Here is a 142,831-nt window from a genome sequence, read left to right as displayed (position 1 = left end):
GGAACTGGGTGGAGGGGAGCTATGGGGGGGAAAAGAGAAACAACTGTAATAATCTGAACAATAAAGATTTAATTATTTTTTTAAAAAAGAAAAGAATTATGTCCCTTGTGCAGATATGGCAGGAAACATTTAAATCTCTTATCTCTGCACCCGCAAAACATACATGAGTCCCCAGTCCCTCATCTGCACTTCCATAGTGTCCAAATCCCTGAGAGTCACACATTATTATACTTAATTTTTAAAAAAGGTTTTGATTTTTAGAGGGAGAGAGACAAGAGTGGGGGAGGGAGAGATGTGTTGTCTCTCCCTCACTCATAAGGACACCAGTCAGAATGGATTAGGGTCCTACACCTATGACCTCATTTAACCTTAATTACAATATACAGTCACATGGGACCTGGCCAGGTTCGCTCAGTGGTTGAGCATCCACCAATGAACCGAGAGGTCACAGGTTCGCTTCCTGGTCATGGCACATGTCCAGGTTGTGGGCTCAATGTCCAGTAGGGGGCCTGCAGGAAGCAGTCAATAGATGATTCTCTCTCATTGATGTTTCTATCTCTCTATCCTTCTCCTTTCCTCAATAAAATAATTTTAAAAAATAAATTTAAAAATACAGGCACCTGGGGGGGGGGGTGGGGGGGGGCAGGCGGGGGCATTCAGAGCTTCAACCTATAAAGTTTGGGGAAAATACAGTACCAGGTGATTCCATCAAAAGTAAATCAGATTTTATGAAATTGCCACAGGTGACAGCTGCTCCGGAAGATGAACATTTAACATCCTTTTTTATACTCTATTCCATTTATGTTCTACCATGATTTCTTCTAACCTCATTGTTTTTTTCTTTCCATCTAGAGGGCAAAGACTTTGTTGATGCCATTGAGTATTTAATGGACCCAAAGGACAAAGAGAAACTGCATTGCCTGCTCAGTAATGAATCCTGGGAGAGATTTGTGACCGTGGCCAATGTGTCCAGGTAACCTCCAGGGGATGCCTGTATTGTCACCCCATCTCCCCCTGGATCTAGATTCCTCTGACAGGCACACTCCTCCAGGCAGGGTCCTGTGCTTGGGGTTGAACAAGTCCCTTCTCAACAGTCCATGAGGAACATTTCCTTCATATCAGTCCTTGCAGAGAAGGGCCCCAGGTTGAGAAGAGATGAGGCTTGCAGGGGTTAGGTTATGTGACCGTGGGCAGGTTACTTAACCACTTTCTGTCTTATTCATCTGTTCAATTTTATTGTGAAGAGAATAAGATCATGCGTGTAAACTGTTTAGCCTAATGCAGGCGTGGGCAACCCCTGGCACGTGTGCCAAACATGGCACGCCAGTAAATTTGCTGGCACGCAAAACCCTCTCTTATAATCTTCCATTTACATTTGTGAATCTTTGTTCTCAGTGATGAATTTTGTTAAGTCTCGTAATAGGAGTAGCCTGACGGATGAAAGTAGTAGCTCATGCATATCTCTGAAGGTCACGAAATATAAACCTGATGTAAAATCTCTGTCATCAGTGATGCAGCAGCAAAAGTCCCACTGATAATATCAAACGGAGTCATAAAGTTTTCTGTTGGACTATCAGTGTACATGTATACATTAAAAATAAATGTATTTTTCATCATCATATACTGTGTTTTTGTCCCTCGAATGAATTTTATTATTTCTTCAAGGTTCTTCACATATGTACACCTTAAGAGATATCAAGGTAGGTGTAACATGTTCTCAAAAAATTAGGGTTGGAACGCAGAAGAATTTTGAGTCAGAGATTTTGCTGGTTTTGGCACGCACTCACAAAAGGGTTGCCCAACTCTGGCCTAATGACTGACACATAGTAGGTGGGCAGTTCACATGAACTTTTTTTTTTAATATATTTTTATTGATTTCAGAGAGGAAGGGAGAGGGAGAGAGAGAGAGAGAGATAGAAACATCGATGATGAGAGAGAATCATTGATCAGCTGCCTTCTGGAGGCCCCCTACTGGGGATCAAGCCTACAACCCTGGCATGTGCCCTTGACTGGAATCGAACCTGGGAACTTGCAGTCCGCAGGCCGACGCTCTATCCACTGAGACAAACCAGTTAGGGCAGTTCACATGAACTTTTTTAAAAAAATGCTGGGAATAGACAGGGCCAAAGCTTCTTCTTGCTGGACGTGAGAGCCACACAGGACTTCCTGTGGGACAAGCCAGAAAATTCCTGGCACAGTTTGTGTCCCTGGGATTTTGGCTAGAGAGCCTGCTCTCCCTAAGAAAGGGATTGTACAGACTCTGCAGGGTCCTGCTGGCCTGGAAGGCAGAGAGCTGGAGTGAAGCTGCACCATGTTGGGTTGAATCCTGACTGTATCTCTGCCCGGCTCTGGGGCTCTGGGCTTTTGTCATCTCCCTCTTCAATGGAATAGCAAGTCCATCTGATAGGACTATGGTGAAGGCCTTGGGGCGCACTGCAGGGTCAAAGCCGAGGAAGTAAAGGCAGTCATCCTGTCTGGAGGCCCAGAGAGGCTTGGAGCAGGGGCAGAGCCCAGGGTCTGGATGAAGCAAGGGTGGTCCTGGTGGGAGGATGGTAGGAAGGCTTGGCAGCGGGGCTGGGACTAGAGTGAGGCAGCTGAGGCACCTGGCACAGGACTGAGGAGGCCAGGGGCCTAGTGGAGGGCTGTGCAGGGGGTCAGGGGGCACATTTCTTTCTTCCCTGATTTGATCCCTTCTCTGCTGGGGGTAGAGGGCCCTGGGTGATTATGTCCTCCAAGCCTGTCTGTGAGCTGGAGGGCCCCTGACCTCCCTGTGGGACCCTCTTCTATTCTCCATGGAGTAACCCTGACCAGAGGGAAGGCAGTGAGGCTTAGTGACCGCTTCCAGTCAGAATGGTGGCTGCCAATGTGGTGTCATCTGAGGGATTCTGGGTAGACACACACGTTCCCACCATAGAGGACAGGGCTTCCTGCACCAACTCATCCAATCCGAGTCTCAGCCTTAGCGATTCATACCCCTGCCTTGGTTAATCCCCTGTCCTTCATGATTACAGGGGTGAGGCAGATGCACTCTATGCAGACTTGAGCGAGCTGGAAACACTCATGGCCGAGGAGGACAAAGACATGCCCTCAGCAGACCAGCTGCATGGGGAGAGCTTTATGAAGGAGTTTCCTCAGGTGAAACAGGACCTTGAGGAACGCATACGAAAACTCTACGCACTTGCTGATGAGGTGGACAAGGTGCACAGGGACTGCACCATCACCCAAGTGGCGGCCTCTTCCGCGGGCGCTGTGTCTGGCATCCTGACCATCGTTGGCCTGTCTTTGGCACCTTTCACAGCAGGGGTTAGTCTGGTGCTTTCGGCAACTGGGATGGGACTGGGGGCAGCAGCTGCTGTGACCGGTGTGACGGCCAGCATCGTGGAAGCCTCAAAGAACGCGTCAGCAAAAGCCGAAGCCAGCCGCCTATTGTCAACTGGCAATGATACAGAGAAGCTGGTCGGGGAGGTTCTATGTCGCAGCACACCCAAAATTGCTTCCTTAGCAAGGAAGTGTTATCAATCCCTGCAAGTCATTGTGAAGAATGCCCGTGCCTTCAAGCTGGCCAAAGCCAATCCTCGCTTAGCAGTCAAGGCCACGCGCTTCTTGCGCACTGGGACAGTCTCAGTCCGAAGTGGCAAGCAGGTGCAGAAAGCTTTTGGAGGCACTGCTCTGGCCATGAGCAAAGGAGCCAGGGTCTTTGGTGCAGCCACGGCAGGTCTATTCCTTCTCATGGATGTAATGGACCTAGTGAAAGAGTCAGTGCACTTACATAAGGGCGCAAAGACTCAGTCAGCTGAAGAGTTGAGGCAGCAGGCCCAGGAGCTGGAGAGGAGGTTGGAAGAACTCACCCGAATTCACACAAGTCTACAGGAGGACCTGACTCCATGATCCCCAGACAGTGCAGGGAGCAGGGTGTGTGGGAGACAAAGGCGTGGACTTACCTTGTTAGAGGGGGAAAGCCGGTGAGATAAAATGGATGGAATTGTGCGTTAAGGTGTTGAGCACAGCGAAGGAGGGGTTCATGCAGATGGCTGGCGGGTCAAAGAGAAGGAAGGAACCTAGAGCCTGGAATCAGGGAAGAGAGGGGGAAAGAGAGTGAGGGGTGGGGAGGGGACTTTATTTTGACTAAAAAGACATTGGTGTCATGAATAAAGAAAGAAAAGTGGAGGAATAAGCACTGAGAAGGCCAGAACTACTAAAAAGTTGACAATGGGAGAAAGGGAAAGAGTTTGAGTTGGGATATGGGAGTTACAGTGGCTCCTGGATTGGCCCTCCCCAGTGTTCACCATCCCAGCAGGAATCCCATCTCTCCCTGGTCCTGGTCTCTAGCCCTGCTTTCCAGTTCCAGCTCACCTTTGTCTTCCAGCAGTTCATCTTAGGTAGGCAGTGACTTTTTTTTTTCTAAATTACTATATATAGTTTAATGAAAAATAGTAATGATTGTGTAACCAAATAGCTAAAAGTATAATCAAAGGTGTTTTAACAATTCCCTGATTAGTACCCAATCCACAGAGCAGGTTCCTTCCTTCCTTCCTTCTCATGCCTATATGAATAGATCAAGTACATTTACCTTGAAACACTATAGGTGGCATAGGAGTGGTCCAAGCAATTATTCAAGAGACCCAAGAATGGTCACATCTTCCCAAGCAAAAGAAGAGATTACAGAAATTTTCTTATGTTTTACATAGAAATTCACATGTTATTGGACAGACAGTAGTTAGTGATTTATACTTCATTAAGAAAATAAATTCTAAAAGATAATGACTTGTTTATTATTTATTTTCTATACCTTCATAGGCACAAGCTAAAGGCATTGAAGTTCTCACTATTAGAAATAAAAACCAATTGATATATGGTATTTCATGCTTCCTCTTACTTTCTCTTCCAGCCCCTACCAAAACCTTGCATTGTCAATGAAGTAAGAATGATGGAACAAATTTTCAATTAGGGAGCTCAAGGCATAAGTCTAGAAACATACTATTAAATGTTTGGTGTTGGGGCTACATCAGGAAACAAAGATAAGAAAACCTCCATGGACCTTACAATCTCAGATTTGTGTTGAAATAGGTACAATTATGGCTTTTTGAATTATGAATGAAGCTTCTCAAATACATATTCATAATAAAGTATGTTCTTAAAGAACTGAATTAGTAGTCAGGGGATTTGCATGTTCTTTTTTTAAAAATTTAAATTCTTTATTGTTCAATGTATTACATAAGTCTCCTTCTTCCACCATTGACCTCTCCCCAGCTCCCCCCACCTCCCGGCAGTGACATTAAAAAATTTTTTTTTTCAAATCTTTCAATTACAGTTGACATACAATATTATATTAGCTTTGGGTGTACAATATAGTGATTAGGAAGTGATCACCTGTTAAGTCTAGCAGACCTATGGCATCATTCCTACTTGGTACAATGTTATCCACTATAGGCAGTGATGTCTTTTTTTAAAATATATATTTTAATTGATTTCAGAGAGGAAGGGAGACCAATAGAGAGATAGAAACATCAATGATGAGAGAGAATCATTGATTGGCTGCCTCCTGCATGTCCCCTACTTGAGGGGGATCCTGCCTGCAACCCGAGCATGTGCCCTTGGCCGGAATTGAACCCAGGACCCTTTAGTCCTCAGGCTGACATTCTATCCACTGAGCCAAATCAGCTGGGCGGCCGTGACTTCTTGATGATGATGACAATGGGGGCGGTGATGGTGGTGGTGATGACAGCGGAGTGGGTAGAACATTTGATTAGTGACTCGCAGCAGGTCAAGGGGATCTACCAATCAGGCCTGAGATATAGCCTCTCCATCATTAGGGGAGATGGTGTGGACACAATGATATTCTAGACCCTCTGTTTCTCCCACCTTGTGTTCTGTAGACTTTGGTTCAATAAGGTGGACTGGTACACTGAGCCTTTGTGGTGTGGATTACTGGGCCCATCTGGGCTCTGGGTGCCTGGCTTCCCTTCCCCATGAGCCTGTCCTCCAGGAACTCAGGGAGCAAATCTTCCATTGCTCCTCCTGCTCACCCACTGGGCTCCCACTGTCCCATCCAGTCAAGTCCCTGAGACCTCGGTGCCCCGTAAGCTCTGCTGGGACACCCGGGGGAAGCTTCTGCACAGATGGCTTGGGCTGAACACAGGTATCTTCCTTGCCCAGCAGCTGGGGCCCAGGATCGACTGTAGGACATGAGGCTGATTAAGATCAGAAGGGCCTGTTTGCAGGTGTGAGACAGGGTCATCGATAAACAGAGAGACAGAGAGAGACAGGGAGACATCAAGCATTTCTCCCAGCTACCCTCACATTTTCCCTCCTGCAAGAGATTCTAGACCAGTGGTTCTCAACCTTCCTATTACCGCGACCCTTTAATACAGTTCCTCATGTTGTGGTGACCCCCAACCATAAAATTATTTTTGTTCCTACTTCATAACTGTAATTTTGCTACTATTATGAATCATAATGTAAATATCTGATATACAGGATGTATTTTTGAACGACCCCTGTGAAAGGGTCCTTTGACCCCCAAAGGGGTCACGACCCACAGGTTGAGAACCGCTGTTCTAGACGGTCTTTCTGTGTTTGCCCTTGTGGCACTGCTCGGACCCCCGCCCCTTGTCCACACTGAGCCAGAACAGCCCTTAGGAAAACAGATCTTATCAAGCCCCTGCTTCCAGCTCCTCAAGGGCTTCCCATCACTCTGCACAAAAGCCGGAGGCCTCAACCAGCCAGAAGTAAAATGTTGGAGCCTGGGGTCCCCTGAGGGCAGAGCTGAGACAAGGCTCACTGAGGGTTGAGTTGGGAAGTGATACCCTGCAACTGAACTGAGGGACACTGCCCACCCCCCCCTCCCCCCAGCCCCTGTGTCCCAAGTAGATCCCAAAAAGAGATCTGGGGTGTTATCTAAGGTGTCCCTTGAGATAAGCCTAACAGTGCAAGTATTGGGACTTTTAAGTAGTTGCTAGTGAAGAGACTGCAGGACCAAGGGTAGGCTTACAACTGAAAAGACCAAAAACCTTAGTTTCAGTTTCAAGCATACACATAGTAATTTAATTAACTGCTGGAGGAATTAAACCACACAGAAACATATGCAGTTGCAAATCACACAGCATTTTATTACTCACAAAAGTTCCTGATGCTGCGGGAACGGCTTAACAGGAACCGGTGGTGGTGTCTTCTGGTGTTCGGCAATTGGGCTGATCTGGTCCGATCCGGTCCAGTCTGGTCCAAATACAGGGGGCCGGCATTCCTCACCTGAGAGCTCAGTCGCATCTCAATTACGTCAATGCACACGTGCTGATCTTAACAGGGCGAGGGGCTACAAGTGACTCTCAATCAGGGTGTGCACTCGAGGGTGCATATCACTCATGCATGTGGCTATCTATCATAGCAAATCACTCTAAGTCACTAATCAAAGTTCAAGTCCTTATCTATGGGATACACACCTTTAGGGCAGTGGGGTATGTGTCCTTTAAGAGCACGCTTTAAGTTTCAGGAAAGTTAACTCAAACATTTTAAAACCTTTTAAACATTTTTAGACATTTTTAAACATTCATATATATATTACTACAACAACTGGAGAGCACTCATTGGCTTTGCCTTCCATGGCCACAGTGAGGACCAGACCCACACCAGCAAGGAAACTCTGGCTCTCTTTGATACGAGCAAGGTGAGTCAACCAAGGTAAACAGAACAAAGGAGAAGGTTCCTTTCTGGGCCACTCAGGTCAGCATGACCTTGACCTCCCTGACCTTAGTGGGGCAAGCTGGACACAACAGAGGCTTCCTCACGAGTGCCCACGTGTCTGATGGGCCCTCTGAAGAGCACAAGGATGTGTGAGCAGCCTGTCGGGTGAGGTACCAGTTCTCACGAGGCACATGAAGAATGCGCTTGCTCTTTGGAAATGCTTTGACGCATGGGAATTGATTCTTCTGGATCCTCCATCACTTCCTGCCAGTCCGACATTTAGGAGAGAGCTCTTATATCAAGAGCTTGGCTTAGTGTGAGGAGTCAAGGAAGGCTTCCCTGAAGAAGGGGCACCAAGGTTTGAAGATGATGGGGAGGAAAGGGGGGTGAGTGTATTTGGGGCAGAGGACCTGCGCCTGCAGGGGCTCTGGCTGGGAGGGAGGCCACTCTGAAAGGACCCTGATGGAACTGCAGTGTGGCCACTCAGCTTCCCTGCCAGGACTCCTGTGAGAACGGGGCTGTGGTCGGAAAGCTGGGTGTTGGAGCACGGGACCCTGCCAGGAGCCTCAACAGGGATGGGAGGTGGCGTGGTCGGCACAGACACCACTGCTGCTGGAGCTATGTGTCTGCAGCCTGGGGACCTGAAGGACAATGGACAGAGCTGCTGCTTTTGAGGTCAGCAGTAACAGGAAACCCACAAGCCGGAGGTAGGCGGGTGGCATCTAGCGATGGCTGCACCAGGAAAGGGCCATGGTTAGAGCACAGCTCACACTGCCTGGGGGCTCCTGAAACTGTGAGAAGAATCCAGTAGGTCCCAGAAATCAGCAGAGCAGGAGGGGTGGAGCCAGAGAAATACTTTGGGCCATCAGCTGGAGGCCAGGGCAGCAGGTCACATTCACAGTCACCATCCATACTGAGAGCAGGGACTCTCACCTCCTGGCAGCGCTGGCTGTTGGCCTCCAGAGCACAGTGGCCAGGATGAGTTGGGTCGGGTCCAGATGAGCAAGAGGCAGAGGGCTCCTCCAGCCTCAGCCCTGCACACTGACTCAGGATCTCACGCCACGCCTCTGTCCTCCTGGTCCCCTCTGCCTCCTGCCCCCTCTGGTTGTCTACCCCATCCTTCTGGGCTGGGCGGTGGTTCTCAAAAGCATTGTGGTAGTCACTGTTGGTCACATTTTTCTGGTCCTTCCCTCCCCCTTCTAGACACATAGTAGGATTAAATTCCTATTCTCCTTCTGGTTGGGTGGGATGTGTAACCAGAGCTCTGACCACTGCCTTCTTTTGTTGTTGTTTATTTGTTTTAAATATATTTTTATTGATTTCAGAGAGAAAGAGAGAAGGAGTGAGAGACATGAACATCAATGACGAGACAGAATCATTGATGGGCTATCTCCTGCGCGCCCCCTACTGGGGATGGAGCTAGCAACCTGGGCATGTGCCCTGACCAGGAATTGAACCATTACATCCTAGTAAGTACATAGGTCAATGCTCAAACACTGAGCTACGCCAGCCGCTGACCACTGACTTTTGAATGGAAATAATATGTGTCAATTCTAAGCCACAGCATCTAATGCTGATAGAAGACCCTTTTCCTCGGCCAGCATTGTTCCAGAGACTGGCTGCTCCAATGTCCTGGCTCTGGGAGGTAGGACTACAGGAGCAGACTGCAGCGTGATCAGTAGGTACCTTCCTGGCTCATGTGGAGAGTGTTTGTTACTGCAGCAAAACCTAGACTATCCTGGCTGACACATTCAAAACCCCTGGAAACGTGGTACTATTTGTAGAGCACTGTGAAAGCTGTATATCTTTATCTTCTCCTATAAGCTAGAATAATTACTAACAATAATAACTTATTGAATGCTTAATATGCGTCAGGCATTATACGAGGTTCTTTGCAAAGGTTTTCTTATTAATCCCCACCACAGCCCTGTGTATTTGGTAATACAGACCTATGTTGTATAATTAGTCTCATCAATAGAGATGAAGGTGTTGTATCGCAAATCAGCAAGCTAGATACCAGATGCCTTAACAAGCCAATTAATTAGGAGTCTTTTATTGCACGCAAGTTCAGAGCAGATTACTTCTGTCAAATTCCGAACAAACACAGGAAGGAGTATTTCCTTTTTATATCCTTCTAGTTCTTTGTGTAAGTTATTTTTGTAGACAGCTTGTAACCTTGAGTATCATATCATATCTATACAGACACCTGTAACCTTGAGTATCATATCTATACAGGCACCTGGCATCAATATCAGCCTATCAGTCCCTTATGTTAGATGACCAACTTGCAAGGTCAGACAATTAAGTTTATCTTTTCTATTCAAGCCAAAAACAAAGTTATTTTACAGTCTAAAAATAACAGAGGGAAAAAACAGCAGAGAATTTCAAAACAGCAGAGAATTCTAAAACAGCAGTTTCAAACAGCAATAGTAATCCAAAAGAGGGATTACTATTATGCTTCAAAGGGACTGACACTAAGGGAGACTGAAGGTCAACAGAGCTAGTAAGTGGTAGAATTGAGATTAAAATACAGGGTCATTTGAGCCCCAATCCTCAATCTTTCCACCACTAAACTAGGCAGAGGAAGAAAAAATAAGCATGCATTCTAAAAAGAAATGATCTTGTAATAGGAAAAACATTAACATCTGCCTTTTCTTTACTTTTTTTTTAAAAGTAAGTCTTTATTGTTCAGATTATTACAGTTGTTCCTCTTTTTTCTCCCCATAGCTCCCCTCCACCTGGTTCCCACCCCACCCCATGCCCTTACCCCCCCCCCCCCACCCCATTGTCCTCGTCCGTAGATGTTCAATTTTTGACCAGTCTCTTCCCACACCCCCCACACCCCTTTCCCCCCTGAGAATTATCAGTCCACTTCCTTTATATGCCCCTGATTGTATTATATTCACCAGTTTATTCTGTTCATCATATTTTTTATTCACTTGATTTTTAGACTCATTTGTTGATAGATATGTATTTGTTGTCATTTTGTTGTTCATAATTTTTATCTTTACCTTTTTCTTCTTCTTCCTCTTCTTAAAGAATACCCTTCAGCATTTCATATAATACTGGTTTAGTGGTGAAGAACTCCTTTAGCTTGTTGTTATCTGTGAAGCTCTTTATCTGACCTTTAATTCTACATGACAGCTTTGCTGGGTAGAGTAATCTTGGTTGTAGGTTCTTGCTATTCATCACTTTGAATATTTCTTGCCACTCTCTTCTGGCCTGAATAGTTTCTGTTGAGAAATCAGCTGACAGTTGTATGGGTGCTCCCTTGTAGGTAACTAACTGTTTTCTCTCACTGCTTTTAAGATTCTCTCTTTGTCTTTTGCCCTTGGCACTTTAATTATGATGTGTCATGGTGTGGCCCTTTTTGGATTCCTTTGATTGGGGTTCTCTGTGCTTCCTGGACTTGTAAGTCTATTTCTCTCAGCAGGTAGGGGAAGTTTTCTGTCATTATTTCTTCAAATAGGTTTTCAATATCTTGCTCTCTCTCTTCTTATGGCACCCCCCTATTTCAGATGTTGGTATTCCTGAAGTTGCTCCACAGGCTCATTACACTGTCTTCATATTTTTGGATTATTTTTTCTTTTCTGGTTGGTTGGTTTTTGCTTCTTTATACTTCAAATCTTTGACTTGATTCTTGGGATCCTCTAGTCTGCTGTTGGATCTCTGTATATTATTCTGTATTTCAGTCAGTGTATGCTTAATTTCTAACTGGTCCTTTTTCATATCCTTGAGGGTCTCACTAAATTTCTCAGAGTTTTCTAGAAGATTCTTGAGTAACCTTATAACCGTTGTTTTGAACTCTATATCCACTAGTTTGCTTTCCTCCATTTCTTTCATTTGTGACATGTTTCTTTGTCTCCTCACTTTGGCTGCTTCCCTGTGTTGATAGAGTGGCTTTGTGTGCTAGGTGTCCTATAGGGCCCAGTGACTCAGCCTCCCCAGTCACCTGAGGTGGATGTTCTTGGTGCACCCCTTTGTGGGCTTTGTGCACAGTGTTGTTGTGGTTAAGCCTTGATTGTTGTAGTTATCACTGGAAGGAATTGACCTCCAGACCAATTGGCCATGAGGACCAGTTGTGTCTACAATGGGAGAACTGCTGTGCTGGAGACAGCCTTATGAGGCAGGACTTGCTTCAGAGTGGCTTGGTGCTCACTGAGTCTGCCCCCTGATTGTGTCTCTTATGGATCTGAAGAGTTGTAATCTGGTGTGCTCTCTCTCTGACCACTAGGTACACTGGCTCTTGGATCTCCAAGGAGGTGCAAAGTCAGCCACTGCCTGAGGCCACCCAGTAGGAGCTGCAGAGAGATCCGCAGATCTCTCTTCTTTGTTTGGGGTTTTGAGGTGCCCAGATGAGGTGCAGCTGTGAAGCAATGCAGGCTGCTGAGGAGACTTTGGCCTTCTGTTGGAAGCTCTGGGGTTCTTTGACCCAGCTGCAGTTTGTTAGATTTTAGATTGCAAAAGGCCAGGCTATTCATATGCAAAAGCCTCTGTGCACAGCTTGAATGGGGTTGTAAATTGGATGGGGCAGGGTCTCAGGGAATCACAGAGTGGTGCAAACAGCAATTGTTGTCTGTCAGCCCTGCTCCAGATAGGTCCCTGTCTCTCTGTCCCATGGCCCCATGCAGGAACAATGATCGCTGAGAGCACCTCTGAGAGAAAGCTGCCCTCGTGTTCCAGCCCCATGCCAGATAGTCCAGTTTCTCCCCTATGAGTCTGGGTCCCCAGAGTCTCGCCCCGAACTGGAGTTCAGAGCAGTGGGGAGTTTGTATCTCCCTCCCGATTGAAAAAGACCACAGCGCACCCAGTTGTCAACTCGTTTTGTGCGCCTCTGTACCAGCTCTTCTGCACCTATGTACCTCCTACCAGTCTAGATGCGCTTTTCTCTGTCCCTCTAGTTGTTGGACTTCCAATTAGCCAGCCTTCCCATGGTTCTGGATGATATCTGTTTTGTCTTTTAGTTGCAGTTTTGATATGGTTGTGCAAGGCAGCAAGTTCAGGCGTTTACCTATACCACCATCTTGGTTCCTTTAACATCTGCCTTTTCTTTAAATTGAACATGAAAGATGATCTTGACAGGCAGAACAAAGGTGCCAGCTCCCTGGCGGGATGTCTCACAAAGGAATCTTCGTGCTTTTAGCCTTCCATTGGGCTCGCTGACAGGTGAGCAGTAGCAGCCACCAAAGGTAGAAAAAAAATTTTGAAAGAGGATAATTTTGTCCATCACTTTTAAATGTTTCTGTGCAAGCTGGGCAATAGCCCGCATCATGTGTTCATGCATTAGAATGGTCTGCATCTTGAGGGCCTGCCCACTTCTTCACACTGCCTGTCCTGCCTGCCTCAGATGCCCTTCCTCACTGCCGACCTGTTAACCCTCCAGGGTTCAGCTCCAGTGTCGCTGCATTGGCAGCCCTTCCTGTCCCTGTCCCGCCAGGCTGGGCTGTCCTCTGTCACCACTGCCGTGTCAGGTGTATGGTGGGGTCTCGCTCCCTCAATGTGAGCTCTTTGAGGACAGGACCTGATGGAGCTGTGTGTCGGCAGCCTGGGGACCCGGAGGACAGTGCCACGAAGCAGCTGCTTCCCACGTCAGCAGTGACAGGAGACCTGGGATCCCGAGCAGGGAGGGGCTGATGCTGGCTTCCTTTTTAAAATAAATATAGGGTGTCCCAAAATTCATGCAAGATTTGCAATTGAATTGAATTGCAAAACTTGCATGAATTTTGGGACACCCTATATATATTCTTATTGATTTCAGAGAGGAAGGGAGAGGGAGAGAGAGATAGAAACATCAATTGATGAGAGAGAATCATTGATTGGCTGCCTCCTGCATGCCCCCTCCTGGGAGACCTCAACCTGGGCATATGCCCGTGACTGAAATCAAACCCGGCACCCTTCAGTCCCCAGGCTGAGGCTTTATCCACTCAGCCAAACCTGCAGGGGCCACTGAAAGGACAGAACGGGACTGATAACTGTGTTCCTAACTCCTCTTCAAGCAAAAGCCACAAGGAAACTAGCCCAAGGCCAAAAGTATGCTAGCCGCCTCCTGTCTTTGTGTAACCAGACCCTAGCTGCACCCTGCCCTTGCGTCATTAGCCCCCCGGCCCTCACTCAACCAACCGGAATTGGCCAAATCAGTGGTCCGAGTGATCCCCCACCCCCTGACCCAAGCCCTATAAATTCTTTGTTCTTTCAAGACTCCGGGCTCTCTTGCTTCCTGCCACTCCACTTCATCAGTGAAGGAGGCAGAGGGACCAAACTAGCTAGCTTGAATAAAAGACTCTTTGCTTTTGCATAGGACTCGGCTCCCAGGTGGCCTGTCTTTGGGGATTTTGAAATCTGGGCATAACATTTGGAGGCCCGCCCGGAATCCCCAAGACCCACGAGGGACCCCAATCCAGAGAGTCTGACTGACCGCGGTAAGTGTCTGTGTGTTGTGTACTCTGTTCTGTGTTGTGTATTCTGTTCTCTGTGTTATATGTTCTGTCCTGTGTGAGCTCATTTCTGAGGGATGTGGAATCCCCTCATTCTGTAATGCTCAAGGCAGTCTAGGTGGACGCACTGCTGGAAGACCACGGGCAGGGAGAGTTGGAAGACGTTCTGCTCTCTCTTCAGGAGGGACGCGGAATCCCTTCACTTCAGGAGGGACGTGAAATCCCATCACAAGGATCTGAGACAAGGCGGGTCGCTCCCGCCATTTGGTTTTGCTTTGGCAGAGTCGGAAGGTTGTGGCTTTTGAGGCTTTTGTGGCTTTTAAGGCTTTTGAGGCTTTTGTGGCTTTTTGAGGCTTTTTGAGGCTTTTTGATTGTTTGTTTTTGTGTTTTTTTGTTTTTTTCTCTGTTTTTATTCTGTGGACTTACTGGACGGACATTATGGGACAGACTCAAACTACTCCTTTAAGTATTATGATTGATAATTTCAAAGAGGTTAAGGGAAGGGCTAACAACCTCAGTGTGAAGGCCCGGAAGGGCCGATGGAAGACTTTCTGTTCCAGAGAGTGGCAGGCTTTCAACGTCAGGTGGCCACCAGAGGGAACTCTCAATCTCCCTACCATCCGCCGGATCAGGGATGTCGTCGTCGGGCTGAGGGGGGCGGGGGGGTCACCCTGATCAACTCCCTTACATTATTACTTGGCAGGACCTTGTGGAGGACCCACCCACTTGGCTTAAGCCCTTCCTAGCCCCGTGCCCTCTGGAGCCAAAACCTTTTCTTGCCTTGCAGAGAATGGAGAAGAAGGAGGAGAAGAAAGTCACCCCATCATCAGCTCCCTTCTACGCAATCTTGCAGGAGGGAACTGAAGAAGAACTAATTTTTCTTCCCCCGTATCAGCTCCCTAGGATGCCGGAGAGACCAAGGCTTCCCCCATCAAGAGAAGCTGACACAGTTCCGGGAGGGGTTGCAGGAGGAGTTCCAGTGGGAGGCCCGCCCCTGACTAGACAAAGGGCCCAGAGAGAGCAGTTTGCCCAGGCCGCAGACTCCACTATTAAGACTCTGCCTTTGCGAGCCGCAGGCCCCCCAGATGCGGATGGCAACCAGCCCCATCACTACTGGCCCTTCGCCACTAGTGACCTTTACAACTGGAAGGCTCAGAATCCTAAGTTCTCTGAGAAGCCAGCGGGACTTACTGATTTGTTAGACTCTGTCCTTTTCACCCACCAGCCTACATGGGACGATTGCCAGCAGCTTTTGCATGTCCTGTTCACAACTGAGGAGAGGGAAAGAATCCTCAGTGAGGCCCAGAAGGTGGTTCCAGGCGTGGATGGGAACCCAACCACCAACCAGGCCCAGATAGATGTCTCTTTTCCCTTAACAAGGCCTGAATGGGATTTCAACATGGCAGAAGATAAGGAGAGGCTCCGGGTCTACAGCCAGACTCTAATGGGGGGGTTCTCCGAACGGCTGCTAGAAAGCCCACTAATCTGGCCAAGGTAGGAAATGTTCAGCAGGAAAGGGATGAGTCTCCAGCTGCCTTTTTAGAACGGATCATGGAGGCGTACTGCACCTATACCCCCATGGATCCGGAAGCTCCTGAGAATAAAGCAGCTGTAATCATGAATTTTGTGAACCAATCGGCTGCGGACATTAGAAAGAAGCTGCAGAAAGTAGATAAATAGGAGAAAAAAGTCTGCAGGACTTGCTGGAGGTAGCCGAGAAGGTGTATAACAACCGGGAGCCTCCTGAAGATAGACAGGCTCACGCCATGGTGGCTGCCAGTGACAAGCAAACCCAAAACCTAGCCAAGATTCTGCTTGCCACCACCGCGGACTCCCCCGGAGAACTGAACCGCCGCCTCCGCCGACTTGCCAAAAACCAGGAAGAAGGACTCCAGAGGGCCCACGAGGACATTTGGCCACGCCTCTGTGCCATCTACGAGGCTGGCCCGACCCCGACGCCTCATCAGTACAGACCGGGAGACTGGGTGTTCATCAAGAGGCACCTCCGGGAGACCCTTGAGCCGAGTTGGAAGGGCCCCTACGTCGTAGTGCTGACTACACCCACCGCTCTCAAGGTAGATGGTGTCGCAACCTGGGTCCACCACACCCACGTCCGCCCAGCCGATCCCTCTGCAGTCCGGGAGGACCTCGTCACACAATGGAGCCTCGATCACGACCAGCGCAACCCGCTCAAGCTCAAGCTAGGGTGCATTCGACCCGCCTGATGTTGGTAGCTCTGTTGACTATGTTCACTGTCACCCATACTGCCGGGAGTCCCCACGCCCCTTACAATCTTACCTGGAAGATCATAGACACCAGCTCAGGGACAGTACTTAATCAGACTTCCCAGATCCACTCTAAGGACTCTTGGTTCCCAGACCTTTGGGTGGACCTCGGAGAATTCTTCCCTAAAAGACTGCCCATGGAGATTGAGCCATCTGTCCGAAAGCAGAACCTCCATTTTTACGTCTTCCCCGGACATTCATTGCCCTGACGCGGTCGCGACCCATGTGGGGGGCATCAAACTACTTTTGTGCCTCCTGGTCATGTGCCTTGACTGGACACACCTGGTGGACTCCCCCGAAAACCGGTGACCTGATAACCGTAACTCGGGTGAAGGCACCGCCTTGTTCAGGTCGGGGCGACCGCTGCAACCCTGTACGGATATCCTTCACGGAACAGGGTAAAGAGGCAACAGGATGGGAGACGGGAAAAATCTGGGGAGTTCGAATATATGACCCAGTGAGGGCCAGGGCCCATGACCCGGGAGCACTGTTCACCACCCGGGTGCAGACAGCACCCCCTCACCGACAGAATCCAGCAGGTGTAGGGCCTAACCAAGTGCTGGCCTCCCGTCCTGTCTCTACCCAGGTGTCCCCACCTAGGAGCACCCGGGCCCCGGCTTCACAACCCCCCACATCCCTTGTCCATACCGGGGCATCCCCCACATCCTCTACCCAGTTCCATACCTCCACACCTAACACAGATCCCCTGTGGAACATGATCACAGGAGCATATCATGTTTTAAACGCTTCCTGACCTGACCTGACCGAATCCTGTTGGCTCTGCCTCAATATCCGGCCACCATATTATAAAGGTATTGCTATTAGAGGCAATTATACAACGGTCTCCAACTCCAGCTCCTGCAGGTGGCAGCAGACCACTGCTAGACTAACTCTCCAGGCAGTAATAGGGCAAGGTACTTGCATAGGCTGAGTGCCCCCTGAACAATCACATCTTTGTATAAACACTCTATCAGCCCCTAGTGGGACAGCTTACCTCCTTCCCCACGAAAATGCATGGTGGGCCTGTTCCAGCAGCCTTGCTCCCTGCGTTCACTCCCAAATCCTCAACTCTCCAAAAGAAGGTTTTTGCACACTCGTCCAGCTTATCCCCAAGCTAGTATACCATTTGGGGGAGGAAATACTCAGCAGATTAGGTTCTGCTAAACCTCGAAGTAGAAGGGAACCTATTACAGCCCTAACTCTGGCCTCGCTCTTGGGACTGGGACTAGCAGGGGCAGGAACCGGGATATCCTCGCTTGTCATTCAAGACAAGAACTATGGAACCTTGAGAGCAGCCATTGACCTAGACATAGAAAGAATTGAAAAATCCATCACTCACCTGCAGGAATCCCTCACTTCCTTATCTACAGTGGTACTCCAGAACAGAAGAGGATTAGACTTGCTATTCCTACAGCAAGGGGGCTTATGTGCAGCCCTAAAGGAGGAGTGTTGTTTTTATGTCGACCATTCAGGAGTTGTTAAAGAATCCATGGCCCTTATAAGAGAAGGACTGCAGAAGCGAAAGCTAGAGAGGGAGCAATCTCAGTCTTGGTATGAATCTTTGTTTAACTGGTCCCCATGGTTAACTACTCTTATTTCCGCCCTCACCGGACCTCTTGTAATCCTTCTAATGCTGTTGACTTTCAGCCCTTGCATTATTAATAGACTAGTCCGATTTGTCAAAGAGCTCATAGGGGTAGTCCAGTTAATGGTTTTGCAAGCCCAGTACAGGCCTCTAGCGACGGAAGGTGAAATAGAAATGCAGTCCATCTCATGATTGAGCCGGAAGTTCTAAGACAAGTGGGGAATGAAAGGACAGAACGGGACTGATAACTGTGTTCCTAACTCCTCTTCAAGCAAAAGCCGTAGAATATCATCAGTTGCTCAGCCAGCTCTTATCTCAGCCAATAGGAACACAAGGAAACTAGCCCAAGGCCAAAAGTATGCTAGCCACCTACTGTCTTTGTGTAACCAGACCCTAGCTGCACCCTGCCCTTGAGTCATTAGCCCCGCCCCCCCCACTCAACCAACCAGAATCGGCCAAATCAGTGGTTCAAGTGGGTCCCCAACCCCTGACCCAAGCCCTATAAATTCTTTGTTCTTCCAAGACTCCAGGCTCTCTTGCTTCCTGCCTCTCCACTGCGTCAGTGGAGGAGGCAGAGGGACAAAACTAGCTAGCTTGAATAAAAGACTCTTTGCTTTTGCATCGGATTCGGCTCCCAGGTGGTCTGTCTTTGGGGATTTTGAAATCTGGGCATAACAGCCACATAGTGTTTTCTGAGTGTCCAGTCCCAGTCTGCCCCTGGGGAGGAGAAGATGAGTAACGCCTGGTCCTCATTCTCAAGGACTTTGCCATTGACAAGGGAGCTACCTGTGTGTCTCACTCCTTTCACCTGGCCACACACATGAAGCAGGAGTTCCCGGGGCCTGTGGGGCTCAGGGAGCCAGGGCTCAGCTTCGGGATAATATGGATGATGCTGGCAGCCTGGCAATGAGGGGCTGAGACCAGTGGCCACTTCCCGTGATGTTGGCAGGTGCTGTTGGCATAGAGTGCAGTGCCCTGTGCTCTGCAGCCCAAGGTACCTGTAGGCGAGCCACTCTGATGACACCACAAACACCTGGGTTATATGCTCCTGCTCACTCCCACTGCCCTATAAACAGGAGGAGGACAGGGAGATGGGGTCCCTATTTTGGACACAAAACTCTTCGTGTCTAGCGTATCTGGGCCAAGCTACCCTCCCCACGTGTTGGAGAGACTGGGCCAGGCCGGGTGAGGGTGCTGGCTGAGTGCCTCCAACTGGTGACTCCTCCAGGCTCTACCAGGCGATGCTAGTGGCACATACCAGACCCCTTTTCCTGTGATTTTGTGGTTACTTTTCCCCTGAGTGGCGATTTTCCTCACACCTGAGGGAGGCAGACTGGGTGGGGATTATCTGGGGGCTGAGAAGGCTTATTGAACAAAGAATTTGTCCAAGACCCCTCCTCCAAGCTGTCGTCATCCCAGGTGACCTTTCTTGTGATGTCGGGGGTCCATCTGAGCCCTACTAAATAGTCACTGAGTCTTTTGGGTCCCTAAGTGGGGTGCCCATCTCACCTCATGTGGCTTTGTAGCCCCCACCCACGTTGGTCCGCCAGGAGACCCAGTTCACCGAGGCCGTGGACATCCGTCTGGGGTCCTTTCTGCGTTCTTATCAGAGGGCCCCTTGGACAACAGGACTCTGCTCCTGTGGGTCTGGCATGATTCTGCTCCTCACAGGGGGTGTGGTGTGTCCAGCGGCAGTCAGGCTAGTGAAAGGGAGAGGAACCAGGAGGAAGACAGGTTACAGGAAAAACAAGACAAAAATAACTGTAAAGAGCACCAGAGGCCAACTGTGACACTTGCTCTGAGTCTTGGCCCCTCCCCTGAGTTGCCTGGTGCAAGGCCCACCTCTCCCCTCACCTTGGCTTCCTCTTCTCTGCAACCAGCCCTTTGCTGGGGGATCATGTCAGGCTCTGCTGTGTGGTCCACATGCAATACCATCATCACTCTGCCGCCCTTCCCTGAAGAGGGGGGAGGTGGCTGTGGCGCCTCATGGACATTGGTCCGGGATGAGCAGGACTCATGGAGGGGCCACGTTGGCCTCTGGGGTCCATGCCCAGCCCTGCCTTGGGGGGGTAAGGAGGGCAAAGAGGAAAAGACCATCAGCTGCACCGCTTACAGGCAGAGCCATTTCCCTCCTGTTTCTTGATCTGTAAAATCCAGGCGGTGATTCCTGGAGCCGGTGTGAGAATCAAACAGGAAAGGCCTGGAAGGTGCCCGCACGGTGCCGGGCACGCACTCAGCCCTGCGTCCGTTCCGTTTTCAGATGTTTCTGTGTGACGGCGACACTGGGCTTCCTATAGAAAGATCTGCTGTCAAGAGGAAAGGGGCCCGGAGAGGGAACAGCCGGCTTCTCTCTGCCGACGCCCACAACCTTGTGCTCCCACAGACAGCCATGGCCACCAGGGAGGGCCTCCTCGGACAGGTCGCCGTGGTTCCGAGGCACTGACCCTGCCACCAGTGACAGGTTCCGAGAGGCCTGATCTAAAGGGTCAGGGGAGACGCAGACACAGTGGCCTTGGGCCTCCCCCAGGGGCCAGGGGAGCAGAGCCTGCAGGGGACAGCGGACTCTGGGAGGGGGAGATGCCGGAGGGCTTCTCAGAGGAGGTGATCCCAGAGTTGGGGTTTGAAGGATGAGCATGTTGTTCCAGGTGGAGAAGCAGGTGCTCCTGGCAGAAGGACCTACAAAAGCAAATGTCTGGAAACAGCCTGGGCAGGGCCTTCAGTAGGAGCAGGGACCAAGGCGATGCAAGGAGGCAGTGAGCATCTGCTGTGCTCAGGGATGTGCTCATTGCTGGGGACAGAAGGGTGACTAAGGAGAGCATTTGAGGGAGTGTGTGTGTGTGGCGGCGGGGGGGGGGGGGGGGGGGGGGGGGCGCGGTGGAGGGGGGGATGAGAGAGGAGGGTTCTGGGGACAAGCCCATGGGGCAGAGGGAGTAATTTGCCCAGGATCCCACTGTCTGTCTGTGGCAGGTCTTCCTTCTAGAAACCTGAGGGAGGCAGGACGGGCTGAGTGGAGAAGTACCTTGGAGGTCAGACCTAGGGTTGCTCTAAGGCAGTGGTTCTCAACCTTGGCTGCACATTAGAATCACCTGGGAATCTTTTTAAAATCCTGATTTCTGGGCCTCGCCCTCCGGAAATTCTGTTTCTTTGTTACTAATGTTGTGGCCCCACCCCATAACAAAGAAACAGAATTTCCGGAGGATGAGGCCCAGAAATCAGGATTTTAAAAAGATTCCCAGGTGATTCTAATGTGCAGCAAGGTTGAGAACCACTGCTCGAAGGCGTCAGCAGGCAGGGCGGGGCTGGCCTGGCGTGGTGCAGGTTGGGTAATGTGGTTGACCCTGAGTTTCTCAGAACTTGGGTATTTGCTTTCAGTTTTCCACAGATCCAGAAAGTGTTTGTGCGGACACAGCTGCCCAGTGGATGTGCACAGCTAAGAACAAGTGGGTCTTGTTCCAAATCAGCCAGAGGGAGATTCTAGGTAAGTTGGGAGGGTAGGAGCCCCTCCCCCTTCTTCTCATCCTCACTTTCTAAGATAAGGATTATTGTCACTATTGTATAGATGAGGGAAACCTAAGCTGGGGAAGAGGGGAGTGGTAATGTGCCTAAGGGCACATGCAGCAGTGGCAGAGCCCACATTGGAACCCAATTTTTCTGATGTTCCTCCCTACCCCAGTGCCCCTAACAGTGGAGAGGGAGGGGGACACTGCTTGGTGGATTCACATCCTCCCTCCAGCTCAGCTGAGACCTGGTCCAGCTCAGCTGAGACCTGGACTCCCTGAGACAGGAGCCAGTGACCCCAAAGGAAGGGGGATGTGGGGGGATGTGGAGGAGGCAGAGGAGGTGGGGGATGGTAGGTGAGTGAGAGCCTCAGCTCCTTTTCACCTGGCTGCCTTGAGGCTGCCTTCCAGGGCTGCTGCTGAGGCTGATGGGGCAAAGGATTTCCTTTGAGATTTTAAATTGTGACATTGCTTCACACACCCTTTCAGCTTAGTGCAGGGCCTTGTGGGAAACTGAGGCCCTGAGAGGGGAATGGCTGGCCCTGGTGCCACACTGAGACCCTGAGCAGGAGGTGGGTGGGCTCTGCCTCCCTGCTCTTGGCCGGCCTCGCTCATAACCTTGGGGGGATGGGCGATGTAGGAGGTGGTCCTGTGTGTTTGCGCTGGAGGAGACTGAGCCCAGATCCCTGTGTCTGTACAGCAGAGACACACCTGGGAGCTGTTGCCTTATTCACACCACATCCCCCTTAGCCTCCAGCATCAGGAGGTGTGGGCTCTACTCTGCCCTGAGGAGCTGCCTGACACTGGGCAGGCCCCTTCCCTGAGAATGATTTGTTCCTGTGTTTCCCGATGTTTAAAAATCTGGGTTCAGTCTCTCCATGTTGATCCGTAGGCTCCTGGTGCTGTGGACAGCGAGTCACCTGTGGTCTCTGTACCTAATGCACACAGTGCTGCGGCCTCTCACAGTTTCTGCCTTGGCTGATGGTAGCCTTTGCCGTCTTTAATTGTTAAGAAGTCAAATCGGTCACAGTTTCCCTTTATGGCTTCTGGGATTTGTGTCTTGATTAGCTATGTTTCTGCAACTCAACATGAGTTTTAATATTTCTTCCCCCATGTTTATAGTTCTCATTTTGGTTAGATTCCTTTGGGATTGATTGATTTTTGAGGAAGCTTTTGTGTTTGTTTGTTTGTTTGTTTGTTTTATTAATCCTCAGCGGAGGATATTTTTTTTCATTGATTTTTAGAGAGAGTGGAAGGGAGGGAGGGAGGAAGAGGAAGAGTGAGACAAACATTGATGTGTGAGAGATGCATCAATTGTTCTCTCCCAACTGTACCCTGTGCCCTGACCTGGTTCGGGGGTGTACCCTGCAAACCAGGTCCGCGCCCTTGACCAAGAATCAAACCCTCCACTCTTCAGTGAACAAGCTGATGCCACACCCACTGGGCCACACCAGCCAGAGCTGTGCAAGCTTTCTGTTTCTTCTTCCTCCTCCCTTTCGTCTGCATCTGTGTCCTCTTCCTAATGCAGGACATATTTAATGGTACCTACAGCCTTCAAGGAGCCTCTGGTGCAGGAAGCAAAGTGCCTGGCAGCAGGTAGTGAGCAGGAGTGGGAGGGGCTGACTGGAGCTGGGCCTGAGTCCCATAGCTGGGTGCCCCACCTGGGGGAGGGGCGGCTTTGGGATATCCTGCTCAAGGCCAGGCATCAGAATCACTTTTTCATCCTTCTCTTCCTCTTTCTCCTCATATAAAAATGTGATGGCTGCAGGAAGGAGACAGGAGGAAATAAATGGAACTCTCAGAAAGCTGATAGAACTGCCAGAAGTACATTAAATCAGTGGGGAAATTTGTGTGAAATCTGAGTCATAGTTTTTTATCAAGATCAACAAGAAAACCAAATGGAGTGACTCAGTTGAGATTGAAAAAGGGTTTGCTGTGTGGTTGAGTGGCTGATTGTTCTGTGTCCCCGCCATGGCACACACCCAGGCTTGAGCCATCAGTGCCAAGAGCCCAGAGGGTGCCCGGGACAGGAGGGGCAGCAGAAAATAGACCTGGCCCTGTGTTTACAGATACAAATGGTACACAGTTCAGTGGTTATTGGAAGAATGTGAGTCATTATTTGTAAAATCTTAGAGCATCCCGGGCAGAGCAAAGACACGCAGGTGAGCCACCTTAGGATCAGCTATTAATATACCGGCAAGTCCCTTGGCTCTCTGTTTCAGGCAGGTCTCAGAAGGGGTAGCTGATAAATGCTGTTTTTGCTTCTAACAATAAAGCTACAGACAATCAGCATTTCCTTTCTTCCCTTGGCTCCAAGGTAAGATAGTCCAGACAGAACTGAGAGAATCCTCTCCATGGAAATGTCTGTTTCCCTCATGATCGTTCACAGAACAGAAATGATCCAGAGTGTTTTCATTATTATTGATTTGAGATGGAGAGAGACAGAGAGAGGAACATCTATTGCTCCAGCCAGGGCCACAGTGTATTCTCACAATGACGGCCATAGACGTCACTGCCTTCCCTTTGCCTGCCCGTCCCATTTTGGAAAAATTTGGCCTCAACACAGAGCCCATGATTACAGTATGGCCCCATCCCAATGGTCACCAACACAAGGTGCACACTGACACTTCCTAGGAAAGGGCCCTCCAAGCGCTGTGAGACCACACTATCCAACCAAAAGGTTGGTCATCCACGCATCCTTCAAATTGACTTGTGATCAAAAGGGGGACCGTGGATGAAAAATGGCTTCTATGCAAAGTAACCTCACAGGGTGATGAGATCATAAATTCCTACCTGGGCAGGTCATGGCGGGGGTCACATCCCAGGCATATACATTTTAGTACAAGGTTTGTTTTCCTTAAGCAAGCCCTGCCCATTGTTTCTGTGCATCTAGGTGAACTCACCTTTGAAATAACCACTCTCAAGAGAGCACAATCTGGCCTGGCTGGTGTGGCTCAGTGGTTGAGTGTTGGCCCCTGAATGAAAACGTCACCAGTTCGATTCCTAGTCAGGGCAAATGCTCAGGTTGTGGGCTCAAAACCCAGCAGAAGGCATGTAGGGGACAGCCACTGGATGCTTCTATCTCATTAGTGTTTCTATCTCTCTCTTCCATTCCCTTCCTCTCTGTAAAGAAAATATAAATATTTCTGGGTGTTATTTTTTTAAAGAAGAGACCACACTCTTGTTGACTGTCCTGTAATCCAATCCCCACCTGCTTTCTGCCAACATCATATAACCTTCCTTACATCCCCTCCTTCATTTCAAATGCAGAGAAGCTGAGAAACTGTTATTCTCCAGAGCATTTTAGATCTCATGCAGTTTGACTCAAATAAACTTTCCCAAAAATCCTTTTAAAAAAATTACAGCCTTAAAAAGGAAGCGCTCTGGCCCATGTTCCAACCTGTATGACATTTGAGGACACTATGCTAAGTGAAATAAAGCCGTCTCAGGAAGATAAACATTGTGTGATTCCACTTAAATGAAGCTCTCGAATCCGTAGAGATGAGAAGTAGAATGGCAGTTTCCAGGGGCTGGGAGGTGGGGGAATGTTTAGTGGGTACACAGTTTCTGTTTTATAAGATGAAGAGAGTTCTGGAGGCTGGATGCACAACAGTGAAAATATAATTTAACACTATTGAACTGTACCCTTAAAAATGGTTAAGGTGGTAAATTATATGTTGTACATGTTTTAGCATAATAAAAGACTTTTAAAAAGAAAGGTGTGTGTGTGTGTGTGTGTGTGTGTGTGTGTGTGTGTGTCTAAAAAGTACTCTGAACTGAAAGATGGAAAAGATTGGCACCTCATATCCTGTGAGCATGAATGTAAATTGGTGCAATTTGTTTGCATTAGAGGTGACTCTAGGCATAAAGGAATTTTTATATGGTGATACCCTCTGTCCCAGTCATTCTATTTATTAAATATCTTAAGGGAAGCAATCTCAAATGCAGATGAACTTTATGCCTGAAGGATGTTTCTGCACTATTTTCACAAAGAACTGGAAAAAGCTAATATCCACCAGTGGGTGTGGGCAGCAGAGAGGACCGGGCAGAGTCAGGAGGGCTGTGCAGCCCACAGCAGGCCAGGGCCACAGGACCCCAGGGCCTTAGGGGATGAGGGTCTTGCAGAAGCAAGAAGGGTGCAGGCTTGGGAAGCTGTAGCCCCAGGAATTTATCAACACAGAGACTTGGCATAGGGTGCAAGACATCGTTTGGGAATGAGAAGTGTCATTTACAAGTAACACAGATGCAATAATAAATGTTTTGTATATAAAAGAGAGTTGAGTGTAGTCTTCACAAACACGGGATTGGGATCAGGAAGACTTGGGCTGGAGTCCTAGCTCTAGCACTACTGTGAGACTTGGGCTAACCCGAGTTTAGGTGAAAACCTAGACTTTGTGATGGTTTCCACCACGTTCCAATGGGAGCCACCATGGCGCCCACCACATGGAATGTGTGAGAGTATTTGATGAGGGAACTCGTAAGGAGCCTGTGGTAGACACACCATCAATATTAGCTGAGTGATTAGTAAACACAATGTCCCCGACCTCAAGCCATTTTCAAAACATTCCTCCCATCTTTCCTTCCCATCTTTCGTGTTTTATTGCTTCCTGGTCTTATTCCCTCTTTGGTTTTTGACTCCTCAGCTGTGTGTTTCCTTGTCTGATGGTCTTCTCGTTGTGCCCCCACAGGACAATAGGATTGTCACTTGGCTTAGAGTGCGCTGGAGTGAGGTGAGTACCTTCTCTTAAATAGTAGCCAGCAGATGCTGGCAGACAGGGAAACACAGTGCATTGAGTCTATCTTGGCACTTGCGGCCTTCCTTCCCTGAAAGAAACTCCTGAGACGGAGCCCCTCGCTGCTCCCTGTTGCTCAGCTGGCTTACCTCCGACCCCAAAATTTGTTTTCTCTTTCCCAAGGGTGAAGCAACACCTCCTTCCAGCTGGACACAGACTAGTGAGCTGAAGGGGAAACTCTGAGATCCCACTGCTGACACCATGACCTCAGAAGCTGACAAGATCTGCCCAGGTAGTCAGCTTCCTCCTCTCTAGCTGGTTCCTGCTCATGATCTAGAATTGAGGGAGGTGCCTCCATGATGGTTTAAGCAACACAGGAATCAAGAACCTGAAAGGAAATTAATGAGTGTCCCTGAGCCTCCAAGAGGGACCAAGGGGAGTTCCCTCAACCAGAAGTCTATTTGAGGACCTCCTTCCTGGCTCTCTCCTCAGGCTGCTCACTGCCTTTCATCCTCTGCAACTCATGCAATGACTCCAACAAGGCCAGGACAGCCTATGGGAGGTGGGAATTTCTTGTCCCTGCACCTGGAACCTGCTAGCTCCTGTAGAAACCTTCCCCTCCCAAGAACTGCCACCTCCCACAGCTGTGCAGGGTCCCTGACCTGTGCTCCCAATTATAAACATCTGCGTACCAGTGTGACTGTCAGGCAGGAACTTCTTCTGTTGATCTCAGATACCCCTGCGGAGGCCCACTTTGTTATTTCCCACACCCACCCACAGCCTGGCCCACAAATACACAGATGCAGTGTTCTGGGTTTCTCCATCTCAACCCAGGTTTACTTTCTCCCTCAGGGGGTGAAGCAAGAAAAGGAAAAAACACCCCTCCAACCACCCAAATCAACACTGCATTGCCTAGGCAACCAAATCACCCCCCCCCAGGAGAGGATAAAACTTGTTCCTGTTGAAACATAAGGGAGGAGAGGACAGATCAGAAGTCTGCCGCTCCTGAGCGGACTCTCAGGTCCATTCCTATGGATAAACAAGATGACCTCTTGTTTAAGGAGTGGGCGAGGGTGGGATCAGAGGTGCTTACTAGGATCTGTGGCCCCTGAGGCCAGCCTGGAGGGGGGAGAGCTGATACTGATTGATCACAGGATTAGAGCTGAGGCTCCAACCCCCAGCCACCTGAAGATACGCCTCCACTGCCCACCTTGGAGCACCTGTGAGAAGCAGGAAGAATCCTCTTTGCCTGGTAGCTTTACTCCATCAGTGGCATGTGATCTGAAACATTATTTTCAAATTTATAAAAATCCCATAGGTAACCTATAGGGTAGAATTCAGAAATCACATGAACTTTTGAAACATAAGGAGGCTTCAACCTACTGTAAGGAAATGTCTGATGGTTGGCCTTGGATTGCACCTTTGAGCTTTCTGCTTCTTGGCTTGGGCCTTCTTTTCCTGAGTTTCGCTTTCTTTTCTGTGAAATACGAATAATATGTCTTGTGTGTATATGGCAGGAAACACATTTCCATCCTGTCTCTGCACACACAAAACATACACCAGTCCCCAGTGCCTTATCTGAATTTCCAGAGTCTCCCAAATCCCTGAGAGTCACACATTTTTTAAAAGATTTATAAAAGTTGTTGATTTATACAGAGAGAGAGAGAAATAGAAACAAGTGGGAGAGGGAGAGAACTAGTGTCTCTCCCTCATCTCATAAGGACACCATTCATATTGGATTAGGTCTCACACTTATGACCTCATTTAACCTTATAAAATACAGTCACATGGGGGCTGGCCATTGTTGCTCAGTGATTGACAGTTGACCCATGAACCAAGAGGTCACTGGTTCAATTCCCATTCAGGGCACGTGCCTGGGTTTCGCGTTTGATCTCCAGTAGTGGACTAGAAGGAGGCAACGGATTTATGCTTGTTTCATATTGATGATTCCACCTCTATACTTCACCCTTCCTCTCTATATAAAAAGCAATAAAAACATATTAAAAGTAAATGAAAAAGTACAGTCACATGGGGTGTCAGGCCTGCAATATATAAATTTGGGGGGACAGTTCTGTCCATAACACCAGGTAACTCAACAAAAGTACCCCAGATTTTTTTTAAAAGTCCCCCAGGTGACAGCTGCTGAGAAAGACGAACATTTCACCACTTTGTTTATACTCAATTCAATTTCCATTCTACCACAATTTGTTCTAACCTTATTCTTTTTTCTTTCCATCTAGAGGGCAAAGACTTTGTTGAAGTCATTGAATATTTAATAGACCCAAGGAACAAAGAGAAATTGCAATGCCTGCTGAGTGATGAAGCCTGGAAGAGATTTGTGGCTGCAGCCAAGTTGTCCAGGTAACCTCCAGGGGATGCCTGTATTGTCACCCCATCTCCCCCTGGATCTAGATTCCTCTGGCAGGCACACTCCTCCAGTCTGGGTCCTGTGCTTGGGGTTGAAGAAGTTCTTTCTCAACAGTCCATGAGGAACATTTCCTTCATATCATTTGTTGGCAGAGAAGGGCCCCGGTTGAGAAGAGATGAGGCCTGCTGGGCAAGGTTACGTGACTGTGGGCTCGTTACTTAACCACTCTCTGTCTTATTCATTATTTCTATTTCATTGTGAGGAAAATAGGATAATGCGTGTAAACTGTTTAGCCTAATGACTGACATAGTAGGTGGGCAGTTGACATGAACTTTTAAAAAGATGCCGGGAAAACACAGGGCCCAAGCGTCTTCTTGTTGGATATGAGAACCATGTAGGACTTCCTGTGGGACAAGCCAGAAAATTCCTGGCACAGTGTGTGTCCCTGGGGATTTTGGCTAGAGAGCCTGCTCTCCCTAAGAAAGGGATTGTACAAACTCTTCAGGGTCCTGCTGGCCTGGAAGGCAGAGAGCTGAAGTGAAGCTGGACTATGTTGGGTTGAAAACTGACTGTATCTCTGCCCAACTCTCGGGCTGTGGGCTTATTTCATCTACCTCTTCAATGGAATGGCAAGTCTGTCTGATATGACTATGGTGAAGGTCTTGGGGTGAACTGCATAATCAAGGGTGAAAAAGCAAGTGCAGTCATCTTGTCTGGAGGCCCTGAGAGGCCTGAAGCAGGGTCAGAGCCCGGAGTTGGATGGAGCCAGGGTGGTCCTGGTGGGAGGACTGGTAGGAAGGCTTGGCTGGGACTAGAGTGAGGCAGTTGAGGCATGTGGGTACAAGATTAAGGTGGCCAGGGGCCTAATAATGGAGGGCCGAGCAGTGGCAGGGGGCACATTTCTTCCTTCCCTGATTTGATCCCCTCTCTGCTGGGGGTAGAGGACCCTGGGTGATTTGTCCTCCACACCCTGACTGTCAGCTGGAGGGCTCATGACCTCCTTGTGGGACCCTCTTTTATTCTCCCTGGAGTAACCCTGACCAGAGGGAAGGCAGTGTGGCTTGGTGACCGCTTCCAGTCAGAATGGGTGGCTGCCAATGTGGTGTAATCTCAGAGACTCTGAGTAGATGCACATGTTCCCACCATAGAGAATAGGGCTTCTTGCACCAGCTCATCCAATCAGTGGTTTCAGCTTTAGCAATTCATACACCTGCCTTTGTTAATCACCTGTCATTCATTATTACAGGGATGAGGCAGATGCACTCTATGAAGACTTGAGCCAGCTGGAAGCACTCATGGCCGAGGAGGACAAAGACATGTCCTCAGCAGACCAGCTGCATGTGGATACCTTTATGAAGGCGTTTCCTCAGGTGAAACAGGACCTTGAGGAATGCATAGGAAAGCTCTACGCACTTGCAGATGAGGTTGACAAGGTGCACAAGGACTGCACCATCACCCAAGTGGCGGCCTCTTCCACGGGCATTGTGTCTGGCATTCTGACCATCGTTGGCCTGTCTCTGGCACCTGTGACAGCAGGAGCTAGTCTGGTGCTTTGGGCAACTGGGGTGGGACTGGGGGCAGCAGCTTCCGTGACCAGTGTGACCGCCGGCATAGTGGACTTCACAAAGAAAAAGTCAGCAAAAGCCAAAGCCAGCCACCTAGTGTCAACTGGCAATGACACAGGGAACTTGGTCATGGAGGATCTACATCGCAACACATTCAAAATTGGGCTCCTTTTAAAAAAGTGCAGCCAATCCCTGGTAGATATTTTGGAGAATTGCCAGGCCTTCAAGCTGGCCAAATCCAATCCTCTCTTTGCAGCTGAGGCTACAAGTGTCATTCGCACTGGGGCAATCTCAGGCCAAAGCAGCAAGCAGCTACAGAAAGCTTTTGCTGGCACTGCTCTGACAATGAGCAAAGGAGCCAGAATCGCTGGTATAGCCACTGCAGGTTTTTTCCTTCTTGTGGATGTAATCCAGCTAGTGAAAGAGTCAAAGCACTTACATGAGGGCGCAAAGGCTCCGTCGGCTGAAGAGTTGAGGAAGCAGGCCCAGGAGCTGGAGAGCATGTTGAAAGAAATCACCTGCATTCACAAAAGTCTACAGGAGGAACTGACTCTGTTTTCCCAGATGTAGGGAGTGGCTATAGGGTTAAGCCTCAGACTGACCTGTAGCAGAGCCACAAACAAGTCCCAGCAAGGAGGGCAGAGCACTCCTAGAATAATTACGCTTAACCTTATAGACCTCCCTAGGTCCTTCCTAGGTAGCTGATGGGCTGTGGGAGGTGCAACAAGTGCTACCAAAACAAGGTGAAACTCACAAGAACATTGTAAACATGTTGACCACTTCCCTTGTTTTGCTTTGTGTGCTCTGACTATAAACTAAAGCTTGTGCTTGCGGGCTGGGTAACTATTTCCTGATCTAGGCACAGTGATCCAACCTAGCCCCAGCTGTATTCTCTTGTCTGTCTTCTTTAACCCTTCACCACCCTCCTCAGGCTCATGGAACCTGGCCGCACATGAGGCACCCAACATGGGGCCTGAGTATGGGGAACTACAATTGTAAGGTGAAAGATGCTCCCATGAGGCATGTTCAGAAAGCAAAAGTAAGGTATGGAGCGAGGTTTGGTAAGCAGCTGGGTGTACAATTCAGGATCTTAGGAAAGGGATCTCTAAAGCAATGTTCAATTAAGCATTTTTAAATTTCTTACGTTTTGTTAGGAACTGTAAAGCAAAGGATGGAAGTCCTGGTCCGTGGGATGCTTAGAGCCAGGCTAGGCTATTTTGTTAAGGAGTGTTTTCTAAGGACTGTCTGATGTAGTCTGTTGTTGATGACCTCAATCCAAATCTGAAGACTATAAAGAAAAATCAGACCCTCCAGGAGGAAATCCAACAGCTTCAGCCTCACACCAACAACATCTTTGCATTAACACCATCTTCACACCAACGACATCATTGCATTGACAGAATCGTTGAGAGATGCCAGAGCATTGTCACAGACTGCAGCAGCCTGAATTTTGAGACCATTCCACAGAGGCTCACCGACCTGCGGCAGCTGTCGGGCCTCCTCATCGAGGAGATGGAGAAGCGGCACCAGCGGTAGGAGGAGGTACAGGGGACCCAGAGAAGATCCTTGTCCCTATGTTCACAGGACTGAGACTTGCCCTGATGACAACAATGCGGAAGAAGAAATAAAGGGTACGCAAGGGGCCGAGGTTCTGACTAGCGTTGGTGAGCTGCCAGGTTTCTGTAAAGTCTTGCACGGCCAAATCTGAGGACTCTGAGTAGATAACTTTCATTTTGTAGCTGAAACTTTCATTTTGTAGAAATAGTAAAATGTTGTGTGTAGTTTGGTTTTTTTTGCAATGGCATTGTTTTATTATTGTTTTAATAGCTGAGCCTTAAAACTTTTATGTTTATTGTAGTAGCTTAAAAACAAAAAAGGGGGAGATGTAGGAAGCAGCTATAGGTTTAATCCTCAGACTGACCTGTGGCAGAGCCACAAACAAGTCCCAGCTTGTAGGGCAGGGCACTCCTAGCATAAATATGCTTAACCTTGTAGTCCTCCCTAGTTCCTTCCTAGGTAGCTAATGAGCTGTGGGAGGTGCAACAAGTGTTGCCAAAACAAGGGGAAACTCACAAGAACATTGTAAACACGTTGACCACTTCCCTTGTTTTGCTTTGTGTGCTCTGACTATAAAATAAAGCTTCAGCTTGCAGGTTGGGTCACTGTTTCCTGATCTAGGCACAGTGATCTGACTTATCCCCAGCTGTATTCTCTTGGCTGTCTTTTTTAACCCTTCACCACCGCTCCGCAGGCTCACCGAACCTGGTTGTGCTGACGCGAAACACCCAGACAGTGCAGGGAGCAGGGGTGTGTGGGAGACAAAGGCATGAACTTATCTTATTAGAGGGTTAAAGTGGGCAAGTTAAAGTGATGGAATTTTGTGTTAAGGAGTATGGTATTTCTATAGCTGAGCACAGCAAAGGAGGGTTTCATGCAGATGGCAAGTGGGTCAAAGAGAAAGAAGGAACCTGGAGCCTGGAATCAGGGAAGAGAGGGGACAAGAGAGTTGGGATGATTGGGGGAGCTTTATTTTGACTAAAGAAGACATTGGGGTCATGAATAAAGTAAGAGAAGTGGAGGAATAAGCACAGAGAAGGCCCTGACTACTAAAAAGTTGACAATGGAAGAAGGCAAAAAAGTTTGAGTTGTTGGGATGTGGGAATTATAGTGGCTCCTGGATTGGCCCTTCCCAGGGTTCACTGTCCCAGCAGGATCCCCGTCTCTCCCTGGTCCTGGTCTCTAGCCCTGCTTTCCAGTTCCAGCTCACCTTTGTCTTCCAGCAGTACATCTCAGGTAGGCAGTGACTTTTTTGTCTAAATTACTATATATAGTTTAATGAAAAATAGTAATGATTGTGTAACCAAATAGCTAAAAGTATAATCACAGGTGTTTTAACAATTCCCTGATTAGTATACAATCCACAGAGCAACATGCCTATATGAATAGATCAAGTACATTGGCCTTGAAACACTATGGGTGTCATAGGAGTGGTCCAAGCAATTATTCAAGAGACCCAAGGATGGTCACATCTTCCCAAGCAAAAGAAGAGATTACAGACATTTTCTTATGTCTTACATAGAAATTCATATGTTATTGGACAGACAGTAGTTAGTTATTCAACTTCATTAAGAAAATAAATTCTAAAAGATAATGAATTGTTTATTATTCATTTTCTATACTTGCAGAGGCACAAGCTAAAGGCATTGAAGTTCTCACTACTAGAAATAATAACCAATTAACATATGGTAATTCATGCTTCCTCTTACTTTCTCTTTCAGAACCTACCAAACCTTACATTGTCAATGCAGTAAAAATGATAGAACAAATTTTAAATTAGGGAGCTCAAGGCATAAGTCTAGAAACATACTATTAAATGTTTGATGTTGGAGCTACATCAGGAAACAAAGATAAAAACCTTCATGGATCTTACAATCTCAGATTTATGTTGAAATAGGTACAATTATGGAATTTAGAGTTATGAATGAAGCTGCTCAAATACATATTCATAATAAAGTATGTTCTTAAAAAACTGAATTAGTAGCCAGGGTATTTGTATGTTCTGTTTTTTGTTTTTTGTGGGGTTTTTTGCTGCTTATTTTTTTAATTTTGATTTTATTGTTTAAATTATTACAATTAGTAGTACATATGTCTCCTTTTTTCCCCCATTGACCTTCCACTGGCCTCCCCTACCCCCCAGCACATTCCCTCACCTCCGGGTGTCTTGTGTCCATTGGTAATGCTTATATGCATGTATACAAGTCCTTCGGTTGATCTCTCTTTTTTTTAATTGCTTAAAATATTACAAAGAGTAGTACATATGTCTCCTTTTTTCCCCCTTGACCTTCCCCCAGCCTCTTCTACCCCACAGTGTCTTGTGTCCATTGGTTATGCTTATATGCATGCATACAAGTCCTTTGGTTGATCTCATGCCCCCCCCCCCTAACCCTCCCCAGCCTTCCTGTTGTAGTTTGACAGTCTGTTTGATGCTTCTCTGCCTCTGTATCTATCTTTTTATTCACCAGGTTATAATGTTCTTTATTATCCATAAATGAGTGAGATCATGTGGTATTTTTCTTTCACTGCCTGTCTTATTTCACTTAATATCATGCTCTCCAGTTCCATCCATGCTGCTGCAAATGGTAAGAATTCCTTCTTTTTATAGCAGTGTAGTATTCCATTGTGTAGATGTACCATAGTTTTCTAATCCACTCATCTGCTGATGGGCTTTTAAGCTGTTTCCAAATCTTAGCTATTGTAAATTGTGCTTCTATGAACATAAGGGTGTATATATCCTTTCTGATTGGTGTTTCTGTTTTCTTGGGATATATTCTTAGAAGTGGTATTACTGAGCCAAATCGAAGTTTCATTATTAAATTTTTGAGGAAACACCATACTGTTTTCCACAATGGCTGCACCAGTCTACATTCCAACCAGCAGTGAGGGAGGGTTCCTTTTTCTCCGCATCCTCTTCAGCACTTGTCATTTGTTGATTTGTTGATGATAGCCATTCTGACATGTGTGAGGTGGTACCTCATTGTTGTTTTGATTTGCATCTCTCCGATGATTAGTGACTGAGCATGTTTTCATGTGTCTCTTGGCTTTCTGAATGTCCTCTTTCGAAATGTGTCTCTTTAGGTCCTTTGCCCAGTTTTTGATTGGGTTATCTTCCTTTTGTTAAGTTGTATGAGTTCCCTGTAAATGTTGGAAATTAAACCCTTATTGGAAATAACATTGGCAAATACAATGAGTGGCCAGATTATTATGACCACCCCATCAGTACTTCGTTGGGCCACCTTTTGCCTTCAATAGGCAATTTGTGGCGATTCTTCTTGGCATTGACTCCACGAGATGTTGAAAGGTGATGTGAGGAATCTGACACCATGCCTGATGAATAGCACTGTCCAGTTCTGTGAGATTTGATGGTTGTGGAACGAGCTGCCTGACGGCTCTTTTAACTTCGTCCCACAAATGCTCAGTTGGATTGAGATCTGGTGATTGTGGGGGCCACCTAAGCAAGGTAAAGTCTCCCTCATGTTCTTGAAATCACTCCTGCACAATACAAGCACCGTGGCATGGCACATTGTCTTGTTGGAAGAAGCCATCTCCATTGGGATGCGCCATCAACATGATAGGATGAACTTGATCAGCAATGATACTTAGTTATGTTGTGCTATTCAGACGTTGTTCCACACAAATTAAAGGGCGCAAATCATGCCAGGAAAACATGCCTCAAACCATAACACTGCCCCCACCAGCTTGAAGGGTTGCACTCATGGATGTGTGGTACATGCTTTCATGCTGTTTCTGCCAAATTCTCACTCTGCCATCTGCATGATGCAACTGGAAACGTGATTCATCAGACCACATGACTTTTTTCTCATGGTCGACTGTCCAATCCTTGTGTTTCTGTGCGAATTGGAGGCGTTTTATCTTGGTAACTGCAGACACCAAAGGCCTTCGAACAGGCCTTCAGCTTCCATATCCCATATGATGCAGTGTACGGCTACTTTGCCTACAAACGTCAGGTAGTCATAATAATCTGGCCACTCAGTGGAGGTTCTCCCATGCAGTGGGATTTCTTGTAGTTTTGTTGATGGTTTCTTTTGCTGTGCAGAAGCTTTTTTATTTTGAAGTAGTCCCATTTGTTTATTTTCTCCTTAGTCTCTCTTGCCCTAGGATCTGTGTCCGTAAAGATATTGCTACAGCATATGTCTGCAATTTTGCTGCCTATGGAGTCTTGTAGGATTTTCATGGTTTCCCATCTTACATTCAAGTCCTTTAGCCATTTTGAGTTTGTTTTTGAGTATGGTATAAGTTGGTGATCTAGTTTCATTTTTTTTGCATGTATCTGACCAAATTTCCCAGCACCATTTATTAAAGAGGCTGTTTTGGCTCCATTGTATGTTCTTGCTTCTTTTGTCAAATATTAATTGAGAATAATGGCTTGGGTCAATTTCTGGGTCCACTATTCTGTTCCATTGGTCTATATGTCTGTTCTTGTGCCAGTACCAGGCAGTTTTGAGAACCGTGGCTTGGTAATATAGTTTGATGTCTGCTATTGTGATCCCTCCAACTTTGTTCTTCTTTCTCAGGATAGCTGTGGCAATTCGGGGTCTTTTTTTTTATTCCAGATGAATTTTTGGAGAGTTTGTTCTAGATCTTTGAAATATGCCATTGGTATTTTCATAGGTATTACATTGAATCTATAGATTTCTTTAAGTAGTATGGACATTTTAATGATGTTGATTCTTCCAATCCATGAACAAGGTATGTTCTTCCATTTGTTTATGTATTCCTCTATCTCGTTTTTCAATGTTCTGTAATTTTCCAAGTACAGGTCTCTTATGTCCTTGGTTAAGTTTATTCCTAGGTCTCTTAAATTTTTTGGTGTAATGGTAAATGGGATTTTTTTCCCATTTTTCTTTCTGTGAGTTCATTATTGGTGTATAAAAAGGCCATAGACTTTGGGGTGTTAATTTTGTATCCTGCTACATTGCCAAATGTTGGGGTCCAGCCCCAGCAGGTCCAGGGGTTCCCAAAGGTGTGGACGGAGTTGGCGAAGAAGGAATGACATGGAGGCAGCGTTCAGTTGATCAGTAGCCTACCCAGGTTCTCCAGCCAGGTTCGGTCTTTATTGTCCTCTTACATCTGTATTTATACCAGTTGATTTTAATCCTATCCATTCTATTCCAAAGGTTAGGGTGTTTGTTAACCTAGTTCTGTTGATTTTAATCTTGTCTAGGTTAATCTCTGTGTTCCATTACAAGGGCTATTCCAAGGTCACTGCTCTACTGATAGGCTACAAGGAAGTGACTGAAGGAGATTATCCTACCCAGTAAAGGTTATATCCTCCCAGCCTCACTGCTTGCCTTCCCTGGGACTGCCCTGTGTTGGTGGATCTCCAGGGGTATAGGCTTTGGTGCTTTCCCTGGTGGGCAGACCCCTGGGGATGTGGGCCCAACAAATCTCAAATTTATTGCCAACAGTCTTAGTCCAAGTTCTTCATAAGTAGTACATGGTATTTCTGTAACGCTAGGAGGATTTACTGATTTATTCTCTTCTTTAGTCCTGTTAATCCCTAACCTGGGTAAACAACCTTTCTCGGGGAGGTGGTCCTGTTTAAAACACATAGCGCTCAAAACATATTAAGAACAACCAGACAGAGGAGCCCCCACAACTGTGAACAGCACCCACCAGAGGAGCTGCTACCAACTGAGGAGCAGCTGCTACCACAACCACCCGAGGAGCAACCACAGCCCGAGGAGCCACTGCCACCCAAGGAGCAGCCACTGAATGACTCAACATCTAGATATGGCGTTATGATCAAACATGGGTAGACAAAGAAACCCCCAAAGGAAAGAAAAGGAGGACTTGCCAGAAAAGCAGCTAAGTGATACAGAAACATGGAACATGACAGAAAAAGAATTCAGATTAAGGGTCCTAGAGTGCATAAACTGGATGGAGAAAAAATCAACAACTTATGCAAGAAGCAAGAAGAAACAGATGAAAAAAATCAATAAATTATGTAAGAACCAAGAAGAAATGAAGAGTGTTATAGCTGCAATAAAAAACACCATTGAAAGTTTCAACAGTAGACTAGGAGAAGCGGAGGACCGAATTAGCGAATTAGAACACAGGGAAACAAAACACACACAAACTGAACAGCAATTGGAGAAAAAAATTAAGACAGGAGGAGAGCCTAAGGGAGTTATGGGACAACATGAAACGAAACAACATATGAATAATAGGGGTGCCAGAACAACAGAAAGAGGAACAAGGGTTAGAAAACCTATTTGAAGAAATAATATCAGAAAACTTCTCAGAGGTGGGGAAGAAAAAGATCACACAAGCCCAGAGAGTCCCAAACAAGGTGAACCCGAAAAGACCCACACCAAGACACATCATAATTACCATGGCAAATGTTCAGGACAAAGAGAGATACTTAAAGGCTGCAAGAGAGAGACGGAAAGTTACATTCAAGGGATCTCCCGTTAGATTATCAAATGATTTCTCAACAGAAACACATCAGGCCAGAAAATAATGGACAGAAATTTAAAAAGTGATGCAAAGCAAAGGACTGAATCCAAGAATACTCTATCCAGCAAGGCTATCATTCAAAATTGAAGGGGAAATAAGAAGTTTCACAGACAAAAAAAGGCTAAGGGAGTTTATCACCACCAAGCCAGCAATGCAAGAAATGCTAAAGGAACTGGTGTAAAAAGAAGAAGAAATAAAAAGCTCAGAAAGAAAACAGCCACACACAAAAAAAGAAATGGCTACAAACAAATACCTTTCAATAATAACTTTAAATGTAAACGGACTAAATGCTCCAACCAAAAGATATTGAGGGGCTGAATGGATAAAAAAACATGACCCATACTTTTGCTGTCTACAAAAGACCCACCTCAGAAGAAGGGACTCACACAGACTGAAAGTGAAGGGATGGAAAAATATCTTTCAGGCAAATGGAAATGAAAAAAAAAGCTGGGGTAGCAATACTTATATCAGACAAAATAGACCTCAAAGTGAAGGCCATAACAAGAGATAAGGAAGGCCACTTCATAATACTAAAGGGATCAATACAACAAGAAGATATAACCCTGATAAACATATATGCACCCAATGCAGGAGCACCCAAATACATAAAAAAAAAAAACTCCTGGAAGATATCAAAGGAGAGATCGAGAACAATACAATCATAGGAGGGGACTTTAATACACCACTGAGATCACTGGATAAATCCTCTAGACAAACAATCAGCAAAGAAACAACAATCCTAAATGACACACTAGATCAGATGGACTTAATTGACATCTTCAGAACACGTCACCCCAAAGCCACAGAATATACATTCTTCTCAAGGGCTCATGGGACATATTCAAAAATAGACCACATATTGGGTCACAAACAAAGTCTCCCCAAATACAAGAAGATTGAAATCATACCAAGCATCTTCTCAGACCACAAGGACATAATATTAGAAATAAACTACAATAAATAAAAACAACCCAAAATACTCAAACACTTGGAAGCTGAATAGCATGTTATTAAATATTGATTGGGTTAACAATGAGATCAAAGAAGAAATTAAAAACATCCTGGAAACTAATGACAATGAAAGCACAACAATCCAAAACCTATGGGACACAATGAAAGCAATCCTGAGAGGGAAGTTTATAGCTCTACAGGCCTATCTCAAAAAACAAGAAAAAATGATAGTAAATCATCTAACTTTACAACTCAAAGAATTAGAAAGAGAGCAACAATAAAAGCCCAGAGTGAGCAGAGGGAAGGAGATAATAAAGATTAGAGCAGAAATAAATGACATAGAGACCAAAAAAAAATACATAAAATCAATGAAACCAAGAGCTGGTTCTTTGAAAGGATAAACAAGATTGACAAACCTCTAGCCAGGCTCACCAAGAAGCAAAGAGAGAGGACCCAAATAAACAAAATCAGAAATGATAGAGGCGATATAAAAACAGACCCCAAAGAAATACAAATCATTGTTAAACAATACTATGGACAACTGTACTCCAATAAATTAGACAACCTGGAGGAAATGGGCATATTCCTAGAAAAATAAAACATTCCAAAATCAATCAGGAAGAATCTAAAAATCTCAACAGGCCAATAACTATGGAAGAAATTAAAGCAGTCATCAAAAAGCTTCCAGCAAACAAAAGCCCAGGATCAGATGGCTTCACAGGGGAGTTTTACCAAACATTCAAGGAAGAACTAAAACCTATCCTCCTCAGACTACTACAAAAAATACAAGAGGAAGGAACACTTCCAAGCTCATTCTATGAAGCCAGCATCACTCTAATACCAAAACCAGGTAAAGAGAACACAATGAAAGAGAATTACAGGCCAATATCCCTCATGAACATAGATGCCAAAATCCTCAACAAAATCTTAGCAAATCGGATCCAGCAGTACATCAGAAAGATCATACACCATGACCAAGTAGGATTTATCCCAGAGATGCAAGGATGGTACAATATCCGCAAATCAATAAATGTGATACATCACATAAACAAATTGAGAGACAAAAATGACATAATCCTATCAATTGATGCAGAAAAAGCATTTGACAAAATCCAATACCCATTTTTGATAAAAACTCTCAGCAAGGTGGGAATAGAAGGATCATACCTCAACATAATAAAAGCCATATATGACAAACCCACAGCCAACATCATACTCAATGGACAAAAACTAACACCATTTCCCCTAAGAACAGGAACAAGACAGGGATGCCCACTCTCACCACTCCTGTTCGATATAGTACTGAAAGTATTAGCCATTGCAATTAGACAAGAAGAAGAAATAAAAGGCATTCAAATTGGAAAAGAAGAAGTAAAACTGTCCTTATTTGCAGATGACATAATATTATACATAAAAAAAACCCTAAAGACTCCATCAAAAAACTATTAGACTTAATAAATGAATTCGGCAATGTAGCAGGATATAAAATTAACGCCAAGAAATCTATGGCATTTCTATACACCAATAGTGAACTTACAAAAAGAGAAACTAAAAAAACAATCCCATTTTCCATCACAGCAAAAAAATTAAGCTACCTAGGAATAAACTTAACTAAGGAGGTAAAAGACCTCTACTCAGAAAACTACAGGAGGTTGGAAAAAGAGATGGAGGAAGACATAAAGAGATGGAAGAACATACCATGTTCATGGATTGGTAGAATCAACATCATTAAAATGTCCATACTACTCAAAGCAATCTATAAATTCAATGCACTCCATTAAAATACCAACGGCATATTTCACAGATATAGAACGAACTCTCTAAAAATTCATCTGGAATAAAAAAAGACCCCGAATAGCTGCAGCGATCCTGAGAAATAACAAAGTAGGTGGGATCTCAATACCAGATATCAAGCTGTATTACAAAGCCACTGTTCTCAAAACTGCCTGGTATTGGCACAAGAACAGACATATAGATCAATGGAATAGAATAGAGAGCCCAGAAATCGGCCCGAACCAATATGCTCAATTAATATTTGACAAAAGAGGCAAGAACATACAATGGAGCCAAGATAGTCTCTTCAATAAATGGTGTTGGGAAAATTGGACGGATACATGCAAGAAAATGAAACTAGACCACCAACTTATACCATACACAAAAATAAACTCAAAATGGATAACGGACTTAAATGTACGACGGGAAACCATAAAAATACTAGAAGAATCCAAAGGCAACAAAATCTCAGACATGCCAAAGCAATTTATTCACCAATACAGCACCTAGGGCATTGGAAACTAAAGAGAAAATAAACAAATGGGACTACATCAAAATAAAAATCTTCTGCACAGCCAAACAAACCATCAACAAAACAAGAAAGCCCACTGCGTGGGAAAACATAATTGCCAATGTTATATCTGATAAGGGCCTAATATCCAAAATTTATAGGGAACTCATACAACTTAACAAAAGGAAGATAAACAATCCAATCAAAAAATGGGCAAAGGACCTAAATAGACATGTCCTCAAAAGAGGACATTCAGAAAGCCAAGAGACATATGAAAACATGCTCAAAGTCACTAATCATCCGAGAGATGCAAATCAAAACAACAATGAGGTACCATCTCACACCTGTCAGACTGGCTATCATCAACAAATCAACAAACGACAAGTGCTGGAGAGGATGTGGAGAAAAAGGAACACTCATGAACTGCTGGTGGGAATGCAGACTGGTGCAGCCACTATGGAGTTTCCTCAAAAAACTAAAAATGGAACTCCCATTTGACCCTGTGATCTCACTTCTAGGAATATATCCCAAGAAACCAGAAACACCAATCAGAAAGGATATATGCACCCATATGTTCATAGCAGCACAATTCACCATAGCTAAGATCTGGAAACAGCCTAAGTGCCCATCAGTAGATGAATGGATTAGAAAACTTTTGTACATCTACATGATGGAATACTATGCTGCTGTAAAAAAGAAGGAACTCTTACCATTTGCAACAGCATGGATGGAACTGGAGAGCATTATGCTAAGTGAAATAAGCCAGTCAATGAAGGAAAAACACCACATGTTCTCACTCACTCATGGATAATAAATACCATTATAAACTTATGAATAAAAATAGATACAGAGGCAGAGCTGCCTCAAACAGACTGTCAAACTACAGCGGGAAAGCCAGGGAGGGCTGAGGGGCTGGAGGGGGAGGGTAAGAGATCAACCAAAGGACTTGTATGCATGCATATAAGCATAACCAATGGACATAAGACACTGGGGGGTAGGGGAAGCCGGGGGATTGTTAAGGGCGGGAAAAAAAGGAGACATATGTAATACTCTTTGTAATACTTTAAGCAATAAAACAATTTAAAAAAACATATTAAGAACAGTATGCCATATACGCCAGGTCCCTTGAAACATAAGCTGTGCAGATGTTTCTTCCCTGCAGTGACTGTGTCAAGCAGCAAGGATGGACCGGCTTCCGGCAGCCAAATTCATTAATTAGGTCTAGTAGTTTTTTGATGGAGTCTTTGGGGTTTTCTCTGAATAGTATCATGTCATCTGCAAATAAGGACAGTTTTACTTCTTTTTTCCCAATTTGGATGCCTTTTATTTCTTCTTCTTGTCTGATCACTATGGCTAATACTTCTAGTACTATGTCAAAGAGGAGTGGTGAAAGTGGGCATCCTTGTCTTGTTCCTGTTCTTAGGGGAAATGGGTTTAGTTTTTGCCCATTGAGTATGATGTGGGCTGTAGGTTTGTCATATAGGGCTTTTATTATATTGAGGTATGATCCCTCTATTCCCACTTTGCTGAGAGTTTTTATCAAGAAAGGCTGTTGGATATTGTCAAATCCTTTTTCTGCATCAATTGATAGGATTATGTCATTTTTGTCTCTCAATTTGTTTATGTGATGTATCACATTTATTGATTTGCGGATATTGTACCACTCTTGCATCCCTGCAATAAATCCCACTTGGTCATGGTGTATGATCTTTCTAATGTATTGCTGAATCTGATTTGCTAGAGTTTTGTTGAGGATTTTAGCATCTATGTTCATCAGGGATATTGGCCTGTAGCTCTCTTTTTTTGTGATGTCTTTATCTGGTTTTGGGATTAGGATAATGCTTGTTTGTTCTAGATCTTTGAACTATGCTATTGGTATTTTAATAGGTATTGCATTGAATCTATACATTGCTTTAGGTAGTATGGACATTTTAATGATGTTGATTCTACCAACCCATGAAAATGGCATGTTCTTCATAGAAAGAGCTTGGAAGTGTGCCTTCCTCTTGAATTTTTTGGAATAGTCTGACGAGGATAGGTTTTAGTTCTTCTTTGAATGCTTGGTAGAACTCCCCTGTAAAGCCATTCAGACCAGGGCTTTTGTTTGCTGGAAGATTTTTGATTGCTGTTTCAATTTCTTTGGTAGTTATTGGCCCATTCAGGGTTTTTTTTAAATTCTTCTTGGTGTAGTTTTGAGAGCTTTTGTTTTTCTAGGAATATGTCCATTTCATCTAGGTTGTCCATTTTGTTGGAATAGGTTCGTAGTATTTTTTCATAATCATTTGTATTTCTGTGGGATCAGTTGTTATTTCACCTCTTTCATTTCTGATTTTGTTTATTTGGGTCCTCTCTCTTTGCTTTTTGGTGAACCTGGTTAGAGGTTCATCAATCTTGTTTATCCTTTCAAAGAACCAGCTCGGCGTTTTGTTGATCTTATATATTGTTTTTTGTTGTTGTTGTTTTTTGGTCTCTATGTCATTTATCTCCGCTCTGATCTTTATTATTTCCTTCTTTCTGCTTACGCTGGGCTTTTCTTGTTGCTCTCTTTCTAACTCTTAGAGTTGTAGGGTTAGATAATTAATTAGCAGTGTTTCTTGTTTTTTGAGGTAGGGTTGTAGAGCAATGAACTTCCCTCTCAAGACTGTTTTCACTGTGTCCTATAGATTTTGGATTATTTTGTTTTTATTGTCGTTTGTTGCCATGATGCTTTTTATTTCTTCTTTGATCTCTCTGGTAACCCAGTCATGCTTTTAGTCTCAAAGTGTTTGATTTTTTAATTGTTTTTACTGTAGTTGATTTCTAGTTTTATGCCATTGTTATCTGAGAAAATGTTTGGAATGATTTCTATCTTCTTGAATTTGAAGAGACTTTGCCTGTGACCCAATATATGGTCTATCTTTGAAAATGACCCATGTGCACTTGAGAAGAATGTATATTCTGTGGCTTTGGCATGAAATGTTCTGAAGATGTCAATTAATTTCATCTGATCTAGTGAGTCAGTTAGGATTGATTTTTTTTTTGCTGATTTTTTGTTTAGAGGATTTGTCCAATGGTGATAGTGGGGTATTAAAGTCCCCTACTATGACTGTATTGCTGTCAATCTCTCCCTTGATATACTCCACAAGTTTTTTTTTTTTTTTTTTATGTATTTGGGTGCTCCTGTATTGGGTACGTATATGTTTACCAGAGTTATATATTCTTGTTGGATTGTTCCCTTTAGTATTATGAAGTGGCCTTCCTTATCGCTTGTTATGTCCTTCACTTTGAGATCTAATTTGTCAGATATAAGTATTGCTACCCCAGCTTTTTTAAAAATTTCGATTTGCCTGAAAAACATTTTTCCATCTCTTCACCATCAGTCTGTGTGAGTCCTTTTTTCTGAGGTGGGTTTCCTATAGAGAGAAGATATATGGGTCATGTTTTCTTATATACTCAGCTACCCTATGTCTTTTGTCTGGGGCATTTAACCTATTTACATTTAAAATTATTATTGACAGGTACTTGTTTGTCGCCATTTTTATTGTTTATGCCTGTGTTCCTTCTTTGTTTTTTATTTCTTCTGTTTACAGCAGACCCTTTAGTATTTCTTGCATTGCTGGTTTGGTGGTGATAAACTCCCTTAGTCCTTTTTTGTCTGTGAAGCTCCTGATTTTCCCTTCAGTATTGATTGATAGCCTTGCTTGGTACAGTATTGTTGGATTCAGACCCTTCCTTTGCATGACTTTGTATATTTCATTCCATTCCCTTCTGGCCTGATGTGTTTCTGTTGAGAAATGTCGCTAGCCTGATGGGGGATCATTTCTAAGTAACTTTCTGTCTCTCTCTGGCTGCTTTTAAGATTCTTACTTTGTCGTTGGTGTTTGCCAACTTAATTATAATGTGCCTTGGCATTGGTCTTTTGGAGTTCATTTTGTTTGGGACTCTGTGAGCTTCTTGGATTTGTGTGAGTTTTTTCTTCCCTATATCAGGGACGTTTTCTGTCATTATTTCTTCAAACAGGTTTTCTATTCCTTGCTAAGTTTCCTCTTCTTCTGGCACCCCTATTATGTGGATGTTGTTTCGTTCATGTTGTCCCAAATTTCCCTTAGGCTCTCCTCCTGTTTTTTACGTGTTTTTTTTTTCCTAGAGCCTGCTCTGCTTGGGTATTTTTTCCTACCTTGTCTTCTAGCTCACTGATGCAGTCCCCTGCTTCTTCTAGTCTACTGTTGATGCTTTCTATTGAGTTCTTTATAGCAGCGATGTCATTTTTCATTTCCTCTTGGTTCTTACACATATTGTTGAATTTGTCTTCCATTCTTTTTCAGTGACCTTATGACCATTTCTCTAAATTCTCTCTCTGACATATTGCTTGCCTCCATTTTGCTTACTTCCTTTTCTGGTGATGCCTCCTTTTCTTTCATATGCGGGCTGTTTCTTTGTCTCCCCATGATCTCTCTTCTCTGGTTGTCTGGTTATGTAGCTCTCTCTCTCCTGTGTTGATTTAAAGGCACAAAATACAACACAACAAGGCACAATGAACAAGGCACTAAACACAAATGTATCCACGATACTAATAACCCCAAATAAAGGTGACCACCAGAGAAAAGAGAATTAGGGGATAAGAAAAATAAAAGAAAATAAAAAAAGAGTGCAAAAATGATATTGAGAAAAGGAAAAAAAGTAAGAGAGAAAAGAAAGAGAATAGAAAAGAAGGATAGAAAAGACTATTTATATGGGGAGAAAACTCCAATGGAATAACAACTAATTCCAAAAAAACGCAAACAACAAACACCCAGAGATGAATGCAAACTACAAACAACAACTAATAACAAGTGAGGAGAGGAAAAACAGAAGCAAAAAAACAAACAAAAGCAGAACAAACAAACAAAGAGAAACAATCTCAAAAACAAGCAAAAAAACCAAACACCCAACCTAATAAGCAAACAAGAACAATAGGGCAGAGAGAAGGCACGGAAAAACAAAACAAAATAAAACAAAAAAACATAGAAAAAGAAACAAAACAAAACAAAGACACAACAACAACAAAAAAGGGGAAGAGAGAACAGAAATTTGGACAGTGAAGAAAGAGAAGAGAGAGGTGTGTATGGACTTAGAGCAGGGGATCAGAAATTGGATATATAAGTAGAATGAATTTTTAACAAGGGGTAAAAAGAAGGACTAGGGAAAATCTAAATCAGGAATAGTGTCAGAGAAACAGGACAACAAAAGGGGGAAGTGAGGTAGAGAATGTTGGTATGAAGGTAAAGTTGAGATAGAGTAAAATGATGCTAAAGAAAAAACGAAAATAGAATGTAGAACACTAATCCCAAAATAAAATAAAATAAAGAGAAAATAAAATGGCATATTAAAAAAAGGTAAAATAGTAGTAGTAATAATACTGATTAAAAATATAATAATTAAAAAGGTAAAATCAATTGAGAAAAAAAGAAAAAAAGTAGTTTCTTAAGTAAAAGATGAAAAAATAAAAATGTGTAGTAGTGAAGGTCATTCACTTCCTCTACTGTTCTGTTTGGCATGCCTGTTTCCTGTCAGGTAGTCAGGACAGTATTGAAGTTCCCTGCTTTCCTCTGTGTTGTAAGCCACAGTCCTGATTTTCAAGCAGGCAGTATTTCTTTGTTTCTTAGAATGTCTTTATTTGTGTTTACACAAGAGTCAATTTGTGATTCAACCCCTGGGTGGCAGTGTTTCTGGATTGACCTCTGGGGCTATAAGTCTTCTCTAGCCAGTATTTTTATTTTTTTCCCCTGTCACACTTAATACTTGTTTGGGAGATTGGACTGCCCCAGAACTGGTTCTCTGATCGTTACTCCCCGCTCTGATCCCCAGGTTCCACAAATACAACTTTCCCCTGCAGTCTCTGAGAGTGTCCCCAATTGGGTGATCCTATGTACTAGGTTTAGGAATCAAAAGCAAGGATTTAAAGCAGTGGTTCTCAGCCTTCCTAATGCTGTGATCCTTTAATACAGTTCCTCATGTTGTGGTGACCCCCAATTCCATTGTTACAAATTGAACATAATTAAAGCATAGTGATTAATCACAAAAACAATATGTAATTATATATGTGTTTTCCGATGGTCTTAGGGGACCCCTGTGAAAGAGTCATTCAACCCCCAAAGAGGTCACGATCCACAGGTTGAGAACCACTGGTTTAAAGAGAAAAAAAGAGCCAGAGTAAGTGGGCGAACTCGCGATTTTTACCCTCTGGCACTGCGAGCAACTCTGTGAACCTCTCTGTGCACGTCTTTTTTCCCCTGGCACTAAGCAGCCGGCACACTGGTAAAACTTCAAACTGCCTTTTTGTGCCCAGTCCAGCTATGGATTGATTTTTAGAGTTCTCTTCTGCCAGCAGCCCTGTGGATTCCCTTCCACATTCACGGATGATGCTAGCCCCAATGGCTGTGGATTTTGTGGGGCGCAGACTTCCCCCGAACCTCTATATCCTCCTGCACATGTTTCTCTCTCCAGTCTGGATGGCATACCTCACCTTTCCCTAGGCGAAATCTGACCTTTCTGTGAGAAGGTGCAGAGCTTGTTCGAGTCTACATATTTGCACTGCTTGACATTCGGTGTTCTGGGGTTTACAGCTGTTCCCTGGGTGTTGTGGTTGTAGAGTCCCGGGATGTATAGGCTTCTGATCACAGCCACTCTCCCCTTCAAGGGGATCAGAGCAGGGAGTAACCTGGGGATCAGAGCGGGGAGTAATGATCAGAGAACCAGTTCTGGGGCAGTCCATTCTCCCAAAGCAGTATTAAGTGTGACAGGGAAAACTAAATCAAAATACTGGCTAGAGAGGACTTATAGCCCCGGAGATCAATCCAGAACACTGCCACCCAGGGGGTGAATCACAAATTGACTCTTGTGTAAACACAAATAAAGGAGTCTAAGAAACAGTCTGGCCTGGTCTCTGCGGCAGAGCCTGTCGCTCAGGGAGAGATTTCAGCAGCAGTGGAGGCTGCCCTGTCAGGGTAGCCTAGTCCACCAGTCGCCAGCAGTCCCTTGGTGTATAGCTGTCCCTCACCCACAAATATACACTCCCATTCATCCACACACTCTTCTGTTGTTCTCTCACTCACATACAATCTTGCAGTCCGCCTTCCGGTTGGCAGCCATCTTCAGGTCTCCTTTTGTGTTCTTTATTTTTTTTAATTTAAACTTTTTATTGTTTAAAGTATTACATAAGTCTCCTTTTCCCCCCATTGACCTCTCCCTGGCCACCCCCACTCCCCGGCAGTGACATTTTAAATTATTTTTAATCTATTTTTTTTCCAATTACTGTTGACACACAATATTATATTAGTTTTAGGTGTACAATATAGTGATGAGAAATTGATCACCTGCTAAGTCTAGCACACATATGGCATCACACCTAGTTATTACAATGTTATCCACTATAGGCAGTGACTTCTTGATGATGATGATGATGATGATGATGATGATGATGGGGGCCGTGATAGGGATGGGGATGACTGCGGAGTGGGTGGAACATTTGACAAGTTGCTGATGCTCTTTGTGGCCAGGATGCTCTGAGAGACCAATGAAATTACAATGAAACTGCAAATGCTCTTAGAACAGTGGTTAATTTGAAAAGAAAAAAAAAGAGAAGTGAAAGCAGATACTCGAAGCATGTCAAGGGGATCTACCAATCAAGCCCCATCAGTTGGGGAGGTGGTGTGGACACGATGATATTCTAGACCCTCTGTTTCTCCTACCTTTTGTTCTGAAGAATTTGGTTCAATAAGATGGACTGGTACACTGAGCCTTTGTGGTGTGGATTACTGGGCTCATCTGGGATCTGGGTGCCTGGCTTCCCTTTCCCATGAGCCTGTCCTCCAGGAACTCTGAGAGCAAATCTTCCATTGCTCCTCCTGTTCGCTCACTGGGCTCCCACTCTCCCGTACTAAATTCCCTGAGACCTCAGTGCCCCAAAAGCTCCCCTAGGACGCCTGGGGGAAGCCTCTGCACAGGTGGCCTGGGCTGAACACAGGTGGCTTCCTTGCCCAACAGCTGGGACCCAGGATCCACTGTAGGACATGAGGCTGATTAAGATCAGAAGGGCCTGTTTGCAGGGGTGAGAGGGTCATCAATAAACAGAGAGACAGAGACAGCGAGACAGCAAACATTTCTCCCAGCTACCCTCACATTTTCCCTCCTGCAAGAGCTTCCAGGTGGTCTTCCTGTGTTTGCCCTTGTGGCACTGCCCCTGCCCTTGTCCACACTGAGCCAGAACAGCCCTTAGGAATACAGATCTTATCAAGCACCTACTTACAGCTCTTCAAGGGCTTCCCATTACTCTGCACAAAAGCCTGAGGTCTCCACCAGCCAGAAGTGACCTGTTTGTGCCTGGGGTCTCCCAAGGGCAGAGCTGAGACAAGGCTCGCTGGGGGTTGCTTTGGGAAGTGATACCCCACAGCTGGACTGAGGAACGCTGCCCCCCGGAGAGCACTCATGGGCTTTGCCTTCCCTGGCCTACAGTGAGGACCAGACCCACACTGACAAGGAAACACCGGCTCTCCAGTGATATGACCAAGGTGAGTCAACCAAGGTAAACAGAACAAAGGAGAAGGTTCCTTTCGGGCCCACTCAGGTCAGCATGACCTTGACCTCCCTGACCTTAGTGGGGCAAAATGGAAACACACAGAGGCTTCCTCACTAGGGCCCAGTGTCTGATGGGCCCTCTGAAGAGCACAAGGATGTGTGAGCAGCCTGTTGGGCGAGGTACCAGTTCTCACAAGGCACATGAAGAATGTGCTTGCTCTTTGGAAATGCTTTGACTGTGGATATCAATTCTTCTGGTTCCTCCATCACTTCCTGCCAGTCCAGCATTAAGGAGAGAACTTTTATATCAGAGTCTTGGCTTAGTGTAAGGAGTCAAGGAAGGCTTCCCTGAAGAGGGGGCACCATGGTTTGAAGAGGATGGGTAGGAAAGTATGGGTGAGAGTATTTGGGGCAGGGGACCTGAGCCTGCAAGGTTCTGGCTGGGAGGGACGGCCACTCTGAAAGGACACTGGTGGAACTGCAGTGTGGCAACTCGGCTTCCCTGCCAGGACTCCTGTGAGAAAGGGGCTGTGGTCGGAAAGCTGGGCGTTGGAGCACTGGACGCTGCCAGCAGCCTCAACAGGGACGGGAGGTGGCGTGGTCGGCACAGATACCACTGCTGCTGGAGCTATGTGTCTGCAGCCCGCGGATCTGGAGGACAATGGACAGAGCTGCTGCTTTTGAGAACAGCAGTAACAGGAAACCCACAAGCCTCAGGTGGGGAGGTGATGTCTATCGATGGCTGCACCAGGAAAGGGTCTGGGTGAGAGCACAGCTCATACTTCCTGGGGCTCCTGAAACTGTGAGAAGAGTCCAGTAGGTCCCGGAAACCAGCAGAGCAGGAGGAGTGGAGCCAGAGAAATACTTTAGTCCATCAGCTGGAGGCCAGGGCGGCAGGTCACATTCACCGTCACCATCCATACTGAGAGCAGGGACTCTCACCTCCAGGCAGCGCTGGCTGTTGGCCTCCAGAGCACAATGGCCAGGATGAGTTTGGGTTGAGTCCAGATGAGCAGGGGCAGAGGGCTCTTCCAGCCTCAGCCCTGCCCACTGACTCAGGATCTCACGCCATGCAGGCCCCTCTGTGTCCTCCTGGTCCCCTCTGCCTCCTGCCCAACCTGTTGTCTGCCTCAGCCCTCTGGGCAGGGCAGTGGTTCTCAAAATCATTGTGGTAGTCACTATGTCTATTGGTCATATTTTTCTTGTTCCCTCCCTCAACCTTCCCCTCCCCCAGCTCCTAGACACATAATAGGATTATATTCCTGTCCTCCTTCTGGTTGGGTGGGATGTGTAACCAGAACTCTGACCACTGTCTTCTTTTGTTGTTGTTTATTTGTTTTTTAATATATTTTTATTAATTTCAGAGAGGAAGAGACAGGGAGTGAGAGTCATGAACATCAATGATGAGAGAGAATAATTGGTGGGCTGCCTACTGGGGATCAAACTAGCAACCTGGGCATGTGCCCTGACCAGGAATTGAACCATTACATCCTAGTTCATAGGTCAATGCTCAACTACTGAGCCACGCCTGCCACTGACCCTTGACCTTTGAGTGGAAATAATATGTGTCAATTGTAAGTCACAGCATCTAATGCTGATAGAAGACCCCTTTTCTCTTCCGGCAATGTTCCAGCGACTGGCTACTCCAATGTCCTGGTTCTAGGAGGGAGGACTACAGGAGCAGACTGCATTGTGATCAGGAGGTAACCTTTGTGGCTCATGTGGAGAGTTTTTGTTACTGCAGCTAAACCTAGACTATCCTGGCTGATACAATCAAAACCCCTGGAAACATGGTACTATTTGTAGAGCACTGTGAAAACTATATATCTTTATCTTCTCCTATAAGCTAGAATAATTGTTAACAATAATGAATACCACTTAGTGAGTGCTTAATAGGCACCAGGCACTATACGAGGTCCTTTGGCAAATGTTCTCTTATTAATCCCCACCATAGCCCTATGTATTTGGTAACACAGACCTGTGTAGTATATTAGTCTCATCAATAGAGATGAAAGGACTGAGGCTAAGGGAGACTGAAGGTCAAGACCAGAGCTAGCAAGTGGCAGAATTAAGATTCAAATACAGGATCGTTTGAGCCCCAATCCTCAATCTTTCCACCACTAAACTGCCGTTATCTATAAAGCAGGACTAGGCCAAGGAAGGAAAAAATAACCATGCACTCTAAAGAGAAATGATCTCTTAATAGGAAAAACATTAACATCTGCCTTTTCTTAAAGTGAATGAGAAAGATGAACTTGACAGGCTGAACAAAGGGGCCAGCTCCCTGGCGGGATGTCTCACAAAGGAATCTTCGTGCTTTTACCCTTCCACTGGGCTCCCTGACAGGTGAGCAGCAGCAGCCACCAAAGGGTGGGAAAAAATGGAAAGAGGATAATTTTGTCGATCACTTTTAAAATGTTTCTGTGCGAGCTGGGCAATAGCTCGCCTCCTGTGTTCATGCTTTGGAATAGTTTGTGGGCCTGCCCCACTTCCTCACGCTGCCTGTCCTGCCTGCCTCAGATGCCCTTCCTCACTGCCGACCTGGTAACCCTCCAGGGTTCAGCTCCAGTGTCTCTGCATTGGCAGCCCTTCCTGTCCCTGTCCCCCAAGGCTGGGCTGTCCTTTGTCACCACCGCCGTGTCAATGTGAGCTCTTTGAGGAAGGACCTGCTGGAGCTGTGGGTCTGCAGCCCAGGGACCCGGAGGACAGTGCCACCAAGCTGCTGCTTCCCACATCAGCAGTGACAGGAGGCCCGGGAGCCCGAGCAGGGAGGGGCCAATGGCGGCTTCCTTTTTAAAATAAATATATATTCTTATTGATTTCAGAGAGGAAGGGAGAGGGAGAGAGAGCTAGAAATGTGAATGATGAGACAGAATCATTGATCAGCAGCCTCCTGCACACCCTCTACTGGGAGTCCCTAACCCTGGCATATGCCCTTGACTGGAATCAAACCTGGGACCCTCCAGTCTGCAGCAGAGGCTCTATCCACTAAACCTAACCTTCAGGGGCACATAGTGTTTTCTGAATGTCTATTCCTTGTCTGCCCCTGGGGAGGAGAAGATGAGTAACGCCTGGTCCTCATTCTCAAGGACTTTGCCATTGACGAGGGAGCTACCTGTGTGTCTCGCTCCTCTCACCTGGCCACACGCATGAAGCAGGGGCTCCCGGGGGCCTGTGGGGTTCAGGGAGCCAGGGCCCAGCTTCAGGATAATATGGGTGATGCTGGCAACCTGGCAATGAGGGGCTGAGAACAGTGGCTACTTCCTGTGAGGTCGGCAGGTGCTGTTGGCATGGAGTGCAGTGACCTGTGCTTTGCAGCCCAAGGTGCCGTCGGCGAGCCACTCTGATGATGGCACCAGCCCCCTGGGTTACATGCTCCCTGCCCACTCCCACTGCCCTATAAACAGGAGGAGGACAGGGTGATGGGGTCCCTGTTCTAGACACAAAACTCTTTGTGTCCAGCGTGTCTGAGCCAAGCTTCCCTCCACGTGTTGGAGAGACTGGGCCGGGCCAGGTGAGGGTGCTGGCTGAGTGCCTCCAGCTGGTGACTCCTCCAACCTCCACCTGGTGATGCTGGTGGCACATGCCAGACCCCTTTCCTTGTGATTTTGGCGTTCCTTTTCCCCTGAGTGGGGGTTCTCCCCACAGTGGGCTGAGATGGCTTATGTCTGACCAAAGAATTTGTCCACGACCCCACCTCTGAGCTGTCGTTATACCAGGTGACCTTTCTTGTGATGTCGGGGGTCCAGTTGAGCCCTACTGAATAGTCACTGGGGCTTTTGGGTCCCTAAGTGGGGTGATCTCAGCTCATGCTGAGGTGCCCATTTCACCACATGTGGCCATGTAGCCCCCACCCCAGGTGTTCTGCCAGGAGACCGTGTTCACCGAGGCCACCGATGTCCGTCTGGGGTCCTTTCTGCGTTATCAGAGGGCCCTTTGGACAACGGGACTCCGCTCCTGTGGGTCTGGTGTGATTCTGCGCCTCACAGGAGGTGTAGGGTGTCCAGCGGCAGTCAGGCTTGTGAAAAGGGGAGGAACTTGGAGGAAGGCAAGTTACAAGAAAAACAAGACAAAAAATAACTTTTAAACAAGGGCCAGAGGCCAACTGTGACACTTGCTCTGAGCCTTGGCTCCTCCCCTGAGTTTCCTGGTGCAAGGCCCGCCTCACCCCTCACCTTGGCTTCCTCTTCTCTGAAACCAGGCATTTGCTGGGGGATCATGTCAGGCTCTGGTGTGTGGTCCTCATGCAGTACCATCATCACTCTGCCGCCCCTCCCTGAAACACTTGGAGTGGTGGCTCTGGTGTCCCATGGACATTTGTCCGGGATGAGCAGCCTCATGGAGGGGCCACATTGGCCTCTGGGGTCCACGCCCAGCCATGCCAGGGGGCGCGGGGGAGAGCACAAAGCTGAAAGGCCCATCAGCTGCACCACTTACAGGCAGAGCCATTTCCCTCCTGTTTCTTGATCTGTAAAATCCAGGTGGTGATTCCTGGAGCCGGTGTGAGAATCAAATAGGAAAGGCCTGGAAGGTGCCCACACGGTGCCTGGCACGCACTCAGCCCTGCGTCCCTTCTGTTTTCAGACGTTTCTGTGTGACGGCGACACTGGGCTTCCTATAGAGAGACCTGCTGTCAACAGGAAAGGGGCCCAGAGAGGGAACAGCTGGCTTCTCTCTGCCGACGCCCACAACCTTGTGCTCCCACAGACGGCCATGGCCACCAGGGAGGGCCTCCTCGGACAGGTCGCCGTGATTCTGAGGCACTGACCCTGCCACCAGGGACAGGTTCCGAGGGGCCTGATCTAAAGGGTCAGGGGAGACGCAGACACAGTGGCCTTGTGTCTCCCCCAGGAGCCAGGGTTGCAGAGCCTGCAGGGGACAGTGGACTCTGGGAGGGGGAGATGCCGGAGGGCTTCTCAGAGGAGGTGATCCCAGAGTTGGGCTTTGAAGGATGAGCATGTTGTTCCAGGTGGAGAAGCAGGTGCTCCTGGCAGAAGGACCTACAAAAGCAAATGTCTGGAAACTGCTTGGGCAGGGCATTCAATAGGAGCAGGTACCAAGGCAATGCAAGGAGGCAATGAGCATCTGCTGTGCTCAGGGATGTGCTCATTGCTGGGGACAGAAGGGTGACTAAGGGGGGCATTTGGGGGCATGGGGGGGCGGGAATGAGAGAGGAGGGTTCTGGGGACAAGCCCATGGGGCGGAGGGAGAAATTTGCTCAAGATCCCACTATCTGTCTATGGCAGGTCTTCCTCCTAGAAACCTGAGGGAGGCAGGATGGGCTGAGCGGAGAAGGACCTGGGAGGTCAGACCTGGGGTTGCTCTAAGGCAGCGGTTCTCAACCTGTGGGTCGCAACCCCTTTGGGGGTCGAACGACGCTTTCACAGGGGTTTGCTAAGACCATCCTGCATATCAGATATTTACATTTTGATTCATAACAGTAGCAACATTACAGTTATGAAGTAGCAAGGAAAATAATTTTATGTTTGGGTCACAACAGGAGGAACTGTATTTAAAGGGCCAGAAGGTTGAGAACCGCAGCAAGGAGTCAGCAGGCAGGGCGCGGCAGGCCTGGTGGGTGCAGATTGGATAATGTCCTTGATCCTCAGCTTCTCAGAACCTGGGCAATTCTTTTCGGTTTTGCTTTCTAGGTACCTTGGACCCAGAAGGTGTTTGTGCAGACACAGCTGCCAAGTGGATGTACACAGCTAAGAACAAGTGGGTCTTGTCTTTAATCTTCCAGAGGGAGATTCTAGGTAAGTTGGGAGGGTAGGAGCTCCTCCCCCATCTTCTCATCCTCACACTTTCTAAGACAAGGATCTTGTCACTATTGTATAGAGGAGGGAAACCGAAGCCGGCAGGGGCAGGAGGTTGTAAATGGGCCCAAGGGCACATGTAGCAGTGACAGAGCCCGGATTGGAACCCAATTTTGTCTGATGTTCCTCCCTACCCCAGTGCCCCTAAACAGTGGAGAGGAAGGGGGACACTGATTGGTGGGTTCACATCTCCCTCCAGCTCAGCTGAGACCTGGACTCCCTGAGACAGGAGCCAGTGACCCCAAAGGAAGGGGGGATGTGGGTTGATGTGGAGGACGCAGAGGAGGTGGCTGTGGGGTCATATGGAGGACGCAGAGGTGGTGGCTGTGGGGTCATGTGGAGGACACAGAGGAGGTGGCTGTGGGGAGATGTGGAGGAGGCAGAGGAAGTGGCTGTGGGGTCATGTGGAGGAGGCAGAGGAAGTGGCTGTGGGGTCATGTGGAGGACGCAGACAGGTGGCTGTGGGGAGATGTGGAGGAGGCAGAGGAGGTGGGGGAAGGTAGGTGAGTAAGAGCCTCCTCTCCTTGCTGCCTGGCTGCCCTGAGGCTGCCTTCCCGGGGCTGCTGCTGAGGCTGATGGGGGCAAAGGATTTCCTTTGAGATTTCAAATCGTGACCTTGTTTCACACACCCTTTCAGCTTAGTGCCAGGCCTTGTGGGGAAACTGAGGCCCTGAGAGAGGAATGACTAGCCCGGGTGCCACATTGAGACCCTGAGCAGGAGGTGGGCGGGCTCTGCCTCCCTGCTCTTGGCTGGCCTTGCTCATAGCCTTGGGGGAATGGGAGACGTAGGAGGTGGTCCTGTGTGTCTGAGCTGGAGGAGACTGAGCCCAGATCCCTGTGTCTGTACAGCAGAGACGCACCTGGGAGCTGTTGCCTTATTCACACCACATCCCTCCTTAGCCTCCAGCACCAGGAGGTGTGGGCTCTACTCTGCCCGCAGGAGCTGCCTGACGCTGGGTAAGCCCCTTCCCTGAGAATGATTTCTTCCTGTGTCTCCCCATGTTTAAGAATCTGGGTTCAGTCTCTCCATGTTGATCCCTAGGCTCCTGTGTGGTGTGGACAGTGAGTCACCTGTGGTCTCTGTACCTACTGCACACAGTGCTCCAGCCTCTCACAGTTTCTGCCTTGGCTGATGGTTGCCTTTGCCGTCTTTAATTGTTAAGAAGTCAAATCAGTCAAAGTTTCCCTTCATGGCTTCTGGGATTTGTGTCTTGATTAGCTAGGTTTCTGCAACTCAACATGAGTTTTAACATTTCTTCCCCCAGGTTTATAGTTCTCCTGTCGGATTTACTTTTAGATTCCTCTGGGATTGACTGATTTTGGAGGAAGCTTTTGTGTTTGTTTTATTAATCCTCAACGGCGGATATTTTTTTCCATTGTTTTTTTGTGTTTTTTTTTTTTTTTTTTAGAAAAGCAAAACAACAGGTAACAAGTTTTAATAAGCCTAGGTATTGATATAAATTTTTAAAAAATCAGTGTTACAGCACCACTTCTCAAAAATTAACATTTACAATTGTAGGAAAATAAAGTTTCACAGAGTTAAATTTCCTAAATGCTTCATTTCAATATTAATCTAAATTTTTACGGTCTACCAAAATGTGTTATTTCATCTATTTTATTTTTAAAGCATTGGTGCTCTTAAGTGAAATGTTTGTTAGCATGCAGCCCCAATACATAAAATAGAAAGGGAAGCTGTTCTAGTTGGGGGAGGGGGGGAGGTGTGCTTCCAGAGGGGGCCTCACACTTCCCTACATGTCACCTCTTAAAACTCTTAGGGCCCTAAGCATAGTCTGAGCACCATGGTATTAAAATAGCAACAAACATTAAATAAGATTTCATTGACAAAGAAAAACTAGGAGGTTCATTCCGTAACCAACACTTTTAACCCTCTGCTTTTCCACGTTTTTCTGCAGTTTCACTTTAGAAAATTCTTTGGACACCAATTATTTGAAATGCAGCTATATTGAGCAGAAATTGTATTTCTACACCTGGGAAATTACAAGATCAATGCTGCTGGACAGGATCCAATAAGGAGGATTTTCAAAAAATGTTTTAAGGCAGTTCATTGTTCATACTAATAAAAATAAAAAGTTCTCATGAATAAAGCCCCAAAGCCAAGATAGTTCTTGGGAAGATGAAGCATCCCAATAAGTGAAAGGGGGATTCTAAGTAAATGTAACGCCATGGGGCCTGAGGATAAACGTCCAAACAGCAGAGAAAATGTCCAAACAACACCCACATGGTCCCATGAGATGGGGTGAGCACAGGAACAGCTGGGTTGTGGAGATGTGTGCACAGGGAGACTGATTAAAGATGGGAAGGCTGTGTTGGACCCCACTGGGCACAGAACCACAATGAAAGCATCTACTTAAGGCTATGAGTGGTTAGAGTTATTAACAACACAACAGGGAAGGTCAGGAGACACATGGCCTTGTGGTTAGTTGGCAGGGCTTGCTCATTAAGGACCTTTCCAGAGACTTATCCTAGATAGTTTATTCATTTCACAAGCATTTCTATAGATTTCACACTAGTGTAGTGCTTAGACTGTGCCAGCCTGTTCTACGCATTTAATCCTCATAACAACCCTATGAGGTGGGTACTATTTTAGGCCCATTTTACAGGTGGGGAAATAGGCATCGAGAGATCACACAACTTGCCCAAGATCATCAGGCTTGAAAATGTTGATGTTGGCTTCAAACCCTCTTCAGGGAACAAATACTCATTTGGCTAGGATGAGAAATTTGTCCTAGAAAATCTTAGGAGCCGGCCTGAGTGAAAAAGGAAAAGTTGATCCTCTACAGCACCAGAATCAAGACTTCCTCAGCACAAGAACTGATACTCATCTTCTCTCACACCCCAGGATATGAGCGCTAAATCACTTTCAATTTCCGCAAAGATAAACATAAACTGTACACAGATGAATTCAGTATGTCTTCCATTCTTCGTAAAGTTGAGGTTTTTCTGAAATGTCTGATGTGAAATCACACTGTTCTAACATTGCAGATTGGCTAAACCAACCGAAAGCTGATTCAGGAAGCACTTCTTGAATATCACAGAGACTAGCATAAAAAAAGACAGTAAATAAATATTAAGTTTGATATTTAAAAAGTGGTTTCAGATAAGGTTTAAGAATAAGCTTGTACAACCCAATTCATTACTTTATCATATTCTTGAATTCTTTGCTTTATGTGAGAAAGTTTATTCTTTAGATAATCACAGCGCTCTATTTTTTTCCAGAAACGTAGGGTCCTTCTTTTTTTTCTTAAATTCTTCATGGATTCTTGAAATGCTCTCATGTTCCTGTTGGTTTCCCGAATGATGTGGCAGTCTGCTCATCACTGTGTCCAGCTCATCGAACTTCCTCAAGACGGCCTGCACTTCTGCAGAGAACTCCTTGTACTCTGAAAACTGGTCTTGGAACACAGCCTTAGAGTGCTCCCGTTCATCATCTGTCCGAATCACAGGGTATTTTGCCACATAGTCAGGCAACATGATAGGTTTGGGAATGTGGCCTGAGGGGACATGTCCACTCAGTATTTCAGGTTTCATTCTTGTTGGTCTCAATTCTTTGAAATGAACTTCTTGGTCTCTCTGTCTGTCACCACCGATGGCAATTTCACACATTTTTCTTTTCGATGGAAATGATGGCTCACTTATCTCCTGTTGTTCCATGTATTCTCTATGTCTCTGAGCTGCCTCATGCCTCCATAACTTTAGGCAAACCAAAGCACTGATGGAATAAACAATCATGGTGACAAACAGGAAGACCATCGCTGCTGTCTGTCCTCCTTCTACCCGACAGAACATTGCATTCATTGGTGTATTAAATACTGGATAGTAGCAGAGTCCACCTTGGTTTATATCATTCACATAGACTATGCCTGCAGCCATATAAAAAATAAACAAGGCAATGTTAATTCCAGACTCAGTCAGGGGCCACCAGTTAGAGTCCAAAAGAATGGTCTGATAATACATGGACATGCCAAGAACCAGAATAATAATGGTGGTGATCCAAGCTAATCCAGCAACCATGGGTATAAAAGGAGTTTTGGGGCCACTGTAGTAGTAGCCCCCATACGCACTGCCCAGGCCACCAAAGCCACCCATGGCCGTGGGCGGGGAATAGCCAAACATGTTGTACCACTCACTATCCTTGTGAACGTAAGCTGTGACACAGGCGAAGACGCCCGCCCCCAGCAGCAGCTCCACCACCCCGAGGATTCTCAGCAGGCCAGGCCAGGACTTCATGTAGGAGTACCTCAGGTTGTAGGCCTCCACCTTCTCACTGTATGTTAGAGCCGTATGTCGGCCCAGAGACCCATAAGGATCCTGGGAAAGCATCACTTCAGCCTCTTTCCGGGAATTAAAGGTTCCTTCTGACCCTCCGTAGGGATCTTTGTCGGAGTTGGGGGGTGAGTGGTGGTTTGGTCTCCCTGAAGAGGATGGAGGCGAACACTCCACTCAGTCTGAGATGTATCAGATGTCTGACGCCGGCTTATCCCATTCTGGGTCCCTTTTCTTCCCTCTGAAGAAGCACTTCCAGGACTCAGGGATGAAGTGCCTTACAGGTTTTAGGTCTGGTGCTATGGCCAGTTCCTCTGTGTCACTTGAGTAGAAGTCAGGGCCAAAAGGTGGCTGTAATGGGAGAGGGCGTGGTGGCAAAGGATCAGCGCTCACAGCCAGCTCACTGTCAGGGAGAGTCTGGGGGGTTCTTATGGTGCCATCTTCATGGGCCAAGTCCCTGGGGAGGTCATTGTAGTGCCTGTCTCAATTCCTGGATCTCCCATCCTTTGAAGACATTTGTGATTTCTATACCGCGCCTGCGTCTGGGCTCGGCCACAGGTTAAGGTGAGGCTGGGAGTCCAGCGATGTGGGCCGAGGAAGCTCTGAGGGGTCCAGGACCCCCGACTCCATCCGTGCACCTGCTGGGAGGCGCCGGCCCCGCCCGCCCGCCCGCCTCCATTGATTTTTAGAGAGAGTGGAAGGGAGGGAGGGAGAAAGAGAGAGAGTGAGACAACCATTGATGTGTGAGAGATGCATCAATTGTTCTCTCCCACATGTGCCCTGACCTGGTACGGGGATGAACCCTGCAACCAAGGTTCGTGCCCTGGACTGAGATTCAAGCCCTCCACCCCTCAGTGCCCAGGTCTGCACCACAGGGGCAGGGCTGTGGAAGCTTTTTGTTTCTTCTTCCTCCTCTTCTTCATCTGCATCTGTGTCTTCTTCCTAATACAGGGCATATTTAATGGTACCTACAGCCTTCAAGGAGCCTCTGGTGCAGGAAGCAAAGTGCCTGGCATTAGTTATTGAGCAGGAGTGGGAGGGGCTGGACAGAGCTGGCCTGAGCCCCAGACCTGGGTGCCCCACCTGGGGGAGGGGCGGCTTTGGGATGTCCTGCTCACGGCCAGGCGTCAGAATCAGTTGTCCACATTCCTCTCTTCCTCTTTCTCCTCAGATAAAAATGTGATGGCTGCAGGAAGGAGACAGGAGGAAATAAATGGAACTCTCAGAAAGCTGATAGAACTGCCAGAAGTACATGAAGTCAGTGGGGAATTTTGTGAAATCTGAGTCATAGTTTTTTCATCAAGATCAACAAGAAAACCAAATGGAGTGAATCTGTTGTGTGTGAAACTGGGGTTTGCTGTGCGGTTGAGTGGCTGGTTGTTCTGTGTCCCCGCCAGGGGACACACCAAGGCTTGAGCCATCAGTGCCAGGAGCATAGAGGGCACCAGGGGTCCGGAGAGGCACTAGACCTGGACCTATGTTTACAGATACAAATGGTACACAGATCAATGGTTATTGGAAGAATGTGAGTCGTTATTTGTAAAGTCTTAGAGCATCCCGGGCAGAGCAAAGACACACAGGTGAGCCACCTTAGTATCAGCTATGAGTATACTGACAAGTCCCTTGGCTCTCTGTGTCAGGCAGGTCTCAGGAGGGGTAGCTGATAAATGCTCTTTTGCTTCTTAAAATAATGCCTACAGACAATCAGCATTTCCTTTCTTCCCTGGGCTCCAAGGCAAGATAGTCCAGACAGAACTGAGAGAATCCTCTCCATGAAAGGTCTGTTTCCATCATGATGGTTCATAGAACAGAAATGATCCAGAGTGTTTTCATTATTATTGATTTGCGATCAACAGAAAGAAACATCGATTGTTCCATGTATTTATGCATTTATTGATTGACTCTTGCATGTGCCATTCCTATGTGCATTGTATTATGGAACCCACACACTTGGCATCCTGGATCGATCTTTAACCAACTGAGCTACGCAGCCAGGGCCAGAGTGTATTTTCACAATGACGGCCATAAGACTTGACTGCCTTCCCTTTACCTGCCCGTCCCATTCTGGGAAAATTTGGCCTCAACACAAAGCCCATGATTACAGTATGACCCCTCCCAATGGTCACCAACACAAGGTGCACACTGACACTTCCTAGGAAAGAGCCCCCATAGCGCTGTGAGACCACACTATCCAACCAAAAGGTTGGCCATCCATGTATCCTTCAACTTGACTTGTCATCAAACAGGGGACCATGGATGAAAAATGGGTTCTATGTAAAGTAACCCACAGGATGATGCGATCATAAATTCCTAGCTGGCAGGTCATGGCGGGGGTCACCTCCCAGGCATATACTTTTTAGTAAAAGGTTGTTTTCCTTAAGCAAGCCCTGTCCATTGCTTCTGTGCATCTAGGTGAACTCACCTTTGAAATAACTACTCTCAAAAGAGCACAATCTTGCCAGGCCGGTGTGGCACAGTGGTTGAGTGTGGGCTCATGAATGAAAAGGTCACCAGTTCAATTCCTAGTCAGGGCACATGCTCTGGTTATGAGCACGAAACCCAGCAGAATGCATGTAGGGGGCAGCCATTGGATGCTTCTCTCTCATCAATGTTTCTATCTCTCTCTTCCACTCCCTTCCTCTCTGTAAATCAATAAAAACATCTTTGTTTTTTTTTTTTTTTTTGTAAAGAAGAGACCACACTCTTGTTGACTGTCCTGTAATCCAATCCCCACCTGCTTTCTCCCAACTTCATGTAACCTTCCTTACATCCCCTCCTTCATTTCAAATGCAGAGAAGATGCTGAGACACTGTTATTCTCCAGAGCGATTTAAATCTTGTGCAGTTTGGCTCAAATAAACTTTCCCTAAAATCCTTTTAAAAAAATTACAGCCTTAAAAAGGAAGGGCATTTTGGCCCATATTCCAACCTGCATGACCCTTGGGGACACTGTGCTAAGTGAAATAAAGCCGTCTCAGGAAGATAAACATTGTGTGATTCCACTTAAATGAAGCACTCAAATCCGTGGAGATGGGAAGTAGAGAGGCAGTTTGCAGGGGCTGGGAGGTGGGGGAATGGGGAGTTATTGTTTAGTGGGCACTGAGTTTCTGTTTTATAGGATGAAGAGAGTTCTGGAGGCTGGTTGCACAACAGGGTAAATATAATTTAATGCTATTGAACTATATCCTTAAATATGGTTAAGGTGGCCCTAACCGGTTTGGCTCAGTGGATAGAATGTCGGCCTCTGGACTGAAAGGTCCCAGGTTTGATTCTGGTCAAGGGCATGTACCTTGGTTGTGGGCACATCCCCAGTAGGATATATGCAGGAGGCAGCTGATCAATGTTTCTCTCTCATTGATGTTTCTAATTCTCTATCCCTCTCCCTCCTCTCTGTAGAAAATCAATAAATTACTTTTTTTTAAAAAAAGGACAAGAAATAAAAAATGTTAAAAAAATTATTAAGGTGGTTAATGTTATGTTTTTTAATATGTGTGTGTGTGTGGGCAGAAGAGAGGACCATGGGCAGCATCAGGAGGGCTGGGCAGCCCACAGCAGGGCTGCAGGGATGGGGCCAAGACTGCAGGACCCCAGGGCCTTAGGGCATGAGGGTCTTGCAGAAGCAAGAAGAGTGCAGGCTTGGGAAGCTACAGCCCCAGGAATTTATCAACACAGAGACTTGGCATAGGGTGCAAGACATCCTTTGGAAATGTGAAGAGTCATTTACAAGTAACACAGACACATGAATAAATGTTTTTGTATATTAAAGAGAGTAGAGCGTAGTCCTCACAAACATGGGATTGGGATCAGGAAGACTTGGGCTGGAGTCCTAGCTCTAGCACTACTGTGAGACTTGGGCTAACCCAAGTTCAGGTGAAAACCTAGACTTTGTGATGGTTTCCCCCACGTTCCAATGGGAGCCACCATGGCGCCCACCACGTGGAATGTGTGAGAGTATTTGGTGAGGGAATTCGTAAGGAGCCTGTGGTAGACACACCATCAATATTAGCTGAGTGATTAGTCAACACAAATGTCCTCAACCTCAAGTCATTTCCAAAACATTCCTTCCATCTTTTCTTCTGTGTCTGGTTTTATTGTTTCTTTTGTTATAAGACTCCTCAGCTGGTGTTTCCTTGTCTGATGGTCTTCTCGTTGTGCCCCCACAGGACAAGGGGACTGTCACTTGGCTTGGAGTGGGCTGGAGTGAGAGGTGAATACCTTCTCTAACTAGCAGCTGGCAGAGCCCAGCAGACAGGGAAACACAGTACATTGAGTCAATCTGGCACTTGCTTCCTTCCCTGAAAGAAACTCCAGAGACAGAGCCTCTCGCTGCTCACTGTTGCTCAGCTGGCTCACCTCGAACCCCACAATTTGTTTTCTCTTCCCCAAGGGTGAAGCAACACCTCCTTCCAGCTGGACACAGACTGGTGAGCTGAAGGGGAAACTCTGAAATCCCACTGCTGACACCATGACTTCAGAAGCTGACGGGATCTGCCCAGGTAGCCAGCCTCCTCCTCTCCAGCTGGTTCCTGCTCATGATCTAGAATTGAGGGAGGCACCTCCACACTGGGTTAAGCTGCACAGAAATCAAGAACCTCCAAGGGGATTGATGAGTGTCCCTGAGCCCCCAAGAGGGACCAAGGGAAGTCCCCTCAACCAGAAGTCTGTGGGGGGGCCTCCTTCCTGGCTCTCTCCTCAGGCTGCTCACTGCCTCCCATCCTCTGCAACTCATGCAATGTCTCCAACGAGGCCAGGACAGCCCATGGGAGGTGGTAATTCTTTGTCCCCTGTACCTGGAACCTGCTAGTTCCTGGTGGAAACTTTCCCCTCCAAATACTGCCACCCCCCACAGCTGTGCTGGGTCCCTGACCTGTGCTAGGAATTATAAACACCTGTGTACCAGGTGTGATTATCTGGGACACACCCTGCAGAGGCCTGCTTTGTTATTCCCCACACCCACACCCACACCCACCACATTCAAGAAATACACCCATTTAATGCTCTGGGTTCCCTCCATCTAAGTCCTGGTTTCCTTGTTCCCTCAGTGGGTGAAGCAAGAAAAGGAAATAACAACCCTGTCCCCACCAAAATCAACACTGCATTTTCTAGGCAACCAAATCACCCCCCAGGGGAAGATAAAACTTGTTCCTGTTGCAGCATAAGGGAGGAGAGGACAGATCAGAAGCCTGCATCTCCTGAGCAGTCTCTCAGATCCCTGAGGGAGGCTGGAGCTGGTGGATTCCTGAGTGAGGATAAACAAGATGACCTCTTGTTTAAGAAGTGGACAAGGGTGGGGTCAGAGGTGCCCACGGGAGCTCTAGCCCTGGAAACCAGCCTGGAAGGCAAGCAAATACTGATTGATCCCAGAATTAAAGCTGAGGCTCCAACCCCCACCCACCTGAAGACGCCCCTCCATTGCCCACCTTGGAGCACCTGTGAGAAGCAGGAAGAATCCTCTTTGCCTGGTAGTTTTACTCATCAATGGTGTGTGGACTGAAATATTACTTTCAAATTTTAAAAAATCCCATAGGTAAACTCTAGGGTAGAACGCAGAAATCACATGAATTTTCAAAACATAAGGAGGCTTTGACCTCATGTAAGGAAATGTCTGATGGGTGACCTTGGATGCCACCTGTGAGCTTTCTGCTGCTTGGCTTGGGCCTTCACTTGTCCTAGTTTCACTTTCTTGTTCTGTGAAATAAGAATAATGTCCCTTGTGTGTATATGGCAGAAACACATTTACATCCTGTCTCTGTGCCCACAAAACATACACCAGTCCCCAGTCCCTTATCTGCATTTCCAGGGTCTCCAAATCCCTGAGAGTCACACATTTTTTTAATCCTCACCCGAGGATATTTTTTCATTGATTTTTAGAGAAAGTGGAAGTGAGAGAGAAAGAGACAGAAATATTGATGTGAGACAAACACATTGATTGGTTGTCTAATTAGGGCTCAGGCCCTAGAGCAGTGGTTCTCAATCTTTCTAGTGCCGCGACCCTTTAATTCAGTTCCTCATGTTGTGGTGACCCCCAATTTCATTGTTACAAATTGAACATATTTAAAGCATAGTGATTAATCACAAAAACAATATGTAATTATATATGTGTTTTCCAATGGTCTTAGGTGACCCCTGTGAAAGGTTCGTTTGACCCCCAAAGGGGTCGCTACCCACAGATTAAGAACCGCTGCCCTAGAGGAACCTGCAATCTATATATGTTGCCCTTGACTGGAATTGAACCCACAATCCTTTGGTCCTCAGGCCGACACTCTCACCAGTGTGCCAAAGTGGCAGGACAAGTCACACAGTTGTTTTATAGATCTTTTTGTTACTTAAAATATGTATAAGTTGATTTTTAGAGAGAGAGAGAGAAAGAAGTGGGGGAGGGAGAGATCTGGTGTCTCTCCCTCACTCATAAGGACAGCAGTCATATTGGAATAGGGTCCCACACATATGACCTCCTTTAACCTTCATTACAAAATACAGTCACATGGGCAGTCAAGGCTTCAACATATAAATTTTGGGGGTCACAGTTCAATCCATAACACTAGGTGAATCACCAAATTACCCCAGGTTAAGAAAAAAAATTTCCCCAGGTGACAGCCACTGAGGAAGATGAACATTTAACCATCTGGTTTATACTCAATTCCATTTCCATTCTACCTCGATTTCTTCCAAACTTATCCATTTTTCTTTCCATCTAGAGGGCAAAGACTTTGTTGATGTTGTTGAGTATTTAAATAACCCAGGAAACAAAGAGAAACTTCAACGCCTGCTGAGTGATGAATCCTGGGAGAGATTTGTGGCTGCAGCCAAGTTGCCCAGGTAACCTCCAGGGGATGCCTGTGTTGTCACCCCCATCTCCCCTGCATCTAGATTGCTCTAGCAGGCACACTCCTCCAGGCAGGGTCCTGAGTTTGGGGTTGAAGAAGTTCCTTCTCAACAGTCCATGAGGAACATTTCCTTCATATCATTTGTTGGCAGGCAAAGGCCTCAGATTGAGAAGAGATGAGGCCTGCAGAGTGAAGGTTACATGACTTTGGGCCTGTTACTTAAACACTCTCTGTCTTATTCATCTGTTCTATTTCATTGTGTGGAGAATAGATCATGTGTATAAATGGTTTAGCCTAATGACTGACACATAGTAGGTGGGCAGTTCATACGAACTATTAAAAAGGTGTTGGGAATAGATAGGGCCCAAGTGTCTTCTTGCTGGATGTGAGAGCCATGCAGGACTTCCTTTGGGACAAGCCAGAAAATTCCTGGCACAGTTTGTGTCCCTGGGGATTTTTGCTAGAGAGCCTGCTCTCCCTAAGGAAGGGATTGTACAGACTCTGCAGGGTCCTGCTGGCCTGGAAGATGGAGAGCTGGAGTGAAGCTGGACCGTGTTGGGTTGAATCCTGAGTGCATCTCTGCCCAGCTCTGGGCCTCTGGGCTTATGTCATCTCCCTCTTCAATGGAATAGCAAGTCCATCTGATAGGACTATGGTGAAGGCCTTGGGGTGAACTGCAGGGTCAAGGCCTAGGGAGCAAGTGCAGTTATCCTGTTCAGAGGCCCAGAGAGGCTTGGCGCAGGGGCAGATCCCGGGGTCTGGGTGGAGCAAGGGTGGGTCTAGGTTGGAGGACTGGAAGGAAGGCTCGGCAGTGGGGCTGGGACTACAGTGAGGCAGCTGAGGATTCTGGGCAGAAGACTGAGGAGGCCAGGGGTCTAGTGGAGGGCCATGTGGACGGGTATTGGGGGTCACATTTCTTCCTTCCCTGATTTGATCCCCTCTCTGCTGGGGGTAGAGGGCCCTGGGTGATTATGTCCTCCAACCCTGTCTGCGAGCCGGCGGGCTCCTGATCTCCTTGTGGGACCCTCTTCTCTTCTCCATGGAGTAACCCTGACCAGAGGGAAGGCACTGTGGCTTAGTGACCGCTTCCAGTCAGAATGGTGACTGCCAATGTGGAGTAACTGAGGGATTCTGGGTAGACAGACAGGTTCCCACCATAGAGGACAGGGCTTTCTGCACCAGCTCATCCAATCAGGGTCTCAGCCTTAGCAATTCATACACCTGCCTTCGTTAATTACCTGACCTTCATTATTACAGGGATGAGGCAGATGTACTCTATGCAGACTTGCACCAGCTGGAAATACTCATGTCCTTAGAGGACAAAGACATGCCCTCAGCAGACCAGCTGTATGGGGAGAGCTTTAAGAAGGAGTTTCCTCAGGTGAAACAGGACCTTACGGAATGCATTTGAAAGCTCTACGCACTTGCAGATGAGGTTGACAAGGTGCACAGGGACTGCACCATCTCCAAATTGGCGACCTCTTCCACCGGCACTGTGTCTGGCATCCTGACCATCGCTGGCCTATGTCTGGCACCTGTGTCAGAAGGGGTTAGTCAGGGGCTTTCGGCAACTGGGATGGGACTGGGGGCAGCAGCTGCTGTGACCGGTGTGACCACCGGCATCGTGGAATACTCAAAAAACAAGTCAGCAAAAGCCAAAGCCAGCCACCTATTGGCAATTGGCAGTGACACAGAGAAGGTGGTTGGAGAGGTTCTAAGTCGCAACACACCCAAAATTGCTTCCTTAGCACCGAAGTGCTTCCAATCCCTGGAAGATATTGTAGAATGCCGGTGCCTCCAATCTGGCCAAATCCAATCCTCGCTTAGCAGTCAAGGCCACCCGCTTCTTGCGCATGGGTGCAGTCTCAGCCAAAAGAGACAAACAGCTACAGAAAGCTTTTGGAGACACTGCTCTGGCCATGAGCAAAGGAGCCAGGATGTTTCGTATAGCCACTGCAGGTTTTTTTTCGTGGATGTGATCCACCTAGTGAAAGAGTCAATGCACTTACATGAGGGCTCAAAGGCTCAGTTGGCTGAAGAGTTGAGGCAGCAGGCCCAGGAGCTGGAGAGGAGGTTGGAAGAACTCACCCGCATTCACGTAAGTCTACAAGAGGAGCTGGAATTGATCACAGAGGATCTGACTCTGTGATCCCCAAACAATGCAGGGAGAGGGTGTGTGGGAGACAAAGGCATGGACTTGTCTTGTTAAAGGGGAAAATCTGGAGAGATAAAATGGATGGAACTGCATTTCAAGGAGTTTGATATTTCTGTGGCTGAGCACAGCGAAGGAGGGGTTCCTGCAGATGGCAGGTGGGTCAAAGAGAAGGAAGGAACCTGGACTTGGAATCAGGGAAGAGAGAGGACAAGAGAGTGGGGGGGGGGGGGTGTCTTTATTTTGACTAAAAAAAGACATTGGGGTCATTATAAAGACAGAGAAGTAGAGGAATAAGCACCGAGAAGGCCAGAACTACTAAAAAGTTGACTATGGAAGTAGGCAAAAGAGTGGATATGGGAGTTAGAGTGGCTCCTGGATTGGCCCTCTCTAGGGTTCAATGTCCCAGCAGGAACCCCGTCTCTCCCTGGTCCAGGTCTGTAGCCCTGCTTTCCAATTACAGCTCACCTTTGTTTTGTTTTTTTCTTTTTTTGTTTTTTGTTTTTTTAAATATATTTTATTGATTTTTCACAGAGAGGAAGGGAGAGGGATAGAGAGTTAGAAATAACAATGAGAGAGAAACATCTATCAGCTGCCTCCTGCACACCCCCAACTGGGGATGTGCTCGAAACCAAGGTACATGCCCTTTACCGGAATCAAACCTGGGACCCTTCAGTCCGCAGGCCGACACTCTATCCACTGAGCCAAACTGGTCAGGGCTGCTTTACAATTCCAGATCACCTTTGTCTTCCAGCAGTTCATCTTAGGTAGGCAGTGACTTTTTTTTCTCTAAATTACTATATATAGTTTAATGAAAAATAGTAATGATTGTGTAACCAAATAGCTAAAAGTATAATCACAGGTGTTTTAACAATTTCCTGATTAGTACCCAATCCACAGAGCAACATGCCTATATGAATAGATCATGTACATTGACCTTGAAACACTATGGGTGGCTTAGGAGTGGTCCAAGCAATTATTAAAGAGATCCAAGTATGGTCACATCTACCCAAGCAAAAGAAGAGATTACAGAAATTTTCTTATGTTTTACATAGAAATTCATATGTTATTAGACAGACAGTAGTTAGTTATTCAACTTCATTAAGAAAATAAATCTAAAAGATAATGAATTGTTTGTTGTTCATTTTCTATATCTGCATAGGCACAAGCTAAAGGCATTGAAGTTCTCGCTATTAGAAATAATAACCAATTAATATATGGTAATTCATTCTTCCTCTTATTTTCTCTTTCAGTCCCTACCAAAACCTTACATTGTCAATGCAGTAAAAATGATAGAACAAATTTTCAATTAGGGAGCACAAGGCATAAGTCTGGAAACATACTATTAAATGTTTGGTGTTGGGGCTACATCAGGAAACAAAGATAAAAAACCTTCATGGACCTTACAACCTCAGATTTGTGTTGAAATAGGTACAATTATTGCTTTTAGAGTTATGAATGGAGCTGCTCAAATACATATCCTATATAATAAAGAGGTAATATGCAAATTGACTGTCATGCCCTCGCACAAGATGGCAACCCCCATGTGGTCACAAGATGGCCGACACAAGATGGCTGGCAGGGGAGGGCAATTTTGGGTGACCAGGTCAGCAGGGGAGGGCAGTTGGAGGTGACCAGGCCAGGAGGAAAGGGCAGTTAGCTGTGACCAGGCCAGCAGGGGAGGAGAGTTGGGGGCAATTGGGCCGGCAGGAGAGCTGTTAGGCGTCGATCAGGCTGGCAGGGGAGCGGTTAAGGGCAATCAGGCAGGCAGGCAGGTGAGAGGTTGGGAGCCAGCAGTCCTGGATTGTGAGAGGGATGTCTGACTGCCTATTTAAGCCCAATCTCATATAGGGATCAGGCCTAAACGGCAGTCAGGCATCCCCTGAGGGGTCCCAGATTGGACAGGGTGCAGGCTGCGCTGAGGGGAAAACACCACCCCCCACCTCGCCCCGTGCATGAATTTCATGCATGGGCCTCTAGTTCATAATAAAGTATGTTCTTAAAGAACTGCATTATAGCCAGGGTATTTGTATGTTCTTTTTTAATTAAATTTAAATTCTTTATTGTTTAAAGTATTACATAAGTCTTCTTTTCCCCTCATTGACCACTCCGGGGCCACCCCCACCACGACCCCTCAGGAGTGACATAAATTTTTTTTTAATTTTTTAATTTTTCAATTACAGCTAACATACAATATTATATTAGTTTTAGGTGTACAATATAGTGATTAGAAAGTGATCACCTGCTAAGTCTAGCAGACATATGGCATCATTCATAGTTATTACAATGTTATCCCCTATAGGCAGTGACTTCCTGATTATGCTGCTGCTGCTGCTGATGATGATGATGATGGCCGTGATGTTAGTGGTGCTGACAGCGGAATGGGTAGAACATTTGACAAGTTGCTGGTGCTCTTTGGGGCCAGGATGCTCCAAGAGACCAATGAAAGTTCAATGAATCTGCAAATGCTGTTGGAACAGTGGTTAATTTAAAAAAAAAGAAAAGTGAAAACAGATATCTGCAGCAGGTCAAGGAGATCTACCAATCGGGCCCTGAGACACAGCCTCTCCGTCAGTGGGGGAGGTGGTGTGGACACAATGATATTTTATACCCTTGTGTTCCTCCCACCTTGTGTTCTGTAGACTTTGGTTCAATAAGATGGACTGGTACACTGAGCCTTTCTGGTGTGGATTAGTGGGCTCATCTGGGCTCTGGGCGCCTGGCTTCCCTTCCCCATGAGCCTGTCCTCCAGGAACTCAGAGAGCAAATCTTCCATTGCTCCTCCTGCTTGCTCACTGGGCTCCCACTCTCCTGTCCAGTCAAGACCCTGAGATCTCGGTGCCCCGTAAGCTCCCCTGGGACACTCAGGGGAAGCTATTGCACAGGTGGCCTGGGCTGAACACAGGTGGCTTCCTCGCCCAGCAGCTAGGACCCAGGATCGACTGTAGGACATGAGGCTCATTAAGATCAGAAGGGCCTGTTTGCAGGTGTGAGACAGGGTCATCGATAAACAGAGAGACAGAGAGAGACAGCGAGACAGCAAACATTTCTCCCCAGATACCCTCACATTTTCCCTCCTGCAAGGGCTTCCACACGGTCTTCCTGTGTTTGCCCTTGTGGCACTGCCCCTGCCCTTGTCCACACTGAGCCAGAACAGCCCTTAGGAATACAGATCTTATCACGCACCTGCTTCCAGCTCTTCAAGGGCTTCCCATTACTGTGCACAAAAGCCCTAGTCCTCCACCAGCCTGAAGTGACCTGTTGGAGCCTGGGGTCGCCCAAGGGCAGAGCTGAGACAAGGTTCACTGCGGGTTGATTTGGGAAGTGATTCCCCACAGCTGGTCTGAGGGACACTGCTCCCCGGAGAGCACACATGGGCTTTGCATTCCGTGGGCCACAGCGAGGACCAGACCCACACGGACAAGGAAACACTGGCTCTCCTTGATAGGAGCAAGGTGAGTCAACCAAGGTAAACAGAACAAAGGAGAAGGTTCCTTTCCGGGCCTCTCAGGTCAGCATGACCTTGACCTCCCTGACCTTAGTGGGGCAAAGCTGGACACACACAGAGGCTTCCTCACTAGGGCCCAGTGTCTGATGGGCCCTCTGAAGAGCACAAGGATGAGTGAGCAGCCTGTCGGGCGAGGTACCAGTTCTCACGAGGCACATGAAGAATTTGTTTGCTCTTTGGAAATGCTTTGACAGTGGATATCGATTCTTCTGGATCCTCCATCTCTTCCTGCCAGTCCAGCATTAAGGAGAGAACTTTTATATCAGGGTCTTGGCTTAGTGTGAGGAGTTAAGGAAGGCTTCCCTGAAGAGGGGGCACCAAGGGTTGAAGAGGATGGGTAGGAAAGTGTGGGTGAGAGTATTTGGGGCAGGGGACCTGAGCCTGCAGGGCTGTGGCTGGGAGGGAGGGCCACTCTGAAAGGTGACTGATGGAACTGCAGTGTGGACACTCGGCTTTCCTGCCAGAATCCTGTGAGAAAGGGGCTGTGGTCTGAAAGCTGGGCATTGGAGCACTTGAAAGTGCCAGGAGCCTCTGCAGAATGGGAGGTGGCGTGGTTGGCACAGACACCACTGCTGCTGGAGCTATGTGTCTGCAGCCTGGGGACCTGGAGGACAATGGACAGAGCTGCTGCTTTTGAGGTCAGCAGTAACAGGAAACCCACAAGCCTCAGGTGGAGAGGTGACGTCTATCGATGGCTGCACCAGGAAAGGGTCTGGGTGAGAGCACAGCTCATACTTCCTGGGGCTCCTGAAACTGTGAGAAGAGTCCAGTAGGTCCCGGAAACCAGCAGAGCAGGAGGGGTGGAGCCAGAGAAATACTTTAGTCCATCAGCTGGAGGCCAGGGCGGCAGGTCACATTCACCGTCACCATCCATACTCAGAGCAGGGACTCTCACCTCCTCACAGAGCTGGTTGTTGGCCTCCAGAGCACAATGGCCAGGATGAGTTTGGGTTGAGTCCAGATGAGCAGGGGCAGAAGGCTCCTCCAGCCTCAGCCCTGCCCACTGACTCAGATCTCATGCCGTGCAGGCCCCTCTGTATCCTCCTGGTCCCCTCTGCCTCCTACCCCCTCCTGTTGACTACCCCATCCCTCTGGGCGGGGCGGTGGTTCTCAAAATCATTGTGGTAGTCACTATGTCTATTGGTCATATTTTCTTGTTCCCCCCTCTCCACCTCCCCAGCTCCTAGACACATAGTAGGATTATATTCCTGTCCTCCTTCTGGTTGGGTGGGATGTGTAACCAGAGCTCTGACCACTGTCTTCTTTGTTGTTGTTTATTTGTTTTTTTAATATATTTTTATTAATTTCAGAGACGAAGAGACAGGGAGTGAGAGACATGAACATCAATGATGAGAGAGAATAATTGGTGGGCTGCCTACTGGGGATCGAACTAGCATCCTCGGCATGTGCCCTGACCAGAAATTGAACCATTACATCCTAGTTCATAGGTCAATGCTCAATCACTGAGCCATGCCTGCCACTGACCCTTGACTTTTGAGTGGAAATTATATGTGTCAATTCTAAGTCACAGCATCTAATGCTAATAGAAGACCCCTTTTCTCTGCCGGCAATGTTCCAGAGACTGGCTGCTCCAATGTGCTCGAACTAGGAGAGAGAACTACAGGAGCAGTCTGCATTGTGATCAGGAGGTAACCTTTGTGGCTCATGTGGAGAGTGTTTGTTACTGCAGCTAAACCTAGACTATCCTGGCCGATACAGTCAAAACCTCTGGAAACATGGTACTATTTGTAGAGCACTGTGAAAGCTGTATATCTTTATCTTCTCCTATAAGCTAGAATAATTGTTAACAATAATGAATACCACTTATTGAGTGCTTAATATGCACTGGCACTATATGAGGTCCTTTGGCAATTTTTTTCACATTAATCCCCACCACAGCCCTGTGTATTTGGTAACACAGACCTGTGTAGTATATTAGTCTCATCAATAGAGATGAAAGGACTGAGGCTAAGGGAGACTGAAGGTCAAGACCAGAGCTAGCAAGTGGCAGAATTAAGATTCAAATACAGGGTCCTTTGAGCCCCAATCCTCAATCTTTCCACCACTAAACTGCCGTTATATATAAAGCAGGCCTAGGCCAAGGAAGGAAAAAATAACCGTGCACTCTAAAAAGAAATGATCTCTTAATAGGAAAAACATTAACATCTGCCTTTTCTTAAAGTGAATGAGAAAGATGAATGGACAGGCTGAACAAAGGGACCAGCTCCCTGGCGTGATGTCTCACAAAGGAATCTGCATGTTTTCACCCTTCTATTGGGCTCCCTGACAGGTGAGCAGCAGCAGCCACCAAAGGGTGGGGAAAAAATGGAAAGAGGATAATTTTGTCCATCACTTTTAAATGTTTCAGTGCAAGCTGGGCAATAGCCCGCCTCGTGCGTTCACACATTGCAATGGTCTGCGTCTTGTGGGCCTGCCCCACTTCCTCACGCTGCCTGTCCTGCCTGCCTCAGACGCCCTTCCTCACTGCCGACCTGTAATCCTCCAGGGTTCAGCTCCAGTGTCGCTGCATTGGCAGCCCTTCCTGTCCCTGTCCCGCCAGGCTGGGCTGTCCTCTGTCACCACCGCCGTGTCAGGTGTATGTTGGGGTCTCCTGCATTCAATGTGAGCTCTTTGAGGACAGGACCTGCCGGAGCTGTGTGTCTGCAGTCTGGGGACCCCGAGGACAGTGCCACGGAGCTGCTGCTTCCCACGTCAGCAGTGACAGGAGGCCCGGGAGCCCAAGCAGGAAGGGCTGATGGAGGCTTTCTTTATAAAATAAATATATATTCTTATTGATTTCAGACAGGAAGGGAGAGGGAGAGAGAGATAGAAACATTAATGATGAGAGAGAATCATTGATTGCCTGCCTCCTGCACGCCCCCTCCTGGGAGCCCACAACCCCTGCATATGCCCTTGACTGGAATCAAACCTGGGACCCTTCAGTCCTCAGGCTGAGGCTCTATCCACTGAGCCTAACATGCAGGGGCCACATAGTGTTTTCTGGGTGTCCAGTCCCTGTCTGCCCCTGGGGAGGAGAAGATGAGTAACGCCTGGTCCTCATTCTCAAGGACTTTGCCATTGACAAGGGAGCTTCATGTGTGTCTCGCTCCTCTCACCTGGCCACACGCATGAAGCAGGGGCTCCCTGGGCCTGTGGGGTTCAGAGAGCCAGGTCCCAGCTTCGGGATAATATGGATGATGCTGGCAGCCTGGCAACAAGGGGCTGAGACCAGTGGCCATTTCCCGTGATGTTGGCATTTGCTGTTGGCATAGAGTGCAGTGCCCTGCGCTGTGCAGCCCAAGGTACCTGTAGTTGAGTCACACTGATGACAGCACCAGCCCCCTGGGTTACATGCTCCCTGCCCACTCCCACTGCCTTATAAACAGGAGGAGGACAGGGAGATGGGGTCCCTGTTCTGGACACAAAACGCTTCCTGTCCAGCATGTCTGAGCCAAGCTCCCCTCCCCACGTGTTGGAGAGACTGGGCTGGGCCGGGTGAGGGTGCTGGCTGAGTGCCTCCAGCTGGTGACTCCTCCAGCCCCCACCAGGTGATGCTGGTGGCACATACCAGACCCCTTTTCCTGTGATTTTGGGGTTACTTTTCCCCTGAGTGGGGATTTTCTTCACATCCTGAGGGAGGCAGACTGGGTGGGGCTCAACTGGGGGCTGAGATGGCTTATTGAACAAAGAATTTGTCCATGATCCCACCTCTAAGCTGTAATCATCCCAGGTGACCTTTCTTGTGATGTCAGGGGTCCAGCTGAGGCCTACTGAATAGTCACTGGGTCTTCTGGGTCCCTAAGTGGGGTGATCTCAGCTCATGCCAAGAGCAGCCCAGCTCACCGCATGTGGCTTTGTAGCCCCCACCCCAGGTGTTCTGCCAGGAGACCGTGTTCACCGAGGCCACGGATGTCCATCTGGGGTCCTTTCTGCGTTCTTATCAGAGGGCCCTTTGGATAACAGGACTCCGCTCCTGTGGGTCTGGCGTGGTTCTGCTCCTCACAGGGCATGTGCTGTGTCCAGCAGCAGTCAGGCCAGTGAAAGGGGGAAGAACCAGGAGGAAAACAGGTTACAGGAAAAACAAGACAAAAAAATAACTGTAAACAGGGCCAGAGGCCAACTCTGACACTTGCTTTGAGTCTTGGCTCCTCCCCTGAGTTCCTGGTGCAAGGCCTGCCTCTCCCCTCACCTTGGCTTCCTCTTCTCTGAAACCAGCCCTTTGCTGGGGGATTATGTCAGGCTCTGGTGTGTGGTCCTCATGCAGTACCATCATCACTCTGCCGCCCCTCCCTGAAACACTGGAGGAGGTGGAGCCCATGGACATTGGTCCGGGATGAGCAGGCCTCAAGGAGGGGCCATGCTGGCCTCTGGTGTCCATGCCCAGCCCTGCCTTGGGTGGGGAAAGGATGGCAAAGAGGAAAAGCCCAACAGCTGCACCACTTACAGGCGAAGCCATTTGCCTCCTGTTTCTTGATCTGTAAAATCCAGGTGGTGATTCCTGGAGCCGGTGTGAGAATCAAATAGGAAAGGCCTGGAAGGTGCCCGCACGGTGCCGGGCATGCACTTAGCCCTGCGTCCCTTCCGTTTTCAGACTTTTCTGTGTGACGGTGACACTCGGCTTCCTATGGAGAGATCTGCTATCAAGAGGAAAGGGGCGCGGAGAGGGAACAGCCGGCTTCTCTCTGCCGATGCCCACAAACTTGTGCTCCCACAGACGGCCATGGCCACCAGGGAGGGCCTCCTCGGACAGGTCGCCGTGATTCTGAGGCACTGACCCTGCCACCAGGGACAGGTTCAGAGAGGCCTGACCTAAAGGGTCAGGGGAGACACAGACACAGTGGCCTTGTGTCTCCCCCAGGGGCCAGGGCAGCAGAGCCTGTAGGGGACAGTGGCCTCTGGGAGGGGGAGATTCCGGAGGGCTTCTCAGAGGAGGTGATCCCAGAGTTGGGGTTTGAAGGATGAGCATGTTGTTCCAGGTGGAGAAGCAGGTGCTCCTGGCAGAAGGACCTACAAAAGCAAATGTCTGGAAACAGCCTAGCCAGGGCCTTCAGTAGGAGCAGGTACCAAGGCAATGCAAGGAGGCAGTGAGCCTCTGCTGTGCTCAGGGATGTGCTCATTGCTGGGGACAGAAGGGTGACTAAGGGGGGGCATTTGGGGGCGTGGGGGGGACAATGAGAGAGGAGGGTTCTGGGTACAAACCCATGGTGTTGTGGATGAAAGGGGCCACATGCTGACCTGACAAGCTCAGGGGAGGCCTGCATGGCAGTCTTGCAAACTCAGAGACCTAAAGTAACCACAAAGGATGGCCTGAAATTAAACTTTAACTAAAAGCAGTTATGGTGGGCAGTTACATCCTAGGACGGTATCTTCACTGAAAGGTCAACCTTTACCTTAATTAACTGAGCCTATTTGTCTTTTTGCATCTATGATAACATACCTTTGAAATGTCTGGGTAACTTGTAACTTCCCTTTTTTCTGGAGCTCCTGGGGCACCACTAAATGTGCTGGGTGCCAGGACAGATACCACAAATTCCTTCATTATCATGTTAATTGTTCCTGCACCCACCTAAGTATGTGTCCATCATTTTACTTTTTATCCAATCCCAGGGGTTTCCCTGCTTTGCTTTATCCTTCCTCCTTAATCTATCACCAATGAATTTCATGTAACCAACCTATGTCCCTCCTTTGATTGCAAATGTTTACACACAAATGTAACCCGCCATTCTCCGGAGCATTATCTCAATTCATTGAGGTTGTGCTTCCCGGCATATGTCGACAGTTTGGCTCAAATAAACTCACAAAAATTCTTTACAGGTTTCAATGGTTTTTACGTTAACAGGGTGGAAGGAATAATTTGCCCAGGATCCCACTGTTTGTCTGTGGCAGGCACCTCTTAGGGTAGGACTGAGGATCGGCCATAGATGTTTACTCTGCCCTGTTGATTCCCTGAGACCCTGCCCAACCCAAGCGGTGCCCAGAGGCTTTTGCATATGAAAGGCCTAGCCCTTTAAAATCTAAAATTACCTAACAAACTGAAGCTGGTTCAGAGAGACCCAGAACTTCCAAAAGAAGGCCCAAAGCCCCACAGCAGCTCGCATTGCTTCACAGCTGGGCCTCATCTGGGCACCTCCAGACCCCAAACAAAGAAGAGGAATATGCAGATCTCTCCATAGCTCCTGCTGGGTAGCCTCAGGCAGAGGCTAAATTAGCACCTCCTTAGAGATCCAAGTCCAGTGTACCCAGTGGTCAGAGTGGGACCATCCAGATTACAAGTCCTCAGATCCATAAGGGACACACTCAGGGGGCAGACTCAGTGAGCACCAAAGCCCCACTGAAGCAAGTCTTGCCCCAGAAGGGTGTATCCAGCACAGAAGTTCTCCCACTGCAGACACAGCTGATTCTCACAGCCAATTGGCCTGGAGGTCAATTCCTCCCGGTGATACCTACAATAATCAAGGCTTAACTACAACAAGACTGTGCTCAAAGCCCACAAGGGGGTGCACCAAGAGTGTCTACCTCAGGTAATTGGGGAGGCTAAGCCACTGGGCCCTATAGGACACCTAACACAGAAAGCCATTCTATCAACACAGGGAAGCAAATGACAGAAATGGAGGAAAGCAAACTACTGGATATAGAGTTCAAAACCACACTTTTAAGGTTTTTCAAGAATTTTCTAGAAACCGCTGATAAATTTAGTGACACCCTCAAGAAATCTACTGAGACCGCCGATAAATATAGTGAGACCCTCAAGAAATCTAGTGAGACCCTCGAGTTTATGAAAAAGAACCAACTAGAAATTAAGCATACACTGACTGAAATAAAGGATATTATGCAGAGTTCCAACAGCAGACTAGAGGATCGCAAGAATCAAGTCAAAGATTTGAAATACGAAGAAGCAAAAATACCCAACTGGAAAAACAAAAAGAGAAAAGAATCCAAAAATATGAGGATAGTGTAAGGAGCCTCTGGAACAACTTCAAGCATACCAACATCCGAATCATGGGGGTGCCAGTAGAAGAGAGAGAGCAAGATATTGAAAACCTATTTGAAGAAATAATGACAGAAAACTTACCTTACCTCGGGAAAGAAATAGACTTCCAAGTCCAGGAAGCGCAGAGAACCCCAAACAAAAGGAATCCAAAGAGGACCATACCAAGACACATCATAATTAAAATGCCAAGAGCAAAAGACAAAGAGAGAATCTTAAAAGCAGCAAGAGAAAAACAATTAGTTACCTTAAAGGGAGTACCCATACAACTGTCAGCTGATTTCTCAACAGAAACTATGCAGGCCAGAAGGGAATGGCAAGAAATATTCAAAGTGATGAATAGCGAGAACCTACAACCTAGATTACTTTACCTAGTAAAGCTATCATGTAGAATTGAAGGTCAGATAAAGAGCTTCACAGATAAGGAAACGCTAAAGGAGTTCATCACCACCAAACCAGTATTATATGAAATGCTGAAAGATATCCTTTAAGAAGAGGAAGAAGAAGAAAAAGGTAAAGATACTGAGAGGCGCCAATATAATCAGGTCAGAGAGGTCAAGGAACAAACGGCATCAAAGCGTTACCAGAGTGTTACATTTAACAAGCACCAGAGCAATCAGGAAGGTTAGGAGGGGGAGATGGAACAATCAACTTTTATGGGACACAGCTGCAGCCAGGGAGGTTACGGAGATGGCTGCAGCCCGGGAGTAAACTGAAAAGCAAGCAACCTGATAAGAAAGTGGACAGGCATTAATTCACAACGGCGCCAAGATTCCCAGAAGAGTGACCCCTTTGCTTCCCCCGTTTGCTCCCCCCGTTAGCTAGAAAAAGTATATAACCTATGCCTGAACCCTTAGTCGGGGCTCACGGCCGCTGCTCTGCCGCGTTCAGAGTGAGTTGTTGTGGGCCCCAACATGTTGGAAGCTAAATAAACCCCTTGCGTTTGCATAGAAAGCGTCTCTTGGTTCTTTGTGACAGCGGCTTGCACCCCGGACTTTACAATACTAATTATGAACAACAAATACACATCTATCAACAAGTGAATCTAAAAATCAAGTGAATAAATAATCTGATGAGCCGAATAAACTGGTGAATATTAGAATCAGGGGCATAGAAAGGGAGTGTACTGACTATTCTCAGGGGGAAAAGAGTTGTGTAGGGGGGGTGTGGGAAGAGACTGGACAAAAATTATACACCTATGGATGAGAACAGTGGGTGGCAGGGATTAGGGCAGAGGGTGGAGTGGGAACCCGGTGGAGGGGAGCTATGGGGGGAAAAAAGAGGAACAACTGTAATAATCTGAACAATAAAGATTTAATTAAAAAAAAAAACATTCTCAGGTGATTCTAATGTGCAGCCAAAGTTGAGAACCACTGGCCTAAGGCCGTGCGTGGTCGGCAAACTGCGGCTCGCGAGCCACATGCAGCTCTTTGGCCCCTGGAGTGTGGCTCTTCCTAAGCCTTAGGAGTACCCTAATTAAGTTCATTACAATGTACCTACCTATATAGTTTAAGTTTAAAAAATTTGGCTCTCAAAAGAAATTTCAATCGTTGTACTGTTGATATTTGGCTGTTGACTAATGAGTTTGCCGACCACTGGCCTAAGGAGTCAGCAGGCAGGGTGGGGCTCACCTGGAGCGGTGCAGTTTGGGTAATGTGGTTGACCCTGAGCTTCTCAGAACTTGAGCCTGTGTTTTCAGTTTTCCTTTCCAAGTATCTTAGACCCAGAAATTGTTTGTGCAGACACAGCTGCTGGGTGGATGTGCACAGCTAAGAACGAGTGGGTCTTGTTTTAAATCTTCCAGAGGGAGATTCTAGGTAAGTTGGGAGGGTAGGAGCGCCTCCCGTCTTCCCACCCTCACACTTTCTAAGACAAGGATCTTGTCACTTTTGTATAGATGAGGGGCACCGAAGCTAGGGGGGGCGGTGCAGGGGGGAGGGTGGTGGTAATGGGCCCAAGGCACATGTAAGCAGTGACAGAACTGGATTGGAAACTAGTTTTCTCTGACGTTCCTCCCCACCCCAGTGCCCCTAAACAGTGGAGAAGAAGGGGGACACTGCTTGGTGGGTTCTCATCTACCCTCCAGCTCAGCTCAGACCTGGACTCCCTGAGACAGGAGCCAGTGACCCCAAAGGAAGGGAGATGTGGGGGGATGTGGTGGAGGCAGAGGAGGTGGGGACCTTAGGTGAGTAAGAGCCTTTGTTCCTTGTGGCCTGGATGCCCTGAGGCTGCCGCTGGGGCTGCTGCTGAAGCTGATGGGGCAAAGGGTTTCCTTTGAGAGTTCAAATCATGATCTTGTTTCACACACCCTTTCGGCTTAGTGCTGGGCCTTGTGGGAAACTGAGGCCCTGAGAGGGGAATGACTGGCCCCAGATGCCACATTGAGATGCTGAGCAGGAGGTGGGTGGGCTCTGCCTCCCTGCTCTTGGCCGGCCTGGCTCATAGCCGTGGGGGGATGGGCAACGTAGGAGGTGGTCCTGTGTGTCAGAGCTGGAGGAGACTGAGCCCAGATCCCTGTGTCTGTACAGCAGAGACACACCTGGGAGCTGTTGCCTTATTCACACCACATCCCTCCTTAGCCTCCAGCATCAGGAGGTGTGGGCTCTACTCTGCCCGCAGGAACTGCCTGACGCTGGGCAAGCCCCTTCCCTGAGAATGATTTGTTCCTGTGTCTCCCAGGCTACTGCACACAGTGGCCCCGGCATCTCATGGTCTACATTGGCTTATAGTAGCCTTCACAGGCTTTATTTGTTAAGTAGTCAAATTGATCACAGTTTCCCTTTATGGCTTCTGGGATTTGTGTCTTGATTAGCTATGTTTCTGCAACTCAACATGAGTTTTAACATTTCTTCCCCCACGTTTATAGTTCTCCTTTTGGTTTTACATTGATTTCTGTGGGATTGATTGATTTTGGGGGAAGCTTTTGTGTTTGTTTGTTTGTTTTATAAGACCTCAACAGAGGATATTTTTTCCATTGATTTTTAGAGTGGAAGTGAGGGAGGGAGGGAGGAAGAGGGAGAGTGAGACAAACATTGATGTGTGAGAGATGCATCAATTTGTTACCTCCCACATCTGCCCTGTGCCTTGACCTGGTTTGGGGATGTACCCTGCAACCCAGGTCCGTGCCTTGACCGAGAATCAAACCCTCCACCCTTCAGTGCACAGGCTGATGCCACACCCACTGAGCCACACCAGCCAGGGCTGTGGAATCTTTTTGTTTCTTCTTCCTCCTCTTCTTCGTCTGCATCTGTGTCTTCTTCCTAATGCAGGATGTATTTAATGGTACCTACAGCCTTCAAGGAGTCTCTGGTGCAGGAAGCAAAGTGCCTGGCAGCAGGTAGTGAGCAGGAGTGGGTGGGGCTGGACAGAGCAGGGCCTGAGCCCCAGACCTGGGTGCCTCACCTGGGGGAGGGGCGGCTTTGGGATGTCCTGCTCAAGGCCAGGCGTCAGAATCAGATTTTCACATTCAACTCTTCCTCTTTCTCCTCATAAAAAAATGTGATGGCTGCAGGAAGGAGACAGGAGGAAATAAATGGAACTCTCAGAAAGCTGATAGAACTGCCAGAAGTATATTCAAACAGTGGTGGAATTTTGTGTGAAATCTGAGTCATAGTTTTTGCATCAAGATCAACAAGAAAACCAAATGGCTTGACTCAGTTGAGAGTGAAACGGATTTGCTGTGTGGTTGAGTGGCTGGTTCTTCTGTGTCCCTGCCATGGGACACACCAAGGCTTGAGCCATCAGTGCCAGGAGGGCAGAGGGTGGCCAGGGTCAGGAGGGGCAGCAGACAGTAGACCTGGACCTGTGTTTACAGATAAAAAATCGTTCACAATTCAATGGTTATTGCAAGAATATGAGTCATTATTTGTAAAGTCTTAGAGCATTCCCGGGCAGAGCAAAGACACACAGGTGAGCCACCTTAGTATCAGCTATTAATATACTGGCAAGTCCCTTGGCTCTGTTTTAGGCAGGTCTCAGGAGGGGTAGTTGATAAATGCTGTTTTGCTTCTTAAAATAACGCCTACTGACAATCAGCATTTCCTTTCTTCCCTGGACTCCAGGGCAAGATAGTCCAGACAGAACTGAGAGAATACTCTCCATGGAAAGGTCTGTTTCCATCATGATGGTTCATAGAACAGAAATGATCCAGAGTGTTCTCATTATTATTGATTTGAGATGGAGAGAGAAAGACTGTGGTGGGCCAGCTCAGCCAAGGGTTCAGTGAGCCTAAGTGGGGGCAGCAAAGGATATAGAAAAGACAAAGAGAATAAGCTGGGTCTAAGTGGATCTTCCTGTGCCTGGCTGAGGCCACAGAGAGAGACCCAGACAGCAAGCTGAGCCTTTATTTTACAGCCAGAGGTAAACAAGGTAGTGGTCACCATAATTACAATATTATTGTGAGTTTCACTTGTTTTGTCAGCACTTGCTGCATCTCCCTCAGCCCATTAGCTACCCAGATAAGAACTAGGGAGTGTCATAAGGTCAAGCCTAATTATGCTAAGAGGGCTGTGCCCTCTAAGCTGGGACTTGTTTGTGGCTTTGCCAACAGGTCAGGCTGAGGCTTAGCCCTATAACCCCTCCCTACAAAAGACAGAAACATCGATTGCTCCAGCCAGGGCCAGAGTGTTTTCACAATGACGGCCATAAGACGTCACTGCCTTCCCTTTACCTGCCCGTCCCATTTGGGCAAAATTTGGCCTCAACACAGAGCCCAGGATTACAGTATGGCCCCATCCCAATGGTCACCAAGACAAGGTGCACACTGACACTTCCTAGGAAAGGGCCCTCCTAGAGCTGTGAGACCACACTATCCAACCAAAAGGTTGGTCATCCACGCATCCTTCAGCTTGACTTGTCATCAAAAGGAGGACCGTGAATGAAAAATGGGTGCAATGTAAAGCAACCTCACAGGGTGATGTGATCATAAACTCCTAGCTGGCAGGTCATGGCAGGGGGTCACCTCTTTTACTTTTTAGTAAAAGGTTTGTTTTCTTTAAACAAGCCCTGTCCATTGTTTCTGTGCATCTAGGTGAACTCACCTTTGAAATAACCACTCTCAAGAGAGCACAATCTGGCCTGGCCGGTGTGGCTCAGTGTTGAGTGTTGGCCCATGAATGAAAAGGTCACCAGTTCAATTCCTAGTCAGGGCACATGCTCGGGTTGTGGGCTCATAACCCAGCAGAGGGCATGTAGAGAGCAGCCAATGGATTCTTCTCTCTCACCAATGTTTTTATCTCTCTCTTCCATTCCCTTCCTCTCTGTAAAGTCAATAAAAACATTTCTATTTTGTTTGTTGTTGTTTTTTTTACTTGATGAAACTCTTTTTTTAATTTTTATTTTTTTATTGTTTTATTGCTTAAAGTATTACAAAGGGTATTACATATGTGTCCTTTATTTTTCCTCCGCCCTTGACAATCCCCTGGCCTCCCCTACCCCCCAGGGTCTTATGTCCATTGTTTATGCTTATATGCATGCATACAAGTCCTTCGGTTGATCTCTTACCCCCCTCCCTTCTGCCCCCCAACCCTCCCTGGCCTTCCCGCTGCAGTTTGACAATCAGTTTGAGGCAGCTCTGCTCTGTATCTATTGTTGTTCATAAGTTTATAATGGTCTTTATTATCCATGAATGAGTGAGATCATGTGGTATTTTTCCTTCATTGACTGGCTTATTTCACTTAGCATAATGCTCTCCAGTTCCATCCATGCCATTGCAAATGGTAAGAGTTCCTTCTTTTTTACAGCAGCATAGTATTCCATCGTGTAGATGTACCACAGTTTTCTAATCCATTCATCTACTGATGGGCACTTAGGCTGTTTACAGATCTTAGCTATGGTGAATTGTGCTGTTATGAACATATGGGTGCACATATCCGTTCTGATTGGTGTTTCTGGTTTCTTGGGATATATTCCTAGAAGTGGGATCACAGGGTCAAATGGGAGTTCCATTTTTAGTTTTTTGAGGAAACTCCATACTGTCTTCCATAGTGGCTGCACCAGTCTGCATTCCCACCAGCAGTGCGCAAGTGTTCCTTATTCTCCACATCCTCTCCAGCACTTGTCGTTTGTTGATTTGTTGATGATAGCCAGTCTGACAGGTGTGAGATGCTACCTCATTGTTGTTTTGATTTGCATCTCTCGGATGATTAGTTGCCCCGACCCACAGGGCATGCATCGTGGGTACACCGCACCAGGTCCTGCAAAGGAATGAGAGGATAGGAGACGTGAAGAAATGGAGGCAAGACAGTGTTCTGATCAAGCCTCAATTTTATTTTTACAGCGTGTAGAATTTATATTGTTCTAGAGGAAGGGGGTGGGTAAAGAGGTCCATGGGCAGTAGCCTATCACTAGAGATGTAGCAGGCTCAGGAATGTTGCAGCTGTGTGCTTATCAGTGGAGATGTAGCAGCTGTGTGCTTAGGGTGAGGGTAGGTTATCTTTTAACTCCAGGCTAAACAACTCCAGGCTAAACCGCAAGGCTCTTTTAACTCCAGACCAAACCGGGAGTTGGCTTGGAGGAGCCAGAAACCCATTGTGTTGTAAGCTGGAGATGTATATGTAATTTCTAATGGCTCCCAACATTTCCTCCCTTTCCATTTAGTTAAGGGTGGGCATTAACCGACTGGGGGAGTAGTGACCTGGTTCCTCCCATGAGATCGGCAGATCTCACCTCTGGTGGCTCTTGGTATCTTTTGGGGAGGAGAGGCAGAGCCAACAATTATATATGTATGGACACCAACCTCTATGCAAACTAGGTGTGCTCACAGAGAAATCCAGAGGCAGTCGAGAAAATTTTGATTTTCTGTTTTGACCTTCCCTTGCAGTGCTTTGCCCTGCACCCAGACGGTACCCATACTATTCCTCTATATAGAGTGTAGGTAAGCATTCCTCTGGCTTTATGCTGTCCCCGTGGGGAGGGAGCCCTCACGTTCCCGGTCTATAGTAGCTAAACGGTGGTAGTGAACCTGAATGGGTTTGGCCAGGATGCTATCAATTTGCTGTTTGACAAAACTTGTCAGTTTCTTAAAAGCCCATGGACCAAAGGTTAAAATTAACAGTAAGCTGACAAGGGGGCCAAGTGCAGGAAGCAGGTAGGGGAGTAGGCCATTGAGTCCGCTCCAAAGGGGGTTTTCGAACAGCTCTCTTCACCTTTTCACCAGGTCTTCCTGGAGTTTTCTTATTTTGTCTCGGACGATCCCAGATTTGTTGGCATAAAAACAGCAGTGTTCCTGTAGGGCTAAACATATTCCTCCCTGCTCTGCTGTAAGTAAATCTAATCCTCTTCTATTTTGTAAAACTACTTCTGCTAGGGAGTCAATTTGGTCTTGGAGATCATTGATAGTACCTGAAAGAGCCTGAACATCATTAATTAATTGATTAGATAATTTATTATAAGTATGTAGTGCGGTTCCTAATCCAGCTGTGCCAGAGGCCACAGCTCCAGAGACCCCCAGTCCTATAAGTAGGGGAATAAATTGGACAGCCCGCTTACTGCGTCCAGCAATATAATCAAGGCTGGGTAGGGGGACAGGTTCTCCCCCTGGAATGATGTCAATGTCAGGGAGAATACTAGCCTGAACACATAATCCTGTCCAGTTTAAAGGTAGAGCTGTATAGGCCATATTACCCCCACACACAAACACTCGTCCAGGAGCGGGGCAAAGGGAGGAACTGTGATTGTAAACAGGAGAGCAGTTAACAAAACTAACGAAGCCTACATCTAGATCATAACTATTATTCTGGGGGAGTTTTTGTAGACATGAGGAAAAGTTGAATGCAACAGGTTGAGTTCTAAAGGGAAAACTGAGGGTACAATTATTATTAGAAGTGATGTTACTGATGTCATCTGGAATGACAAGGGGCATAGGTGTACCTAGGGTCATACACAGCCAACAGTCTTCTGCAAGGGATGGATTGGAGGCATTTAGAGCACGGAGTGTGGCTTCTAAGATATCAGAGGTTTGGTTGTCTAGATCTACTCCTCGTGATTTAGGTAAGGCTAAAGGGTGATAGTGGAGGGGAGGATACATGTTTCTAATGAATTTTTCAATTTGGTTCTGCACTAGGGCTTCCCTGACTCTGTCAGTTGGTCCGCCACCATCCGATATGTGGATCAGTGCCTGTGGGGGCCAACAGATAGGTTTACCGATGGTGCCATGACAGGAGGCCTGGCCATATTTAGGATTCCCCTGGCTAGAGGTGTAGTCATGCTCGCCTCCAGAAGAGCCGAAATAAGTCCTTTCTAGGATGGCAGTAAGTGATGTCTTTCCATCCGAGGTAGAACACTGTTGGACGGTGGAGTAGCAAGTGGAGTGCATTTGTGTAGTCATTTGGCAATCAGAGGGGCATGGGCTAGGTAATACGCTGTGAGCCCTGGTGTGAGTGATATAAAAAAGGGTATTTTCTCTGCTGCACAATCTGCTGAACCTGCTTAAGTAGTAAGAATAAACTTTGGTCGCTAAACCATTTCAACTGGGCAGTTTCAATTCTACTTACTAGGCCCGAAGCATAAGAGGAATCAGAAATTATATTAATAGGCTGTTGGAAATCTGCAACGCAGCCTTAATAGCTTTTAATTCAATTCTTTGCACAGAAGTATGACTGGTCAGCATGACTCGGTCAGAATTTATAGTATGATAGGCAGCTTTCCCATTTGATGACCCATCAGTAAAAACAGTTAAAGCTCCAGGAATTGGTTCCTGCGTAGTATTTTTTGGTATAATGATGGAGGTCTTATATAAAAATTGTAAAAGTTTATCTTTTAATAGGTGACAACTAAGTTCCCCTGAATATCCACTTAACCCAATTTGCCAATTTTAAGTCAGTTTGAAATAACATTTATTCTTTTAACTTTACTTGTCCTAAGTTATGGACAGTAAATGACATTAATTAAATTTCTGGTATTAGTCTTTGGGTAAATTTACATAAACTTTGTTTAAGGAGACAAAACACAAATTATTTAATTTAGCTTTTGAGGCCCAATATATTGATTTTTAATTTTAGTTAGACATCTGAAGGAAACCTCTTTTGATTTCCTTCCAGACAGTTCTTTCTCACACAAGCAACAAATGTAAGAAACATGGTTGCCTTTTGAGATTTTAACAAATACTGCCGCAAAGCCATATATTTCAAGTGATTATTTTATTTATGGTGACTAATTATTGTCAGATTTAGTATTTTAACAACAATCTGTAAATGTTAGTAATTATATTTTTAAAGAGTATACCCTTTGGCTTATTTGCATATATAGAGGAATCATGGGAAGCCTTCAGTAACCTTTTTACTAGGATTCAATTGCTTACAAAGATTAGTAATTTAAGTTTTTGTTGTTATTTTTTTTTGTTTTTGTTTTTGGTTTTTTTTTTAAAAAAAGGCAAAGCGAAGCAAGTAAATTTAGTATTTAGTAAACTTCTGATTCACAAGGGGCAAACGCTGCCCCACCTCCAGCCTAATTTAAAATGCAGCGGCGAGGAGCTTTTGTTATTTCAAATTACATCTTAAAATTCCACTGCTGTATTTTAAGAAATATTAAACAAAATTACTTGTTTTGCCCTTTCTCAGAGGCAAAAACTTAAAATATATTTATTAATTTATATTTGATAAAGCTTTCCATGTGATTTCAAGTATATTAAATTGGCTTTATTAAAAAATCCTTTAAGAAGAGAGAATAAACTTTTGAAAACATTTCAGGGCCCGTGAAATTTTTCAAAGTCATTCCTTGGTTATAGTTTTGAAATCCAACTTGAAAGACCACCAAATATATATGTGTATATATGATTTAAAGATTATATACCTTTTATAATTATTAAGAGATATCAATTAAATTTAAACTGATCTTTGTATTTAAAAATTTCGGTTGGGATTACAAAATTTATCCTCTTTTTTCAATTAGACAAATGTTGAAATTTTACTATAATTATATGATTTCTCCAAATTTATTTAACCAGAACTTTAAACTCTTAGCTGGCAAGTTAAATAGTTAGCATTTCTCAATCAGTAACATTTTTAAGAATAAACTTCAAAAAATGCAAGACATAATCAACCAACAGATTTGATTCTGTCCTTTAGATTTTGTACGAAGCACACTTAGATTTTATTTAATTCAGTATTATGTCACTTCAAGATACCTAGGTATAAATTCCAAGGTCTTAAAATTCACAGCAGATTTGGAAAACCACACTTGAGGCTGGCAAGGCAGGCCTGGCCCAGCCTTTGATTTTAAAACGACCATAATTTTTCCTCTTGGGAAGGTCAAGAAACAAGCTTGTAGCTACATTGTTTCCTGCCCCTTGCTGGCCAGTGGGAAGTTTCAAAATTGGCCTGGGGGAGGAAGTGGGGGCCAGGGGGCTGTTTTCCCTGGAAGAACAGGTTTGGCCTGCCTGGACCAATCAGATGTAAATTGACCACAATTTTTAAAAATTTGCTACAGGTGGGAAGCAACTAGCCCCTTTTCTCATTAGAAATGTTTTGGCCAGCCTTTTCAATTAACAAAGGGCCGGTTTTTTTACCGGGGTACTTAGATTTTTATAATTAGAGATTTTAATAATTTGAGATTTAAATTCAATTATTTTGAGGCATTTACTTTAGCAAATTTTTGTAACAGAGACAATTTTATTGGTTTTCCTTTTAGAGGTCTTAAAGTTAGCTTTGGAATAGGCTTCATTAACATTATTATGGAAAAACACCAATCTTGTTGCTAGAATTTCTACCTTGGGTCAAATTCGCCATTTTCCTTAGGAAATAATCAGTCTTGGGGTTTATTTTGTACATTTGTAAAGAGATTTTTAGCTTAAAACTCTATCTAACTGTCCAAAATCGGACAGTGCGCGCATAAGTTTCAAGCCAGGTTTTCTTTTTACACGTGAACAGAAATCCCAGACGCATTTTTTAAATTTTGTAAAACTTTTTAATTACGGGAAGGAGATTTTAAAATTGAATACTGGGGAGGAGGCGTCCATATAGGATCGCCATGTGCTCCCTTTTCCTTTCCCCTACATCCTGCTTTGGGGGAAGTTTTAGCAAATGACTCAGATGGCGTATTTTCCCCAAAGTCATGCTTAATAGAAAAAGACATTTTAAATTTTTTCCTATTTCGCTTTCTGAAGCAATGGCTAGCAGCCAAGGTTATCTTAGCCAAAGTTTGGTTGTCATAAGATGTTCTCCGCTAATTTTTTTTTTTTTTTTTTTTTTTTTTCCTCTTAAAGTATTACAAAGGGTATTACATAAGTATCCTTCCCCCCCCCCCCCCCCGCCCTTGACAAACCACTACCCTCCCTTACCCCCCAGTGTCTTATGTCCATTAGTTATGCTTATATGCATGCATACAAGTCCTTCGGTTGATCTCTTACTCCCCTCCCTCCTGCCCCCCAACTCTCTCTGGCCTTCCCACTGCAGTTTGACAATCAGTTTGAGGCAGCTCTGTCTCTGTATCTATTATTGTTCAAAAGTTTGTAATGGTCTTTATTATCCATGAATGAGTGAGATCATGTGGTATTTTTCCTTCATTGACTGGCTTGTTTCACTTAGCATAATGCTCTCCAGTTCCATCCATGATGTTGCAAATGGTAGGAGTTCCTTCTTTTTAACAGCAGCATAGTATTCCATCGTGTAGATGTACCACAGTTTTCTAATCCATTCATCTACTGATGGGCACTTAGGCTGTTTCCAGATCTTAGCTATGGTGAATTGTGCTGCTATGAACATCTGGGTGCATATATCCTTTCTGATTGGTGTTTCTGGTTTCTTGGGATATATTCCTAGTAGTGGGATCACAGGGTCAAATGGGAGTTCCATTTCCAATTTTTTGAGGAACCTCCATACTGCCTTCCATAGTGGCTGCACCAGTCTGCATTCCCACCAGCAGTGCACAAGTGTTCCTTTTTCTCCACATCCTCTCCAGCACTTGTCGTTTGTTGATTTGTTGATGATGGCCATTCTGACAGGTGTGAGATGGTACCTCATTGTTGTTTTGATTTGCATCTCTCGGATGATTAGTGACTTTGAGCATGTTTTCATATGTCTCTTGGCTTTCTGAATGTCCTCTTTTGAAAGGTGTCTATTTAGATCCTTTGCCCATTTTTTGATTGGATTGTTTATCTTCTTTTTGTTAAGTTGTATGAGTTCCCTATAAATTTTGGAGATTAAGCCCTTATCAGATATGACGTTGGCAAATATGTTTTCCCACGAGGTGGGTTTTCTTGTTGTTTTGTTGATGGTTTCTTTTGCTGTGCAGAAGCTTTTTATTTTGATGTAGTCCCATTTGTTCAGTTTCTCTTTAGTTTCAACTGCCCTAGGAGCTGTATCAGTGAAGAAATTGTTTTGGCATATGTCTGAGATTTTGTTGCCTTTGTATTCTTCTAGAATTTTTATGGTTTCCTGTCGTACATTTAAGTCCTTTATCCATTTTGAGTTTATTCTTGTGTATGGTGTAAGTTGGTGGTCTAGTTTCATTTTCTTGCATATGTCTGTCCAATTTTCCCAACACCATTTATTGAAGAGACTATCTTGGCTCCATTGTATGTTCATGCCTCCTTTGTCAAAAATTAATTGAGAATATTGGTTCGGGCTAATTTCTGGACTCTCTATTCTATTCCACTGATCTATATGTCTGTTCTTGTGCCAGTACCAGGCAGTTTTGAGAACAGTGGCTTTGTAATACAGCTTGATATCTGGCATTGAGATCCCACCTACTTTGTTCTTTCTCAGGATCGTTGCAGCTATTCGGGGTCTTTTTTTATTCCAGATGAATTTTTGGAGAGTTCGTTCTAGATCTTTGAAGAAGGCCATTGGTATTTTAATGGGAAGTGCGTTGAATGTATAGATTGCTTTGGGTAGTATGGACATTTTAATGATGTTGATTCTACCAATCCAAGAACATGGTATGTTCTTCCATCTGTTTATGTCTTCCTCTATCTCTTTTTTCAACGTCCTGTAGTTTTCTGAGTAGAGGTCTTTAACCTCTTTAGTTAAGTTTATTCCTAGGTATCTTAATTTTTTTGGTGCGATGGTAAATGGGATTGTTTTTCTGATCTCCCTTTCTGAAAGTTCACTGTTGGTGTATAGAAATGCCTCAGATTTCTTGGGGTTAATTTTGTATCCTGCTACATTGCCAAATTCATGTATTAAGTCTAGTAGCTTTTTGATGGAGTCTCTAGGGTTTTGTATGTATAATATCATGTCATCTGCAAATAAGGACAGTTTTACTTCCTCTTTTCCAATTTGGATGCCTTTTATTCCTTCTTCTTGCCTAATTGCAATGGCTAATACTTCCAGTACTATGTTGAACAGGAGTGGTGAGAGTGGGCATCCCTGTCTTGTTCCTGTTCTTAGGGGAAATGGTGTTAGTTTTTGTCCATTGAGTATGATGTTGGCTGTGGGCCTGTCATATATGGCTTTTATTATGTTGAGGTATGATCCTTCTATTCCCACCTTTCTGAGAGTTTTTATCAAAAATGGGTGTTGGATTTTGTCGAATGCTTTTTCTGCATCAATTGATATGACCATGTGGTTTTTTTCTTTCAATTTGTTTATGTGATGTATCACATTTATTGATTTACGGATGTTGTACCATCCTTGCATCTCTGGGATGAATCCTACTTGGTCATGGTGTATGATCCTTCTGATGTACTGCTGGATCCGATTTGCTAAGATTTTGTTGAGGATTTTGGCATCTATGTTCATGAGGGATATTGGCCTGTAATTCTCTTTCATTGTGATGTCTTTACCTGGTTTTGGTATTAGGGTGATGCTGGCTTCATAGAATGAGCTTGGAAGCGTTCCTTCCTCTTGAATTTTTTGTAGTAGTCTGAGGAGGGTAGGTTTTAGTTCTTCCTTGAATGTTTGGTAGAACTCCCCTGTGAAGCCGTCTGGCCCTGGGCTTTTGTTTGCTGGAAGCTTTCTGATGACTGCTTCAATTTCTTCCATAGTTATTGGCCTATTGAGGTTTTTAGATTCTTCCTGATTGAGTTTTGGAATGTTGTATTTTTCTAGGAATTTGTCCATTTCCTCCAGGTTGTCCAGTTTGTTGGAGTAGAGTTGCTCGTAGTATTGTTTAACAATCATTTGTATTTCTGTGGGGTCTGTTGTTATTTCGCCTCTATCATTTCTGATTTGGTTTATTTGGGACCTCTCTCTTTGCTTCTTGGTGAGCCTGGCTAGGGGTTTGTCAATCTTGTTTATCCTTTCAAAGAACCAGCTCTTGGTTTCATTGATTTTCTGTATTGTTTTTTTGGTCTCTATTTCATTGATTTCTGCTCTAATCTTTATTATCTCCTTCCTTCTGCTCACTCTGGGGTTTTCTTGTTGCTCTCTTTCTAATTCTTTGAGTTGTAGAGTTAGATGATTGACTACCATTTTTTCTTGTTTTTTGAGATAGGCCTGTAGAGCTATAAACTTCCCTCTCAGGACTGCTTTCATTGTGTCCCAGAGGTTTTGGATTGTTGTGTTTTCATTGTCATTAGTGTCCAGGATGTTTTTAATTTCTTCTTTGATGTCATCGGTAACCCAATCAATATTTAATAACATGCTATTCAGCTTCCAAGTGTTTGAGTATTTTGGGTTGTTTTTATTGTAGTTTATTTCTAACATTATGCCATCGTGGTCTGTGAAGAAGCTTTTTATGATTTCAATCTTCTTGAATTTGTGGAGACTTTGCTTGTGACCCAATATGTGGTCTATTTTTGAATATGTCCCATGAGCACCTGAGAGGAATGTATATTCCGCAGCTGTGGGGTGAAGTGTTCTGAAGATGTCAATTAAGTCCATCTGATCTAGTGAGTCATTTAGGATTGCTGTTTCTTTGCTGAGTTTTTGTCTAGCGGATTTATCCAGTGATGTCAGTGGTGTATTAAAGTCCCCTACTATGATTGTATTGTTGTCGATCTCTCCCCTGATTTCTTCCAGAAGTTTTCTTATGTATGTGGGTGCTCCTGCATTGGGTGCATATATGTTTACCAGGGTTATATCTTCTTGTTGTATTGATCCCTTTAGTATTATGAAGTGGCCTTCCTTATCTCTGGTTATGGCCTTCACTTTGAGATGTACTTTGTCAGATATAAGTATTGCTACCCCAGCTTTCTTTTCCTTTCCATTTGCGTGAAAGATATTTTTCCATCCCTTCACTTTCAGTCTGTGTGAGTCCCTTCTAATGAGGTGGGTCTCTTGTAGACAGCAGATGTATGGGTCATGTTTTTTTATCCATTCAGCCACTCGATGTCTTTTGGTTGGAGGATTTAGTCCATTTACATTTAAAGTTATTATTGAAAGGTATTTGTTTGTAGCCATTTCTTTTTGTGTGTGTGTGTGTGGCTGTTTTCTTTCTGAGCTTGATATTTCTTCTTTTTACACCAGTCCCTTTAGCATTTCTTGCATGGCTGGCTTGGTGGTGATAAACTCCCTTAGCCCTTTTTTGTCTGTGAAGCTTCTTATTTCCCCTTCAATTTTGAATGATAGCCTTGCTGGATAGAGTATTCTTGGATTCAGTCCTTTGCTTTGCATCACTTTGTAGATTTCCGTCCATTCTTTTCTGGCCTGATGTGTTTCTGTTGAGAAATCATTTGATAATCTAATGGGAGATCCCTTGTATGTTACTTTCCGTCTCTCTCTTGCAGCCTGTAAGATTCTCTCTTTATCCTGAACATTTGCCATGGTAATTATGATGTGTCTTGGTGTGGGTCTTTTCGGGTTCACCTTGTTTGGGACTCTCTGGGCTTGTGTGACTTTTTTCTTCCCCACCTCAGGGAAGTTTTCTGATATTATTTCTTCGAATAGGTTTTCTAATCCATGTTCATCTTTCTGTTGTTCTGGCACCCCTATTATTCGTATGTTGTTTCGTTTCATGTTGTCCCAAAGCTCCCTTAGGCTCTCCTCCTGTCTTTTAATTTTTTTCTCCATTTGCCGTACAGTTTGAGTGTGTTTTGCTTCCTTGTCTTCTAATTCACTAATTCGGTCCTCTGCTTCTCCCAGTCTACTGTTGATACTTTCAATGGAGTTTTTTATTGAAGCTATGTCACTCTTCATTTCTTCTTGGGACTTACTTAAGTTGTTGATTTTTTCATCTGTTTCTTCTAGCTTCTTGCATAAGTAGTTGAGTTTTTCATCTGTTTCTTCTTGCTTCTTGAACATGTGGTGCATGTACTCTAGGAACCTTATTCTGAATTCTTTTTCCGTCATGTTGCATATCTCTGTCTCACTTAGCTGCTTTTCTGGCGAGTCCTCCTTTTCTTTCCTTTGGGGGTTTCTTTGCCTACCCATGTTTGATCTCGCTGACATATGTAGATGTTGAGGTGTTCAGTGGCTGCTCCCTGGGTGGCAGGGGCTCCTTGGGTTGTGGTTGCTGCTCAGACGGTTGCGGTAGCAGCTGCTTTCCAGTTGGCAGCAGCTCCTCTGGTGGGTGTTGTTCACAGCTGTGTTGGCTCTTCTGGCTGGTGGGGGGAGGCTTCACGTACAGTTGCTGTTCCACAGACAGAGGGTGTGGTGATCAGGAGGCTGTGGTGATCAGGAGGCTGCGGTGATCAGGGGGCTGCTGTTGCTTGGATCTGCTGCGTTGATTTAAAGGCACAAAATACAACAGAGCAAGGCACAACGTACCAGGCACTGAACACAAGTATATTCACAATATTAATAACTCCAAATAAAGGTGACCACCCGAATTAAGAGAATTAGGGGATAAGGGAGAAAGAAGAGAAGAAGATAAAAGAGAGAACAGAAAAGAAAAATAAGAAAAAAACAAACAAAAAAGGAGTGCAAAAATAGAATTGGGAAAAAAGAGGGGGGAAAAAAAGAGAGCGAAAAAAGAGAATGAAGTAGAAGTGGGGAAGAGACTCGCCGTATGAGGAGCAAACTCCAATAGAACTGCCACTAATCTCAACAAATTCCAGCAACAGATCCCTGGAGATGAATGCAAACTACAAACCACCAATAATATCCAGAGGGGTAAGGGAAAACAGAAGCACAAAAATAACTGGGGTGGGGTGGGGGAGGGAAGGGAAAAACCAGCAGAAAAAAAAAAGAAAAAGAAAAAGAAAAAGAAAAACAACCTCACAACCAGTCCTAAAAAAGAAGAAAAAACACAAAACAAAACAAACAAACAAATTAAAAAAAAAAAAAAAAAAAAAAAAAAAAGCCCAATATATTCGACAATCAAGAAAACAATAGAAAGATAAGAGAGAAAAAAAATGGTTGGAAAGTGAAGAAGGATAAAGAATAGGTGTATAAGGATTTAGAGCAGTAGATTGGAAGTAGGATATATAAGTAGGGTGGAATTAGACAGGGGGTAAAAAGAGGGAATTGGGAAAGTCTGGACCAAAGTCTTACCCTTAAATAGGGTAAGAGAAACAGGACACCAAAAGGGGAAAAGTAAGGAAGAGGGTTTTAGCAAAGAGGTGGAATTGAGATAGGGAAAATTAATGCTAAAGGAACGATGAAAATAGAATGGAGAACACTAATCCCAAAAGAAAATAAAGAGAAAATAAAATGGCACTTCAAAAAATGGCAAAATGGTAGGAGCAACAATACTGGTCAAAAACAAAAATGTGGTAATTGAAAGGGTAAAATCAGGTGATGGAAAAAGAAGAAAAAGAGAAAAAAAAAATTGGTTTCTTAGTAAAAAGGTGAAAAAATTAAAAAGAAAAAGAAAAAGAAAAAATTTGCAGTAGTGATGGTCCTTCGGCTCTTCCACTCTTCAGCCTGGTTCGCCTTAGTCCTGCCAGGTATTTAGGAGAGTGTTGAATCTGCCTGCATTACACTGTTCCTCCGTGTTGCAAATCACAGTCCCGATTTTAAAGCAGGCCGTATTTGTGATCCAGTCTGCCTTAATTTGTATTCCCCTAAGAGTCAGTTTGTGGCTCAACCTCTGGGTGGCAGTGTTTTTGGGTTGGCCTCTGAGGCTATACAGCTTCTCTATCCTTTTTTAATCCTTACCCTGCTCTGTGTTGTTGGTGGGACTGACAATCCCTCTATAGGCCAGACCCTGGTAACTCCCAGGGACTAATCAGCTTGTTTTAGTCCTTTATCTCATACAGGGTGGAATCTGGGTGTGGCTGTGCTCCTTGCCTGGGGGGCTGGAGGGAGGAATTCCACCCTCTGGAGGAATGGCTGCCCCAGTCCTGGGCCCAGGGGGGTCTCAGCACTCAATTCGCTGCCACCTCCTCCGGCTCCCCCTCTTTCCTCAGCCTCTCCCCAGATTCCCCTCGTCTGCACCTTCACCCTCTCTTCAGCACAGGTGAGTGTCTGTATCCGAACTGTCCTATGAGCAGGGTTCAGTGAAAACAAAGAAACAGACAAACGCCGGCCGGCCGCGGAAACACTCCTCTTACCGGTCTGGGAAACGCTCCTCTTACCAGCACTGCATGGTCTGGGAAACGCTCCTCTCTTATGGACACTGCATGGTCTGATCAGTTCCTCAGGATGCCCCCTTTAGTCTCAGTTCTCCGCAATCACAAAATCCAAATCTCAAATCTCCTGGCGCCAGCAAACCCGCGGAACTCCTTACCCTGGTCAGGGTCTGTGTCTGTCCCAAGAGACGCGGCTGTCTGCCATGCGGTCTCCCTCCGACCCTCTGGGCTCAGGTCTGGCAAACTTTCCTGCCCAGATCCCTGGTTTTTAACCTTTCCAGGGGAGGTCTGCCCTTCCAGGCTGCAAGCCGTCTCACCAGCTGAGTAAATTTGCCAATTCGGGGTGGGTGTTATTAGTTTCAGCTGCTTACTCCGTTTGCTCCGGGACAAGACCTGGGACGCGTCTGCCTATATCGCCGCCATCTTTCCATTCCCTTCTCCGCTAATTTTTAAATAAAACATTAAGTAATCTCATTGTAGGAGAGCAATTTCAGGGGTGGAGCTCCAAGGACATCATTAATCAGATTCCAATAACTGAAAACAGAGACAGGGATTTTTTCAGGGCCAAAAACCCGATAATAATTTTGTAAGGCATTGCCTACACGCTTCCAACACTTAATATCGATAGTACCCTCGAGAGAGAACCAGGAACAGAGATCAGTAATAAAAGTAAAGAAGCCTTTTATGGGCCCAGCACGCTTCCACTGCGCCACTCTGCTTCAAGAAGCCTTTTAAATCTTTCTTTTTAACCCTAAATCCTCGCTCCTTGAGGGACTCCTTGAGTCCTTTAAGAAACAGATCATGAGAACTCAGAGCCTGACCCATGTCTTAGCCTCTTCCACGTAAGCCTCCGGGACGTATAAACCCCGTACCAGGTCAGCCCAGGAGTCGACAACGAAACGAACCAGCGAGGAAGAGCAGCCAACCGCCACCTCAAAAGAGAGGCCCCTGTTCACGTGTCATAGGTCGGGCTGTATAAGCCCCATGCCAGGATTACGACCACTAAGACAAAGTGAACGCAGGGTTTTTGGAAGGAGTCAACCACGTGGAACGAAGCCAAGGGACAAGCCTGAGTGATTTGGAGTTCTCTCCGCCGAAATCGGGTACCCTTCACTCTTCCCCGAAACGACAAGAGAGTGCTCAAAGTGGACTAGAGGCAGGAGACAAGTGGGGAGGCAATGAGGAAAGAGAATGCTTATCCAAAATGAATGCGTTCACTTACCAAAGCAGCAGGTCTGACTCGCAGAGCGGGTAAGCAAAGCGGCGACCAGGAAAAAAGCAGGCTGGTTCACAGGGCAATCCCAGTGGTGCCAAGGGGAGGTCCGGCCGGACAAAAGGTGAACGTTCCTGAGGAGGATTGGAGAGCGGAGACCACATTGGGCGCCAATTATGCCCCGACCCGCAGGGCATGCATCGTGGGTACACCTCAGCAGATCCTGCAAAGGAATGAGAGGAGAGGAGACGCGAAGAAATGGAGGCAAGACAGTGTTCTGATCAAGCCTCAATTTTATTTTTACAGCGTGTAGAATTTATATTGTTCTAGAGGAAGGGGGTGGGTAAAGAGGTCCATGGGCAGTAGCCTATCACTAGAGATGTAGCAGGCTCAGGAATGTTGCAGCTGTGTGCTTATCAGTGGAGATGTAGCAGCTGTGTGCTTAGGGTGAGGGTAGGTTATCTTTTAACTCCAGGCTAAACAACTCCAGGCTAAACTGCAAGGCTCTTTTAACTCCAGGCCAAACCGGGAGTTGGCTTGGAGGAGCCAGAAACCCATTGTGTTGTAAGCTGGAGATGTATATGTAATTTCTAATGGCTCCCAACAATTAGTGACTTTGAGCATGTTTTCATATGTCTCTTGGCTTTCTGAATGTCCTCTTTTGAGAGGTGTCTATTTAGATCCTTTGCTCATTTGTTGATTGGATTGTTTATCTTCTTTTTGTTAAGTTGTATGAGTTCCCCATAAATTTTGGAGATTAGGCCCTTATCAGATATGACATTGGCAAATATTTTTTCCCACACAGTAGGCTTTCTTGTTGTTTTGTTGATGGTTACTTTTGCTGTGCAGAATCTTTTTATTTTGATGTAGTCCCATTTGTTCATTTTCTCTTTAGTTTCAAGTACCCTAGGAGCTGGATCAGTGAAGAAATTGCTTCTGCATATGTCTGAGATTTTGTTGCCTTTGGATTCTCCTAGAATTTTTATGGTTTCCTGTCGTACATTTAAGTCCTTTATCCATTTTGAGTTTATTCTTGTGTATGGTGTAAGTTGGTGGTCTAGTTTCATTTTCTTGCATACATCTTTCCAATTTTCCCAACACCATTTATTGAAGAGACTATCTTGACTCCATTGTATGTTCTTGCCTCCTTTGTCAAATATTAATGGAGCATATTGGTTCTGGCCGATTTCTGGGCTCTCTATTCTATTCTATTGGTCTATATGTCTGTTCTTGTGCCAATACCAGGCAGTTTTGAGAACAGTGGCTTTGTAATACAGCGTGATATCTGGTATTGAGATCCCACCTACTTTGTTCTTTCTCAGGATCGCTGCAGCTATTCAGGGCCTTTTTTTATTCCAGATGAATTTTTGGAGTTCATTCTAGATCTGTGAAGTATGCCATTGGCATTTTAATGGGAAGTGCGTTGAATTTATAGATTGCTTTGGGTAGTATGGACATTTTAATGATGTTGATTCTACCAATCCATGAACACGGTATGTTCTTCCATCTCTTTATGTCTTCCTCTATCTCTTTTTTCAACGTCCTGTAGTTTTCTGAGTAGAGGTCTTTTACCTCTTTGGTTAAGTTTATTCCTAGGTAGCTTAATTTTTTTGGTGCAATGGTAAATGGGATTGTTTTTATAATCTCTCTTTCTGAAAGTTCACTATTGGTGTATAGAAATGCCTCAAATTTCTTGGCATTAATTTTGTATCCTGCTACATAGCCAAATTCATGTATTAAGTCTAATAGTTTTTTGATGGAGTCTCTAGGGTTTTGTATGTATAATATCATGTCGTCTGCAAAGAAGGACAGTTTTACTTCCTCTTTTCCAATTTGGATGCCTTTTATTTCTTCTTCTTGTCTAATTGCAATGGCTAATACTTCCAGTACTATATCGAACAGGAGTGGTGAGAGTGGGCATCCTTGTCTTCTTCATATTCTTAGGGGAAATGGTGTTAGTTTTTGTCCATTGAGTATGATGTTGGCTGTGGGCCTATCATATATGGCTTTTATTACATTGAGGTATGATCCTTCTATTCCCATCTTGCTGAGTGTTTTTATCAAAAATGGGTGTTGGATTTTGTCAAATGCTTTTTCTGCATCAACTGATATGACCATGTGGTTTTTTTCTTTCAATTTGTTTATGTGATGTATCACGTTTATTGATTTGCGGATATTGTACCATCCTTGCATCCCTGGGATAAATCCTACTTGGTCATGGTGTATGATCTTTCTGATGTACTGCTGGATCCGATTTGCTAAGATTTTGTTGAGGATTTTGGCATCTATGTTCATGAGGAATATTGGCCGGTAATTCTCTTTCATTGTGTTGTCTTTACCTGGTTTTGGTATTAGGGTGATGCTGGCTTCATAGAATGAGCTTGGAAGTGTTCCTTCCTCTTGAATTTTTTGTAGTAGTCTGAGGAGGATAGGTTTTAGTTCTTCCTTGAATGTTTAGTAAAATTCCCGTGTGAAGCCGTCTGGTCCTGGGCTTTTGTTTGCTGGAAGCTTTTTGATGACTGCTTCAATTTCTTCCATAGTTATTGGCCTGTTGAGATTTTTAGATTCTTCCTGATTTGAAACAGGGGGTCCCTCGTGGGTGAGGACGACAGAGTCCAACGCCCTGGGGCGTTCTGCATGCACGTCTCCGGAGACTAGGTTCAGAGACACAGATCTAACTTTATTGAGGAAGTACAGCCGTATATAAAGGGGTAAGCAGCCAATGCAATAGGGACACGCTTGCTATGTTATCCAATGGGCATGAGGTTCAGGGCTAAGAGTAGGTGGCCCCTGGAGATTTGTCAGGCGGGCGTTGCCACTTCCCGGTGTGCCAAGGAAGTCTGTTCGCTAGAGTGTACTCACAGCATTGCTTCGGCCGCAGCACTGAGATAGATCTCCTGAGCTCTTCCCACCACTCTCTCTTCCCTTCTTATAAGCGCCTGCTGGATGTGGATAATCATGGCTTGCTGTGTATTTAATCTTTGGATCATGGAGTAAAAGCAATGAAACAAGCAAAATGCAAGGAGGCCTCCTGCTTCTAGGACGGCCCATATGAATATGTTAGCAGTATTCAACCAGTTGGTTAGACGGCTGAGGGCATCATTTAAGAAACTAAACTCAACGGGTTTCACTCGGGTATTATTGCATGAGGTGCTAGGTATATTCACCCTTGTCCCGGGGCAGTCCCATTATCTAGAGTCCACTTAGGAGGTTAGGGCTACTGCTCTCAGCCCATACTGTCCTGTTCTATGGCAATGAGACCGGTTCTGCTCTGTCACAGGCTAAGCCCACAGCGCAGTTAGACACTTGGACAGCGGGGAATTGTAGGCTGTCGGCGCTAACAGGCATGAGCACCCCTGGATGAGGTATGGCCGCCCATACATGTTGTGCTCGCGCCTGAGAGTTCGCTGTTACGATGGCACACATTAATAGGAATAATGTCCCTGCTGACGGATTGCCTTCTGGTGCCATGCGTGCAGCTTGATCCTGTAGGTTCTTGATGTCTCCCCAGGTAATGTTGTGGGCCCGTCGATCAATGTCTTTGCAGTCTCCGCCGCCAGGGCTGGCTGTCTTGTATGGTCAGGTCCTCCATTTCCTCTACCGGGGGTGATGGTGATGGTGGTCTATGGCTCATCGCTGGTGGTGCAGGGTTTGATGTTATGGGCAGGAATCCATGTGGGATTTTTCTCATTTTCTGGAAAAATACAAGCAAACCCTCTCCCTTGGGTTAAGAGTGGGTCGGGGCCCTTCCAAGCCTCGGTTAGTGGATCTCTCCACCGGACCAAGGGGAGAGGTGTTGGTATGTCTCTGAGACCTCCCCAATGTTTGAAAATGGGAGGAAGACCGTCGGGGGCAAAATGAAAATAATTGAGGGTTATGAGAGCCTGTAATAGTTGCTGTTGAGGTGTTAATCTTTGGTCTATCTTTCCCCCCTTTGTTCTTTAGTAAGCTGGATTTTTAACTCTTTATTTTGTCTTTCTATTATGGCTTGCCTTTGTGGGTTGTATGGTATGCCAGTAATGTGCCTGATGTTATGTTTCGTGAGGAATTGCTGAAAAGCCTTGCTAGTGTAGTAGGGACCATTATCTGTTTTAATTTCCCAGGGGAAGCCTAATGTTAAAAATGCTTCCTTGAGGGTTGCTATTGCGTGACGAGTCTTTTCACCTGTGTGAGCTTGAGCATACGTGGCCCCTGAGCAAGTGTCAATGATTACATGTACATGTTTGAGTCTACCGAAGCTGGGAATATGGGTTACACCTGCTTGCCGTAAGGCATTGGGTTGGAGCCCCTGGGGTAGACCCCTTGTGGCTGGAGGGGGCCTAAAGGCAATAGGGGGCCGCAGGTTTTGCATGCCCGTATGAGATGCTTGCAGCCAGAGAGGGTTAAATGAGGAAATAGCTTGTGCAAGCTAGCTGCCTCTATCTCTGGATTGTTTTTCCTCTTGTCTTCATGGCTGGAGTATTGCTGATAATTCCTCTCTGTTGCAGGAATCTACATGGCCTTGGAGTTGTTTTCTGAAAATATACAAACGTATTCTCGACCAAAGGTTAATAAAGGAAACTTTACTTGGGGTTCTATTTATTTTTCTGAAATGAATTTCCTTTGGCTTATTTTGATACCATGTATGTTTTTCATGGGTGTCTTGCTGTTAGTATTACAAATGAAAAAAAATTTTCTAGATGTAAATTAACTAATTTTTCCTTACATGGTATTTTTCTACTATCTCCAGGTTTACTGCACGTCAAGCAATCTTTCTATGAAATGAAAATTTTGGTTAATACTTCCTGAGCTAATTTTAATTAATCTGAAAATTTGATTACTATTTTACTGTCAAATTTAATACTCTAATAACCATCTTAGTTTACACTGTAAATATTAATGGAAAGGATTATTTTGCATCCTTTGAGAAGGCCCTGAGCATTCCTGGTGTTAGCCTGGATTTAGATATAGGGTAGCTGCTGTTAGCTAAGTCTCTTATCTGGGTACCGATCTGGGCTGGGCTAAGTCTCTTTCTGTTATCTGGGTCCTAATCTGAGCTGCGCATGGGAAGTGGGAAGCAGCCATGGGGGCAGAAGACCTCCCTTAGAAGGGCCGAGTGTTTAAGCCCCTGCATAATTGGGGGGGGTGAGGATCTGTGCCCCATCTCCTGAGGCCCCTCTGAGACTGTGCCTGTCTTAGGTCTGGCTAACCAGCCATCCTCCGGGGTCAAGCAGGGTGATGTGAGGTTCAGTTCTGTCCCCTTGGTAGCCTATGCCCCTGTGGCCTCCACGCCTAGTAACTGCCTTGGGATCCCCTCGCCTGCTGGCGGAGCCCCGGCATTGATCACCTATCTTGGGGAACCCAGGTTTCTTCTCTAGAGAGGGCCCAGCTCGTGCCATTGGGTGAGAGACAGATTTATGGTACCAGCCACTATGAGGCTTTAACCTTAGCATGAACAGAGAGCTCAGGCAACAGCTGTGGGCAATTGGGAGAGGGACCCCCTTGGCAGAAAGGGCAAGAGAGGTCAATATAGAATGCTTAAGTGCCTTCCCAAGGGGGACTTCCACACAGTGGAAGGGATTAAATCCTTTCATGTCCTTAAATTATATTGCTGCCAAACATTTAAAGAATTAGTTTATAAGCTTGTTTGGAATAAATATATAATATGCTGTTGTAAAATATTAAAAATTATTAATGAGCTTTTGTTATTTTAAATTATATCTTAAAATTCTACGGCTGTATTTTAAGAAATATTAAACAAAATAACTTGCCTTGCCCTTTCTTAGAGGCAAAAACTTAAAATATATATTTATTAACTTTTACCTGATAAAGCCCTCCATGTGATTTCAAGCATTTTAAATTGGCTTTATTAAAAGATCCCTTAAGAAGAGAGAATAAACTTTTGAAAACATTTCAGGGCCCATGAAATGTCTCAAAGTCATTCCTTGGTTATAGTACTTTTTATAATTATTAAGAGATATTAATTAAATTAAAACTGACAAGATTTTCTTTCTATACTTTAGGCATTTAGTTACAACAATTATAATTTTTCCCAATTTAATTTAACTAGAACTTTAAACTCTTAGCTGGCAAGTTAAACATTCAGCATTTCTTTAGATTAATAAGAGCAGGTGCTTCCTTCCTTATGTAATTTTAAGTATATTGTATTAGTCTAATTTAGTATTGGAAGGGTTAAAGAGAAAAAAACTGGACAGAGAAAAGTTTGTTTTGTTTTCTAGCAGCTTGCGTCCTTGAGTCCCACATAGTTTAGATAAGTAAAAATTACCAAAGAACTCTCTCCCTGCTCTCCATGCCAAGGGCCTTCTTCTTCTTCTTTTTTTTTTTTTCCTTCTGTCTTTCTCTGCATTAACCATTTGGATATTGGGAATATTGTTGCAGATCTGGTGGCATTTGCTGCAGCTGTGGGGTTAATATTCACAGGAAAGAGGCCAGGGGTCTCTAGCCCTAAAGACTTCTTTGCTCTATCTCTCTGGCTACACATGCATTGATATATCCCCGTCCATGGGTTGTTATCCGTGTCACCCACAAAATGATTACTTGGGGGCCGCTGGGCAGTTAAACTTTTTGGTCGCTCCACGAGGGGAGCCGGGCAGGAAACCTCCTGGTGAGACTCCCCTGCTTTCTCCTAACTAGAGGTTCCTTCGGGAGGTCTTTCTGTCTCAGTTTCAGCCTTCCTTGAGCTTTGAGAAACTACTTTTGGCTTGTTGAAAACAGCCCAGGAATCTGCGGGGGCAGAAGGCTCTGGAGGGGAATAGGGAGGTAAAGAGTCTTCTGTTCCCCCGCCTGCACCGCTGGTGGCGGAGAGAGCCTTCGAGATAGGAAGTGCAGGCTCGGACGGGGCCCAGCTTAAGCAAGCTAAAATTGCTAGAATAGCAGGTGTGAGAGAAAGCGGAAAAGTCTTTCCCTCATGGACCTCTGCTGATGTTATCCTCTGTAATGCTTTCTCCCACGTATTGGGGTCCCAAATGGGAGCTTCAAGCAGCCAAGGATTAAATGCTATTAGGACATCCCAGAGCTTTTGTAGCTCCTTTTCTGTTACTTTTACTCGCCTACTCTGTAACAACGCATGAAGCACCCGAGCCTGAGGGGCTCGGGCTGAAGGGGGAAGGTTTCCCATCATTACACAGGGTCAGTCACCCATCCTGGAGCTTGCTGTGCCGGGGTCCCTGCTTCGGGCGCCAGATGAAACAGGGGGTCCCTCGGGGCTGAGGAGGACAGAGTCCAACGCCCTGGGGCTTTCTGTATGCACGACTCCGGAGACCAGGTTCAGAGACACAGATCTAACTTTATTGAGGAGGTACAGCCATATATAAAGGGGTAAGCAGCCAATGCAATAGGGACGCACTTGCTATGTTATCCAATGGGCATGAGGGTCAGGGCTAAGAGTAGGTGGCTCCTGGAGATTTGTCAGGCGGGCCTTGCCACTTCCCGGTGTGCCAAGGAAGTCTGTTCGCTGAAGTGTACTCACAGCAATGCTTCGGCCGCAGCACTGAGACAGATCTCCTGAGCTCTTCCCACACTGACTGAGTTTTGGAATGTTGTATTTTTCTAGGAATTTGTCCATTTCCTCCAAGTTGTCTAGTGTGTTGGAGTAGAGTTGTCCATAGTATTTTTTAAAAATCATTTGTATATCTGTGGGGTCTGTTGTTATTTCGCCTTTATCATTTCTGATTTTGTTTATTGGGGTCCTCTCTCTTTGCTTCTTGGTGAGCCTGGCTAGAGGTTTGTCAATCTTGTTAATCCTTTCAAAGAACTAGCTCTTGGTTTCCTTGATTTTCTGTATTGTGTTTTTTGGTCTCTATGTCATTTATTTCTGTTCTAATCTTTATTATCTCCTTCCTGCTGCTCACTCTGGGGTTTTCTTGTTGCTCTCTTTCTAATTCTTTGAGTTGTAGAGTTAGATGATTGACTACCATTTTTTCTTGTTTTTTGAGATAGGCCTGTAGAGCTATAAACTTCCCTCTCAGGACTGCTTTCATTGTGTCCCATAGGTTTTGGATTGTTGTGTTTTCATTGTCATTAGTTTCCAGGATGTTTTTAATTTCTTCTTTGATCTCATTGGTAACCCAATCAATATTTAATAACATGCTATTCAGCTTCCAAGTGTTTGAGTATTTTGGGTTGTTTTTATTGTAGTTTACTTCTAATATTATGCCCTTGTGGTCTGAGAAGATGCTTGGTATGATTTCAATCTTCTTGAATTTGGGGAGACTTTGCTTGTGGCCCAATATGTGGTCTATTTTTGTACATGTCCCATGAGCACCTGAGTGGAATGTATATTCCATGGCTTTGGGGTGAAGTGTTCTGAAGATGTCAATTAAGTCCATCTGATCTAGTGAGTCATTTAGGATTGCTGTTTCTTTGCTGATTGTTTGTCTAGAGATTTATCCAGTGTTGTCAGTGGTGTATTAAAGTCCCCTACTATGATTGTATTGTTGTCGACCTCTCCTTTGATATCTTCCAGGAGTTTTTTTTATGTATTTGGGTGCTCCTGCATTGGGTGCATATATGTTTACCAGGGTTATATCTTCTTGTTGTATTGATCCCTTTAGTATTATGAAGTGGCCTTCCTTACCTCTTGTTATGGCCTTCACTTTGAGGTCTATTTTGTCTGTTATAAGTATTGCTACCCCAGCTTTCTTTTCATTTCCATTTGCCTGAAAGATATTTTTCCATCCCTTCACTTTCAGTCTGTGTGAGTCCCTTCTAATGAGGTGGGTCTCTTGTAGACAGCAGATGTATGTGTCATGATTTTTTATCCATTCAGCCACTCGTTGTCTTTTGGTTGGAGCATTTAGTCTGTTTACATTTAAAGTTATTAATGAAAGATACTTGTTTGTAGCCATTTCTTTTTTGTGTGGCTGTTCTCTTTCTGAGCTTTTTATTTCTTCTTTTTACACCAGTCCCTTTAGCATTTCTTGCATTGCTGGCTTGGTGGTGATAAACTCCCTTAGCCTTTTTTTGTCTGTGAAGCTTCTTATTTCCCCTTCAATTTTGAATGATAGCCTTGCTGGATAGAGTATTCTTGGATTCAGTCCTTTGCTTTGCATCACTTTGTAAATTTCTGTCCATTCTTTTCTGGCCTGATGTGTTTCTGTTGAGAAATCATTTGATAATCTAATGGGAGATCTCTTGTATGTAACTTTCCGTCTCTCTCTTGCAGTCTGTAAGATTCTCTCTTTGTCCTGAACATTTGCCATGGTAATTATGATGTGTCTTGGTGTGGGTCTTTTCGGGTTCACCTTGTTTGGGACTCTCTGGGCTTGTGTGACATTTTTCTTCCCCACCTCAGGGAAGTTTTCTGATATTATTTCTTCGAATAGGTTTTCTAATCCTTGTTCCTGTTTCTGTTGTTCTGGCACCCCTATTATTCATATGTTGTTTCATTTCATGTTGTCCCAAAGCTCCCTTAGACTCTCCTCCCGTCTTTTAATTTTTTTCTCCAATTGAAGTACAGTTTGAGTGTGTTTTGCTTCCTTGTCTTCTAATTCACTAATTCGGTCCTCTGCTTCTCCTAGTCTACTCTTGATACTTTCAATGGTGTTTTTTATTGCAGCTAGATCACTCTTCATTTCTTATTGGGTCTTACATAAATTATTCATTTTTTCATCTGTTTCTTCTTGCTTCTTGCATAAGTTATTGATTTTTTCCTCCATCCCGTCTATGCACTCTAGGACCCTTATTCTGAATTCTTTTTCTGTCATGTTGCATGCCTCTGTATCACTTAGCTGCTTTTCTGGTGAGTCCTCCTTTTCTTTCTTTTGGGCATTTCTTTGTCTACCCATGTTTGATTTCACCTACATATATAGATATTGAGTCATTCAGTGGCTGCTCCCTGGGTGGCAGTGGCTCCTCGGGTTGTGGTTGCTCCTTGGGCGGTTGTGGTAGCAGCTGCTCCTCCATTGGTAGCAGGTCCTCTGGTCGGTGCTGTTCACAGCTGTGGTGGCTCTTCTGGCTGGTGGAGGGAGGCTTCACACACCGCAACTGTTCCTCAGACATAGCGTGTGGTGATCAGGAGGCCGCTGTTGCTTGGATTTGCTGCGTTGATTTAAAGGCACAAAATACAACACAATAAGTCACAATGTACCAGGTACTGAACACAAATGTATTTACGGTATTAATAACCCCAAATAAAGGTGGCCACCCGAGCTGAGAGAGTTGGGGGATAAGGAAGAAAGAAGAGAAAATGATAGAAGAGAAAACAGAAAAAAAAGGTAAGAGAGAAAAGAGAATGAAGTAGAAGAGGGGAGGAGACTCATATGAGGAGAAAACTCCAATAGAACCACCACTAATTCCAACAAATTCCAGCAACGGATCCCTGGAGATGAATACAAACTACAAACAACCAATAATATCAAGCGAGGCAAGGGAAAACAGAAGCACAAAAATAACCGGGGGAGGGGGGCGGGGGAGACAGTAAAAGAAAAAGAAAAAGCAGAACAACCTTACAAACAATCCTAAAAATAACCCCAGTATATTCAACAATCAAGCAAACAACAACAAAACAATAGAGAGAGAAAAGAAGAAAAAAATTAGATAGTGAAGAGAGATAAGGGAGAGGTGTATAAGGATTTAGAGCAGGGGATTGGAAATAGGATATATAAGTAGGGTGAAATTTTGACAGGGGGTAAAAAGAATAGGGAAAATCTAAAGCAGGAATAGGGTAAGAGAAAGAGGACAACAAAAGGTGAAAAGTGGGCAAGAGGGTTTTAGCACAGAGGCAAAATTGAGGTAGAGAAAAATGATGCTAAAGAAATGATGAAAATAGAATGGAGAACACTAGTCCCAAAATAAAATAAAGAGAAAATAAAATGACACTTTAAAAAAATGGTAGCAGTAATAATACTGGTTAAAAATAAAAATGTAGTAATTAAAAGGGCAAAATCAGGTGATGAAAAAAGGAAAAAAAAGGTTTCTTAGTTAAAAGGTGAAAAAATAATTAAAAAATAATTAAAAATGTGCAGTAATTAAGGTGCTTCAGATTTTCTACTCTTCTTTTTGGCACGCCAGGTATTCAGGAGAATGTTGAATTTCCCTCTGATACACTGTTTCTCCGTGTTGTAAGCCACAGTCCTGATCTTAAGGCAGGTCGTATTGGTTCCCCAGACTGCCTTTATCTGTATTTACAGAAGAGTCAGTTCGTGGCTCTGCCTCTGGGTGGCAGTGTGTCTGGATTGACCTCTATTGCCAGCCCTTCTTGTGCTCATGCGCCTTCGTACCTCTGCACTTTACTTCCACACCTCCTCTGAGTCCCCAGAGACTCACCCAGAACTGAAGGTCAGGGCCTTCGGGAGCTTGTGACTCCCTCCCGATTGAAAAAGACACCGGCATCCTCTGTTGCCAGCCCTTTTCGTGCTCACGTGCCTTCGTACCTCTGCACTTTACTTCCACACCTCCTCTGAGTCTCAGTATGCTTTTCTCTTTCCTTCTAGTTGTAGAATTTCTACTCAGCCAGCCTTCCTGTCATTCTGGATGATGTCCGTTTTGTCTTTTAGTTGTAGTTTTGAAGTGGTTGTGCGAGGCAGCAATTTCTGGTGTTTACCTATGCCACCATTTTGGTTTCTCTCTCTCCAGAGCATTTTAGATCTTGCACAGTTTGGCTCAAATAAACTTTCCCAAAAGTCCTTTAAAAAAAATTACAGCCTTAAAAAGGAAGGGCATTCTGGCCCATGTTCCAAGAGGCATGAACCTTGAGGACACTATGCTAAGTGAAATAAAGCCATCTTAGGAAGATAAATATTGTGTGATTCCACTTAAATGAAGCACTCGAATCCATAGAGATGGGAAGTAGAATGGCAGCTTCCAGGGGTCGGAGGGGGGATGGGGAGTTATTGTTTAGTGGGCACTGAGCTCTGTTTTATAAGATGAAGAGAGTTCTGGAGACTGGTGCACAACAGTGTCAATATAATTTAACACTATTGATCTGTACCCTTAAAAATAGTTAAGGTGGTAAATTATATGTTGTGCATTTTTTAGCCTAATAAAAGAATTTTAGAAAGATGTGTGTGTGTTTAAAAAGTACTATGAACTGGAAGATGGAAAAGATGAACACCTCATATCCTGTGAGCATAAATGTAAATTGGTGCAATTTGTTTGCATTAGAGTGTGGCTCTAGCCCTAAGAGAACTTTTATAAGGTGAAACCCTCTGTCCCAGTCATTCTATTTATTAAATATCTTAAGGGAGGCAATCTCAAATGCAGACGAACTTTTATGCCTGAAGGATGTTTCTGCACTATTTTCATAAAGAACTAGAACCAAGCTAAGGACCACTGGTGAGAGTGGGCAGGAGAGAGGACTGGGCAGCGTCAGGAGGGCTGGGCAGCCCACAGCAGGGCTGCAGGGATGGGACCAGGGCCGCAGGACCCCAAGGCCTTAGGGCATGAGGGTCTTGCAGAAGCAAGGAGGGTGCAGGCTTGGGAAGCTACAGCTCCAGGAATTCATCACCACAGAGACTTGGCATAGGGTGCAAGACATTGTTTAGGAATGAGAAGTGTCATTTACAAGTAACACAGACACATTAATAAATGTTTTTGTATATAAAAGAGAGTTGAGCCTAGTCCTCACAAACACGGGATTGGGATCAGGAAGACTTTGGCTGGAGTCCTAGCTCTAGCCCTACTGTGAGACTTGGGCTAACCTGAGTTTAGGTGGAAACCTAGACTTTGTGATGGTTTCTTCCACGTTCCAATAGGGGCCACCATGGCACCCACCACATGAAATATGTGAGAGTATTTGATGAGGGAACTCGTAAGGAGCCTGTGGTAGACACACAATCAATATTAGCTGAGTGATTAGTCAACACAAATGTCCCCAACTTCACGTCATTTCCAAAACATTCCTTCCATCTTTTCTTCTGTGTCTGGTGTTACTGCTTCTTTGGTTTTATGACTCCTCAGCTGTGTGTTTCCTTGTCTTATGGTCTTGTCCTTCTGCCCCCACAGGTCAAGGGGACTGTCACTTGGCTTCGAGTGGGCTGGAGTGAGGTGATACCTTCTCTTAACTAGCAGCTGGCAGATCCTGGCAGACAGGGAAACACAGTGGATTGAGTCCATCTTGGCACTTGCGGCCTTCCTTCCTTGAAAGAAACACAGAGACGGAGTCCCTCGCTGCTCCCTGTTGCTCAGCTGGCTCACCTCCAACCCCACAATTTGTTTTCTCTTCCCCAAGGGTGAAGCAACAAATCCTTCCAGCTGGACACAGACTGGTGAGCTGAAAGGGAAACTGAGATCCCACTGCTGACACCATGACTTCAGAAGCTGCCGGAATCTGCCCAGGTAGTCGGCTTCCTCCTCTCTTGCTGGTTCTTGCTCATGATCTATAATTAAGGGAAGCATCTCCAGGCTGGGTTAAGTTACACAGGAACCAAGAACCTCCAAGGGGATTGATGAGTGTCCTCAAACACCTGGAGGGACCAATGGCAGGCCCCTCAACCAGGAGTCAGTGGGAGGGCCTCCTTCCTGGCTCTCTCCTCAGGCTGATCACTGCCTCCCATCCTCTGCAACTCATGCAATGTCTCCAACGGGGCCAGGACAGCCCATGGGAGGTGGGAATTTCTTGTCCCTGTACCTGGAACCTGCTAGTTCCTGGTGGAAACTTTCTCCTCCAAATACTGCCACCCCCCACACCTGTGCTGGGTCCCTAACCTGTGCTCCCAATTATAAACACCTGCGTACCAGTTGTGACTGTCAGGCAGGAACTTTTTCTGTTGATCTCAGATACCCCTGCAGAAGCCTGCTTTGTTATTTCCCACACCCACCCACATCCTAGCCAACAAATACACAGATGTAGTCCTCTGGGCTCCCTCCATCTAAACCCAGGTGTCCTTTCTCCCTCAGTGGATGAAGCAAGATGTGGAGAAAACACCCCTCCACCCACCCAAATCAACACTGCATTGCCTAGGCAACCATATTCCCCCATCCTCCAATACACACACACACAGGAGAGGAAAATACTTGTTCAGGTTGCAGCATAAGGGAGGAGAGGACAGATCAGAAACCAGCAACTCCTGAGCAGGTTTCGGGTTCCCTGAGGGAGGGCTGTAGATGGTCCATTCCTGAGGATAAACAAGATGATCTCTTGCCCTGGCTGGTTTGGCTCAGTGGATGAAGTGTCGGCCTGCGGACTGAAGGTTCTCAGGTTTGATTCCAGTCAAGGGCACATATCCTGGTTGGGGGCCTCTATTCCTAGTAGGGGGTATGCATGAGGTGGCCAAACAATATGAGTCTCCCTCATCATTGTTTCTACTGTCTCTCTCTCCCTCTCCCTCCCTCTCTGAAATCAATACAAATATATTTTTTTTTTAAAAAGAATGTGAGAAGACAATCTACAGAATGAAGAAAATCTTAAAAGGCAAAGAAAATTATCTCTTGTTTAAGAAGTGGGCCCACATGGGGTCAGAGATGCCCACAGGGAGGTATGGCCCCTGAGACCAGATACTGATTGATCACAGGATTAGAGCTGAGGCTCCAACCCCCACCCACCTGAAGACACCCCTCCACTGCCCACCTTGGAGCATCTGTGAGAAGCAGGAAACCCCCTTTGCCTGGTAGTTTTACTCTATCAGTGGCATTGTTATGCCCAGATTTCAGGATCCCCAAGAGACCACACCATGGAGCCAGCCGAGTCCCATGCAAAAGCAGAGAGTCTTTTATTTCAAACCCAGCTTTGGCTCCCCTACCTTCCTTACTGACTCAGCAGCAAGTGGTAAAGAGAGAGGTCCAGCACTGTGGGGAGAGAGGTTTTATAGTAAGGGGAGGAGAGAGGACTGTGGGCCCTGCCTATTGGCCAGGCGCAAGTCGGTGTCTCGTTACACAGGATGTGGTCATCTCCATGGCACGCACTTCCCTTGACTGTCATTGGTTAGTTTAAAGAAATCCTGGGTGTGGCTAGCAGAGGCCTGGGCTTCCAGGAAGAAGCCTTGCCGAGCACATGGCTGCCCAAAATTGGAGGACACAGGGTAAGATGGAGGGCGTAGTCCTCACCCTTTCAGCATGTGGTCTGAAACATTATTTTTAAACTAGTGGCCTGGTACATAAATTTCATGCACTAAGGGGGTGGGGGCTCAGCCCAGCCTGCACCCTCTCCAATCGGAGACCCCTTGGTGGATGTCTGACTGCCAGTTTAGGCCCAATCCCTGCGGGACATCCCTAAACCGGCAGTTGGCTATTCCTGTAGCAATCTGGGACCCCTGGCTCCTAACTGCTCACCTACCTGCCTGCCTCATTGCCCCTAACTGCCCTCCCCTGCTGGCCTGATCTCACCCCTAACTGTTCCCCCTGTTGGCTTGATCACCCCTAACTGCCTCTGCCTGCCAGATTGTCCCTAACTGCCCTTCCCTGCCGGCCTGATCTCGACCCCAATTGCCCTCCCCTACAGGACTGATCTTGCCTCCAACTGCCCTCCCCTGCTGGCCTGGTCACCCCCAACTACCCTCCCCTCCCTGCATGAATGCTCCTAATCCCCTGCCGGCCTGATCACCCTAACTGCCTCTGCCTCGGCCCCCACCACCATGGCTTTATCTGGAAGGAACTCAGATGGCAGAAGATGGCCAGTCTATCTGGTCTAATTAGCATATTACCCTTTTATTAGTATAGATTTGGAAAATGTCCCATAGGCAAACTATAGGGTAGAATGCAGAAATCACATGAATTTCTGAACTACAAGGAGGCTTCAACCTAATGTAAGGAAATGTCTGATGGTTGGCTTTGGATGCCACTTATGAGCTTTCTGCTTCTTGACTTTGGGCCTTCTTTTCCTGTCTGAGTTTTGCTTTCTTTTTCTGTGAAATAAGAATAATGTCCTTTGTGTGTATATGGCAGGAAACACATTTACATCCTATCTCTGCACACACAAAACATACACCAGTCCCCAGTCCCTTATCTGCATTTCCAGGGTCTCCAAATTCCTGAGAGTCACACTTTTTAAAAAATGTATTTCCCCGCCCTAACCAGTTTGACTCAGTGGATAGAGTGTTGGCCTGTGGACTGAAGGGTTCCAGGTTCGATTCTGGTCAAGAGCATGTACCTTGGTTGCGGGCACATCCCCAGAAGGGCGTGTGCAGCAGGCAGCTGATCGATGTTTCTCTCTCATCAATGTTTCTAACGCTCTATCCCTGTGGTCAGCAAACTGCGGTTCATAGCCACATGCGGCTCTTTGTCCCAATGAGTGTGGCTCTTCCACAAAATACCACATGCGGGTGCACGTACAGTGCAATTGAAACTTCATGGCCCATGCACAGAAGTCGGTTTTCGGCCTGGGCAAGTCTATTTTGAAGAAGTACTATTGATATTTGGCTCTGTTGACTAATGAGTTTGCTGACCACTGCTCTATCCCTCTCCCTTCCTCTCTGTAAAAAATCAACTATATATATATATATATATATATATATATATATATATAATATATCTACACTAATAAAAGAGAAACATGGTAATTAGCGTACGACCGCTACCCTTTTCATTGGCTAATCAGTGAGTATATGCAAATTAACTGTCAGCCAAGATGGCGGCTGGCAGCCAGGCAGCTGGAAGCGAACATGAGGCTTGCTTGCTCCAGTGACTGCAGACTCCAATGTTCCCCGCCTGACTTGCCAGCATCTGAGGTGGCAGTTTGAAACATTCTAACAAATATAGAAGCTAAACAAAACCCCAGAAACCAGCTTTCAGATCTCAGAGCTGGAGTTATCCATTGTTTCGATTATAGAACGCTCAGCAGCAGAAGCCTCAGAGCTAGAGCCAGAGCTAAAGCTGGCCCAGAATAAAATTTTAAAAAAGAGTGGAAAAAAAAGGAGCGGTTGGGAGCTTCAGTCAACAACCACCAGCCTGAAAGCAGCCCTGAGCCCCTCACCCACACTGTCCAGGCACACCAGTGGGGACCTCCACCCTGAAGGGTGTGTGACCAGCTGCAAACAGCCATCATCCCCTCATTCAAGCTGGCCAGGCACCCCAGTGGTGACCCCCACCCTGATCCAGGACACCCTTCAGGGCAAACCAGCCGGACCCCAGACCTCTATTCTATATAGTAAAAGGGTAATATGCCTCCCAGCACCAGGATCAGTGGAGCCTTGAGGCCTCCTGGCACCGGATCAGCATGACAGGGGGCAGTGTCCAAACCCCCTGATCGCCCTGCGGCTCTGTGTGTGACAGGGGGCGGGGCCACAACCTCCCTATCCACCCTGCTCTGTTTGTGACAGGGGAAGACGCCCCAACCCCATGATCAGCCCTGCTCTGTGCCTGATAGGGGGGAGCTCCCCAATCAACTGATTGCCCTGCGGCTCTGTGTGTGACAGGGTGTGGCGCCCCAACCCCCTGATGGGCCCTGCTCCTTGCATGAAAGGGGGCAGCGCCCCACCCCCTGATGGGCCCTGCTCTGTGCGTGACAGGGGGTGGTGCCGAAACCTCCCCATCGACCCTGCCTTGAGTGTGACAGGGGGCAGTGCCCCAACCCCCCAATAGGCCCCACCCTGAGCGTGACTGAGGGTGGCATCTCAACCTCCCAATCCACCCTGCTCTGTGCATGACAGGGGGCAGCACCCCAACTCCCCAATCAGCCCTGCTCTGAGGCCGACCAGGGGCTGCACCTAGGGATTGGGCCTGCCCTCTGCCACCCAGGAGCAGGCCTAAGCCAGCAGGTCGTTATCTCCTGAGGGGTCCCAAACTGCGAGAGGGCACAGGCCGGGCTGAGGGACCCCCCCCCCCCCCCACCCCAGTGCACAAATTTTTGTGCACTGGGCCTCTAGTATATATATAAATGTATTTTCCTGGATTTGCAGAGAGACTGAAAGTGAGGTAGTCTGGGGAGAGAGACACATCAATTGGTCGCCATACAGGGGCCCACACTGGGGCCAGGGAACCTCAACTGAGTTACATGCCTTTGACCGGGAATGAAACTCTAAACCCTTTAGTCCTCGCGCCGATGCTCTAACCACTGTGAAAAAGGGGCAGGATGAGGCACACATCTGTCTTAAAGATCTTTTTGTTACTTAATATATATATATTGATTTAGACAGAGAGCGAGAGAGAGAGAGAGAGAGAGAGAAAGAGAAGTGGGGAGCGAGAGATCTGGTGTCTCTCCCTCACTCATAAGGACACCAGTCATAATGGATTAGGGTCCCACACATATGACCTCATTTAACCTTAATTATAAAATACAGTCACATGGGCAGTCAGGGTTTCAACATATAAATTTTGAGGGACACAGTTCCATCCCTAGCACCAGGTGACTCACCAAAAGTACCCCAGGTTAAGAAAAAAAATGTCCACCAGGTGACAGCTTCTCAGGAAGATGAACATTTATACTCAATTGTTTATACTCAATTCCATTTCCATTCTACCAGGATTTCTTCTAACCTTATTCTTTTTTCTTTCCATCTAGAGGGCAAAGACTTTGTTAATGCCGTTGAGTACTTAAATGACCCAGGGAACAAAGAAAAACTTCAACGCCTGCTGAGTGATGAATCCTGGGAGAGATTTGTGGCTGCAGCCAAGTTGCCCAGGTAACCTCCAGGGGATGCCTGTATTGTCACCCCATCTCCCCTGCATCTAGATTCCTCTGGCAGGCACACTCCTCCAGGCAGGATCCTGAACTTGGTGCTGAAGACGTTCCTTCTCAACAGTCCATGAGGAACATTTCCTTCATATCATTCATTGGCAGAGAAGGGCCTCAGGTTGACAAGAGATGAGGCCTGCAGGGAGAAGGTTACATGACTTTGGGCAGCTTACTTAACCACTCTCTGTCTTATTCACCTGTTCTATTTCATTGTGAGGAGAATAGGATAATGCGTGTAAACCGTTTAGCCTAATGACTGGCACATAGTAGGTGGGCAGTTCACATGAACTTTTAAAAAGATGCTGGGAATAGACAGGGCCCAAATGTCTTTCTGTTGGATGTGAGAGCTACTCAGGACTTCCTATGGACAAGCCAGATAAATGCTGGCACATTTTGTGTCCCTAGGGATTGTGGCTAGAGAGCCTGCTCTCCCTAAGAAAGGGATTGTACAGACTCTGCAGGGTCCTGCTGGCCTGGAAGGCAGAGAGCTGGAGTGAAGCGGCACCATGTTGGATTGAATCCTGACTGTATCTCTGCCCGGCTCTGGGCTTATGTCATCTCCCTCTTCAATGGAATAGCAAGTCCATCTGACAGCCCTATGGTGAAGGCCTTGGGGTGAACTGCAGGGTCAAGGCTGAGGAAGCAGGTGCAGTCATGCTGTCCGGAGGCCCAGAGAGGCCTGGAGCAGGGTCAGAGACCAGGGTCTGGATGGAGCAAGGGTGGTCCAGGTGGGAGGATGGTAGGAAGGCTTGGCAGCGGGGCTGGGACTACAGTGAGGCAGCTGAGGCACCTGGCACAGGACTGAGGAGGCCAGGGGCCTAGTGGAGGGCTGTGCAGGGGGTCAGGGGGCACATTTCTTCCTTCCCTGATTTGATCCCCTCTCTGCTGGGGGTAGAGGGCCCTGGGTGATTATGTCCTCCAACCCTGTCTGCGAGCTGGAGGGCTCCTGACCTCCATGGGACCCTCTTCTCTTCTCCATGGAGTAACCCTGACCAGAGGGAAGGCAGTGAGGCTTAGTGACCACTTCCAGTCAGAACGGGGGCTGCCAATGTGGTGTAATTTGAGGGATTCTGGGTAGACGCACACGTTCCCACCATAGAGGACAGGGCTTCCTGCACCAACTCATCCAATCAGTGGCTCAGCCTTAGCCATTAATACACCTGCCTTCGTTAATCACCTGTCCTTCATTATTACAGGGATGCGGCAGATGCACTCTATACAGACTTGCGCCAGCTGGAAATACTCGTGTCCGTGGAGGACAAAGACATGGCCTCAGCAGAGCAGGAGTGTAGGGAGAGGTTTATGAAGCAGTTTCCTCAGGTGAAACAGAACCTTGAGGAATGCATAGGAAAGCTCTACGCACTTGCAGATGAGGCTGACAAGGTGCACAGGGACTGCACCATCACCCAAGTGGCGGCCTCTACCACGGGCGCTGTGTCTGGCATTCTGACCATCGTTGGCCTGTCTCTGGCACCTGTGACAGCAGGAGCTAGTCTGGTGCTTTGGGCAACTGGGGTGGGACTGGGGGCAGCAGCTGCTGTGACCAGTGTGACCGCCGGCATCGTGGAGTACTCAAAGAACGCGTCAGCTAAAACCAAAGCCAGCCGCTTATTGTCAACTGGCAGCGACACAGAGAAGGTAGTCAAGGAGGCTCTAAGTCGCATCATACCCAGAATGGTTTCCTCAGGTAATAAGGTCATCCAATCCCTGAAAGATATTGTGAAGAATGCCCGTGCCTTTAATCAGGCCAAATCCAATCCTTTCCTAGCAGCTGAGGCCACAAGCGTCCTGCGCACGGGGACAATGTCAGCCCAAAGTGGCAATCAGCTGCAGAAAGCCCTTGGAGGCACTGCTCTGGCCATAAGCAAAGGAGCCAGGATCTTTGGTATCGCCGCTTCAGGTTTTTTCCTTCTCGTGGATGTAGTGAACATAGTGCAAGAGTCAGTGCACTTACATAAGGGCGCAAAGGCTCAGTCGGCTGCAGAATTGAGGCAGCAGGCCCAGGAGCTGGAGAGGAAATTGGGAGCACTCACCCACATTCACGAAAGACTACAGAATCCCTGACTTCATGTTCCCCAGACAGAGCAGGGAGTAGGAGTGTGTGGGAGACAAAGCATGGACTTACCTTGTTAGGAAGCATAGTAACCTCCCTCTTGGGTAAAAACTGCTGTTTAAAATTTTAACCCTGCTATTCTGGCTTCTGTAAACGTTTGGGTGCTTAAATAATAGGGAAAAATAAGACTACTCCCATTCCAGAGAGGCCATAAACTATGCCCCAGACAGAGTAGTCAGTGCTGGCGCCAGGCCAGGCCTTGAGTATGGTCTCACGGCTCTGGCCCAGCACACAGGACTTTTTCTCAGAAGGTCCAGAAGTCTTGTTCCAAATTTGGAAGTCAAAAAGCTGAAAAACATATAAATAGAAAGGACTTCCACCATATTGGGCCCCAGAATTTGAGAAGCAAGATTTCCTGTGGGCCTGCTAGTGTTAGCGAAATGAAAAAGACTCCAAATAAATTTGGCTTATTGATTAAGGCAGTGGTTCTTAACTTTGGCTGCACATTAGAATCACCTGAGAATCTTTTTAAATCCTGATTTCTGGGCCTCATCCTCCGGAAATTCTGTTTCTTTGTTGCTAATGTTGTGGCCTCACGCCATAACAAAGAAACAGAATTTCCGGAGGATGAGGCCCAGAAATGTGGATTTTAAAAAGATTCCCATGTGATTCTAATGTGCAGCCAAGGTTGAGAACCACTGGATTAAGGCATCTTCTGATTTACAATATAACACTTAGAAGAGAAAAGCCGGCGAGATAAAATGTATGGAACTGCGTGTTAAGGTGTTGAGCATAGCAAAGGAGGGTTTCATGCAGATGGCTGGTGGGCCAAAGAGAAGGAGGGAACCTAGACCTGGAATCAGGGAAGAAAGGGGACAAGAGAGTGAGGGGGGGGGGGGGGGATTTATTTGGACTAAAGAAGACATTGGGGTTATGAATAAAGAAATAGAAGTGAAGTAATAAGCACTGAGTAGGCCCGAACTACTAAAAAGTTGACTATGGAAGAAGGCGACAGAGTTTGAGTTGGGATATGGGAGTTTCAATGGCTCCTAGATTGGCCCTCCCCAGGGTTCACCATCCCAGCAGGAACCCGGTCTCTTTCTGGTCCTGGTCTCTAGCCCTGCTTTCCAGTTCCAGCTCACCTTTGTCCTCCAGCAGTTCATCTTAGGTAGGCAGTGACTTTTTTTTCTAAATTGCTATATATAGTTTAATGAAAAATAGTAATGATTGTGTAACCAAATAGCTAAATGTATAATCACAGGTGTTTTAACAATTTCCTGATTAGTACACAAACCACAGAGCAACATGCCTATATGAATAGATCAAGTACATTGACCTTGAAACACTATGGGTGGCATGGGAGTGGTCCAAGCAATTATTCAAGAGACCCAAGGATGGTCTCATCTTCTCCAGCAAAAGAAGAGGTTACAGACATTTTCTTATGTCTTACATAGAAATTCACATATGTTATTGGACAGACAGTAGTTAGTTATTCAACTTCATTAAGAAAATAAATTCTAAAAGATAAGGAGTTGTTTATTATTCATTTTCTATACCTGCATAGGCACAAGCTAAAGGCATTGAAGTTCTCACTATTAGAAATAAAAACCAATTAATATATGGTAATTCATGCTTCCTCTTATTTTCTCTTTCAGTCCCTACCCAAACCTTATATTGTCAATGCAGTAAAAATGATAGAACAAATTTTCAATTAGGGAGCTCAAGGCATAAGTCTAGAAACATACTATTAAATGGTTGGTGTTGGGGATACATCAAGAAACAAAGATAAAAAACCTTCATGGCCCTTACTATCTTAGATTTGTGTTGAAATAGGTACAATAATGGCTTTTAGAGTTATGAATGAAGCTGCTCAAATACATATTCATAATAAAGTATGTTCTTGCCAAAACCGGTTTGGCTCAGTGGATAGAGCGTCAGCCTGCGGACTGAAGGGTCCCAGGTTCGATTCCGGTCAAGGGCATATGCCTGGGTTGTGGGCATATCCCCGGTGGGAGATGTGCAGGAGGCGGCTGATCGATGTTTCTCTCCCATTGATGTTTCTGACTATCTATCTCTGTCCCTTCCTCTCTGTAAAAAATCAATAAAAAATATATTTTAAAAAAAATGTTTATAAAAAAAAATAAATAAATAAAGTATGTTCTTAAAGAACTGCATTAGTAGCCAGGGGATTTGTATGTTCTTTTTTTAAAATTTAAATTCCTTATTGTTTAAAGTATTACATAAGTCTCCTTTTCCCCCCATTGACCTCTCCCCGGCCACCTGCACCCCCAGGCAGTGAGTTTAATTTTTTTTTTCAATTACAGTTGACATACAATATTATACTAGTTTTTGGTGTGCAATATACAGATTAGAAAGTGATCACCCACTAAGTCTAGCAGACATATGGCATCATTCATAGTTATTACAATGTTATCCACTATAGGCAGTGACTTCTTGATGATGATGGGGGCCGTGATGGCAGTGGTGATGACAGCGGAATGGGTGGAACATTTCACAAGTTGGTGGTCCTCCTTGGGGCCAGGTGCTCTGAGAGACCCATGAAATTACAATGAAACGGCAAATGCTCCTAGAATAGTGTTTGAAAACAAAAGAAACGAAAAGAATGAGAAGAAAAGAAAAGGATATAAAAGAAAAGAAAAGAGAAAACAGATGCTCGCAGCAGGTCAAGGACCTGCCAATCGGGCCCTGAGACACAGCCTCTCTATCAGTGGGGGAGGTGGTGTGGACACGATGATATTTTAGACCCTCTGTTTCTCTCACCTTGTGTTCTGTAGACTTTGGTTCAATAAGGTGGACTGGTACACTGAGCCTTTGTGGTGTGGATTACTGGGCCCATCTGGGCTCTGGGTGCCTGGCTTCCCTTCCCCATGAGCCTGTCCTCCAGGAACTCAGAGAGCAAATCTTCCATTGCTCCTCCTGCTCGCTCACTGGGCTCCCACTGTCCTTACCAGTCAAGTCCCTGAGACCTCGGTGCCCCGTAAGCTCCCCTGGGACACCCGGGTGAAGCTTCTGCACAGGTGGCCTGGGCTGAACACAGATGCCTTCCTCGCCCAGCAGCTGGGAACCAGGATCCACTGTAGGACATGAGGCTGATTAAGATCAGAAGGGCCTGTTTGCAGGGGTGAGAGAGGGTCATCCATAATCAGAGAGACAGAGAGAAACAGCGAGACAGCAAACATTTCTCCCCAGCTACCCTCACATTTTCCCTCCTGCAAGGGCTTCCAGACGGTTTTCCTGCATTTACCCTTGTGGCACTGCCCCTGCCCCTTGTCCACACTGAACCAGAACAGCCCTTAGGAATACAGATCTTATCACGCACCTGCTTCCAGCTCTTCAAGGGCTTCCCATTACTGTGCACAAAAGCCCTAGTCCTCCACCAGCCTGAAGTGACCTGTTGGAGCCTGGGGTCGCCCGAGGGCAGAGCTGAGACAAGGTTCACTGCGGGTTGATTTGGGAAGTGATTCCCCACAGCTGGTCTGAGGGACACTGCTCCCCGGAGAGCACACATGGGCTTTGCGTTCCGTGGGCCACAGCGAGGACCAGACCCACACGGACAAGGAAACACTGGCTCTCCTTGATAGGAGCAAGGTGAGTCAAGCAAGGTAAACAGAACAAAGGAGAAGCTTCCTTTCTGGGCCACTCAGGTCAGCATGACCTTGACCTCTCTGACTTTGGTGAGGTAAACTGAAAACACACAGAGGCTTCCTCACTAGCGCCCGGTGTCAGATAGGCCCTGTGAAGAGCACAAGGATGTGTGAGCAGCCTGTCGGGTGAGGTACCAGTTCTCACGAGGCACATGAAGAATTTGCTTGCTCTTTGGAAATCCTTTGACAGTGGATATCGATTCTTCTGGTTCCTCCATCACTTCCTTCCAGTCCAGCATTAAGGAGAGAACTTTTATATCAGGGTCTTGGCTTAGTGTGAGGAGTCAAGGAAGGCTTCCCTGAAGAGGGGGCACCAAGGGTTGAAGAGGATGGGGAGGAAAGTGTGGGTGAGAGTATTTGGGGCAGAGGATTTGTGCCAGCAGGGATCTGGCTGGGAGGGAGGGCCACTCTGAAAGGACACTAATGGAACTGCAGTCTGACCACTTGGCTTCCCTGCCAAGACTCCTGTGAGAAAGGGGCTGTGGTCTGAAAGCTGGGCATTGGAGCACTTGAAAGTGCCAGGAACCTCTGCAGAATGGGAGGTGGCATGGTCAGCACAGACACCACTGCTGCTGGAGCTATGTGTCTGCAGCCCGGGGACCTGGAGGACAATGGACAGAGCTGCTGATTTTGAGGTCAGCAGTAACAGGAAACCCACAAGCCTCAGGTGGTGAGGTGATGTCTAGCATTACTGCACCAGGAAAGGGTCAGGGTGAGAGCACAGCTCACACTGCCTGGGGCCCCTGAAACTGTGAGAAGAATACAGTAGGTCCCAGAAACCAGCAGAGCAGGAGGGGTGGAGCCAGAGAAATACTTCGGGCCATCAGCTGGAGGCCAGCGTAGCAGGTCACATTCACCGTCACCATCCATACTGAGAGTAGGGACTCTCACCTCCTCACAGCGCTGGCTGTTGGCCTCCAGAGCAGAGTGGCCAGGATGAGTTGGGTCGGGTCCAGATGATCAAGGGGTAGAGGGCTCCTCCAGCCCCGGCCCTGCCCTGTGACTCAGATCTCACTCCATGCAGGCCCCTCTGTGTCCTCCTGGTCCCCTCTGCCTCCTGCCCCCTCCTGTTGTCTACCCCATCCCTCTGGGCTGGGCGGTGGTTCTCAAAATCATTGTGGTGGTCACTATGGCTGTTGGTCATATTTTTCTTGTTCCCCCCTTTCCACCTCCCCACACCCCCAGCTCCTAGACACATAGTAGGATTATATTCCTTTTCTACTTCTGGTTGGGTGGGATGTGTAACCAGAGCTCTGACCACTGACTTCTTTTGTTGTTGTTTATTTGTTTTTTAATATATTTTTATTAATTTCAGAGAGGAAGGGAGCAGGAGAGAGAGATAGAAACGTGAATGATGAGAGAGAATCATTGATCAGCAGCCTCCTGCACATCCTCAACTGGGCGTCCCCAACCCTGGCATATGCCCTTGACTGGAATCAAACCTGGGACCCTTCAGTCTGCAGGCTGAGGCTCTATCCACTAAACCTAACCTTCAGGGGCACATAGTGTTTTCTGGGTGTCCAGTCCCTGTCTACCCCTGGGGAGAAGATGAGTAACGCCTGGTCCTCATTCTCAAGGATTTTGCCATTGACAAGGGAGCTACCTGTGTGTCTCGCTCCTCTCACCTGGCCACACGCATGAAGCAGGAGTTCCTGGGTCCTGTGGGGCTCAGAGAGCCAGGGCCCAGCTTCGGGATAATATGGGTGATGCTGGCAGCCTGGCAACGAGGGGCTGAGAACAGTGACTACTTCCTGTGAGGTCGGCAGGTGCTGTTGGCATGGAGTGTGCTCTGCAGACCAAGGTGCCCGTTGGCGAGCCACTGTGATGACGGCACCAGCCCCCTGGTTGCATGCTCCTGCCCACTCCCACTGCCCTATAAACAGGAGGAGGACACAGAGATGGGGTCCCTGTTCTGGACACTAAACTCTTCGTGTCCAGCGTGTCTGAGCCAAGCTCCCCTCCTCACGTGTTGGAGAGACTGGGCCAGGCCAGGTGAGGGTGCTGGCTGAGCGCCTCCAGCTGGTGACTCCTCCAGCCTCCACCAGGCGATGCTGGTGGCACATGCCAGACCCCTTTCCCTGTGATTTTGGGGTTCCTTTCCCCCTGAGTGGGAGTTCTCCTCACAGTGGGCTGAGATGGCTTATTGACCAAAGAATTTGTTCAAGACCCCACCTCTGAGCTGTTGTCATCCCAGGTGTCCTTTCTTGTGATGTTGGGGGTCCAGCTGAGCCCGACTTAATAGTCACTGGGTCTTTTGAGTCCCTAAGTGGGGTGATCTCAGCTCAAGTCAAGAGGCTCCCATCTCACCACATGTGGCTTTGTAGCCCCCACCCCAGTTGTTCTGCCAGGAGACCATGTTCACGGAGGCCACAGATGTCCGTCTGGGGTCCTTTCTGCGTTCTTATCAGAGGGCCCTTTGGACAATGGGACTCCGCTCCTGTGGGTCTGGTGTGATTCTGCGCCTCACAGGGCATGTGCTGTGTCCAGCGGCAGTCAGACTTCTGAAAAGGGGAGGAACTTGGAGGAAGGCAAGTTACAAGAAAAACAAGACAAAAAATAACTGTAAACAGGGCCAGAGGCCAACTCTGACACTTGGTGCAAGGCCGGCCTCTCCCCTCACCTTGGCTTCCTCTTCTCTGAAACCAGCCCTTTGCTGGGGGATTATTTCAGGCTCTGGTGTGTGATCCTCATGCAATACCATCATCACTCTGCCGCCCCTCCCTGAAACACTGGGGGAGGTGGCCCTGGATCCCCATGGACATTGGTCTGGGATGAGCAGGCCTCATGGAGGGGCCACATTGGCCTCTGGGGTCCACGCCCAGCCCCGCCTTGGGGGCGCGGGGGAGAGCGCAAAGCTGAAAGGCCCATCAGCTGCAGCACTTACAGGCAGCTCCATTTCCCTCCTGTTTCTTTTTGTTTTCTTTTTTTTTTTAATTAAATCTTTATTGTTCTGATTATTACATTTGTTCCTCTTTTTTCCCCCTATCACTCCCCTCCTCCCAGTTCCCACCCTACCCTCCGCCCTCACTCCCCACCCACTGTCCTCATCCATAGGTGCACGATTTTTGTCCAGTCTCTTCCCGCATCTCCCACTCCCCTTTTCCCCCCAAGAATAGTCAGTCCATTCCCTTTCTATGTCCCTGATTCATTATAGTCACCAGTTCATTCTGTACATCAGATTATTTATTCACTTGATTCTTAGATTCACTTGTTGATAGATGCATGTTTCTTGTTCATAATTTGTATCTTTACCTTTTTCTTCTTCTTCCTCTTCTTAAAGGATACCTTTCAGCATTTCATATAATACTGGTTTGGTGGTGATGAACTCCTTTTGCTTTTCCTTATCTGTGAAGCTCTTTATCTGACCTTCAATTCTGAATGATACTTTGCTGGATAAAGTAATCTTGGTTGTAGGTTCTTGGCATTCATCACTTTGAATATTTCTTGCCACTCCCTCTGGCCTGCAAAGTTTCTGTTGAGAAATCAGCTGACAGTCGTATGGGTATTCCCTTGTAGGTAACTGAGTTTCTTTCTCTTGCTGCTTTTAAGATTCTCTCTTTGTCTTTTGCTCTTGGCATTTTAATGATGATGTGTCTTGGTGTGGTCCTCTTTGGACTCCTTTTGTTTGGGGTTCTCTGTGCTTCCTGGACCTGTAAGTCCATTTCTTTCACCAGGTGGGGGAAGTTTTCTGTCATTATTTCTTCAAATAGGTTTTCAATATCTTGCTCTCTCTCATCTTCTGGCACCCCCATAATTCGGATGTTGGTATGCTTGAAGCTGTCCCAGAGGCTCCTTACACTATCTTCGTATTTTTGGATTCTTTTTTCATTTTGCTTTTCCGGTTGGGTGTATTTTGCTTCTTCGTATTTCAAATGTTTTACTTGAATCTTGCGATCCTCTGGTCTGCTGTTGGGAGCCTGTATAATTTTCTTTATTTCAGTCAGTGTATGCTTAATCTCTAGTTGGTCCTTTATCACAACATCGAGGGTCTCATTAGAGTTCTTGTACATCTCATTAAGTTTATCAGCAGTCTCTAGAAGACTCTTGAAAGACCTCAAAAGTGAGGATTTGAATTCTATATCCAGCAGCCTGCTTTCCTCCATTTCTGTCATTTGTGTCCTGTTTCTTTGTCTTGGCATTTTTTTGCTTCGCTTTGTCGATAGAGTGGCTTTCTGTGCTAAGTGTCCCAATTACCTGAGGTAGACACTCTTGGTGCACCCCCTTGTGGTCTTTGTGCGCAGTCTTGTTGTAGCTAATCCTTGATTGTTGTAGGTAACACTGGGAGGGATTTGACCTCCAGGCTAATTGGCTGTGAGAATCAGCTGTGTCTGCAGTGGGAGAACTTCTGTGCTGAATCCCTAGGGCGGCGCTAATCTAGCCTCTGCCTGAGGCTAACCAGCAAATGCCTCTGTGCAAGGCTTGGGCGGGGCGGGTCCCAGGGAATCAACGGGGGGGGGGGGGGGGGGGCGGAGCGAGCAGTTATGGCTGCTCTCAGTCCCGTCCCCAGAGGCTCTGCCTCTCAATCTCCCAGTAATCTCTGCAAGCCCCTTGGAGAGAAAGCTGCCCTCAAGTTCGGACCGATGCCAGACAGTCCTGCTTCTCCCATTTGAGTCTGGGTCCCCAGAGACTTGCCCGGAACTGGAGCTCAAAGCCTGAGACTCCCTCCCGATTGAAACAGACAACCTCACCCTCAGCCGCCAGCCCACTCCGCATGCACCTCCGCACCTTTGTATTTTACTTCAGCACTGTGCCTCCTCTGAGCCTCGGTATGCTTTTCTCTTTCCTTCTAGTTGTAGAATTTCCCCTCAGCCAGCCTTCCTGTGGTTCTGGGTGATGTCCGTTCCGTCTTTTAGTTGTATTTTTGAAGTGGTAGTGTGAGGCAGCAATCTCCGGTGTTTACCTATGCTGCCATCTTGGTTTCCTTCCTCCTGTTTCTTGATCTATAAAATCCAGGTGGTGATTCCTGGAGTCGGTGTGAGAATCAAATAGGAAAGGCCTGGAAGGTGCCCGCACGGTGCCAGGCATGCACTCAGCCCTGCGTCTGTTCTATTTTCAGACGTTTACGTGTGACGGTGACACTGGGCTTCCTATAGAGAGATCTGCTGTCAAGAGGAAAGGGGCCCGGAGAGGGAACAGCCGGCTTCTCTCTGCCGACGCCCACAACCTTGTGCTCCCACAGACGGCCATGGCCATCAGGGAGGGCCTCCTTGGACAGGTCGCCGTGGTTCTGAGGCACTGACCCTGCCACCAGGGACAGGTTCCAAGGGGTTGATCTAAAGGGTCAGGGGAGATGCAGACACAGTGGCCTTGGGCCTCCCCCAGGGGCCAGGGGAGCAGAGCCTGCAGGGGACAGTGGCCTCTGGGAGGGGACGATGCTGGAGGGCTTCTCAGAGGAGGTGATCCCAGAGCTGGTCTTTGAAGGGTGAGCATGTTGTTCCAGGTGGAGAAGCAGGTGCTCCTGGCAGAAGGACCTACAAAAGCAAATGTCTGGAAACAGCCTGGGTGGGGCCTTCAGTAGGAGCAGGGACCAAGGCAATGCAAGGAGGCAATGAGCATCTGCTGTGCTCAGGGAGGTGCTCATTGCTGGGGTCAGAAGGGTGACTAAGGGGGGCATTTGGGGGAGTTTGGAGGGGTGAAAGAGGAGGATTCTGGGGACAAGCCCATGGGGCGGAGGGAGAAATTTGCCCAAGATCCCACTGTCTGTCTGTGGCAGGTCTTCCTCCTAAAAACCTGAGGGAGGCAGGATGGGCTGAGCGGAGAAGGACCTGGGAGGTCAGACCTGGGGTTGCTCTAAGGCAGCGGTTCTCAACCTGTGGGTTGCAACTCCTTTGGGTGTCGAACTACCCTTTCACAGGGGTCACCTAAGACCATCCTGCATATCAGATATTTACATTTTGATTCATAACAGTAGCAACATGACAGTTATGAAGTAGCAACGAAAATAATTTTATGTTTGGGTCACAACATGAGGAACTGTATTTAAAGGGCCAGAAGGTTGAGAACTGCAGCAAGGAGTCAGCAGGCAGGGCGGGGCAGGCCTGGTGGGTGCAGATTGGATAATGTGCTTGATCCTCAGCTTCTCAGAACCTGGGCAATTCCTTTCGGTGTTGCTTTCCAGGTACCTTGGACCCAGAAGGTGCTTGTGCAGACACAGCTTCGGAGTAGATGTGCACAGCTAAGAACAGGTGGGTCTTGTCTTAAATCTTCCAGAGGGAGATTCTAGGTAAGTAGGGAGGGTAGGAGCCCCTCCCCATCTTCTCATCCTCACACTTTCTAAGACAAGGATCTTATCACTATTGTATAGATGAGGGAAACCAAAGACGGCAGGAGGGTGTAAATGGGCCCAAGGGCACATGTAATCAGTGACAGCTCCCGGATTGGAACCCAATTTTGTCTGATGTTCCTCCCTTCCCCAGTGCCCCTAAACAGTGGAGAGGAAGGGGGACACTGATTGGTGGATTCACATCTCCCTCCAGCTCAGATGAGACCTGGACTCCCTGAGACAGGAGCCAGTGACCCCAAAGGAAGGGGGATGTGGCGGGATGTGGAGGAGGCAGAGGAAGTGGATGTGGGGTCATGTGGAGGACAGAGACAGGTGGATGTGGGGTTCATGTGGAGGAGGCAGACAGGTGGCTGTGGGGTCATGTGGAGGAGGCAGAGGAAGTGGCTGTGGGGTCATGTGGAGGAGGCAGAGGAAGTGGCTGTGGGGTCATGTGGAGGACGCAGACAGGTGGATGTGGGGTGATGTGGAGGAGGCAGAGTAGGCGGGGAAAGGTAGGTGAGTGAGAGACTCTGCTCCTTGCTGCCTGGATGCCCTGAGGCTGCCTTCCAGGGCTGCTGCTGAGGCTGATGGGGGCAAAGGATTTCCTTTGAGATTTCAAATCTTGACCTTGTTTCACACACCCTTCAACTTAGTGCCGGGCCTTGTGGGAAACTGAGGCCCTGAGAGGGGAATGACTGGCCCCGGGTGCCACACTGAGACCCTGCGCAGGAGGTGGGTGGGCTCTGCCTCCCTGCTCTCGGCCGGCCTGGCTCATAACTGTGGGGGGATTGGAGACGTAGGAGGTGGTCCTGTGTGTTTGCGCTGGAGGAGACTGAGCCCAGATCCCTGTGTCTGTACAGCAGAGACACACCTGGGAGCTGTTGCCTTATTCACACTACATCCCTCCTTAGCCTCCAGCACCAGGAGGTGTGGGCTCTACTCTGCCCCCAGGAGCTGCCTGACGCTGGGCAAGCCCCTTCCCTGAGAATGATTTCTTCCTGTGTCTCCCCATGTTTAAGAATCTGGGTTCAGTCTCTCCATGTTGATCCGTAGGCTCCTGTGTAGTGTAGAGAGTCACCTGTGGTCTGCGTACCTACTGCACACAGTGCTCCGGCCTCTTACAATTTCTGCCTTGGCTGATGGTAGCCTTTACCGTCTTTAATTGTTAAGAAGTCAAATCACTCACAGTTTCCCTTTATGGCTTCTGGGATTTGTGTCTTGATTAGCTATGTTTCTGCAACGCAACATGAGTTTTAACATTTCTTCCCCCATGTTTATAGTTCTCATTTTGGTTAGATTCCTTTGGGATTGATTGATTTTGGAGGAAGCTTTTGTGTTTGTTTGTTTGTTTGTTTGTTTTATTAATCCTCAGCGGCGGGTATTTTTTCCATTGATTTTTTTTTTTTAGAAAAGCAAAACAACAGGTAACAAGTTTTAATATGCCTAGGTATTGATATAAATTTTTAAAAAATCAGTGTTACAGCACCACTTTTCAAAAATTAACATTTACAATTGTAGGAAAATAAAGTTTCACAGAGTTAAATTTCCTAAATGCTTCATTTAAATATTAATCTAAATTTTTACGGTCTACCAAAATGTGTTATTTCATCTATTTTATTTTTAAAGCATTGGTGCTCTTAAGTGAAATGTTTGTTAGCATGCAGCCCCAATACATAAAATAGAAAGGGAAGCTGTTCTAGTTGGGAGGGGGGGAGGTGTGCTTCCAGAGGGGGCCTCACACTTCCCTATATGTCACCTCTTAAAACTCTTAGGGCCCTAAGCATAGTCTGAGCACCATGGTATTAAAATAGCAACAAACATTAAATAAGATTTCATTGACAAAGAAAAACTAGGAGGTTCATTCCGTAACCAACACTTTTAACCCTCTGCTTTTCCACGTTTTTCTGCAGTTTCACTTTAGAAAATTCTTTGGACACCAATTATTTGAAATGCAGCTATATTGAGCAGAAATTGTATTTCTACACCTGGGAAATTACAAGATCAATGCTGCTGGACAGGATCCAATAAGGAGGATTTTCAAAAAATGTTTTAAGGCAGTTCATTGTTCATACTAATAAAAATAAAAAGTTCTCATGAATAAAGCCCCAAAGCCAAGATAGTTCTTGGGAAGATGAAGCATCCCAATAAGTGAAAGGGGGATTCTAAGTAAATGTAACGCCATGGGGCCCGAGGATAAACGTCCAAACAGCAGAGAAAATGTCCAAACAACACCCACATGGTCCCATGAGATGGGGTGAGCACAGGAACAGCTGGGCTGTGGAGATGTGTGCACAGGGAGACTGATTAAAGATGGGAAGGCTGTGTTGGACCCCACTGGGCACAGAACCACAATGAAAGCATCTACTTAAGGCTATGAGTGGTTAGAGTTATTAACAACACAACAGGGAAGGTCAGGAGACACATGGCCTTGTGGTTAGTTGGCAGGGCTTGCTCATTAAGGACCTTTCCAGAGACTTATCCTAGATAGTTTATTCATTTCACAAGCATTTCTATAGATTTCACACTAGTGTAGTGCTTAGACTGTGCCAGCCTGTTCTACGCATTTAATCCTCATAACAACCCTATGAGGTGGGTACTATTTTAGGCCCGTTTTACAGGTGGGGAAATAGGCATCGAGAGATCACACAACTTGCCCAAGATCATCAGGCTTGAAAATGTTGATGTTGGCTTCAAACCCTCTTCAGGGAACAAATGACACATTTGGCTAGGATGAGAAATTTGTCCTAGAAAATCTTAGGAGCCGGCCTGAGTGAAAAAGGAAAAGTTGATCCTCTACAGCACCAGAATCAAGACTTCCTCAGCACCAGAACTGATACTCGTCTTCTCTCACACCCCAGGATATGAGCGCTAAATCACTTTCAATTTCCGCAAAGATAAACATAAACTGTACACAGATGTATTCAGTATGTCTTCCATTCTTCGTAAAGTTGAGGTTTTTCTGAAATGTCTGATGTGAAATCACACTGTTCTAACATTGCAGATTGGCTAAACCAACCGAAAGCTGATTCAGGAAGCACTTCTTGAATATCACAGAGACTAGCATAAAAAAAGACAGTAAATAAATATTAAGTTTGATATTTAAAAAGTGGTTTCAGATAAGGTTTAAGAATAAGCTTGTACAACCCAATTCATTACTTTATCATATTCTTGAATTCTTTGCTTTATGTGAGAAAGTTTATTCTTTAGATAATCACAGCGCTCTATTTTTTTCCAGAAACGTAGGGTCCTTCTTTTTTTTCTTAAATTCTTCATGGATTCTTGAAATGCTCTCATGTTCCTGTTGGTTTCCCGAATGATGTGGCAGTCTGCTCATCACTGTGTCCAGCTCATCGAACTTCCTCAAGACGGCCTGCACTTCTGCAGAGAACTCCTTGTACTCTGAAAACTGGTCTTGGAACACAGCCTTAGAGTGCTCCCGTTCATCATCTGTCCGAATCACAGGGTATTTTGCCACATAGTCAGGCAACATGATAGGTTTGGGAATGTGGCCTGAGGGGACATGTCCACTCAGTATTTCAGGTTTCATTCTTGTTGGTCTCAATTCTTTGAAATGAACTTCTTGGTCTCTCTGTCTGTCACCACCGATGGCAATTTCACACATTTTTCTTTTCGATGGAAATGATGGCTCACTTATCTCCTGTTGTTCCATGTATTCTCTATGTCTCTGAGCTGCCTCATGCCTCCATAACTTTAGGCAAACCAAAGCACTGATGGAATAAACAATCATGGTGACAAACAGGAAGACCATCGCTGCTGTCTGTCCTCCTTCTACCCGACAGAACATTGCATTCATTGGTGTATTAAATACTGGATAGTAGCAGAGTCCACCTTGGTTTATATCATTCACATAGACTATGCCTGCAGCCATATAAAAAATAAACAAGGCAATGTTAATTCCAGACTCAGTCAGGGGCCACCAGTTAGAGTCCAAAAGAATGGTCTGATAATACATGGACATGCCAAGAACCAGAATAATAATGGTGGTGACCCAAGCTAATCCAGCAACCACGAGTATAAAAGGAGTTTTGGGGCCACTGTAGTAGTAGCCCCCATATGCACTGCCCAGGCCACCAAAGCCTCCCATGGCCGTGGGCGGGGAATAGCCAAACATGTTGTACCACTCACTGTCCTTGTGAACGTAAGCTGTGACACAGGCGAAGACGCCCGCCCCCAGCAGCAGCTCCACCACCCCGAGAATTCTCAGCAGGCCAGGCCAGGACTTCATGTAGGAGTACCTCAGGTTGTAGGCCTCCACCTTCTCACTGTACGTTACAGCCGTATGTCGGCCCAGAGACCCATAGGGATCCTGGGAAAGCATCACTTCAGCCTCTTTCCGGGAATTAAAGGTTCCTTCTGACCCTCCGTAGGGATCTTTGTCGGAGTTGGGGGGTGAGTGGTGGTTTGGTCTCCCTGGAGAGGATGGAGGCAAACACTCCACTCAGTCTGAGATGTATCTGATGTCTGACGCCGGCTTATCCCATTCTGGGTCCCTTTTCTTCCCTCTGAAGAAGTACTTCCAGGACTCAGGGATGAAGCGCCTTACGGGTTTGAGGTCTGATGCTATGGCTGGTTCCTCTGTGTCACTTGAGTAGAAGTCAGGGCCAAAAGGTGGCTGTAATGGGAGAGGGGGTGGTGGCAAAGGATCAGCGCTCACAGCCAGCTCACTGTCACGGAGAGTCTGGGGGGTTCTTATGGTGCCATCTTCATGGGCCAAGTCCCTGGGGAGGTCATTGTAGTGCCTGTCTCAATTCCTGGATCTCCCATCCTTTGCAGACATTTGTGATTTCTATACCGTGCCTGCGTCTGGGCTCGGCCACAGGTTAAGGTGGGGCTGGGAGTCCAGCGATGTGGGCCGAGGAAGCTCTGAGGGGTCCAGGACCCCCGACTCCATCCGTGCACCTGCTGGGAGGCGCCGGCCCCGCCCACCCGCCCGCCTCCATTGATTTTTAGAGAGAGTGGAAGGGAGGGAGGGAGAAAGAGAGAGAGTGAGACAACCATTGATGTGTGAGAGATGCATCAATTGTTCTCTCCCACATGTGCCCTGACCTGGTACGGGGATGAACCCTGCAACCAAGGTTCGTGCCCTGGACTGAGATTCAAGCCCTCCACCCCTCAGTGCCCAGGTCTGCACCACAGGGGCAGGGCTGTGGAAGCTTTTTGTTTCTTCTTCCTCCTCTTCTTCATCTGCATCTGTGTCTTCTTCCTAATACAGGGCATATTTAATGGTACCTACAGCCTTCAAGGAGTCTCTGGTGCAGGAAGCAAAGTGCCTGGCATTAGTTATTGAGCAGGAGTGGGTGGGGCTGGACAGAGCTAGCCTGAGCCCCAGACCTGGGTGCCCCACCTGGGGGAGGGGCGGCTTTGGGATGTCCTGCTCACGGCCAGGCGTCAGAATCAGTTGTCCACATTCCTCTCTTCCTCTTTCTCCTCAGATAAAAATGTGATGGCTGCAGGAAGGAGACAGGAGGAAATAAATGGAACTCTCAGAAAGCTGATAGAACTGCCAGAAGTACATGAAGTCAGTGGGGAATTTTGTGAAATCTGAGTCATAGTTTTTTCATCAAGATCAACAAGAAAACCAAATGGAGTGAATCTGTTGTGCGTGAAACTGGGGTTTGCTGTGCGGTTGAGTGGCTGGTTGTTCTGTGTCCCCGCCATGGGACACACCCCAGGCTTGAGCCATCAGTGCCAGGAGCATAGAGGGCACCAGGGGTCCGGAGAGGCACTAGACCTGGACCTATGTTTACAGATACAAATGGTACACAGATCAATGGTTATTGGAAGAATGTGAGTCGTTATTTGTAAAGTCTTAGAGCATCCCGGGCAGAGCAAAGACACACAGGTGAGCCACCTTAGTATCAGCTATGAGTATACTGACAAGTCCCTTGGCTCTCTGTGTCAGGCAGGTCTCAGGAGGGGTAGCTGATAAATGCTCTTTTGCTTCTTAAAATAATGCCTACAGACAATCAGCATTTCCTTTCTTCCCTGGGCTCCAAGGCAAGATAGTCCAGACAGAACTGAGAGAATCCTCTCCATGAAAGGTCTGTTTCCATCATGATGGTTCATAGAATAGAAATGATCCAGAGTGTTTTCATTATTATTGATTTGCGATCAACAGAAAGAAACATCGATTGTTCCACGTATTTATGCATTTATTGATTGACTCTTGCATGTGCCATTCCTATGTGCATTGTATTATGGAACCCACACACTTGGCATCCTGGATCGATGTTTAACCAACTGAGCTACGCAGCCAGGGCCAGAGTGTGTTTTCACAATGACGGCCATAAGACTTGACTGCCTTCCCTTTACCTGCCCGTCCCATTCTGGGAAAATTTGGCCTCAACACAAAGCCCATGATTACAGTATGACCCCATCCCAATGGTCACCAACACAAGGTGCACACTGACACTTCCTAGGAAAGAGCCCCCATAGCGCTGTGAGACCACACTATCCAACCAAAAGGTTGGCCATCCATGTATCCTTCAACTTGACTTGTCATCAAACAGGGGACCATGGATGAAAAATGGGTTCTATGTATAGTAACCTCACAGGGTGATGTGATCATAAATTCCTAGCTGGCAGGTCATGGCGGGGGTCACATCCCAGGCATATACTTTTTAGTAAAAGGTTGTTTTCCTTAAGCAAGCCCTGTCCATTGCTTCTGTGCATCTAGGTGAACTCACCTTTGAAATAACTACTCTCAAAAGAGCACAATCTTGCCAGGCCGGTGTGGCTCAGTGGTTGAGTGTGGGCTCATGAATGAAAAGGTCACCAGTTCAATTCCTAGTCAGGGCACATGCTCTGGTTATGAGCACGAAACCCAGCAGAATGCATGTAGGGGGCAGCCATTGGATGCTTCTCTCTCATCAATGTTTCTATCTCTCTCTTCCACTCCCTTCCTCTCTGTAAATCAATAAAAACATCTTTGTTGTTTTTTTTTTTTTTGTAAAGAAGAGACCACACTCTTGTTGACTGTCCTATAATCCAATCCCCACCTGCTTTCTCCCAACTTCATGTAACCTTCCTTACATCCCCTCCTTCATTTCAAATGCAGAGAAGATGCTGAGACACTGTTATTCTCCAGAGCGATTTAAATCTTGTGCAGTTTGGCTCAAATAAACTTTCCCTAAAATCCTTTTTAAAAAATTACAGCCTTAAAAAGGAAGGGCATTTTGGCCCATATTCCAGCCTGCATGACCCTTGAGGACACTGTGCTAAGTGAAATAAAGCCGTCTCAGGAAGATAAACATTGTGTGATTCCACTTAAATGAAGCACTCAAATCCGTGGAGATGGGAAGTAGAGAGGCAGTTTGCAGGGGCTGGGAGGTGGGGGGATGGGGAGTTATTGTTTAGTGGGCACTGAGTTTCTGTTTTATAGGATGAAGAGAGTTCTGGAGGCTGGTTGCACAACAGGGTAAATATAATTTAATGCTATTGAACTATATCCTTAAATATGGTTAAGGTGGCCCTAACCGGTTTGGCTCAGTGGATAGAATGTCGGCCTCTGGACTGAAAGGTCCCAGGTTTGATTCTGGTCAAGGGCATGTACCTTGGTTGTGGGCACATCCCCAGTAGGATATATGCAGGAGGCAGCTGAACAATGTTTCTCTCTCATTGATGTTTCTAATTCTCTATCCCTCTCCCTCCTCTCTGTAGAAAATCAATAAATTACTTTTTTTAAAAAAAAGGACAAGAAATAAAAAATGTTAAAAAAATTATTAAGGTGGTTAATGTTGTTTTTTAAGATGTGTGTGTGTGTGGGCAGAAGAGAGGACCATGGGCAGCATCAGGAGGGCTGGGCAGCCCACAGCAGGGCTGCAGGGATGGGGCCAAGACTGCAGGACCCCAGGGCCTTAGGGCATGAGGGTCTTGCAGAAGCAAGAAGAGTGCAGGCTTGGGAAGCTACAGCCCCAGGAATTTATCAACACAGAGACTTGGCATAGGGTGCAAGACATCCTTTGGGAATGTGAAGAGTCATTTACAAGTAACACAGACACATGAATAAATGTTTTTGTATATTAAAGAGAGTAGAGCGTAGTCCTCACAAACATGGGATTGGGATCAGGAAGACTTGGGCTGGAGTCCTAGCTCTAGCACTACTGTGAGACTTGGGCTAACCCGAGTTCAGGTGAAAACCTAGACTTTGTGATGGTTTCCCCCACATTCCAATGGGAGCCACCATGGCGCCCACCACGTGGAATGTGTGAGAGTATTTGGTGAGGGAATTCGTAAGGAGCCTGTGGTAGACACACCATCAATATTAGCTGAGTGATTAGTCAACACAAATGTCCTCAACCTCAAGTCATTTCCAAAACATTCCTTCCATCTTTTCTTCTGTGTCTGGTTTTATTGTTTCTTTTGTTATAAGACTCCTCAGCTGGTGTTTCCTTGTCTGATGGTCTTCTCCTTGTGCCCCCACAGGACAAGGGGACTGTCACTTGGCTTGGAGTGGGCTGGAGTGAGAGGTGAATACCTTCTCTAACTAGCAGCTGGCAGAGCCCAGCAGACAGGGAAACACAGTACATTGAGTCAATCTGGCACTTGCTTCCTTCCCTGAAAGAAACTCCAGAGACAGAGCCTCTCGCTGCTCACTGTTGCTCAGCTGGCTCACCTCGAACCCCACAATTTGTTTTCTCTTCCCCAAGGGTGAAGCAACACCTCCTTCCAGCTGGACACAGACTGGTGAGCTGAAGGGGAAACTCTGAAATCCCACTGCTGACACCATGACTTCAGAAGCTGACGGGATCTGCCCAGGTAGCCAGCCTCCTCCTCTCCAGCTGGTTCCTGCTCATGATCTAGAATTGAGGGAGGCACCTCCACACTGGGTTAAGCTGCACAGAAATCAAGAACCTCCAAGGGGATTGATGAGTGTCCCTGAGCCCCCAAGAGGGACCAAGGGAAGTCCCCTCAACCAGAAGTCTGTGGGGGGGCCTCCTTCCTGGCTCTCTCCTCAGGCTGCTCACTGCCTCCCATCCTCTGCAACTCATGCAATGTCTCCAACGAGGCCAGGACAGCCCATGGGAGGTGGTAATTCTTTGTCCCCTGTACCTGGAACCTGCTAGTTCCTGGTGGAAACTTTCCCCTCCAAATACTGCCACCCCCCACAGCTGTGCTGGGTCCCTGACCTGTGCTAGGAATTATAAACACCTGTGTACCAGGTGTGATTATCTGGGACACACCCTGCAGAGGCCTGCTTTGTTATTCCCCACACCCACACCCACACCCACCACATTCAAGAAATACACCCATTTAATGCTCTGGGTTCCCTCCATCTAAGTCCTGGTTTCCTTGTTCCCTCAGTGGGTGAAGCAAGAAAAGGAAATAACAACCCTGTCCCCACCAAAATCAACACTGCATTTTCTAGGCAACCAAATCACCCCCCAGGGGAAGATAAAACTTGTTCCTGTTGCAGCATAAGGGAGGAGAGGACAGATCAGAAGCCTGCATCTCCTGAGCAGTCTCTCAGATCCCTGAGGGAGGCTGGAGCTGGTGGATTCCTGAGTTATGATAAACAAGATGACCTCTTGTTTAAGAAGTGGACAAGGGTGGGGTCAGAGGTGCCCACGGGAGCTCTAGCCCTGGAAACCAGCCTGGAAGGCAAGCAAATACTGATTGATCCCAGAATTAAAGCTGAGGCTCCAACCCCCACCCACCTGAAGACGCCCCTCCATTGCCCACCTTGGAGCACCTGTGAGAAGCAGGAAGAATCCTCTTTGCCTGGTAGTTTTACTCATCAATGGTGTGTGGACTGAAATATTACTTTCAAATTTTAAAAAATCCCATAGGTAAACTCTAGGGTAGAACGCAGAAATCACATGAATTTTCAAAACATAAGGAGGCTTTGACCTCATGTAAGGAAATGTCTGATGGGTGACCTTGGATGCCACCTGTGAGCTTTCTGCTGCTTGGCTTGGGCCTTCACTTGTCCTAGTTTCACTTTCTTGTTCTGTGAAATAAGAATAATGTCCCTTGTGTGTATATGGCAGAAACACATTTACATCCTGTCTCTGTGCCCACAAAACATACACCAGTCCCCAGTCCCTTATCTGCATTTCCAGGGTCTCCAAATCCCTGAGAGTCACACATTTTTTTAATCCTCACCCGAGGATATTTTTTCATTGATTTTTAGAGAAAGTGGAAGTGAGAGAGAAAGAGACAGAAATATTGATGTGAGACAAACACATTGATTGGTTGTCTAATTAGGGCTCAGGCCCTAGAGCAGTGGTTCTCAATCTTTCTAGTGCCGCGACCCTTTAATTCAGTTCCTCATGTTGTGGTGACCCCCAATTTCATTGTTATAAATTGAACATATTTAAAGCATAGTGATTAATCACAAAAACAATATGTAATTATATATGTGTTTTCCAATGGTCTTAGGTGACCCCTGTGAAAGGTTCGTTTGACCCCCAAAGGGGTCGCTACCCACAGATTAAGAACCGCTGCCCTAGAGGAACCTGCAATCTATATATGTTGCCCTTGACTGGAATTGAACCCACAATCCTTTGGTCCTCAGGCCGACACTCTCACCAGTGTGCCAAAGTGGCAGGACAAGTCACACAGTTGTTTTATAGATCTTTTTGTTACTTAAAATATGTATATGTTGATTTTTAGAGAGAGAGAGAGAAAGAAGTGGGGGAGGGAGAGATCTGGTGTCTCTCCCTCACTCATAAGGACAGCAGTCATATTGGAATAGGGTCCCACACATATGACCTCCTTTAACCTTCATTACAAAATACAGTCACATGGGCAGTCAAGGCTTCAACATATAAATTTTGGGGGTCACAGTTCAATCCATAACACTAGGTGAATCACCAAATTACCCCAGGTTAAGAAAAAAAATTTCCCCAGGTGACAGCCACTGAGGAAGATGAACATTTAACCATCTGGTTTATACTCAATTCCATTTCCATTCTACCTCGATTTCTTCCAAACTTATCCATTTTTCTTTCCATCTAGAGGGCAAAGACTTTGTTGATGTTGTTGAGTATTTAAATGACCCAGGAAACAAAGAGAAACTTCAACGCCTGCTGAGTGATGAATCCTGGGAGAGATTTGTGGCTGCAGCCAAGTTGCCCAGGTAACCTCCAGGGGATGCCTGTGTTGTCACCCCCATCTCCCCTGCATCTAGATTCCTCTGGCAGGCACACTCCTCCAGGCAGGGTCCTGAGTTTGGGGTTGAAGAAGTTCCTTCTCAACAGTCCATGAGGAACATTTCCTTCATATCATTTGTTGGCAGGCAAAGGCCTCAGATTGAGAAGAGATGAGGCCTGCAGAGTGAAGGTTACATGACTTTGGGCCTGTTACTTAAACACTCTCTGTCTTATTCATCTGTTCTATTTCATTGTGAGGAGAATAGATCATGTGTATAAATGGTTTAGCCTAATGACTGACACATAGTAGGTGGGCAGTTCATACGAACTATTAAAAAGGTGTTGGGAATAGATAGGGCCCAAGTGTCTTCTTGCTGGATGTGAGAGCCATGCAGGACTTCCTTTGGGACAAGCCAGAAAATTCCTGGCACAGTTTGTGTCCCTGGGGATTTTTGCTAGAGAGCCTGCTCTCCCTAAGGAAGGGATTGTACAGACTCTGCAGGGTCCTGCTGGCCTGGAAGATGGAGAGCTGGAGTGAAGCTGGACCGTGTTGGGTTGAATCCTGAGTGCATCTCTGCCCAGCTCTGGGCCTCTGGGCTTATGTCATCTCCCTCTTCAATGGAATAGCAAGTCTGTCTGATAGGACTATGGTGAAGGCCTTGGGGTGAACTGCAGGGTCAAGGCCTAGGGAGCAAGTGCAGTTATCCTGTTCAGAGGCCCAGAGAGGCTTGGTGCAGGGGCAGATCCCGGGGTCTGGGTGGAGCAAGGGTGGGTCCAGGTTGGAGGACTGGAAGGAAGGCTCGGCAGTGGGGCTGGGACTACAGTGAGGCAGCTGAGGATTCTGGGCAGAAGACTGAGGAGGCCAGGGGTCTAGTGGAGGGCCATGTGGAGGGGTATTGGGGGTCACATTTCTTCCTTCCCTGATTTGATCCCCTCTCTGCTGGGGGTAGAGGGCCCTGGGTGATTATGTCCTCCAACCCTGTCTGCGAGCCGGCGGGCTCCTGACCTCCTGTGGGACCCTCTTCTCTTCTCCATGGAGTAACCCTGACCAGAGGGAAGGCACTGTGGCTTAGTGACCGCTTCCAGTCAGAATGGTGACTGCCAATGTGGAGTAACTGAGGGATTCTGGGTAGACAGACAGGTTCCCACCATAGAGGACAGGGCTTTCTGCACCAGCTCATCCAATCAGGGTCTCAGCCTTAGCAATTCATACACCTGCCTTCGTTAATTACCTGACCTTCATTATTACAGGGATGAGGCAGATGTACTCTATGCAGACTTGCACCAGCTGGAAACACTCATGTCCTTAGAGGACAAAGACATGCCCCCAGCAGACCAGCTGCATGGGGAGAGCTTTATGAATGAGTTTCCTCAGGTGAAACAGGACCTTGCGGAATGCATTTGAAAGCTCTACGCACTTGCAGATGAGGTTGACAAGGTGCACAGGGACTGCACCATCACCCAAGTGGCGGCCTCTACCACCGGCACTGTGTCTGGCATCCTGACCATCGCTGGCCTATGTCTGGCACCTGTGTCAGAAGGGGTTAGTCAGGGGCTTTCGGCAACTGGGGTGGGACTGGGGGCAGCAGCTGCTGTGACCGGTGTGACCACCGGCATCGTGGAATACTCAAAAAACAAGTCAGCAAAAGCCAAAGCCAGCCACCTATTGGCAATTGGCAGTGACAAAGAGGAGGTGGTTGGAGAGGTTCTATGTCGCAACACAGCCAAAATTGCTTCCTTAGCACCGAAGTGCTTCCAATCCCTGGAAGATATTGTAGAATGCCGGTGCCTCCAATCTGGCCAAATCCAATCCTCGCTTAGCAGTCAAGGCCACCCGCTTCTTGCGCACGGGGGCAGTCTCAGCCAAAAGAGACAAACAGCTACAGAAAGCTTTTGGAGACACTGCTCTGGCCATGAGCAAAGGAGCCAGGATGTTTCGTATAGCCACTGCAGGTTTTTTTTCGTGGATGTGATCCACCTAGTGAAAGAGTCAATGCACTTACATGAGGGCTCAAAGGCTCAGTTGGCTGAAGAGTTGAGGCAGCAGGCCCAGGAGCTGGAGAGGAGGTTGGAAGAACTCACCCGCATTCACGTAAGTCTACAAGAGGACCTGACTCTGTG

At 46.4% G+C, this 142,831-nt stretch overlaps 3 protein-coding genes and 2 pseudogenes across 4 annotated transcripts in view; 3 read left to right on the top strand and 2 right to left on the bottom strand.

Moving 5' to 3' along the window:
* Positions 1–4,095, top strand: part of LOC139005759 (apolipoprotein L3-like) — a 17,929-nt gene extending 13,834 nt beyond the window's left edge. For both annotated transcript variants that reach the window (XM_070407966.1, XM_070407967.1), the window contains 2 exons: positions 853–973; positions 3,012–4,095. In XM_070407966.1, coding sequence (XP_070264067.1) covers positions 853–973; positions 3,012–3,888 — 998 coding nt within the window. In that variant the 3' untranslated portion in view covers positions 3,889–4,095. The remainder of the gene's footprint in view (positions 1–852; positions 974–3,011) is intronic.
* Positions 4,096–21,377: 17,282 nt separating this feature from the next.
* LOC139005758 (apolipoprotein L2-like) lies at positions 21,378–32,349 on the top strand. The gene is made up of 5 exons (XM_070407965.1): positions 21,378–21,462; positions 26,170–26,211; positions 26,398–26,506; positions 28,455–28,575; positions 29,829–32,349. The coding sequence occupies exons 3-5, from the start codon at positions 26,476–26,478 to the stop codon at positions 30,715–30,717; spliced, it is 1,041 nt and encodes a 346-aa protein (XP_070264066.1). The 5' UTR covers positions 21,378–21,462; positions 26,170–26,211; positions 26,398–26,475; the 3' UTR covers positions 30,718–32,349.
* Positions 32,350–58,888: 26,539 nt separating this feature from the next.
* Positions 58,889–60,570, bottom strand: LOC139005757 (MARVEL domain-containing protein 2 pseudogene; annotated as a pseudogene).
* Positions 60,571–81,266: 20,696 nt separating this feature from the next.
* On the top strand, positions 81,267–120,183 carry LOC139006520 (apolipoprotein L3-like). Its single transcript, XM_070408842.1, has 4 exons — positions 81,267–81,345; positions 112,238–112,344; positions 117,443–117,563; positions 118,813–120,183. The coding sequence occupies exons 2-4, from the start codon at positions 112,314–112,316 to the stop codon at positions 119,678–119,680; spliced, it is 1,020 nt and encodes a 339-aa protein (XP_070264943.1). The 5' UTR covers positions 81,267–81,345; positions 112,238–112,313; the 3' UTR covers positions 119,681–120,183.
* A 12,529-nt stretch (positions 120,184–132,712) lies between these two features.
* Positions 132,713–134,394, bottom strand: LOC139005756 (MARVEL domain-containing protein 2 pseudogene; annotated as a pseudogene).
* Positions 134,395–142,831: the final 8,437 nt, after the last annotated feature.

The sequence above is a fragment of the Myotis yumanensis genome, unplaced genomic scaffold (genome assembly GCF_028538775.1).
Source record: "Myotis yumanensis isolate MYYU_CA2020_CCGP unplaced genomic scaffold, mMyoYum1.0.hap1 SCAF_3, whole genome shotgun sequence".
Taxonomy (NCBI): Eukaryota; Metazoa; Chordata; class Mammalia; order Chiroptera; family Vespertilionidae; genus Myotis; species Myotis yumanensis.
Note: the sequence above shows the minus strand (reverse complement) of the source record. Positions and strands in the feature narration are given on the sequence as shown.

Coding starts and splice junctions, on each gene's coding strand:
- LOC139005758 (XM_070407965.1), top strand. CDS start 26,476: ATGACCTCAGAAGCTGACAAGATCTGCCCAG. Junction 26,507..28,454: donor AGCTGACAAGATCTGCCCAG/GTAGTCAGCTTC, acceptor CTTTCCATCTAG/AGGGCAAAGACTTTGTTGAA. Junction 28,576..29,828: donor GCTGCAGCCAAGTTGTCCAG/GTAACCTCCAGG, acceptor TCATTATTACAG/GGATGAGGCAGATGCACTCT.
- LOC139006520 (XM_070408842.1), top strand. CDS start 112,314: ATGACTTCAGAAGCTGCCGGAATCTGCCCAG. Junction 112,345..117,442: donor AGCTGCCGGAATCTGCCCAG/GTAGTCGGCTTC, acceptor CTTTCCATCTAG/AGGGCAAAGACTTTGTTAAT. Junction 117,564..118,812: donor GCTGCAGCCAAGTTGCCCAG/GTAACCTCCAGG, acceptor TCATTATTACAG/GGATGCGGCAGATGCACTCT.